We start from the raw sequence: 141,785 nt of genomic DNA on the forward strand, positions 1-141,785 counted from the left end.
GTTCTTTACTAGGAGAGTGGTTAGGCCCTGGAACGGGCTGCCCAGGGAGGTTGTGGATGCCCCATCCTTGGACGTGTTTAAGGCCAGGTTGGACGGGGTCCTGGGCAACCTGATCTAAATGTGTATGTTTGGTGGCCCTGCTAGGCAGGGGGGTTGGAACTACATGATCCTTGGGGTCCCTTCCAACCTGGGTGATTCTGTGATTCTGAGTGGGGGAATTCCAAATGCTTACTAGGAAAAACTTAGAGCAAGCAGGCAACTCCTGGTCTGAGCTTTTAAGATCTGTTTGTCAGCGTTCCTGAAAGAGGCACATGGGAAATGACTCCATCAAGTGGGGGGCTCCTACATTACAAGGCACAGCGGACTCCTGGGATGAAGCTCCAAGCCTTCAGCACAGTGCCGCTTCACTCCTATCACAACAGACTCATCCCTGAGGCCACACAAGCATCATTTTTTTGACGGCTGCAAGCTGCACAGAGTTGCAGGAATTTAAAATACTTAAGCATGATGTCCCGTCTTCCTCCACCAAAACACTGTGCCACGTTAATCTGTTCTTACACGATTAGTGGAAGTACAATATTTGTGGAGAGTAATTAACGTGCATTTGTTGGTCAAAAGCATTAACTCTCCTCCAATTCTGCAAATACACACCTGTACTGCAGAGGGTTTTTCATACCCCAAGGGTGAATTTTGGGAGGCCATTTGTTAAAACGCTGGCAAGGAGCTGTGGCATTGTCTGTGCCAAGCTCTGTTACGCTGAGGTGGGGGAACAAGAACCAGGGTCTGATGCAGTGCCTGTAAGATGGGATGGAGCCAGCTCTGCACGTTTCTTTGGAGGTCCTGACAGAATTCCTGGAGGGTGTGAAGCAGCCCTTTATAAGTGCTTCCATCATTTTTCCAGTCAGCATTGACCCTGAGAAGCTGCTCAGCTAAAGTGGCTGGCTGTATTTGCTGTCACTGTCTTTCAATGACCCACACTCCTGCAGAGCTCCTGTTTGCCAGCTGCTGCACTACTGCCTGGTCCTGGCTCTGGGAGTAGAGAGGGAGAATACAGTTTAAGAGAGACAGGAGATAAAAGAAACCTAAAGAGGAAAGCAGAAAATACAGATGATGAGAAATTGAGAAGGTGGATTTTTTTTCAAGCTTGTCTCACTGTCAAGTTTTCCCAAGCATGTGTCATTATACTCTTCCAATACCACTTAATGGGAAAAAGCACACATGGAAAATGACTCACCTTTGACAACCAGGCTGCCCACAGCAGGCATTTGATGGCATGATCCTGAGTGACTGTATCTGCAATGTTTTCAGTTTGTGAAGTTAATAGACTATTCTTAAAGCTTGACAGCTTTTGCCCTATTACCATGGGTCCCAAAACAACTTCTTTGGTTTACTGAAGTAATTCTCAATAGATCTGAACTTCAGATAGCTCATTCTGCAGAAGACAGAATACAGCATGGAGAGTTGTGCTGCAGGGAAGAGTGGAGTGGCTTTCTCTGTGTGCCAGAAATTCCTGACGATCCAACAAGCATCTTGCTTTGATTTTGGACTTCTTACTCCTATTTTCACCACAGACAGTAAGGCAGAGAAAGGTTGAATTGTCTGACACGGAGCATACCGTACAGCAGCAGTGGAACCATGAATGGGGACTCAGCCCACTGGATAGACATTCAGATCTGAGGGCCAAACAAGCAAAACCAGAGCTGAGGCAATATACATACTCTCAGGTAAATTTCCACTGACATCCCAGGCTGACCAAATGTACAAAAGGACAGATTTTCCAACTTATCACAAAGGGTTTTGCAAACCTTACATCTTACTTTTCTACTCCTGTGTAGGGGAATCTAAAACAGGACTAACAGGAGACAGACAAGTTGGAAAAGGAACAAATTCAACTGACACCTTCTCTCACACACTAGTTATTTGAGCTTGCCTTCTTCATTTAACCTAACAACCTTAAGAATGGCCCTATGAGCTCAGGCCCTATGAAGTCAAGTTACGAAGAAATGTCTGAAGGGACTGAAAAGTTTTATTTTTTAGTATTTTCAACCAAAACTTCTCTGCATACACTTGGATGTCTGGGTTTAAATCAAGGACCTATTAAGGGCAGCAGAGGAAGACAAATTTGAGCAAGTTAAACTCACCTCTGACTTTCTCCTGATGTCTGAAAAAGACAAGAGGAGATCTTCCCTGTTGCACCCTTGTTACATATGAGCTCCAGATGCGTGCATGCTATTTCCAGAGTCAGAGGATACAGATGTCATTAAATATGCTAGTGATCTGCTCCAGTCTACTGCCTTTTTTTTTTTTTTTTTTTTTTTTTTTAAATCTGAGATCAACACCCAAAAAGTATTTGAAGACTCAGCATGAAGAGGGGAAATGACTGCAATGAAAGCTATCATTCCTATATTACCAAAGGTGCAGGGCACAGGTTATATTCAGTATCATGAACCGGAAGTCCTGGCAGCTGATTAGGGCGCAGATCTTGATGGACCTCTGAAACAAGAAACATTCCTATACGGTCTCTTTCTCTCACGTGACAGTGGGGCTATGCAGTAGCTTTTAAACACCCAGCCAGTTTTCCTTTTATAGTAGACTATTTACACACTCCAAATTCAGTCACAGCTTCCACTGTATTGTACTGATTACTACAATCTCATTTCCTCATTCTGAATTGCACATGCATTTCTTTTCCCATTTTTTATTCTTTCCTTGCTAGATCTATTAGCCATGCATTACTTCCCAGCTACTGCATAGCCTCTTCTAAGTTCCCTTTCTAGGGGTATTTGCCTCTTTGGCAATTAGGCAATCAATTTACTTACTGTAATAAAATAAATATTTTAAGTAAAGCCTGTTTGTTCTTAAATGCATAAAGAACAGATTCAGTCGTGTTTTAGGGCTGTGATTCAGTATCACTCAAGTTTAAACATCCTCCTCCATGCCAAACATACCTTTAAAAATACAGCTTCTTAGAACTTATTACTAGTTATCCAGTACTGTTTAACTTCTTTGTTACTGACTGCCTAACGGCCACTGTTCCCTTTTGTCTGTCAGATATATTATAAAGTTCACTGGTCAATAAATAGTTTCAAAACTGAAATCCAATTTAAAGTTTTCCCATCTGCATTAGCCCTAAGTTGTGTAGTAAACTTTCAGACTCTAACAATGTTTCTCACTTCACAACACACTTAGTCCAAACTCCCAAAGTTAGTATTTTTGCACTTGATTGCCAATGCTTTGCAAAAACTGAAACATTCTTCAGCTGACTAAAAGCTTCACATCCTTAGAATGTAAAATCTAAATATAAATGTGGTGGGCGTATGTGGATCTTTTTTCTCTGAGGAGGCTCTGTTACGAATTTCCAATGTTTTACGCCACCACCAAGCCTCCGCTAAGCTGTGACACCTGTTCAGAATTTTCAGCTTCTTAACCCCTTATTATACTTTCTATAATCCCCAGAAGTGCAGAGCATGAAACAGTGTTCTTCAGTTCCAGACTTGTGGTATTAATTCTCACTGCCTCCTAGGTAACTTTCAGTGTTTTACATTAACATCCTTACCTTAAGGATTAACTAAATGGATGGAGTAATTTCTCTTAACTAATGCCAGAAAATGCTCAGGTTATCTGGCAGACCATGGAAAGACAATCTAAGAATTCCATAGGAGAAAGAGTTTTGGTTTGGTTTTTGACAAAACAAAGCAGAAACATCTTAGATGCAAATTTTAAGTAACTATGTTAAATGTATTGCTATAATCCATTAATAATGATTTGCCATTCTTAGGTTTTATATATTCAGCAAACTTTAGCAGTGCATAATGCTACGGAACAAAAATTATTTTGCCATCAGTCAATAGTCATTCTTTCTAACATTTCTGCTAAAAATAAAATGTATCTTTTAGTTAAAAGTCAATATATTTTGGTCAGACAAAATGCTTCCACAAGGAATCTTGTTTCAAAAGAAAGACTCTTACATTAAAAACCACAATAACAACCGTTATTCAATTTATTCATACATATAAATCAGAATTCATTTTAGACTCAAAAGATACGATATTGCAAGGACATTAATAAGTTTTTCCAAGTACTACAGAATGCTGTATAAATGTATTTGTTCAAGTGCTTCTCTGTCAGCATCCTTTTCCACATATACGTCATAGTTTAGCTGCACCTCCTCTACCCATAGGCCAAGCTGTATATCCGTCTGAAACAATGAAAACAGATCATTAAATTAACACAATTCTGAGAAACACAACAGGAGTAAGGCCAGCACAACATTAGGAAAGCAAAGCATAATTAGACAGATTAGTCACTGCAAATTATGCAGCACTGGATAAATTCATTTCTGGAAATGCCATTTAACTTAAATAGGAGTGTAATAAAGATAAATTTTAAAAGTTATCTCAGTTGGTAGTCTAGATATTTTGTTAGTAGGTTACAACTGCTTCTCTGACTGCATTTGTGTACAAGCCTCAAGCATCCTGACCTCAGGGCATTGTTTTGACAGGAAGCAGCAAGGGAACAGCTAACTGTACTGCACACTTACTTTCCTGTTTTATGTTTAGAGAATATAGGATAAGACTACAAAGATGTTCTCAGCTGGTGTGTGACTACACTCTACATTAAGAAAATGTCAAGTGACATCACTTCATCTCCTGGGGCTGAGGATCTATTACATCCATCAGCACATGGCAACAAGTGATTCAACTTCTCCAAAGCAGACTGTTGGCCAGCAAGCCACTTTGTAAGTAACTTTGTTATGTATTATCAGCATTTTGTTTCCCAACTAAAGCTAGCCCATATAATTTGTATAGGCATCATACACATAACAACTGTAAGCTACCAGTGACCCATGGCGGAATGGATGCAGAACAGAAGTCTGTCAGAAGTGATAGTACTCAGAGAACAACAGAACAGCAGCAACAGAGGATATTCAATATCATTTAAAGTTGCACTGTCACACTTTTTGTTTTCAACTGCAATTTAAAGCTATGTTAGTGATCGGATGCACCTGATGGGAGTCACTTGCCTAGCTGGGATACCATCTCTCTCCTCATCTGTACTTCTAATAGCTCATAATGGCATATTATGAAACACTCTTCATGCTAACAGCAGAAAAGAAGATAGGATACCATCAAGGATAGTCCTTTCTTCAATATGTTCCTTTTTCCCACTGGTTTAGTGAAACAGTTTGTCATATTTTAAGGCAATGCACAAATGTAAAGCTAAATAGAAGTAAAACTTTTAATTCTTTTCTCTAACTAGAAGTTTGTAAATATATACACCTATACCTGGACGTAGTCTTAAGGGGAGTGGGTACTGTCACAGTTCTGGCCTGAATCATGACTAAAATTATTATCACAGAAATCACATAATTATGCAGCTTACACAATATTATTTTTCATAACTTCATAGCTAAAGTCTTGGTAATAATACGCATGATAATGCAGTGATTCATGGAGCCTATTGATATAGACTGGGTTTTCCATTTTATGGGTAGGAACAATTAAACTACAGAAGATTGTTGGTGGTCAATCTGGAAAAGAATCTAGAGTCCTGCACATTTTAGTCTATACTCTGAATTACATACCCTTTCTGATAACAACACTGGCAAGCATCTAACCTCCAGAACAGAACTGCCACTTCCACAGAAAGTGACAAAATGTGTTGGCTAAAACTGGCTGAAAGAACTTACCTGGAGCTTTGAAAGCGATTCTTTAAGGCTTGGAACTGTAACTAACAAGGACCCTCTTTTCTTTACATTACGAGCAATAAACTCCCAAGCTCTGAAACACATTTAAAAGCAGATTATCAGGTTTTAGAGAAAGAAATATATTCTTTCTTTATATTATAACCAATAAATTCCTAAGCTCTGAAACAGTTTTGAAAATACGTCATCAATTTTCAGGGATAGAAACACCTCTGAGATACAACAAATCTAACACTAAAAGTCAATGGAGGCAGACTAAGCTTGAAGACTTGCTATACTGCTTATCACTCACTGTTTGTGTCTCAGCAAATAACTGTACAAACAAAATCAGACTTTATATTAACAACAGAGAGAATACATAGTCTTAAAATGCTGGGGTTTTAAAAAATTTTTTCACTCTGATACAGATATGCATGTCATTCTGTGTCAATACCTTCATCCTGGACTAAGATTAAACATCAACATTTGGTCCCTTTAAACTTCTGAAGAAAATCCAGTCCCCAAGCACGCAGTTTTATGAAAGCAGCTCTACACATACTTATTTTGCAGTTGTTACAAAAGTCTCTTAAAACATTACCAACAGAAATATATAAATATAGCCCCCAGCATTTCTTTTTTTTTCTTATTTTGCAAGTTGGTTCATTTCTAGCAGCACAGCAAATCATATTAAAAAGAATTTAATTTTCACCATTTTTCAAATGTAATTTGTCTTCATGGTACTAATGCAACATTAAGCCACTACAACTGAATTCTTGAAGAATTAAATGAATTCTCAGTCATGTACCTTGCAACAAATCTCCAGGCAATGTGCAACAGCAACTAATTCACCCATCCATTCTGTCTCTGTTTGAGATTATTGTTTGGTACCAAGAACATGCCTTAACTTAAAATGCTAGTGGAAACACAGGCACCCTTTTCTTTTAACTACCCATGCTAAAGGCACAGCAACTTTCGGCAGGTAAAGTTACTTAAGCTTTAAATGGATAATGATTAACAAATGCTCATCTGGAAGCATCCAGTACTCTAAAAAGAAGCAGCTTTATCATGCATTTATTTGTACCACGTCCTTACGAAAATACATTAGAAATATTAATATCCATGTTTTGCAGTGCATCTGTATCAATGCTGTGACATCCATAAGTCAGAGCAACCTGTCTTCTTTCTGAAAATCAAGCTTTTCAGAAAAGCTGAAAAAGCTGATAAGGTCAATTCAGACCCTTAACAGCGCAACCAGGAAAGATTTGGGTAAACAAAAGAACAGTATTCTGTGAGTTTAACAGCAGAAACTGCTGTAATATCTTAGCAGTTAAGAAAAACAATTAAATAAAGGCATTTTAAAACATTTCCTTACGAAATTTATGTAAGTAACTTCAAAAAGCACAACCTTATGGTTTTCCACAAGGGTACACATACAGTGCCAAAGAAATAGATTACTTCTTTGAACACGTAGCTTACTTGGCCTGTTCCAGTCTGTCAAGAAAATATTCAAAGACGTTATTCATTACAACAACATCAGCCTTCTGAAGAAGTGAAGCCTGAGTACAGATGTCTGCGTGAACCACCTGAAGGAGAAAAAAATTCACAAAGCATAAATTAATTTAAGACAAAATACCTCCTTCAAATAAACATTAAAACCAACAGCACATTACAACACATGCTATGACCTTCTTGAACCCATCACAAAAAGGTGTATTTCACTGATCTCACTGTAGATGCTTACAGTTAAGTTAAACTAGATAAGCATTTTTTTTTGAGAATATTTCAAGGCTCCTCACAAGCTCAGTGCCTTACTAAGGGATCGTAGCTAGAAAAAAACACTACAGACAAATTTGACAATTGAATTCTCATTACCTATATAAGGACTGGGATTGCTGGAAAGGCAAAATGCTCGCTGGCACTGGAAGACAACAAGTGCTTTAACTTCACAAGCAACTACTTCTCCAGTAAGCACAGGAGCTGGTTTGATTTCATTTACCTTCACCTATCAAAAAGGATATTAGTACGTCATGTCATTTTCAAACAGGTGAGATTATAGTGACAAGAGAATGTGAATGCTCATTAACACTCTGACAAGATGTGTCCAATTTCCTCTTCAACATGGAAAAGTGCATCACATCCTAAATCTGAGAAACAAACTAGAAAATCTTTTGAGGGGATAATGGAAAGAAACCCAATGTGAATATTCCTTGAATTCCACAAAACTTTTTGAAAGTGCATCCACATATGTTAAAATCATACAGAAAACCTGATCAACGTCTGGTCTTTTCTGTATGAACTATTACTAGGCTGTGCAGGGAATACATTAATGCTATGGATTCAACATTTCACATTTTGTGGATTCCTTCCAATATTCAAAAGATGTAAAAAAGAATTCTTGATTCTGAATGTTTGTATAGAAAATAAACATTTATCTGTTGAAAACCATTTTGCCCACTTCACATAACAGTACTTGTTGAGAGGGTAAGATACATACGCATCTTCATAAAGAACATGTAAAGCAAGCTGTTCTGATTGACAGAGGAAAAAGATACTACCACCCCTGCAAACTGTAGGAGTTCCAGTGGGGAACGAGATGACAAATTGTCACAGTTTATGATCCCAACTGATGCTATTAGGGTACATTATTGCAACTGAAATTGGAGCCAAACGTTTTAAGATCAGTAACAGCAGAAACAAAGGTCTACTGTATTAGGTATCAACAGCTTCATTTCCTTAAATTTAATGCTACCTACAATGAGTGGAAGGGAAGTAACTGTTCTTGTAGTTTACACAGAATTGGTAGGTTAGCGTTTGAAGGCTGTATTTCACTGAGAAATATGGACACCTGAGTTATCAGTCAAATGACAGCTTTCATCTCCAACGTGTGCATATCTGAACTACTTATCTGTTACTTCATAATATATGGAACATTTTAAGACAATCAATGTTTGTGATAATTTATCTTAAAATAGTGTAATATAGACAACACCTGCAAAGGTGAAAAGAAACTTCAAAAAGAAAGTTCAAACATCCAGGCAGCAGAGAAACAAGACCATCAGGAGTCCTAAAGAAGGTAGGTCCTGGTTGCAAATCTATATCCTAGATGCATGAAGCCACTGCTAACTATAAGTAAAAATAACAAACTATTAATTGAGGTGGTAGAGGTATTATGGATACAGCCTTAACTGCTGCCTCAGTACATGGGCTACAGCTTCCTGCAGTGGGGCAGGACAAACAGCAAGGGACAAAACTTGCCTCAGCTAGATCTAGCCGGAACTCATGTATCAGCACTTGGATTCCTCCATAATTTATTAGTGCAACTATGCAGTAAGTGGGATTCAGGTCAAAATTTCAAGGCAAAAGAGACATTTTAATTTATTCTCTTATTTTCCAGGGGAGAAAGTAACAAAACCAGCACTTTTATGTACAAAATACCTGAGCAGCAGTGCTTAATTCAAACCCAAGTGACTGATGGGCTGTTCCCAAAGGGATTTTAAAAATGACAGCTTGAAGGAGGAAAAGATCACACACATAAGTGGCACAAGACACCACATTACTACTGAATTTTCTACATGTCCTGCTAATGGCAGTCCTAGTATTTTTAGCCTTGATTCAGAAAAATAAGCTACCAGGAAATTTCAAACATATGTTGTCCGATGCCTCATTTACTTCAAAAATGCTTAGACCTCAAATTAAAATTAGACTGCTTTTACAGAACAGGTGACTGTGCTGATTAAACTGACCTTTGCAGCCCATTCTCATTAAACCCATCCTTGTTTCTACTGGGGAATGCAGGACCACAAGAGCATGTGGTTGCATCACAAGCCAGGCCCAGATACCACTCCAGCTGAAACAATGGGTTCTAAGTCAGCTGTACCTGATTTCTGTTCAGCTTGGCTATATGTTGGCACAACAGAGGACAGCAACTGATTTTAAATCTGTTGAACTATTTTATTTTCCTTCCAGTATCTACACATTTGCTCAGACATCAAAAGACACTGAGCAACCTTCTATATACTTTAACAAATCAAATGTAGATCAGGATTCCACCCTTTGGGAAAATGTTCTAACAAAAATTCAGTATATCCTGAAAAGCAATTATTATTTAAGAAAGGTCTCTTCAAAATCTGTGTCATAAATTATTATCAGCGGCTGGATTCTGACTTTCTTTTTTTAAGCTAGTATGTATCTCTAGCGAGGTAAAATAAAAACCTAAGAATGAGATATTCATAGCAGGGTGATAACAGAAGTCATGTGACTAAATTAGCATCTAATGAAATTCAAATACTAAAGTCCTCAGGCATTGCTTTGAAAACATACCATCTTCTTATCTTTATTCTCTGAAATGGATACATCAGCAGAATTAAGAGGTGTGAAGGAAAAACAAAGTCTTATAATATAGTACATAAAAGGCTGAAAAGCATATTTATGCATCTCCAGTTCCACTGAAGTAACTTGACAAAGTTCTAACTGAGACTTCAGTCTCATCAAAACAAGTACGAAGTACATGCAAAAATTGAAGGTTATGGATGAACTGTCAGCAATTGGTATTGAACTGGGCAACCCAATGACACTGCTTACCTAGAGTTATATTTATGTACGCTTATTATTTCTTTACAGTTCAAAATCAGCTATTTTAATTTCCAAGAAATAACTGCGCCCAGCGGTTTTTGTGACTCCACTCAAGAGCATATGCATATAACACAGGATTAAGGCCAGTATTTCACACAGCATATTCTACTTACCAATTTTTGCTGGAAACAAAACAACTGGTATTCCCCAAGAAGGGAAAAAAACCCAAATATTTTGCTCATTAAAATGATAGTACTAGTTATTTCCATAATAGGAGTTGAGAAACAATTCCCATAACGATATCACGTTGCTTGAAACTCATTTTGTTTGTGGAAAGTACACACGCACTGACATGCCAAGAAAACAAATTCCAATAGCCAAAAGTCCTTTAGGTGTTCTTAGATGCAAATTTACAAATCCTCCCTCTAGTGTTAATGAAATGCACAGACATTTGATTTTCTTATTCAAGACAGAAACTCTCATTCACTCAGTTTCAAGGAAGTTAGTGGCAATGCTGTTGTTCACTTCACTGGGAGAAACAACTAAGATGGATCTGTTTTGCATGAGCCAGCAGGTAAATCCATTTGGGAAAGAGGTTAAGACATACATCATGTTATCATAGCTTGGAAATTTTCCTTTTTCTTTCCACACTGAGATTTTTTTTCCCAATATAAACCCTTTGCTTAATATCAAAGCAAGCAAAGGCAGAAACAATTTTTCAGAATGCCAATTTACCAGTTGCTCTTGCAAACAGAATACCTACTATACAGTGGTTAAAAATATACACACATAGCCATATACTTAGTTACCTTTATTCTGTCAATGAACTGGTATTTTGTAATTGTCATTTCTTGCAACTGGCAAAAGTCTGCATTCATTTCTACTCCATACAGTTGAGAAGCTGAGCTATAAAGATAACCCTACATTAGGAAAAGGAAGTTTAGTAACCGTGATGCCTTTAAAACAACTTCAATACTGAATTGAAATGGAAAAAAAAAACAAACCAAACCAACCAAACAAAAACAAACAAGCCAACAAAAGTAAATATCAAGAAAGTATTTAATAAAAAAAGAAGCTAAGATGTGCCTTACAGTGGATGTGATATATTTTTCAAAGCTAGGCCCGTTTTGACAATTTCCACTTATGGCTCACACATTTTTTAATAAGAGATCCAAAACAACAGGTCAAAATAATAAAAAGAGTAGGAAATCTTCAACTTTACTTCAATTGCAAAGTAGATGGAAAAAGGCCTAGGATGGAAAAAAGCAATAGAAACCAAATTATAAAAATAGCAAGAAGGAAAAAGACTGTACTTTTTTTTTTTTCTTGTGAGAATGGAAGAAGAAAATACAGCAAGAGAAGAAAAAACAACTAGGACAGTTAATGTGAGTGAAGACAGAGGATGATCTTTCTCATAATATAATGGGATAATGGGATATTTTGGGACAGTCTTTGTCAGCACCTCTAAGTAGCGTATCACTGCCATTTTCAGGTGCTTTACAGAGATGCATATGAAAAAAAAAATGAGAAATTATCTCTAAATGATAAGCCTAAAATACTTCAGCAGTTCCGTTTTGGACTGAGATTTTAGAAATTTGTAAAAGATGTAAAAAAAACCAAAACCAAAAACACCTAGAACGAAAACCCTCAAGCCTATAGTGCCCTAATGGAGATACTGCTTTAGCTTCTATTTACCATCATCTCCGTAGAACACTTGGCAAACAATGGGAAACACCAGCAAACAGTGCTGAAGATAGAGATAGTTCAAGATGACTATATACTGCAATCTAATTATTAATGTTTTCTGAACTCATTAAACTCAGTGACAGCAACCTGTGAAGGCAAAGTTATCATTTCTAAACATGATAAAAAGGAGAACCCTTCTTACAAAACATTCTTCCTGCTTTTTCTTGAGACTATCTTCTACTGTAACAATACAATTTAAATACTTCATTTAAATACTTGAAAAGAAATTCAATAGCTAGCAAAAGTGTTATCATTAAAGGACCCAATACTGGAAATATTTACAAAAGGGTGTAACTTTTCTCATTTGAGCAGTCCCAAAATTAGATTATTCAGATGAGTAAAATTACATGCACAAGAGTTTCCAAGATTGAGCCCTAAACAGCCATTGACTTTTGTAAGAAAGTTGTAATGTGTGTTTTGCGTTGCTGTTGGCCATATGTTTCACCAGCCATGCCAAAAGCAATCAAAATTGCACTCAAGTTTCTCGAAGTATTTTATGTGCATTTTAAAACACAGAGCAGGACAATATGTTTTTGGAGACAAATTCATATCAAAGCCTTCCTTTGTATAATTCAACAGTTTGTCAGATTCATAAAGGAACTTAACATATCTGATCTATATATAGACATGGTCAAGACATATGGGACAAACTCACTTATGGAGGAGGAGAAGAGCAGGAATTAGCAAAAGAGCAGTATGTGTGACAGCAATATGCTGCTGTGTTGGACAACAGACTTTTCTGCTCCATAAGCAAGATCACTGGTATTCTCTTTCGCAAGGCAAGAGCAAAAACAAAAATCACTATGAAGCAGCACCATACTCTATTCAACCAGATCAGAGGTGCTGTTCAGAATGACCTGTCGAAGATTGAGTAGTGATAGTAGGAAGTCAGAGAAGAAGGAATATGTTTGTTACAGTAATAAAATATAAATTCCTGTGCTGGAAGTTACCGCAAATAGCACTGCACCAAGCCTGGAGCCAACGTCAACCACTACCTTTCCTGTCAGGTCAGGCAGTACATGTTGATAAAGAAACTTCAGTTCCATGAGGGAAAAGGAATGCGAAATAAACTCTGGGAAATAAGAACAGAACAAAGGTGTTGGGTGGGCAGTACTAACTAATGTGTTAGTAACCAATAAAATACTAATCTGAGGAGTTACCATCACTGAAAACCCATTTGCTTTCCTTCCTCAACTAGTGCAGGGGACCCAGGAAAACCAGAGATTACAGATCTGATCCAGCCTGTCAGCAGACTGCCCTGAGTCCAGGGATTTATTCCTTTACATGGAGAATTTTTAAATCCTTCTTCAATGGCTGATCTGTACAAGCAGATCACAACTTTGTGTACAACACAAGCTTTAAGACAGATGGTGCTCTCCACAGTTTTCAGTGCGCAAGAGAAGACTGAGGCTACTGCATGGGCTGCTACAGTATTATTTGCGTATACACTTTTTTCAGTGGTACGTAGCCTGATCAGGCTTTTGTGGGCAACTAGGGTCACTGATTCACAGCAAATTACTTGGACTTTTACACACAGGAGACTCCTACTGGTTATGGGAAATAATACTGGCCTGTGTACTGCACCAGGCTTCCATCAGATGGATGTTGTGCTGCCCAGCTGAGTCATTGCACAAACCAGTACGTATAGTTGAACAGAATTCACTTCTCATGTTTCCAAAAGAGCACTTACCTAAAGATGCAGTCTTGTATGAGCCACACTCTGTGCAGTAGTTCCTACTCATTCTCCCCTCCTCACACATTGTATCAAGAAAGTCATCATCATAAAGGAATGCATCAACATGAACCATGGGCAGTGGATGCTGATGTATCTGAGAAAAGGAAGAAAATGTAAGAAAGGCATAACCTTTTATATTTCTTAACTTTACTGGTCTATCTTTACCAAAATCCCCGAGGCCAAGTGTTTCCCTATTGAGAAGTAACAAATCAAAATTAAACCACAGAAATCTCGCATGAAAACTGGATCATCAAATTTCACTGAAATAACCAGTAGGCGGAAGCTGACAAAGAAATGAAAGCTGCAGGTTTTGACAGCTGAGTAGGAGAGCTGCTGTGAACTTTGTCTTCTTAGAAATTCTTGGCAATAGAGGAGGTACAAATTAACAGAAGTTTCTTCTCTTTCACAAGAGGAGAATATATACTAAGAAAGGGCAATTTTGCTTCTCATTTAAACCATCCAGGAAGTTTCATCTTGATGCCTTGTGCCTGAATCTAGACACACCCGATTTACACGAGTGTAACTTCCAGTCAGAAGAATAGCAGTTGAGGTGCTTGCTTTCTCATCATTTCAAGGGGTATAGTTTTTATCCTCCTGTTCCTTTCCTCCCTTTCATAGAGTGGACAATCTTTTTTTTTTTTTTTTTTTTTTTTTTTCCCCCCCATTTAAAAGCCACACAACATTTTCAGGAAATGTGTTCACTTTCCAGCTATTCTAACAACTCAAATAGAAGAGGTGCTCTCCCTTCCCACAGGGCTCACAGCCTACCTCTTTCTGAGCCATCACAACCTGAAAACAACTGGAAACTGCTTCTGGGTTGCCCAGATTATGGCAAAAGCAGAACACTGGCCCTGTATTTCTATTGTCTTTCAGGGGGCTGTTAGAGTCTGTTACAGAGCTAGTATTAAAGAATCACTGTGACAGGTAGCACACCACAAAGAATAAAAGCTGTGCCAAATAATTTATGATGAAAGTTTTAAGAAGTATGAAGCAAATTCCTTGGGGTCACGCAGTTACACAGAAACAGACCTGAGAACCAAACTGCAATTACCCATATCTCAATCCAATGCTCGTTCTCGGCTATAAGCAACTAGTAAAACTGCATAGCCCCAAATAAATGCATGGTTCAGCAAAAGGAGACCATAATGATTAGCTTACTTTCTGGATAGCTAGATGTTCTGAATTAAACATTGCCTCAATGGGTAAATGATTCCGCAAATCTTCAGCGATATTTTTGAGTACAACATCATTGTTCGTCATCACAAACTCATCAAAGTCACCTATAAATCAAAACAAACAAAAAACTCTGAACAATCATATGTAGATCATGTGGACTAAGTGATGACCAATACAGTATAGTTGCAAGACATAAACAATACCAGATGGATAAGGTTTTTATTTGAAATGCGTTTTTCAGCCTTTGTTAGTTTTTCCAGCCAATGACAGATTTAGGTTGTAATAACACTGAAAATAAACGTATCACTTTTTTGAAATCTCAAATTATTTTCATATTTATAAACTTATAACTCACATATGATGGACTGGACTGCCACTAAAGTGATACTGTTTCAGCTTAAGATATAAAAACATCAAAGATGTTTTTGAACTATTGGAGAAATTACAAAACTCACAGTTGCCTGAACGCACATAGTTTCGTTTTTTGATTTGTTTTTGTTTTTTATAAAAGTTTCTCTTTATACATTCCAATCTTTCTAATAAAGTGGTTACAAAAAAAAAAAAAAAAACAACCAGGGATAATGCACAGTTCAACAGTTCAACTTAGATTTTATGCGACTAAAACTATCAAAATATTTCAAATGTGAAAGAAAATAGGAGTAGATAAAAACCAGTAAATTCTTGCAAAGCCACACTGTAAATTCTTGCTATTTTTCCAAGATATCCCTGCATTCTTTCAACACTTTTTTTTTTCTTTTTTAATTTAGGCAGTTAGAAAAAGGACCTGGAAGGAACCTTTGGAAGTTACCAACTCTTCAACCCTTCTTCCAAGACAGAATCAATTCTGAGCACCAATATTTCTCCCAAGCTATTATCTAAATAAATAAATAAATAATTCTTGGATGCTGGAGTATCTACAATCTCCCTTATCAATCTACAATCTTCCTTATCAACCCATTCCAGAGATTGACTACACTTATTACCACTAGAATTAAGTACTTTTCTTAGTAATTAATCTAAATTTCTCTGCCACAACTTAAACTTCTTTGCTTCATTTACAATGGAAATAGAGAAATCTATTTTTTCTTTCATATAGAAGCTTTTTATTTCTTTGAAGACTCATCACATCCCCTCAGCCTTCATTTTTCCAGAAGAAACAAGATCTACTTCTTCAACCCTTTCTTTCATTCTTCCTCGAGTATGATCATTCTCATCACTCCTCTTTGGAACCTCTGGACTCTTTCATCCTTTATGACCTGCAGTATTCAGAACTAAACCCATTTATCTAGCTAAATGTTTATTTGCATCAACCGGACTTCTCACACCTTGCAGACAACATCCTGCTTACATACCTTAGTCTCATGTCAGCCCCCTATCTGACATTCAACTTGAGATCTGCTGTGCACCTGCATTGTTCCTTTTCAGTTATATTTTCCTCAAAAGAAGGACTATGTGAAATTCCTTTTGCCTGGAAAGGTGTCTTCTGGTGTTCAGAAGACACCAAACTGGTGGTTCTAAACAAAGGCACGCATCAGGTCAATACTACGTATGTGTAAAAGAAACAAAAACCACAAAACAAAAACTAACCACAAACATAACCCTAAAAAACACAGTCACTTCATCTTGATTTCTTAACACATTTGTCCTGTTCCCCCTCCCTTCCGGTTTGCCTCTTGCTCTATTTAGAATGCCACTAAGGGTACAGACTGCGATTTTCACATGTACATGTTTCACTCACCAATGCAGCTGGCAGCTTTTTTTTAAGTGTTAACAAAAAAGCTAATGTTTGTTAGCAGTGCTGTCTCAGGTGGAACATTCATATGAGCATGCTTGATGGCAAACAGGTTCAAAATAAATCTATGAAACACACAAATCTATGAAACACACAATAGTTTTGTGCTAGCACAAGCAGTCTCTCTTCCGAAGCACAAGCAACACCAGAAACAGTGAGAAAATTTAAGGCTAGTATAGGTAGGATCCAGAGACCAGCTACACTTTTAAGTATTAAATGCTACTGAAATGCTTTTTGCTTAAGCCCCGTAGTCTGAACAACACTATTAAACCATCACTCACCAATGCAAAACACCCTCTTCTTTGAAGGTACAATTGTAAATGGTTCTTCCAGTACTGACACCAAGAGATAATCCTAATTTCCCCCTAGTATTAAAATCTATTTAGTTTACTATTGACAAATGTACAGCAGTAACATACCAAAGCCCTCATGGGCATGGTACACCTTAGAAGACAATCTGCCATTTGAAACAGTTCAAAGATATGCCCTCCAAAACCTCAGCTCCCCAGAAGATGCAAACTTTGCAAAGAGGAACTGGGCAGGACAGAGGAGGCAGCTGCAAATGAAGCAGCACGAACAACGCAACAGGTGCAAAGCAGCAGTTCTTGCCTGTCAGCGTTTTAACGTTGAAACCTCTAATAAGCACCCATCTCAGTGAATCCCAGAGTTCGCTCAGCATTTCCAGATTCTTTAGGATCATTCCAGAAGTAGTGACTTTTCTGATCAGCTTAGAGAAGGCTTCTATGGATGCACAGAAGTAAACCCAGAGATTATGGAAAGGTGGACAAACTATTGCTTAAATCTGATAATATTAAGCTGGGAGAAATCTTAATAAATAATGTGGGAATGGGTCCATTAGCACTAGGACAGACCTTTGGAAAGCTGAGTCTGCAGAGGTAGAAAACATTTGAAGAAGCAAGAGGAAAAGTAGTGACATGGACAGAAAGAGAGCAGAAAGCTGATATTAGCAGCTGTACAGACTGGTGTCTGGGGGCAATAAGCCCCTACATCTGGCAGATGCTTTACAACAATACTATTACTATGCAAGAGACCTCATCCAGCTGTTAAGAGTATCAAATTCATATATATAGAGTTTAATGAAATGCAGGAAGAGTTTGTAGACCACCGTGCCAGCCATATCACATAGCAAGAGCACAACTTAGCTCCTCCATTCCTTTCAGAACTGATGAGCTAAGGCCTGCTCCCTCACACCCTGATGGACCTCTGCTGGCCAAGGGCAGCTGGAACGGTCCTAGAGGCTGCATGTCATGTCCCATCTCTGCTGCAGTGAGATGGCACTGTCAGTGGAAGATGGGCAGCATGCTCCCCTTCCTCAAATCCTGACTGTCCTCCCTGCTGGGACTACCATCTGTACAACACTTGTCACAACACTGAACTTCTCATGCAGGGCCCTCTGAGCTCCTCGTAGGAAACATGACGATGTACAACAGTTCTTGTGGATGATCTGTATGAACCTACCAAAAATCTTAAAACATCTGAGCAGCTCAAATGAAGAACATGAAATGTTAATACAGAAAACTAAATGGCCGTTGGAAACCATTTACGTTAATACTGAAACATAAATGGCCATTGGAAGTACTCCTTACCAACTGTCAGTATTGCAAGAAGAGAAGGAGGTTAGAGTATGTTCCTCCAAGGACAACAGAACAGCAGGAGCTGCACAAGGCATGCTCTGCACTTGCATGCTTACCCTGTGACTAAATGCAGGCTCCGAGTCACACCATTCCTGTCAAAGCAAGAACAGCAGCAGCTCCCACAATGCCTCATTTGCCTTGGCAGTGTGTAAACATTCAGATTGCCATCAAGTACAGAATGCAGGTGCCAAATATGAAAATATGTATTTCTGCCTCAGTCTGGTAATCAGCTCCACCCAGGTGTTTGACAAATCGTTCGCTCTTGAGAAATTCCGTATCAACTTATGAGGATCTTCAAAGAAGAAACTAAAATAGAAAACTATTTTTGCTATCATTTTAGTGCCTGTTGAATATATGAAATGCAGTCTGCAAACCTGGTGTTCATAGAGCAGACTGCTAACCAGGAAAGAAGCACACAGTTCATGAAATGCTGCAAGATGAATCACAATCATTTGTTTATGGAGGAAGTCTGAATGCCAGTGTGTTTGTATTTTACTTCAAAAACCGGTTTCACTGGATCTACTCAACACATACTTCTAACATTTAATCAACATGTTGCAAAAACTCTAATTAGCACCCTGGTGCTGCTCAATCTTTCTACAGCAAATACAACACATGCTAAGAAAACATCACAAAACCTCACGCAGTACAGAAAGGATTGCTACACTAACAGCTTCAGATCCAGGTACCATGTACTGATATCAGAAAATGACTTCATGTGGAAATATGAGGATTTAGCAAAAGCAACTGTAACAGCCAGCACTTTGTGGTTTCCTAGATATATATTTAGCCTCAGACACGTAAAAAGTGAATACAACCATCCACGTTACTTGATACAAAGCTAATTCAGTTGTGCAGTGTGCTTTTATGATACTGGACAAACAGGTCAAAGAGGAAGTCCCACATTTCTGAACATTGCTAGCCCCTTTCTGGCTAACAGTGTCAGAACCAGCCTCTGACCTCAATATATAAGATTGCTTCCTCAGGAACTCCAAATGCTTTTTGTATCCTTAAACATCACTAACAATTGGTAAAGAATATCTTGCTTTTTTTCCAGCAGAAATATAAATGGAGCTTATTTCATTAGTTCTTCTCATTCATAAACTGTAAGAAACTTCAAAGTTAAATTTTAAACTAGTCACTTCGCTTATCCATTTTCCAATCACGGGTTTCTCCCACCTTCGTTAAGTTTCAGTGACTAACAACTCAGAAGTACTTGGTATTCTTAGGATTTCTCTCCCACAGCAGTATCATTTGTCTCAACCAAGGACAACAAAGAAAATTAATGCCAGTTCCTAAAATTGGTGACAAGAGGTTTACCAAACAAGAGAGCAGTGAAGAAGATTTTTGGGATGGTATAATTGTAAGAAATACACTGCTGTTAACGTGGCTCTGCAACACTACCTGATCTCTTTTGCAAGGGTATTCTACTTGGATAAATCACTTCTACCCATTTGGACACAAAACCTTGCACTAAATTGCTTTTTCACATGCACAGAAAACCACACTTACACTTGGTTACATCACAGAAACCCATGCTTTTTTCTTTTCAAAAACTCATTCCACTTGCACTGACAACAGTATCAAAAGGAAACACTAGACAACATTCCCTATGGGAGAGGTTTTTTCCTTATTTTATTCTATATCCTTGTTTTGCAGAAATCAGCATCTGCTAACTTTACCTAGGAATGCCTAGGAACACAATAACGCCTCGGTCATAATATAAAAGCTGGACAAATGTGGTCTGAGTGTATGATGAAAAGTTTTGTTATCTGTATGCAGATCACCATAACAAAGAAACATATCTACCGTGGTTGGTTAAGTTAATTTTGTCAGGTACTCTTCCTTCATCACCTTCTAAAAGGCAGAGCTTACAGCACTGATGGACCTCAACCTCCAAGTTACAAAGTAAATTCTGCATCACTCGCTTACAAAGCTGATTTTCCCCCAGTACAAGTGAATCCAAAAGAAAAAAATAATCATACTTAATTATACGTCATTTATCCTTAACTTAGTGGATCTCTGATGGTTTATTATTCAGTTATTGTTTCAAACAATACAACATTGTATGAACAACTGGCAATTCAGCCTTCTAAATCACTTTGAAATCCTCAGCTTCAAATAATAAAAGCTTATAACAGAATGTATAAAATGGAAAAAGCTTGTAAGATTGTTTTACTTCGCTGTTATATAAATGAAAAAAAAAAGCTAGTATCAGTCTGTTATGGCTCTGCTGAAATTTTTTTTTTCCTTTATCTTAGATCCCATGACAGTACATTGAAAACCACAAAAGGTCTTTTTTTATCACCTTATCTGTGCTTTACTGACATCTATCAAAAGACGACATTGGTAACCTGCAACATGGCTCCAAGTACAGCAAAGATTTGCCACCGACAGTTGCCACTAAGTAAAGTGATTAGGTGACTTCAATCTTGAAATTAGCATTCCTGGGACTACTTACTTTGATTTTTGCATCGCTGTTGAGATACAGAAGCCTGATCAATCTCTGCTTTCATTGCTTATCTTCTCCAGCACCCACTCATACCAAATGCAACCCTTCCTGCTATTGAACATTTTTATGAGTTTGGGCAGCAGCAGAACAATTGGGAATACGTGCATGCACACATTTATATAGAAGCTATACATCAAATGCTGGGACCAACTGAGTGGGATCTTCAGGGGGGCTTCCCCAAGTGGTTTGAATTAACTCTTGGGCTTCACCCAAGCTTTCTTAGCCAGAACTTCTGGAACGTGCTTATTGCAAAAGGATATTAAAGCATTAATCATCTTATGATAAAAAACAAAACAAAAAAAAAAATCAGTTAAGACACCAAAGGTTCCTGTTATACTTTCCAAATGCTATTGTTTCATTTTCTCTGCGATCTAAGACTAACTCTAAGGAAAAGTTGGAAGGCAAGTCACCGTGAAATGACGTACATCCCACTGCAGTAAGTGGGAAGCGTTGCCCAACTGCGAAACAGCAAAGCAGCGTTGCTAAGCAGCTGCCTTAAAACTGTAACGTCTTCTTCCGTCATATGTAAAGATTTGGAACTTCTAAAATTTGCAAGACTAAAAATAGCATGACTGGTTATTTCGTTCTCCATTGGGACAAAGAAAACGAATAGCATCTTACACACTCTCATACCCATAATTACTAAGAAAGATTAATCAGAAATCATTAAACTGAGAACCTAAGCAGTGTTCTCTTAGCTCCACCTACATAAGGGTCTTTATATTATTTGTTTCACTAAAACATAATTTGGCTCTTTCCTGGAAAAGTTGGGGTTTTTTTGTTTGTTTGTTTGTGTTTTTTTGTTTGTTTGTTTGTTTTTAATACTAATCCACATGGAAATCAGAAAATATCAATTAAGTTAAATAAACATGGCTAAAAGGCAACCACTTACATATAGCTTTCTGTAAGGTTACATGCACACTCTGTTTGGGAGAGAAGAAGAAAGCCTGACCACAGCTAGCACTGCAACTGTGCCCCGTCTTCCTCAGCTGGAAGTAAAACTATAAGCACAACACCTTGACGGGAACAGGAATAAGCTGGCAGCAGGAGGTGGGGGGAAAATATTCACTACAGCAAAACAACTTATCAGTGAGGATACCATCTGTGTTTCCTTTTATCCTAGCCTTCCTAACTTTTACTGTTTTTTTTTTCATTCAGAATGCTATCACTACATCCTCACTTTTTTTTCTTCACCTGTATTGCTGTGCAGTACAGAAATACAATACCTTTGCATCTTATCTCACAGTACTGTTTTCTCTTGGCATACAGGAATTCCAAATTCCTGAGTTGTGTTCAGCATGCAACAACAGAAACCTTAGTCCCAGTTCCTCACAATCCCCTGACCAACCAGCACTAATTGTCATTGCTCTCCCTGCATGTTACTATCAGGACAAATGAGGACAGTGATCACTCAAACGCAACAATTAGGCTGCTGGGAGGGGAGGGAGGGGAGCAGGGGACGGGACCACAGTGAAGGTAACTGTCAGCATGCAGACACAGCTGTTCAGAGAAACAGAGGCAGCATATAGAGAGGAATCATCAAAGTGTTTTGTTGGGAACATCACCCCAAACATTTGTGATTTTGGCAAAACTACAGAAAGAGAACAGAAATTGGATAAATGCCTCTGCTTACTTACTACTCAGTGACAAAGGAACATAAACCAGCAATAGAAAGAGAGCTCTTTGCTTGAGTCTGAGCTCACTCGAGAAAGAAAAAAAGAAAGAGATGAACCAGAAGTACAAAGCTATTCTAGAAAAGTGAAGAGTGGAAAAATACGAACAGGTTAATGGCCTAACAAATCAATGAAACCATCTGGACAATAATTGTCTTAACAATGACAAATTCTTAGAGGTTTGCACAAAGCATTCTAATCCCCTCTCCTCTACTGTAGAGGCACATGTACATGCATGTACATTTTAGTGCAGAGTCTATAAAACCTCAAAATTACATCCAAGAAATGAGCAAATGATAGTAATTTTGCCAAAAAATGACCAGTAGATGCACAGACTGGTAGTTTCTACAAGCAATGGTCAGGGACCACATTTCACAGGCTCTAAATTCCTCCACAAGTCTGTCAATCTGGGAAATCAAATTAGCCTAAATTTCACCAGTTGCTACTGACATGCTGTGCCCTAATGTTACCTATATATGCAGATACATATAGACATGTATTTGTGTACGCATATGTGTAAATAAACACACAAGAAGAACGTCTGGTTACAGTTAATTCTAATCATATCCATCAAACGCCAGCCTTCATCAAGCCTGGGGACTCCCCATCTCTCCTCTAAGCGTGACTTGTGCGTGCCCTGAAGCATCTGGCAATAACTTTCGTATCAGCCGACGGGCCGGGCTACGAGAGCAACGGGGTCTCACACGGTATGCGCTGCGTTTCCCGACGCAGCAGCCCCTCCTGCCCCTCTCCATATTGGAGGCCATGGCAACAAGCAGCACACGGTGCCCGCGGCTCCAATACCCGCAGGGCCACCGGCAGCGGCACGCTTTCCGCCTCAGCCCTTCGGCTGTCCGTCCCAGCACCGCCGGGGTCGCGCCCGGCCTCTAACTCTCCCCACGCGTTTATAAAACCGTCTCCAGGCTCGACGTGAGGCGCCGGGACATCAGACCCGGACAAGAACGACCCCAGCGCATCAAAGCGCGGGCGTTCGGCGGACCCCGTCCCGACAGGCCCCGCCGAGCCACCCGCGCAGGCTCGGCGTGGCCCCTCAGTGCCAGTGTTCGGCTCCCCTCGGCCTCCCGCCGCCCGGCCGCTTACTGCTGTGACGCATCCAGTGCAGCAGGCGGGGCAGGTCGGCGGCGCACGTGCCCCGCACGGCGGCCAACACCGCGCGCCGCGCCGCCGCCAGCTCCATCGCCGCGCGCCAAGCCGACGCCAGAGGGCGCCCTGCCTCGCGCCCAGCCACTCTGTGACCGTTGCCGCGCAGGCTCAAAAGGTGGCCTAGAGGAGCCCTCTCTCTGCGCACGCTTGAAACGGAGATCCCGCCCACTGCGCACGCTCCAGGGCTGTTCCGCTTCAGCCCCGCCCGCCAGCCACTCTTAAGGTGGTACGGCGGTACTCGGCGAGTTTTTATGCCGAGCGCGGGCACGCCATCGAGTCGCGGCGGCCTTAGCGGGCCAGCCGGCGCGTGCCCCGGCGGCGGAAGTGCGCTGAGAGCGTAGGCGAGTGGTGACGTTTCCCTGGTCGGTAGGAGCGGGTCGCCGCTGCCGGTGGCAGAGCGCGGAGGCAGCGCAGTGCCGCCCGGCCCCGCCAGCAGCAGGCCCCGCGCCGCCCCAACGGTGAGCGCCCGTGCCGGACAGCCTCGCCCGGTGTCGGGTAAAGCTGCGTGTTAGCGGCATGCTGCCGCTGTCTGTCCAGATTGCGGTGGGCTCGCGCTGGCTGGACGGGCAATGCGTTTCATCAGGCTGCGGCTCAAATCCCACCCCGGCTTCTGCCGCCTGGCTCCCGAATGCCCGTCCTCCTGCGGCCGCCGAGCCTTGGGTTCTGCCGCCAGGCCTCTGTCCGTGCCGGGCGGTACGCGGCGCTGCGTCAGAGCTTGCTGCTGCGGATACCGTCGGCGCGGCTGCGTGCTGCAGGGCGGTTGGTTGCGGTGCCCGCTGGCTGGGTGCTCTGGCACAGTGGGTCTTTGTGTCTGTAGGACGGTTCGGCTGCGAAAATATTTGTTTGTTAAGAAATATTTAACCTTCTGTACTTAGCTATCTGTAGAATTCTGGAATATGGGGGGAAAATTGTCAGCTGCGTTGATTACGCATGGTTTCATATTGGGAAGTTTGCTTTCAGGTCTGAAAGGAAGAACGCAGGTGTGAGGTTTGAATTCAGCATTGAGCTGGGGGGGAATTTCAGCTGAGTGGTTTGAAAGCAGCTGCCAAATCAGGAGGTGAACAAGAGAAGCCCGAAGCAGTACTTTCTGCAGTGACTGTGGTGCTGCAGCTTTGTTATGAGACAAGTTTTTGTTTGTCCTTTTCCAAAGATTTAGAGGCAGGGTGAGTTAAGATGTTGTCTTTGCATGTGCAGCTTTTAGGAGTTATTTTTTAACTCCTTTTTCAAACTGTCAAATTACCGTAGGCTTGCGTGTAAGATTTGTTTATAAGGAACAGAAAATGGTCTGGTTTCCCAATAGAAAAGTTTAAAAACAAAGCATGAATTCTGTTAGTTAAGATACACTTATGTTTATGGGACTGTTGACATGGGAAATCTGGTTTGATTTAGAATAGGGTAGATATAATAGTACTGATCAACAGTGTTACCTCCTGCTTGCAAAACATACTGCTTCTGATTGTGTTGTCTCTGCATAATGCATAGCTTCTAGGCTCTTTGGCTTGGCTTTAAGTCTGTGATGTAACATCATCCTGGTAAGAAAATAAGGAGGCATGTTCTATTTGGAATTCTGTCTAGACTATTTTTTCACAATGAATTTTAGGCATAAGCATAGCAGACAGTGAAATGATTTTTTGTTGCAGGATGGTATTTCTATTTTCAAGTAGGCCATCAGGATTTCCTAAAATTAATTTCAGGCCAGTGTTTGCTAAAAATAATACTTAAAGAGTTCAAACTTGTGCTTTCTGGAGAGCAAAGCAGGTTACTTAACCCAGAATGTACTGGAATAATTCCTCTGTGAAGGCATAGCTTCAACTAGTTTTAGAACTATTTTTTAAATTGTTTTCCAGATTCTTCTGAGGTCACTTTGAAGCCGCCAAAATGGTTCTAGCAGATCTTGGAAGAAAAATTACTTCAGCGTTGCGCTCACTGAGCAATGCTACAATTATCAACGAAGAGGTATGTAAAACAATTGCATGATGGCACTGTAACGTTTGGAAAGCAAAGTAGATTAGGCTGATGAGAAGCAAAAAGTGAGTTGATATTATTCCCGAGCTCTTTTCATCATTCAAGTAAAACTTCTAGCTAGAGTTTTATAGCCCCTGATAGCCAAAACTCAGTGCTAGGTTTAGGCATATAGAGTCACCTCAGAGATAGTGGGCCCCGTGTTCCCAGGGTCATCATGACTGGTGGCTGTACTCCTGGAAAGTAGCATTCAGAAGTGGTGAATGCTGAAGAAGGCATTTTATGCCTGTGTTCTGGTGGGGACTACTCTGAGACCTTGCAGAATGTACCAGCATTTGTGTTCAGCTGTGTTATGGACGTGTACTGGATTGCTAGAAGCTGGACTGTGGAAGAAGAAATGATTTTCAGTATAGGTTTGGCACCCTAAAATGAGAGGAGTGCTAAGTTTGCTGCCTTTCTGTTCTAGCCAGCATGTGACTCTGGAAGCTATTTGACTTGATAGTCTGTATTTTTTAATTAAGATTTTGATATGGTAAATGTGTTGTAAAGACTGAATGGCAAGATTAAAAAGTAAAGGATACGATGATTTGAAATTGCTTTTGAGTAAATGGCTAGAAAGTTCAGGTAGACAAATATGTTTTGTTGCCTGAAGTAACTAAAAAATAGGCTTACCAATAGGCACAATTTTAGAACTTGTGCAAGGCGAACATCTTAAGCTAGAAAACAACAAACAGAGTCTAATACAACCCAATGTTTTGTTTTGTTTTGCTAATAAAAGCTGTTCTCCTGTGAGTGGTCAAGCTGTGCAAATGAGGTTGCTTATTCAGATGTTACTTAATTAAAAAAAAAAAAAAGTAAAAATGTTTTTGTTCAAGACTTTTCAAAGTGAAACATTTTATGGCTACTGATCTGGGTTCCACCTTTGCCTGAAAAACCAGAGCAGCTACAGAGCAGCAGTACAGTTTATGCTGAAAATGCAGGTGACAAATTGAGGTGCTTCCTTTTCCCTTTCAGATTTAAACTTGATTTGCATATGAGCAAACGCATAGACTTTGTGGCAGTCAATATAACAATAAGGCCACGTGCATTTAACTCATAAAAGCCTTTAGTGTATCATAAATATACTTTCTCATTGTTATTGGAAACTAATACTGAGTTAGTCAACGTTGTGTGTTGTAAAACCATTTTTCTTTTATACTCCAAAGGTTTTAAATGCTATGTTAAAAGAAGTATGCACGGCATTACTGGAAGCTGATGTTAATATTAAACTTGTGAAGCAACTAAGAGAAAATGTCAAGTAAGTAATCAACATCAATTTTAATTTTAACGTTTGTAAAAATCGTAGTTTGATGTTATTGAAGAATAACTCCTAATTTGTATATGACTTTCTTAGACATGTCCAGTCTACCTTCAAACCCTAGTTTTCACTTTAACAGAAAAAATCAGTTTCAAACAGCATCTAGCCAGCTGTATCAAAATAATCTTCCTCGGGTTTAGCCAATTGCTGGGATCTTTCTTTAAAAAAACAAAACAGTGTCAGTTGAGTGGAATAGTAAACAAGCTCTTAGAGCCTGGGCACCTCATCTTCCAACTTTCCGTGCTGCCTATAGGTAGATCTGTGCACATGCTCAGTACTGTTACCTTGTTATTTTGAGATATGTGAGTCAAGTAGATACAAGTACACTGGAAACCTTTTGTGCTACATACTGAGATGTTGTCTCTAATGTATGTCATTTCTTGAATACATTGTACTTAAAAACTGGAGGCAAATCAGGTTGCTGTTACTAGGTTAATGTGATACTGTAAGTTATAGCAGTGCTTCATGGCTTCAGTTTTTCTAAAGCTGTTTTCTTTAATTCAGGTCTGCAATTGATCTTGAAGAAATGGCATCTGGCCTTAACAAGAGAAAAATGATTCAGCATGCTGTCTTTAAAGAACTTGTTAAAGTAGGACTTTCAGAATTCTATTATGTCACTCTTCTTGTACAGCTTGTGTTGTGTGAGCAGTACAGTAGCAAGCAAAGTTTTAAGGTTCTTGTACAGTACCAACAGGTGTTCTGTCTGTTTGGGTTGTCAGGTTTTCTGTTCTAAGGCTACTTCCTATGCAAATGGTAGTACTTTTTCTGATTGGAACTTTGCTTTCTGAGTGTATCTTGTAGACTAACTTTCAAGTTCAGCTATTCTTTTCAAATAAGGCAAAATAAGGATGAGGGACTGTGATCTCCTGAACTGCTGTCTTTGGTTGTCCTAGCAGTATACCTTTGCTACTCTAGGGAAGATTTGTTGAAACTACTTACAAAACATTGAAAAAGTACAGCTAACAACCTGGCAGTTTCTATGGCAACTTTTTATCTGCTTGTTTGGTCAAGTCCCTACCTGGTATCAGTTTTTTGTCCTCTCTCCTATTAAATGTTGTCTTCTGTTCATCTGTAGTTTGTGATCATGCATATTGGCTCTGTGGAATGCATGCTCCTATTCATTCCAGAAGAGACTAAGCCTGAAAAGTCTTCTATGTTGTAGGATTCTCACAAGAAGAGATCCATCTTGTGCAGTGATGCTGGGGTGGAGGTTATGTTTATGTTCATTTTTATATTCAATATATATAGGCTCACTTGCCTTTGGTGCTTAGTCTTATGGGGAGAAAAAAAAAACACCTGTTATAGAATGATTATGTATACTATATACTAAAGATCTGTGTGTTCCTTGTGAATTTAAAGCATCTAAAAAAATTGAGACCCAAATATACAAAAAAATTGCTTTCTTTGCTGAATGTGAAACCAGGCACTGATCAGGGCTAACTGTGACATTAAGTGTTGTAAGTCTCTGAAATTCAGTTTTGCAACACAGACCCCTTTGTTCTGTAGCTTGTAGATCCTGGAGTTAAAGCATGGACACCTACCAAAGGAAAACAGAACATTATAATGTTTGTTGGTTTGCAAGGAAGTGGTAAAACGACAACCTGTTCAAAGGTAACTTGCACTGAATGTGTTTGGATTTTCTGTTGTGTTTTTTTTTCTGGTGAAGGAGAGTGTTGTTGAACACTTAATGTACAATGTACTTGTGACTTGCTGTTTTTATTACTGATTACATTATAGAAATACTTTTGTAGAGGAGGTTCTTAGATGATATGAATGTCCAAAGTAATATTCTTTTGGAGTTTATTTATAGTTGCAGGACTTCCTTCAAGATTTTAAGTTGCACATTTAATGAAACAATATTATATATGGATAATAGTTTCTTTCCACTCCATACTTCATGGGTTTAAGATGCACTGAGTGGAACTTTTCTCATTCTATTGCCTGTTTAGGGGAGCTAGTATAAGTTGACATCTGTGTTAAGTATCCCAGGTAAGCATGAGTGGATGGTATGAAACCTGTTCTAGCTGCAAGTTTATTTAGGGACTTTAGATTTATACTTTCAAGACTAAAAATGGATGCTCAATTCAGAGCAGTTGTAACTTAACTTATTGATTATTTTTGAAGAGGAAAAAATTGTCCAATGGGAAAAGACCAATGTGTACTTCTTGCCTTTTTTTTGTCACTTGCTCTCAGAGAGATTTATATGTAGACCTTGCTAAATATATCACTGCTCTGATTTTGTAAGACATTCCTAGTTCTTCTGTAGGAAAATATATCTTGGAAGTCTTTATTTGGGTGAATCAACCGTTCTGTGAATCTGTTGTACTAGTGAGGCTTGCAAGTGTTACATAATAGTAAGGATTCTATTCATTGCTTTGAAACATATCCTTGTCATTGGAATATCTTTGTTCCTCTGGAAGTAAAAAAGCGAAGAAATGCTCAAGTTTTATCCATTGCTGTATTTAATAACTTACTACTTTAGCTAGTATTCAAAAGCTAATTCTATTTGCATTGTTAAGAACTAATAAAATAGAAACAGAGGCTATTCTTAGCTCAGGAAACTGAAATCAGAAGCAGAGTCAAGCCACTGTTTTTGTCTAATTGAACAGTTACTTGTATATCATGCTTTTCCAATATGCTAACACTTGATGGTGGTATGATGTTACTAAGTGATCACAGGTATACCAAAGCTGGCTTGACTTTGTCCTCAGTTTGTACTTTAAGCCATTACATAGTGTTATACTTTGTTGTGGGATTTTGGTGTAACCACTTGTTTTGGGTTTTTTTTAACAGTTAGCATACTTCTATCAAAGGAAAGGTTGGAAGACGTGTTTAATATGTGCAGACACATACAGAGCAGGTAATACAAACAGCTACTAATGATATAGTTCTCTCTCTAACACTTATTTTTGTGTGTGTTTTTTTTTAATATTTCCCTGACCATACCTGTCTTACAGGTGCTTTTGACCAGTTAAAGCAGAATGCAACAAAAGCAAGAATTCCTTTTTATGGGAGGTAAGCATCTCTCAGAATCAGTTTGGAGAACAATGCAATTTTAATGATATATTGTTACTTATTGAACATCTTACAAAATCCTGTTCACTGTTGCTTAACTATTTATATATATTTATTATATACATACATATGTGTATATATATATATAATGTATTTGTAATAACATTTGTTCTGAGTGGTTGAGGTCAGAAAGGACCTCTGAAGATCTAGTCTACCCCCTGCTTGGACAGATTGCACAAGATCAGTTCTAGATGGATTTTCAACATCTCTTGAGAAGGAGATCCACAACCTCTGCAAGCAACCAATGCCAGTGCTCTATCACCCTCAGTAAATTATTTTTCCTCATGTTCATCTGGAAGTTCCTGTGTTGCAGTTGGCACCTTTGCAAACTGTCTCTCTTGTTCTGGGTTCCCAATACTGAACACAGTACTCCAGCTGTGGCCCTACTAGAGCTGAGTAGAGGGGTAGAAAAACCTTGTGACCTGCTCACAATGTTCTTCTCAGCGCAGCAAAGGAGACCATTGGCCTTCTTGCCTCAGAGCTGCACTGCCATCTCATGGAGATGAACTGGGGCTTCAGAGAAGGGCTAGCAGGGCCTAGTGCAGTCTTCAGTAGATGCGACAGTCCTTTGTACTTCAGTTCACTGAACAGTAAGGGTAAATGATTTAGAAAGGTGTAACCTTAATCAGTTTTGGCTTGACATGAGAGGAAGTCAATCTTGAAATCCAAGCAGATTTATGGTTAATAAGTTTACAGTCAAGCAATAAAAGGTTTAATTTGGGAATAAAGAATTGCATATGTAATGATATTTCTCTTTGATCAGTTATACAGAAATGGATCCTGTAATTATTGCATCAGAAGGTGTTGAGAAATTTAAGAATGAAAACTTTGAAATTATCATCGTTGATACAAGTGGACGTCACAAACAGGAAGACTCGTTGTTTGAAGAGATGCTACAAGTTGCTAATGCCATAGTGAGTAGCTTCAAGAAATACATTCACTACTGTTATAGTAATGCAACTGCAATTAATTGCTTACTTCCTAGTGTTCTATGTGGTTTTCAGTCTACTGGAAGCACTTCTAACATCTAGAATAAGCTAAAAATTATAAGCTGATATGAATAAATGAGAGAGATGATCAGTGCTTAATAGCACTGAGTCAGTTTTAATTGTTGAATCTGTAATTTAAGGATGCTTGCATTTAACTGGACTACAATTCCTGCTTGAACTTTGCCTTTCGGAATTTTTGCAGTGTGAAACTAGATTTAAAAAAAAAAGGTAAGTTTCTGTAGCTTTGTGTACAACCTTTTCTGTGATTGTTACAAATAATTGCCTTGAAACAGAATGTTCAGCAAGTTGGATATGTAAATGAAGTTGGTGTTTCTTGTGTGAATTCTAAATATCTAATTTTGGATTCTGTAGTCTTGCAGAACAATATGGCAGCTCCCACACAAGTCATACTGTTGGGTAACTTGTTTTCAAAGGAGTGGGAATCTTAAAGTTTTTAATGAGAAAAACAAATGGAAGATGTTAATTGCTTGTAGGTGCTGATCAGCTTGCTGGCTCGCATACTATCTGAAATCATTCAAAACATAAGAACTGCAAAATTTTAATACCATGTATTGAACGTTTTTAATACTCTGTGTATATGAACATTTTTTGCAGATCATAATATAGCATTTTCAAGCGGTCCTTAGGTAATACTGCTCATAGAAATGTATTGCAAGAACTTCTGTTGCTGAATGTAATACATCAACAAACATTAAGAATGCAGGAAAAAATCCTTCTTTTTTCTTCCTAGCAACCAGATAATATTGTGTATGTGATGGATGCTTCCATTGGCCAAGCTTGTGAAGCTCAAGCTAAAGCTTTCAAAGATACAGTAGATGTAGCTTCCGTCATTGTGACTAAGCTTGATGGACATGCAAAAGGAGGTGGCGCCCTTAGTGCGTAAGTATTGTGATATAATAGGGGTGTCTGGCCACGGATGGACAAACGTGTTAATGCTTCACAGAAACCTGTCAAGTGAAAGCATCTCTGTCAAGTTACAGGGCATCTGGAGATTTAAGTAGCTATTTTTATCTTTTTTTTTTATCTTATTTATTAACACTAATTTCAGTGTTGATATTCAGTATCAATTATTAGAATGTACTTCCAATGCAGTAGTATTGTCGCATCAGACTTCTGTCTTCTCAGAACAGAATACAATTGTTGTTGCATCTTGTTTAGCAGACCTAACTAAAAATATAAATATAAAATTGGATGTAATAATCTTTTCACATTATGTTTATTTTCCTTTCATTTATGTCCAAATTTTTTACTGAAATGCTAGAAATTCTAGCTAATCAAATGTAATGGCTCTAGATCTGTGATGCACATTAAATTTCTAAATTCAGTATCAAGCATCTTGATGAAAGGTAAATCAGCAGTTATGCTTTTCTGAAGTCCATTCTTGTTGGGCTTCTCATACACTGTATGTTGACAACCTTTGTTCACTAGAACATGTGATATTATCTTCTGCTTCTATGTTAGACTCATCTCCAGCTGCTTTTGGATGATACAGCTTGCATGGAGCAAGATTATATGTCAAAACAGTTATCTGACACCTACTTGCTAAATCACTGTTTGATTTGGATGTTAAGTGTTAAAATTCTTCATCTACCATATGTATTTTGCTGTTATTTATAGCGCAGTGATGGAAAACTGAACTTAAAAGCGAAGTGAAAATACCAGAAATAAGTTCTTGCTGTCATGTGCTGTCATATATGCTGTCTGCTGTGTCTGTTCTCTACTTTCTGCAGATGGGAAACAGAATTCATTTAAAGTTATTGCTACTGATTGATTCTTTTAAAGGTTTTGATATTTTCCATATCTTTTCCTGTTTTTTTCCTGCGTTGAAAGTGAGAATATTTTTAGGGTTCCTCCCACAACAGACAACAAAGTTAGCCAACATCTGACCTCCCAGTATTAGAGATAGAATGGATGTGTCTTATTTTTCTTTCTATCCTCTGAAGGTTCTGGAACTTGGCAGTGAAAAAGTATTGCCAGCTACTCCCCGCTTTCCATTGCAAATGCTGGATATTTTTTTTTGCATTAATAACTTGGTGTATGAAATATACTTAAGAGATTGTGCTGATGTTGTGTTTGTGTTGTGTTGATGATCTCTAGCTGAGAAGTTGTCTCATAATATGCATATTTCGCTGCAGAGTTGCTGCTACAAAGTCTCCTATTATTTTTATTGGAACTGGTGAGCACATAGACGACTTCGAACCCTTCAAAACACAGCCTTTCATCAGCAAACTTCTTGGTATGTACTACATGCAGCTGTGCACAAGATACTTTGAGTTGGATAATTGAAAGTTAAAGTGTGATTTCTTCAATGCCAACTTCAGATTTGGTTTTGTTTTCCAGGCATGGGTGATATTGAAGGATTGATAGATAAGGTAAATGAATTAAAGTTGGATGATAACGAGGCACTCATAGAAAAGCTCAAACATGGTAAGTTGTTTCCAAAGCTTGAATGCATAGACAAGTAACTTGTTCCAAGTGCGTGCTGAAGAATGGTCATTCTCTAGTAAATGTTTTGGGCAAGAAATAGCTATGTTTTTCATCAAGTGACAAGTAGAACTGTAATTGCAGATGAACTAGCATAATACTCTTAAGTGTGTGCCGTCAGAAATGGCTTAGCCATATTAATAGTTGAGGTTTACTTATCTGCTTGTTTATCCAGTATAGTACTTACCCTGTAAATATAAAAAGTAATTGAGGAAGGGTAGTAACAGCAAAATGTTAGCGTAACCTTTGCTAATCTTCTTTTTGTTGTACTTCAGGTCAGTTTACACTAAGAGATATGTATGAACAATTCCAAAACATCATGAAAATGGGACCATTCAGTCAGATCCTGGTTAGTTATCCTAAAATTTGTTTTATCGGTTTCTGCTTTATAGCTGACAAAATTCTGCTGTAAACTTAAAATCCTTTACTGAAACTGATACTTCAATCTGTACTTTATATTTTTCAAAAAAGTAAAATTATTTGTCTACTGGAATACATACCTGCTGAACTAAAACGTCTTGTCTGTATTTCTTAAAGTTAGCTTTGCCTGTTCTGACACAGCTTTTGTGTTGCATTTTAAAACAGGGTATGATTCCTGGTTTTGGGACTGACTTTATGAGTAAAGGCAATGAACAAGAATCAATGGCAAGGCTAAAGAAATTGATGACTATAATGGACAGTATGAATGATCAAGGTAAAAACAAATTTCGATCACTATTTTTCTTTCTTGAACAAGACTAAAGATTGTTTTGGGCAACAAGGTAGACATAAGGGTGTGTCTGAGATGATGGAAGAGTGGGAGGAACATTTCACTCTTAGAAATAGTGAAGAGTACATATGTATCCCTGTGCTGTATGAACTTTCTGTCCGTTCTTAAAGATATACTGGTTACGTGGATGCTTACTGCTGCTTTCTTGCGGAGGCTAGATAAAATTTGAAAGCATTCTGTTGATAATTCATTTTTGTTTTCCATAGTGTAGCTATGCTTTTTAAATTATTAATGCTGTCCTTTCAAATGAAAATGTTTCATTCATCTTCACAGAGTCACTGTCTTTCTTTGTATCTTTCTCCCACTCAAGTATGCTTGGTGATACAGTCTGGTCTCTGGAAGGTGTGCTGTTTCTAATCCATCCATAACTTTTACAGGAGAGGTGCACTCTTACCTTTGAGCTAAACCTATAAATATGGCTTTGACTGGTTATGCTAAAAGAATAAATTGTTTCTAGGAACTTTTTCTTCCACTGTGATTTGACATACGAAGGACAATCATTTAGTGCTATTCCCTAGAATACTCTCAATTATATTTGTACAATTCTGTATCATCTCTTCTAAAACTAGTTTTTTGTTCTCTGGCTCAGCTAAATTCTCAGCACAGTTGTTTTCATTTCTGCTACCAGCTGTAATCAGTAACAAAACTTAATTTTTCCTTTCCTGTAATTGCAGAACTTGACAGTACGGATGGTGCCAAGGTATTCAGTAAGCAGCCAGGAAGAATCCAAAGAGTAGCAAGAGGTTCAGGTGTTTCTACTAGAGATGTCCAGGAGCTTTTGACCCAATACACTAAATTTGCACAGATGGTGAAAAAGATGGGAGGCATCAAAGGACTTTTCAAAGGTAAAAGAAAGTAAAACACTCAGTGTGGAGGCCACTTGATATGTGAACACAGGAAATTCAACATATATTAGGTGTATTATGAGAGGAGGACTGAGTTGTAGTTCACTAATTTTCATGTTTGTAAGCTCTTGTGTAAGAGCTGTTTTGTTCTTCATGATGCTGATGTATAATGTGGCAGTCAAAGCTACTGTATTTTTTGGCTTAACCAATGTAGAGTCCATTTCTACTAATACTGATATTTGAGTCTGGGGGGGAGGGGAGAACAGAGACTGCTCATCCTTGAGTACTTTGATGTAGTAGCTTTTGATCATTGAGTTAAGTGGATTTTAGAAGGAGGAGATAAAACAAAAACATAATGCACAATTTTGGGGTTTTTTTTTTTTTTTAGCCTTGTACATTAATATACTTTGCTTCTTCCATTTTCTTTAAGGTGGTGATATGTCCAAGAATGTAAACCCATCACAGCTGGCTAAGCTGAACCAACAGATGGCGAAGATGATGGATCCAAGAGTTCTTCATCATATGGGTATGCATTGCCTTTTTATGGCTTCAGCAAGGGTCTGTTACATTTCATCCATTTGAGATATTATGGAATTGAGGGTGATGTAAAAACGTGTTCATTATGTATCAGTATTAAGTGTCTCCATGCCTTCTAACAAGAATCAGAAAGCTTACTTGATGTGTTATGAATACTTTGCACTTAGAAATGCTTTTTCTAGACTCTTCATTTGGATTCAGGTCTCAAAATGAGCAGTTGGAGTAGTGTCTGACAAAATAATGAATCACTTCAAGCATGTCTATTGTAAAGTGCATTTCTGAACCTCTCTCTTCTTCCAGGGTTTGCCTCAGATAAGTAATGTTCACATTAACATCTTTCAGTAAAAACTTCCATATTCAAGTCTTGCATGCTGATAATGATAATTCCTTCAAGACTTTTTATTTTGTTAAGATTTTAATGAAGAGGTCATCTTAAAATCTACTAAGCCTTGTTTGTAGATCCTCCTGTAATTTCTTTGTCAGATGCCTATATTTTGATAGTTATTTAAGCCTGGTTGAGTCTTGGTTTTTCATTCGTATATTACCAAAATGGCCTCTTTACAGCACATGGGCTTTTTTGAAGCAAGATAGCTGTGCTTCAAAACTAATTAACACATCTGTATTCTCGCTTATTTTCTGTAGGTGGCATGGCAGGATTGCAGTCAATGATGAGACAGTTCCAACAAGGTGCTGCTGGGAATATGAAAGGCATGATGGGATTCAATAATATGTAAAGAAGCCTTAATAAAAATGGACTGGTTTGACTATTAGTTGCAACTTCAGTGAAAGGATTTGCTTTATTCCTTTTTACAGTGATGGGCAGAGTGATCTTTTAAAATGCTATTCAAGCTTCTTGGTTTCTACATCTAATTTCTGAAAACTATTTTTGCTTAAATTAGTTCCTCTCCTCTAATACCTGATGGCACAAAGAGTAAGTGAATTTAATGATGTAAAATTTTAATATTTAGAGACACTTTTTAATTGTTTACATTAAATGGCAGCCATTATATTTGTAAACAACCCTGATCTTTGGTTATAGTACATAAAATGTCACAAATATACTGTAAAATAAAATCAAGTAATTATTAACACAGGAATGGCTTATTTTTTTCAATTCTTTCATATTGATCATTTATTAATATGTAACGAGACTTCCTTAATTTTGTATATTTCTAATTGCTGCTGTAACTCTTTGGCATTGTATGGGAACTGCTGAATCATGGCCTGAACCTCTGATTAATCACCTGAGGTGAGCAATGAGTCTGCCACAGGAGCACAAGTGAAGGCAATTCACCTGTGCTGCCGGAAGAGGTGGAGCTAGGCTCCACCTCTCCTAGACCCATTTAAGAGCTGACTGCCAGCAGGAAAGATCTCTTCTGAAGATCTGCTCTGCTGGAGTTTCACAAGTGAGACCAGGATATGGGTAAGCATCCCATCTTTTTTGCTTTGGTGTAATAACTACGTAGCCAAGCTCTCTGGTATACCATAACATCTGTACGTTCATTGGTTGTACAGGCATATACAATGGAACTAGTTCAACATCTGAAATATGCTGCTGCTGCTCAGATTTTTGAAGGTAGTGTGTTAGTTTTGCATAGGATTTTGTTCTTCAGAATTCTGTAGTTCTCTCCATATACATAAAGAATGAAGCAACTAACAATGTGTGCATACAGATATCTTCAGTATATTTGACAGCTTGATAATCTTCATACCAGACTACCAATTAAACTGTTCTTCTTTGGTGAGGGTAGTTAATGATATATAGTAGATAGAATTTTGTGCTGGTATTCAACTTGAAATAAAAACAGCTGCGTTTGGCAGACCATATTGCCCCAACTCAGCTACATTCTGTTCTTAATTTCCTATGTCATCCACTGTGTTGGTCTGATATGGTTAGGATCTACAGGCACTTGAGAAGCTATGCAAGCTGGTTAAAATTTGATATCTTAACAAATATGGTAAACTTTTTAACCCTTATTTTAAGGAAAGAGATTGTTATGGACTTATACTGCAGTGTGCTTGGGTTGTAAATGCACTCATTTCTATATCTTAGTTGAGTGGTAAAAATTAAATGCAGTAATTAAAATATGTCCACCTGTTAATGTTGTTTGAAGAGGTGACAGCTAACACAGCTGATAGGATTTCTGTAGGAAAATATACTCTTCTGCTAATAAAATATAAGATGTGCTGTAACTTATAATGTGGAGCTATCTTCTGCACTGCTAATGCTACATATATTCTTACCTATAGAGGATGCTAAAAAAATCTGTAGATACACCATTCACTACAACACTGCGTTTTAGCCACATAAGTAGCCTGAAAGGACTGTTCAAGTTCAATACCAATATATTAAATGTAAAAAAAACAATGAATACTTTTGTATCACAGGCTTGTGTGGATGCTGCCCTCAACTATTTAAAAGGTATGTATTTATACAAACTTTATTTTTATAGTGTTTTTCAGTTCTTGAGCAATAAAAACTAATACAATATACAAAACCACGTAGCAGTGACTGGAAAACAAATCTTGGTGTGCAACACAGTTGGGGATAGTGGATAGTTAATTTGAATGCTGTTGATAGAAATCATACATGAATAGGCATATTGAGGATGGAACAGTGAAGCTCTGTGCTCTTGTACGGACTCAGCTGGACTGTCAAGTTATTAGCAGTTTACTCTTCCTATTTTCAATTCATTGCACATGTTTAGTTTTAGTCTTTAGAATTTTCATATTATCACTGCTGCTACTGTACAGGAATAGAGTTCTGCTAGCTCACCCAGCTAGCAAGAAGCAAGGGCAAGTTTGGGAAACAGTTCTGTTAGCGTAGGATGTGTGATTTGTTATTTCTGAGGTATATGTTGGTATAAACAAACAGCAGTACATTACTCAGCAATTCCATATAGGTGTGCACTCTTATCATGCCAAATAGGACAGTCTTCTAACCCTGTTAGGAACAACTGCCTAAAGATTTGAATTATGGTTGTTTGTTTGTTTGTTTTTAAGTTTGACTTTATAGAATGGTCTATAAAACCCTCTTACTGCACTATAGGAGAACAAAATGTTAAGAGTATGGGAAATAAAATGTGAGTTCTGCAGAGCACAGTGTGGAATGTACTCTGTGTTCTTCTGGTTTGGTATTCTTAATTGCACTGAGACAAGAGAGGCTTTGTACAATGTTTGAAAGTGCAAGTATTACATCATTTTATTGTTAGGCTTCTTGTGTGTGTCTCCTGTTTTACTGTCTGGACACATCGCTAAATCTGAATTCAGGTCATCAGGTAATTGTAGTGCCTGGAGAACGCCACTAGGAGGAACTGATGGCTAAGAGAGCAACGTACCAAATAAGCTTAACTCCTTATACTTATGTTCTAGATGCACGTCCTTACTTTAAAATCAGTGGCATCCTGCAGTTTGTAACCCTCTCCACAGCGCGTTAACAAGTTTAGATATATACATAATAGGGCACATTAACGTAGAAACAGTTTTCTAATGTGTGTTTATTGCTTTTGGAAGGTGGTGGATGTCAAAGTGTGTGCAAACCCTGATTGTACTGTTCTGCATAAAAAAAAAAAAAAGACTCACCAGCTGTGGAACAGTCATTCATGTGTGCTTGTTTGGTTGCTGTTCTTTAATGAGAAGTCTTACCTACAGGGCTAGAGCAACAGTTTTTATGTAATTTTCCACCTTTGCAAAGAACAAGGATGACTCTGGCAGCTGAAATATTTATATTCTTTCATTGCAGCTATTGAAAAGGATGCATTTTTTTTTTGCTCATGACTGCTCTCCTCTAAGAGACTGCAATACTAAGACATGTTCCAAGAGCCTATCTCTGCTACAGAGCATAGTTCCTTAGAAGTCATACTCAGTTGTCCTTCAATCCTGTGTCATCCTTGTCATCATGTAAATAATGGCAGTGTTCATTACAGCCACTGACTCCTACCTTGGAAAAAGTGATTCATTCACTCCTTGGTTCTGTAAGCAGGACCTTGAAAATGCTGCTTCTTCTGCCTCTGTTCTCTAGCTGATGTGCTTTCTCCTAGGTGAGTTCTGGCCCTTTGTTAAGGTGTTAGCAGTAACAAAAGCCTTCAGTGTGCAGTTTAGAGAAAGAGCACTTTGCTTGCTGCTGCTGCTCCATAAAGCAAACCAATTAAGTGAAAGCAAATGCTTTTCCTTGCCTGCTGGGAATGCGTGTTATTTTCTCACCCAGATAAGTCCCAGGGGCCAGAACACCATGTTTTTACTTTTCTTTTGTTTCTTCTTTTAAAAGGTGTGAGGTGGGGCCTTTTCCAGAGGTTCAGAATTTGTCTTTCTGCACCCCCTCTCCCCCCATTTTTCTTTTTTGGTGAGGGTGATAGTTCCTCTATCTGCAGGCAGCTGTGCTGGAAGGGCTGTTAATGCTCTAATGCTTTTTTTTTCCTGAGCTGAAATCCTGCTCGAGTTGAGACTTCAACTCCCTGCCACCCCAACAGGCAGAGAAGCAGATGTGAGGGGGACGCAGAGCAGGCCGGGGAGCTCAGTCCGCCCTGTTTGAGGAGCCCGTTCCCGGTAGTCATTCCCTGTATTTTTCTCCCCGGGCTTTCCTGGCTCTGGTTGCCGCAGTTGGAGGACGCGATGCCCGAGGTGTGGCTCGAGAAGGCACCCAGGCCCCGCGCGTTTCCCCCTTCCCCGGGCAGAGGACTAGGGACGAGAGCACGGCCGGACCCACTAGGCCCCAGCTGCCCTCTCTCAGCGCTCCGCCCCGCCGGGCGGTGTGACGGGCGGCGCCGCCCGGTTGCTCGCCTCCCTGGGCCGCGGCGGGCCGCTGCCGCCCTCCCCCGGCGCCGCGGCGGGCGGGAGGATGGAGCAGGGGCTGTCCGCCATCACCCTCTACTGCGCGCCCGCCACCGGCCCCGCGGCCGCCGCCTGCACCATGGAGCCCGAGCAGGTGAGCGGGACCGGCGGGGAGAGGCCGGGGAGGCTCGGCCGGGGCCGCGGCGTGCGTGGCCGAGCCCAACGGGAGGGCTGGTGGTCGTGTGGGCGGCAGCCGGAGCGGCTCTGCCCTTCAGTGCGCTGTAGTTACAGCCTGCAGCGCGGGCGTCTTCTCTTTCACGGGCGAACAACGCCTTACAAATCGCCTGATAAATATTGAATCAGGGCGGCTTATCCGTTTTCAGCCAGCGTGTCAGCGACAGAGCCGAGGCGTCAGAGATCACTGCCTCGGCCGCACGCGACACCGGGTCTCGAGCGGACTTCGACCTGCAGAGCGCTCATCCGCCCGGCTGAAGTCTCCGGCAGCGGCTCAGGCTGTGCGCCCGGTGCTCCTGTGCCGCGCCTTGGCTGTGCGCTGCCGTCCTGAGCCCTGCGGTTCCGAAGGCTTCTTTACAGCTCTGCTCTCCCAACCTTCACTTCATCGTTTTCTGCTTGCAGAAGACTCGTGCGGTTTAATTTCGCTTGAGACGCAGGGTAGAAAGTTAAGGAGGATTATAAAAATAATACAAATGCAAGCAGGCAGGGTAGCATGGGCAGGACTTTGTCTTGATTAGTATTACAGCCTCCTACTGACTAGTGCCGTCAGGCCAGCAGCTCTTTGTGAACTAATTGCTTTCCTGGGGGAGTGAGAGAGGCACGAGCTTTGGCGTTTTGGATCAAAAGCTCAGTACGCGGCCCAAGTTCTGACGGACTGGAGGATGACAGAGTGAGTGGTCTGTTCTCCTCTTTGTCATTTCGTTTTCTTTTTCCTCTCCTCAACGAAACTTGAGGCTGTTGCATTGTCCTGTGTTAGTTGTGCTGAGCGCTGCCAGCTGCAGGTGTCTTGGCACACTTCATCCATAATCGTAGTTTATTTGTTTTGGCATTTTGGTTGTGTGCTTCTGTCAAAGGCTGAGGTGAGAGGGATTGAAAGGAGTAATGAGGAACAGCACTTTGGGATGTAACCTTCCAACAGGGGAGATGTGTGAGGGTCACAAAGTGAATTAAGAATTCCAAGGGGACGTTTGAAAGGAAAGGGAGATAGTGTGACAGACTTCACAAAGCATCTTCACAACTAAAGCTGAAGCAGAAAGTACAAAGGTAACTAGCCTCGTGTTTAATAGCTGGCAGTATGGAAGCCAAGGTATATGCTTTGATAGCATTTGTTTGTCATGCCACGTGCCAGGGCTTTCAGGACTTGGTGGTGGGATAGGCCTGTGGAAGAAAATGAGATGGCAGCCTGACCAGAGGTGTGCCCATGAGGGGTGACCTGCATAACAGCTCCTGGATTGGAAAAAGAAGGTAAATGTGTAAGGCCTCAAATAGAAGATACTGTTGTGTTTAGCTGTAAAGTGAGTCTGGGTGATAATTATAGATAAGATCTGTATTGCCACATTTTTTAGCAGACCCTGTTGGGAAGAGAAATAAAATAAAACTGGGCTTCTGCTTGCAGCTGGGACAGGAGGCTTTTGTTGGTGTTGTGCATGTGAAAATTAAAACGACAAACGCCACAGGGATGACTGGAAACAACATCTAGGTTTGCTGCCCATGTAATAATCAAAGCAGCAGCTGATGCATTGTATTTTATTAAGTAAATTTAAGTCTCTGGACCAGATTACTAAGGGAAATGTTTCATTGTTCCTTGATTCTTTTTTTGTATTGATTACATTTGTCCAAAATGTTGTAACAGAACCAAATGTGCTGAGCTCCTTCCCACAGGTAGTGTAAGAGGGGTACAGAAATGCACTGAGAAGTGTACAGTTTCTATAGCCAGAAAATTAAAACTTGCTTTTAAATTTTAAAAACTTATTACACTATTTTTCTAAGCTAAAAGATATTTGAAGTATTTGAGTTAAATGAATCAAAATCAGAAGGATTTCTAGGAGCTTGTAGTGAGGCTTACTGTTATTGATCACAATAAGTAGTCATAAGAAATTGTGCTCTTCAGTACTGCGACTAACCATGAAAAATGGAATCATTGTTCTGTGCCAATGAAGAAGTGTGAAATTTTTTAAGAGGCCAATTCTGTGGTGCTCTGTGCTCCAAAAAACACAGAACCAACTTGCAGTGAGCAGTGCCTACCCTCGTAGCAGCACAAGGGATGCTCCCTGTGCTCAGGCTGTTGCATTTTTTCAGCACTCAGATTTCTGTAGATTTGCTGTTCTACTGCTGCTGTTTTCAGGACTGAAACTCAACAGAGTCCACTAGCCCCAGGGCTGTCAGCTTTGTGCTTCTGCATGGAAATGTAATGCCATTTTAGCTGGATTATACCACTGAAAACTTCATTCTGCCACTTCATTCTGCTTTGTTCCTTCAGAAACATACACAAAATGTGCCATGGTAGCTAAAGAAACACTGCAGGAAGCCAAAATGACTTGCAGTTTTCTGCAGCTGCAGTATGAGGGCTAGAAGGGATGATGAAAGTGTGTACTCCCTCTCCACATCATCAGGCATAGCATGTGATCGGTGTATTCCCTCCCTCTTCACTGGGCATGAGATAAATCTATTGCCTGGAATGAAAGAGGCAGTTCTGCCTCCCTACCTTCACCTGTCCCACTGCACTGTGCCCATTGGTTTTCCTAGTGAACCTAGCATAAGTGACAGGAAGAGCGATACTGTGTTTAGGATTAAGGGTAATCCTACAACTGTGTGTTAAAAATACACATTTTTACTAATATTTTTGATCTGTGAAGATCTGTGAAGATCTGTGCTAAGCTTGTCTAGACAAGTAGTCAAAAATTGGAACATGTCAATTTTTCTCAAAGTTAGTTCTACGTATGTATGCATGCATGCATTTCTTTCCCTAAGTTCATTATGACACGCTTCTACAATACATGCACTTGTGTGCTTTTTAAAAACCTGCATGGTACATTAAAAGCAGCTGACTAACATTTCATGTCTTCTGTGTCCTTCTCTGTACAATAGAAGTATTTTCAAAACACCTTTTGCATTTGTTGCAGTAGTATTTAAATGCTTTGCCAAAATGAAGGTTCTCTTTTGGTGGATACAATACAAAACTTACTAAAATTCTCTGTCTGCATGAGTTGTTATCCTGAAGAATTATGGACTGGCCTTTGAACCAGAAGTAAAGCTTTCCCAGTGCTTTTTCTTAGACTGGAAGACTGCATTGTAGTATTCGGCAACTGAAAGAACAAATCCACACTTCTCTTTTTCATTCATCCTTACCCGCTAAATTAAGTGGGTTTTTAAGCTTTTTAAATTGAGTGGGTTTTAATTAAGCTTTTTTCACGCGCCCTTGTACTAATGGTGATTGCTGATGTACTAAATGATCTAAAACTCTTAAGCAGATCATGAAGTTTTTTAAGGGAAAAATCCAGTTTTTCAGCTTACTGCATAGAAGTGAACTTAAGATAATTTTTAGTTTTTTCTTCTATGTAGCAACTTACAAATGGAGATAGAGGCTTTGAGAACGTGGAGCTGGGTGTCATAGGAAAGAAGAAGAAAGTTCCAAGGAGGGTTATTCACTTTGCAAGTGGAGAAACAATGGAAGAATATAGCACAGATGAGGAGGAAGATGAACAAGAGAAAAAAGACCTGTTGCCTCCTGTAGATCCTGTAAGTACTTCACTTGATGCATTTCTGCTTACTGGTTTATTGGATAACTACTTGCATCTTTTCCTGTGGTTCTGATGTTACAAATTTGATATGGTGTATAAAAGATTGAGTTAATTCAATTGGCTCTAGGCACTGAGGAATCTTAGAAGTATTTGCCACATCTGCAGTCTTGTGTTTCTTTTATGACAGCTCCACAAACTGGTATCCCAACTATTTCTTCTCTACCTTCCTATGATTCTATCTTCCCATAAATTGAGTCTACAGTCCTGTTCCCTGCCTTCTGTCTGTGGGACTCCATTCCCAGCCTTCTCTGTACTTGTTTGCCTGTACTGAGCTTGAAGTGGTGTCCCAAAAATCAGCTAGATCTTTCCCCATGTGCTGAGTACTGTCAGGTGGCTGGGGGTTGCTGCCTTGTGCAGCAGCCAGCCTGTCTGTGCTTTGGAGGCAAATACCTGTTTAGAGCTGCTTGTTCTTACACTTGAGATAAGAGTCTCTGCACACACAGAAACTGGTGGTGTTTTCTACCTGACATAAACATTGCTGTTGAAATGACTTGTGCATCATGGTTTGGGAATCCATGATTAAGAAATGTTGTGTTTAAAGTTTGCTAATTACTGTATGACTAGCTGCTATACTTATTTGTGTGTGCATCCTTCCCAGGGATATAGAAAGGAGGGATTTCAGTGGACAGTTTGACTTTGTTTTCTTTCTCTTCTGAAGAAGTGGTGTGGCCACAAGGTGTGCTTTGTGAAGGACTATCAATCAGTTCCCCTTTATTCCGTCTGTAAAGTTAATTTAGCTTGAAGAAAAAGTAATAGTTTGAGGATTGAGCTGATATGAGACTATGGAGGGCTGGGACTGGGGCTCCAAAGGATTCAAGTATAAAAATGCTGTATTTAGACCTGGATGGACGGATGCATCAGTACCTCTTTCTTGTACACAAAGAAAAGTAACGTTAGCCTGAGAGCAGGTGTATCAGTATAAAAATGCATGTCAAGTTTACACGTTAATTAAAGTATAATCATTGAAAACAAATACATTTAACTTATAAACAATTGCTAAATGATAGCTGTTAAGCTACACTGTTGGGTATTTTTGTTTTTCTTCTTCCCCCTAAGGGTTTACTCTAGAAGTGCAAGAGCTGTGAAACTTACTGAATACTGCCGTAACATTAATGGATCTTCAGACTCAGATCCTCAGATCTGCTTCACATAATGAGGGCTCTGTCAGATATCCATAGATACCTACAGAGATTTATTTATTTTTTTTTTTTCAATTATAATTAGCAGGGGACTATATCTGTGTAGTTTCTCTGTCATTTCTCCTCAGTAGCATTAGCATGATGGAAGGCTCACAGGACTTGATATGTGTGTTGTGAGGCCAGAGAAGTAACACACCGCTGAAGAGACGGACACTTAACTAAAAAGTTCTCGAATATCCACAACTGCCAGGATTTTGTGGGATCATACTCCTGCTTTCCTAATTTGAATTTTATTCTGAATACCAAAAAGCATATTGTGTGGTACAGATAAAATTGCTTTATTCCACTATAGTTTATGAAATATTTAATTTTTATTATTATTATTTTTTTAATAATAAAAGAGCCTTCTGAAGCAGAATACTTTATTGTGGAGCACAGTATGCCCTATTAAGCATTGCTTTTTACCTTGGCAGAATAAACTTGATTAGACCAAGGGTTGCCATTAAGTGAAGTTTACCTTATCTGCTGAATGCTTTGTGTATCCCAACTGAGCCACTGAATTGAAGAAATGTTAGTCCAAGCTGAGCTTTGATGTTTTAGCCAACAGCTGCCTTGAAAATGTTTTTATTGTAGGATTTCTATAAAAGCAATTAAGTAGTCAGTTTGCTGAGACCAGCATGTCTAAAACTTGTTATCTCAGTTGGGATACTAAAAAGTATGTTGCAAATAATAGCTGTTCCTGGACCAATTTATTTTTAGAAAAAGCACATAATATTTGGAATAGAAACTTTAAATCATGAAAATTCAAAGCTCAGCTGGTATTGGCATAATAGCAGGTTCTAAGTGAGCTTAAACTTAAGAGTTTAAACTTAACTCTTAAGAGAAACAAATATTTTGCTGTGTTGTAAAGAAACTTCTTCAGTAGCCATACCTTGGTTTAGTCACGTTGCAGAGCTAGGCAGACAACAGCAATGTCTTCTGTACTAAGCAAAGCAACATGTATGTATTCTGATAATATGAGAACCAAAGAACTCAGTGCGATGGGTTCATGCCACCTAAAACAAATTCTCATAAAATAGCGAGTCTTAAGTTTTGCTTTGAAGCGGTGATTCTGACAGTTCTGCAAGTCAGTTCATTGCTGCTTTTGGATCAGTGTCCAGTCTGTTGTGGTTTTTAGAGTGGGAGCTGAATCCAAAACACGGAGCATGTTTACTACATTTTTCTGATTTCTTTTTTTAAGATAGCATTTTTTATTATTCGTGTTCTCCTTTTCCTCTTTGGTGTTTGTAAATGCTTTGCTCATAACTGAATCTTCTATCAAAAAATGTAATTTATATTGTAAACCTCCTTCAATTCTGTTCACAAAGACCTTTACCTTACTGGTTCCAGAAAATAATCTTTCTGCTTATGCCTGGATTGCCACTTTGTTGCCTTCACCTATTAGGTGAATAGGCAGAAATGCCTTTGCAGACCAACTATAAGCAACTATACATGTTTAGCATTTATCCTGAGAACGTTTCAGCAGCTCCAAAACAGATACATTTTGTTGGAAAGACTGAAAGATATTCTTACAGGAAGATTATTCCGACATCTCCTAGTCAAAAAGGAGCTTAACTTCATATAGCAAAAAAGCATTATTTTATGCTATTGAGAACTCAGAACGTCTGATTTTATTTTAAGAATTTGGTAGCGAGGGAGGAAAGTTGCCAAATAATTGCTATTCACCACACGATGTATGATTATTTTTGATGCTCCTCAATCTTGTTTTAACCGGTTTGTGATGGCAGTTTCACCTGCTGCGTTCACTGAAGGACTTGTTATGCCAGTGACTAGGCAATCAGTAATTAAACTCATTAAACTTGCGTCTTGACACAGTAAACAATGGAAAAGTATCTGGCAATATTTAACTCATTAAACACAACTTGCTTTTTCTTAAATCAGTAAACGATTCTTTATCTCATTTTGCCATTTTCTCTGAGGAAAGGCACACACTCAATCCAAACAAACAAAGCAAACAACCAACCTAACAAAAAACAAAGTGCCAAACCTACAATCTTTAGAAAGGTCAAGAAGTGTTATTAGGGACTGAAATCTAGCAAAAGAAAAAAGGATGTGGATTGTTTATATGGCACATTCAGAAGTTCAGCAGTGTGTCTGCTCCCTTAGGCAGCACCATACTAGGGAACAATAATCATGTTCTGTTGCTGAATCATAGCCCTCTTGGTTTTATCAGTGGATGAATTCATTATGTTAATTCCTACTTAAAATGCAGTGCGCTGACACCTTCTGTATGTGGACTTGGACAGATGATATTGTAGCTGAGTTTTAGATTAGAACTGTGCATTAGGATGTTTTGTAATTTAAAATCAAGTGTAAATAACCATTATGTTTTTAACTTTAAAAAACAAAATTGTATCATGATAGCAAAATAGTATAGTTAAGCACTGTAGAAACATATACTTAAGAAAATGATGGTAGGAGAAATACTGTTCCCTGATATAAAACTAGTGTCCTGCATTTCATTCAAGAAATACAGTATTATCTGTCCTTGTTTTGATTACACTGAATGTTAAGACTCCTCTGGACAAAGAAGATACATAACATCTGGGTGTGCAGTTCTTACTGAACTGACTTTGGTACCGTAAGACCTGACTTAAGTACCATTTTCCAGTGTCATTCAGTAAATCAAAGATACTTCATATAGTACTATTAATTTGTATTCAGCTTGCGCAGAACGTTTATGTTCTTATCACCCATAAGGTTCTTGTTCTCTCCAGTACCTCTTCTCACCTCATATTTGGCCTTCTTGCTTAGGTATCTGAGGTTCTGCCAGAAGCTGCCCAAACTTACCCTGAGGAAATAAGAAAAAAAAAAAACAGAGGAGAATTATTTCTCCCGGATGTGTTCATGTCCCTGCTTGTTCTCAGTGGTGTTTACTCTACAAGGCATTTCATTTAACTGTTGAATCTTCATTACGTGGTTTCTTTTGGCTTTATATTGCCTTTTGAGACACTTGAAAGAATGTTCCTTTTGCAAGGTACCAGAACTGGCACAAAAATATTGGAATGAGTGAAGAAATATCTAGCTAGGCCAGAGATGCATGTTGTAGGAAGCAGACATTCATACAAAGTTGAACTTAGAATTACTTTTAACATAGCAAACTGATCTTTAATTGTGGTGGGGGAATAGCAGAAATAGAAAGCATCTCTGTGCCTGCAGAGACTCAAATTTAATGTTTGTGGTACTGCAGTAGGACATTAGAATACTCTGTGTCTGATTTACTTCTGTCACATTGAAGCTCAGCTTCTCTTTTTATCCTTAAATGTTAAAGGGGCTCTTGTAGCTTCTTACTTACTGCTGCACAGCAGGCTTTTGTTTGTTCTGTGTGCTCTGTGAGTGCTTTTTGACCTTGTCACCTCGTTATGAAGGATTGTACAAAGGCTTGTCAATGCCATTATTTGCACCTGTGGCAATGAGCTTTTCCAGCACTTTTTTTTTGAGTTCTTCAACTGAACAAACTGAGAAATGATTGTCATTAGCTTATCTGCCAACTGCGTACGTAATCAGCAAGCTGGAGGTGCTTTTGTATAAGCAGGATAGCAGCTGGTTTTGCTTACACTTTTACCTTGGCAGGATATTTTTAATGTCCGTTGCCAAAAATATGTAGCATCTGTTTTACTTGTGTCTGCCAGCTTGAGCTTCTTGCTTGACAGATTGTACTCATGGATAAGATTTCCCCAGAGTCTACTCAATGCTGAATAGCCCCATCTCTCTCATCCTTCCTTCCCGTGGAAGATGCTCCAGACCCTTCACCATCTTAGTAATTTTGCAATAGGGTTCACTAACTTAGCTGTGACCAGTTTGCTTAAGTATTCTGGAAGCAGATCCTCTTGTACTGTCTTTCTCACACCACACCTTGCTCCTTGTCCTTTAGATTTCTGAAGTCCAGTCTTACAAGGAAATGTGGGATGAAGGCAGTTTTCACTACCACAGATTTTTCCGTGTCTTGTGTCATCAGAACCTCTGCCCCCTTCTGCAGTAAGCCTGCACCTTCCTCTTGCCCCTTAGGTATTTACAGAAGCACTTCCTGTTGCCTCATACATTTCTTGCTAGATTCAACTCCTGGTGTGCTTTGGCTTTCCTAATTCTGTCTCTGAATGCTCAGAATGCTTTATATTTCTCCAGTGTTGCCTATCTCTGCTTCCACCTTCAGTATATTCCCTTTTTACAGCTGAGTTTGGGCAGAGCTCCTTGTTTATCAAGACAGGCCTGCTGGCATTTTTGCCTGACTTCCTACTTTTGGGATGGATCGCTTGTGAGCTTGGAGTAGATGATTTTTGAATTTCAGCTAGCTTTTCTGGACCTCTCTTCCCTCTAGGGCCTTTTCCCATGGGCCTTTTCCAAGCGGATCCCTGAAAAGGCCAAAGTCTGTTCTCCTGAAGCCCAGAGTTATGATTTTGCTTTTTTGCTTGGCTCCTTCCTCTCAGCATTCTGAACTTCATCTCATAGTCATTGCAACCAAGCTGGCCTCAACCCTTCCTATCCCCAGTGAGGCTTTGCTCATTGGTGAACACGAGGTCCAGAGCACCTTTTCTTGTTTTCTCTGTTACTTGTGTCAAGAAATTGTGGTCAGGACCATGCTGGGTTTATGCCCTGCTGTGTTGTTCCTGCAGCAGGTGTTAAGGTGGTGGAAATCACCATTGAGACAGTTTCTAGCTGTGTGAAGCAGGCCTCATACGTTTGCTCTTCCTAGTCATTTTCCCTATAGCATGCACATGCTCCAGTATCAACCATAATGCTTTAATCCTTACCTGTAAGCTCTCAGCTGGCTCTTATCCACGCCTGGGCAGAGCTCTGTGAACTCCAGCTTCTCTTACACAAATGGTGGCACCCCCATCTTTTTCCTCACAGACATTTTTTGCTTCTCTCATTATTATAATCAGAGAATTATCAGAGGTTAGGTCAGTTCTCTGCTTGGTCTGACAAAATTCAGAAAATAATGAAAAAGTCTTTATAGTCATAGGAAATATCTTGGGATTGAACTGGATGCTTGTTGCTTCCCAAGTCTGGAAGCAGGAAACAAAAAAGGTGAAAATAATGTTCCCAGATGTAAACCATGGTTATTTGTTATATCTTGTAGTGATATCTTGCTTCAGATATGCCTGGTCTATACTTACTGTAAAGCAAAAATACTGTGGTAGCTACAAACAGGTGCCACTGCAGATTTTGTTCTAGATCTATTTGAGCATTTGCATGTCTTAATGTGTATCTTTAACATACAGCTGTACATGTTGGTACTGTTTTTGTGGTTACAGACAACGCTCACATGGGGACCCTACTTATGGTTTCATATGCTGAGAGTTGCCACCTCAACCTTATCAGGTACTGATTCACTTAATTCTTAGTTAAACACATGGAAGAATATTGAGTCACTCTGACAGACTGTAAATAATCTTTGTAGTCTACTTTGTTTTTGTTTTTGTTTTTTTTTCCAGAAGTATAAATGAGATTGTGGTGTTTTCCCCTTGTTTAGGCAGTCATGTTATTTATTTATTTATTTATTTTCAATCAACAACTGTTGTATGAAGCATGAATCCTTTTGCTGAACACTTTTATTTTTCTGTTTTTCTCCATATGGAGTTATGATGATGTTGGCAAGGGTGCATATCAGCTTCCTATAAAGTCTTCTATGGAACCATTGTGAGTGATATTATTTGGAAAAAATTTTTCACCTAACTAAATCATCAGATTTTACTAAGACAACTGGCAAGTATTCTAAGAGTATACCTAGTCATGTACTTTTCAACAGTCTGCTGAGGTTGCAAGATAGACAAAAATAGGACTTATTGTCCAGAGTCTTAAACTCACTACACAGAAGTTTCTTTGACCTGTGGACCTCATAAAAATTGCTAAGTTTTTAGAATGCTTGTCCGAGTCTGTGTTCTTGTGTGTATTTTGTATTGTATATTGACAAATATCTGTGGAATTTCCATCACTGTACAGCCTGATTGTGAGTATTTAAAAGACTATTGGCAGTCTATTTTATTGATTAAACTATTATTATTTTTAGAAACACTTTACACTACAGTCCTGTTCATTGCTGTATCTTTTCCTCATTCACAGAGATAGATATTGCTCTCCTTTTTTTTTTTTTCTTTTTTTCCAGGAGTCTTTTATCAGTTTGAGGACAGCTAGATGCTTCCTCCTTCCCTCTTAACTTTTGCCTCCTGTATTTGTCATCTGAACTGATCTTTTGAAAAAGCTCTGTCTGTAAGATTATCTATAAAATGACTGTACACTCACAGAACCATTCAGTTGATTACTTCTGTTTTCACTGAAGATGACTGAGTAATTTATTTACATCCTAAAGGCAGATTTGTAATTTGAAGTGCAATATATTTGATTTCTTGTTTGCTTTTATTGAAGCAATAGAGCTCTAACCATTGTTTTGATAAAGCAACCAACTGACCCAAGCCCACCTGTGCTGTTCTTCTGACTTCACTACATGTTTTGGCAAAGTAATCCTACATATATCTATATGATTCTATGTAGCCTTGAAAACTGAGATAGCTACAATCTATACATTTTATCAACCCATCAGTATGCAACACAGAGCATCGCTAAAACTGATATGGGATTAAAGTGTACATCTATCATTAAATAACTTCTCTGGTATCATTAGACTGAAGGACCACTCTAGTTGGTAGCCATATGTTTTTATCTAATCTTCAGTTAAATTTCAGTTGAAAGCTGAAAGTAAGTAGCTTAGCATAGCAGATTTTCTCTTTTAAGTGATGTACAATGATGGAAAACCATTCGGGAAAGTTAACACCTTTTACAGAGAAACTCTGTTCAACAACTGTCTTGTGTTTGTTTTCAGTGTGTGATTTCCTTGGGGAAAAGATTGCATCTGTTCTGGGGATAAGCACTCCAAAATACCAATATGCCATCGATGAGTATTACAGAATGAAGAAAGAGGTATGTGCGGGAGATTGTGTTCTTAAACTTTTCTTTTTCCCTACTTATCTTCCCTGGCATTTTCAAAAGTAAAATCTGTACTCCTACACTGATTACTGAAATGAAGTTTCAGAATGTCTGCTTCAGCTCACCTTCAGTTCCACTTGATCCATGATTTATGCTTGCTTATTCATGAGCATTTTCTCATCAGGTAGTCGGTCCTAGAATTGGTTGGGTCCTTACCACTGCTCTGCTTGCTTCTCTTCTACAACACATTTTTAAGTCAAAAGCGTAAGAAAGTTGAAAGGAACACTAAGGAGGCAGCTGCCTCACTTTACTCGGTTAAAGTAGGTGTGCTTTCCAACTCTGAAGTCAAAGGGAAATTGAATGTTACGTTACCATTTATTCCAAAGTGCAACTGAAAATGAATGATGGGTAGCCAATGCTTTATGCAAAAAAGCTTAAAGCTTTAACACTTTTAACACTTATTTCATTTCAATAGCTTTTCATTATTAAAATAGCATTGAAATGCTTCATAGAAAGTAGACCTATCACTACTGTTGTTCGCTAAAGATTGCTTATCTGGACACACATCATTTTTTCTGTGTTGGTGGGACACAGTTTAATCCTTCACTTTTGGTGGTATTTTTTTTTTCCCTTAATGGAAGTTGTGGAATTACAATAAGCTAGTGACTGTTATTAAACAGAACAAATTTTTGTGTCTTGTAATGGGAAGTGATATGTTCTTATAGAATATAAGCCTTATTTACTTCAAGGAATCAGTAGCTTATGAATCTGGTTGTTTATTTTAGGAAGAAGAGGAGGAACAGGAAAACAGGATGTCAGAAGAAGCAGAAAGACAGCATCAGGAGCAGCAGGACAAGCCACAGGCTGAGGCTCCTGTCCAAACAGACCAGCCTGAAGCAACAAGTACTTCCTTTGTGAATGTAAACTTTGAAAATGAGGGAGATTGCCAGTCTGTTGTGGAAAATAAGCAAGATGTAGTTTCTACTTAAATGAAAAACTCTGTGTACTGTAGGAAATAGGAAGTGTCAGGTGTCACAGTCTGGCTACAAGCAGAAAAATAGGATTATACTTGTTCAGTGTAATACAACTTTTAGTGTTCTTATTGATCAGGAGAGAGCTAAGTGATGTCTCTTCCTTCTGTCAGCCTAATAAAGGCTGAGGCATTCTGCCAAATTGGCACTTCAGTTAAAATGTAAATTGGGCTACAAACGTTTGGTCTAAAATTGAATTTCTTGTAAAGCAAGTAAAACATTTAAATTGTTGTCTGGCACTGTGGATTGCAGATGTAGTGCTCTTTCCTACTTCTAAACACCTATTTCTGATTTGTACACTGTTTGCAACTTGGCTCTCTATGAATAGATTAATAGGAATCAATATCCTGTAACTCACAAGTCATAGTAGCTTCTGAATTCCCCTATTTGTTGTCACTACTGTGTGCATGTGTCTTTCTGTTACTGACATAAGAGATGTTAGATTTAATGTTAATTAGATTTAAAGGCCCAATGAAATACTTTTATTATTACTCTAAACTTTAAAGGAGGCTATCAACACCCCTGAGTACATAGGTAATAGTGCCAGCACTACTGGAAGCTGATACTGCTCAGCTGTTCCATTTAGTGCTATAATCAAGTACAGAACTAGCATCAGCAGAAGATGCTGTCCCTCTAGATCCAAGAACTAATAGTGAGCCACCTGTTCAAATACTTCTTTACATGCTTGCTCTGAATTGGCAGGGAGAGTAAACTCAAGTCTTGCTAAATTATAGTGAATGGGACATTGTGTATGGTAACAACTTGTAACTACACTTTTTTTTTCCTTCCTTTTTGTTATAAGATACCTGAATCAGTGTACCTAATTAAGCTGAACAGGCAGCTTGTTTAATGTTATAAGTAAGGAATGTGCTATTGCAGGTATCTCTTTCTCCCTAGTGCAGAATTCATAAATAACTGGAAATTTTAAAATCAGGCTTATGAATCTTCTTTTAAATGAAAAAAAAAAAACAAAAAAAAAAACTTGTTTCAGTATTGAAACAACTCATTCTTTTTTAAGTGAAATGCAGCTTCACTCCAGTTTTAACTACCCCCAATTACCAATCAAAGCAATTTATTGCAATGACTGTGATCCTAGCTCTAAATTGCAAAACATGAATGGTTTACATTGGGACAATCAGGCGTCACTGCTGCAGGCAGGGAAATAAGTAGCTGTCCCAATCACTTCCTTTGCAGAATAGTTACAGATAGATTAGCAGAAAACATATAATATGTAGTAACCATTTGAATAATTGTTTCTGTCCTTGAGAATGCAAAAATTTCAAGAACCTTCAGTGAATTTTTCTGTTAGATGTCATCATATTTCCCCAGCCTTGTTTTCTCTACTAACCAAGGAGCCTGCTGGAACAGCACAGGCCAGGAACCTTGGGCATTAGTTTGCAGAACTCAGCTATGTATTTCAGATAGCTCTTTGAACTAGTATCCTGTATAACACAGATTCTTTCTTATCTCATGTGCCCTTCTACACTACAGCAGAGCTTCTGAGAAAGATTCAGTCATCTGTTTAGATGCTCTTGTTTTGAATGGTAATACAGAGGTTGCTGACAGCTGTGTAAAATCATTCCACCCTGAACACCTGCAAGGAAGAGAATGGATCAGTACCTGGGGAATACATAGAAAAATATTGGGAGTTCTTATTACACTATGGCAAAGAGAAAGCCTCACTTAGCTTAATAGTGAAAACTTTAGAGCTGAAAGATGCTTTGTTTTTCTGCCATGAAATTAATGTCAGTTGTGTTTGTTTTCTTCTGTCCCTACTGTCTGGTATATCAGAAAAACCTCTCACAGCCTTGGGGTTAAACTTCTTTGTATAATATGCTGTATTACTCACTGTGCCTTAACTGAAGGATTAAGTTTTTTTTTGCAAACTGTATGAAAGTGGTTACTTTCATAATGGTTTAATTTTTCTGTAAATGCATTAATTGGTTATTTTATATTTAATATAATTTTTGAACTGAAAATTGGCTGTGCCTTTTCCTTTGGAACTGTGAGGTGGTTGAAATTTTATGCCTGCAAACAGGTGAAGTGCTTGTTCACTGCTTGCATTTTCCTGGAGTCACACACATCTTGGCAGAAGATCCAGACACTGACACTCAAGACATCTCCATACCACCACCCCTTCCTTACAACTTCATGGAGTATGTATTAATGAACTCACATTTTCAGCATTATCTCAAAGCGTGAAACAGTACAGGACTACAACTATATCTAATACAACTATTCTAATTTCATCTGAAATACATAACACTTATGTGACTTTATTAAATCCGTAAAACACTCATTCTTTAACTACTGCTGTAGCTCAGCTATATAATTAAGTTAAATTTCCTATAATACTTACACAGGAGGTTATGCTATATTATTTACCTCTTACAGAAGACTTTCTCCCTTAGAGTAGGATACTTAACAGTGCTGTCATTAGACAAAGCCATGCAGAACACTGTGACTGAGTGGATACCGGGCAGTGCTGAGAATACTCAAGAAATACATCCTTAATTTCAAGATAAATGCACATTCTAGAAAATTCAAATTAAAAAAAGGCTCAGTATATAAGGAAAAAATTTGAAAACATTTATTTGAAAAGCAAAACCAAAAACACAACAGATTGTAGTTACCTCTTAAACAAGACGTGCTCTTTTCACTTCAAAGAATCTGCAGAACTAATTTTTACATACTGAGTTTTATCTTACATGCCTGAGGAAGATGAAGATGGGAGGGCAGTAAAAATGGAAGAGGCATCAATTTAAATAACGTTCCCAGCATCCAATAGTTAATGAATGCATCAGTTAAGAGAGATCTCAATGGATGCAGTTTACTCCTGTTGAAAGTCACGTATCATCAGCATCAGCAACACTGTCGTTATCATTTGCCACAAGGACCTCTCTGTTCTCATATGTCCAGAACCCATTCAGATCGATTAGAATACTGGTAACAGTGTCTCCTTGACTGCTATTGATTAAATCTTGAAGGGAGATTCTGTAAGGATCTTTAGGCTTTACCATATCAAAGATCTCATCCTGTGAAAGAAAAAAAGTCAAAACTAGGAGTTGGGAGGGGGAAGAGCCCACACACATTACTGAGCAGAATAATGGTTACTTTATACTGTATACAGAATGATCTTAGGATAACCAAAGCCATCCATACTAATATACAAAACAGGCCATTAAGTTCCTAACCATGTAAAATATAAGACATAGTAACAACTACAAATAGGAACAGTGTGCTCAGCTCCCACAGCTTCAATAAGAGCTTGCTTTTCTGGGAGCCTTTGGGCTTCAAGTGCCAACATGAAACTCAGCTCATCCGTGTGAGTTTAGCTTTACTGAAGCTTGCACTTTTAGTACTGAAACTGCTAATGTAAGTAGGCAGTACAAGAAAATTGTATTGGCAACAGTTTTTTAGTCAACTCCATGCTTCCTTGGTCCTGAAAGAGGGATGATTCCAAGTTATACAAACTATCTTGAAGTGTAAGGCACAGCAGTATATATTAATAGACAATTTACCTATTAAATATAGAAACTACTAGCACAGTTGAATACCAGATTTTTTCTTATGCAACAGATGTTGAATGGAAAGACATTTTCAAACCCACGAGACACACAAGTCAGATCTACCTCTGCTACACTGCAATTAAATACCTATCAACCTAGAAACTACAATACTCCATTGGTAAATTGCAAAATGTTTATACAAATATTTCACATAGTACTCTATTTGGGAATACCAACCTTGACATCCTGAAAAGAAACTGGTTCTTGTCCGTGGATTTTCATTTGTTCCTGAATAGCCTAAAAAAGAAAAGTTAGAAACAGGCAGTGCAGTATTATATTGACACTGGATGATACTTTTTAAACATGCTTCTGCTTGTTAAGATGCACTGCTGTGTGACAAGGCGTTAACAGAACAGCTTGCTGTCATTCTCTTCCACATGTAAGGCAGTGGTGAGTTAAGGTACAAACAGTGATGCGCATCTCCAAGTCCACATTTTTTAGTATGATAACAAACCAACTTTCATTATGACCAACATTTGAGCATTCAGAAGACAGGATATGCAGACACTCTTATCACTCATTATTCAAGACAGGAATATAATCAAATCAGAAAATTAATTATTGTCTCTTTTGAGGAGGGCATCCTATAGTAGGGGGGTTGGAACTACATGATCTTAAAGTTCTCTTCCAACCCAAACCATTGCGTGATTCTAAAAACTGTCAAGTAATATGGAGTATGACACAAGCGAGAAGCTTTTTGCTATGATTACCTGGGATTAGAAATCCCACAGCCTTACAGGCCATCACTGTACTTCAGCATTTTCCTTTGTTGTACTAAATTTTAGGATTACAGCGGAAACTAAAAGCATGAGCAATAGCCAACTAGAACCATCATAAGGGATTTTAACAAGTAATCATTACATATATATATAAAATTTTTTAAGCTACAAAAATATTTCTCCTTGATTAAATCAAAACAGTTAATTTCAACTGCAGAAAAACAATGCTGAATACCTTTTGAATTCTTTCCAAGTTTTGGAATATGATTTTTAATGTTTAAAATCTTCTTACAAGCAGTTACTGGCTTCCCAGTGGGTACTGGTAATTTAAAGGGACTCCCTGCAGATCTGCATGCAGAAGCACACAGGCTGTAACACCATAAACACAGAAAATGGCCTACCTGTATAAAGAGACTTACCCTAAAGAAATAATTAAGGGAAAAGACATTCAGGTATCCTTTGTTCTCAATGTCGAGCAGTTTGAAAATATATTGCAGAGCTGCAGGCTCCTTTCTGTTTTCTAATGCAAGTACAAAGTCCAGGTAGGTTTTATAGTCCTAAAAGTAGATACAATCATGTTTATTATAGTCTTCTTTCTAAATTGATTTTGCAAGCAGGAACATTATAATTGGCAGCTATTTCATTGTAGGGGATCAGCCTATTTTCTGAAAAAGACAAAATAAAATGGAAAATGGCTGCTACCACCAACATGAACAGAAAAGTTAGTTCCTAGTGACTGCTGAGGAGAGGAAGTCTTGCCATTTTTAGATGTAAAATAGTATTCCAAGCATAAATCCAAATTGAACAGGCTTCGTATACTTTTAAAAATGTTTATTACATCCGTAGAACACTGAACATACCTAATCAGTTAAGTCATAGTAGTTTTCATTAGCACAAATTAATAGTGTTCAGAGGTAATAACCCTAGTCTTATCCCAAGAGTGAACCATTTGACCAACTCAAGTACACAATCCTTAGACCAGAGAAGTTGTTTGGCAATTTGTCAGGATGAAGCACTAATAAACATCACAGATATGTACCTTTCTTACACTTTCCTTACTTTTTTGCTTATACTTATTTTTGGTCTCCCGATAAAGATACGGTTGCAACAATTAAGGACAGAAAGCCTACAGTCCTCTGTGTGTAACTGTCTACCTTAAACACAAGGGGGTTTGCTGCCATTCAGAAAGACCTCAGCAGGCAGGAGAAACAGGCATCGCATTGAGTTCAGAGGGAATGCAAAGTTCTGCACACAGGGAGGAATAACTGTGTGCACCAGCACATGCTGGGGGCTAACCAGACAGAAAGTAGCTTTGCATAGAATAAGCTGAGAGTCTTGATGGGCAACAAAGCTGAATATACATAAGCAATGTGCCCTTGCAGCAAAGGCAACTGACAACAGCATTTTGAGCTGCATGAGGAAGAGCTTTACTGGCAAGGTGGTGAAAATGATGATTCTCTGCTTACCACTGGTTAGCCCACATCTGAGTGCTAGGTTCTGTTCTGGATTCCTGAGTACAAAAGAGGTACAGACCTACTAAAGCAAATCCAACAAAGGGCAACTAACAGGACTTCTCCTAAGCTCAATGATTCAGCAATTCTACAAAAAATTACTAAGGGAGCAGAAATGCTACATCGTAAACTGGAGTTTAGCATATTTAGGGGTAATTAATCATCTGAAAACACATATTAGAAGTACTGATACATTACATAAAGATCTCAAAATAAACAGCACAGATATTTTTCATTTCAACTCTGATTTGGTTAGATTTCCCATGCCTCACAACTATGCAAAGCCTACAATAAAAAAAACACTACTCTCTTCATGAAGAAATGTACGGATTAGCAGACTAGCTATGTATGTACAGATTAGTTGATAGTCTCAAGTATGCCACTTGTCTTCATCTCTCTTCCAAGAATCAAACAACCTCTAAAAACACGGATAAATATATACATTTTTTTCCAACATGCACTTTATGTATTGAAGTGGAAGAGAAGCTCTATCCTGGACTACCTGGATTCTGTAGCATTTCTGCTTTTCAAAACAAGAAACTTGTCTTCCAACTACACAGTCATCTTGCAATCACCTTGATATTAGAAAATTTATTTTCTAATCTAACAACAACCAACAGAAGTTACTTTACCTCAACATACTCTTTTAGAAAAAGATACTGACTGTGAGACGTTTCCCTTTATTAATAAAGTAAAAACTTCAATACTGTGAACAGAGTAAAATCACGCAGTTACCATTTCTCCATCATAAGTTAAGCACTCCTGAAAGACACGGTCCAGAAATATGTTGGTGAGGGTCCCTGTTCCATATCGGGAGAGCTCTTCTTTACTGAGCATGCCATTGTGATCTTTATCAAGGTTTAAGTACTGTCCTAGGAAGGAAACAGATGACAAAATACAGCATCCCTACAGAAACAACAAAGTGTTTCAATGGAGAAAGAAAATTCAGCACATTTAACATTTAATTCTTACCATAGAAGTTAGTTAAGTGGGAGTATGCTAGAACCACAAAAATATTCATGGATCATCACAACGAGCAACAGAAGCAGTGGGGATGAGGAGGGGGTAAAGGCTGCTTACATGAGAAAGGAGCACAAGACCAAGAAAAACAGTATTTTTAATGTATCTGTTGTGATCAAATAAGAGCTAAAAGTGATGCAAAAGTATGAACAGAACATGCTTTTGCATCACAACAAAAGAGAAGGAGTTTTATACCTTGTGCAATAAGAAGCGCAAAATGACAAAGAATAAAACCACGGTAAAAAGCAACAATGGAGAACAGAAATTGTAATGGAAGTTAGAAGGCTGCACTGGAATGACAGCTAGAGGCATGGAAAAGACTGGTTATAAGGAGTTAATGAGAAAAGAAAAAAAAAACCAGGCCAAATAACACCAGTAATTTGACTAAGTCACATAAGGTACAGAAAAAGAAGTGTTCGTATATAGAAGGAACCTACCATAAACTCTTAGTGCAGAAGGAGCAGAAAACCAATTTGTTTCCTGACTTTCTTTAGAAAGTTCTTCATCCCTTAACTAAGTGAAATACAAAGTTAGAATTCAGAAATAGTAAAATAAAATACAGCAGTATGTGTTAAGAGATCTTTACCTCCAGTAAGTCATCCAGGAAACTGCAAGCTAAGATGTCCTGTATCTTTATCTTCCCTGTAGAAAAGAAGAAGACTGTGTTTTAACTTATTCGGCCAACATATCCATTTGGCTGCTCTCATTTAGGTGGACCTCACCAGAACACAAACAAATTTCTATTTTTAAGGAGAAAAAAAAAAACCCCATCAATTGAAAAGGCAGACAACTAAATAACAAAATAAAAATAGCCTTTAAAATGGCAAAAAAAAAATTTGTTGATTCTGGTAGTTATTCTGCAACCTTGAAAGCCGGGAAACTTTATAAAAACATAAACGTTCAACAAAAAATGCAAAAGAAAAATAATACACAGAAAGCACATACTTAAAACGCTTATTAGAACAACAGTGTCTTTCACATCTTCCAAAACTATAGACCTGACAAAGCTGAGGTAGAAGACTGAGCATCTGCTGTTGTATCTTTAACCAGTGGAGAGACACTGCATAAATGGCTGTGCAGAATAATGACACTATAACTTCACACAGACCTTCTCTATATGCTTGTTGTTGCTCCTGCTGGAGACTACTGCCCACACAACACTGCTGACTTCAAGTGACACAGTGAAATTTTGGAAGTGCAGTTTGTGAATTGAAGGATATAGAAAAACCAAACTGTTGTCCCAGTAAGCTACATCTGTAACAAGATGATTAGCATCCGTAACTGGAAGCCATTTGTAGTGAGCTTACATAGCGCACACATTTAATCACAGGGAAACAATATCATAGTCAGCATTCTTGAGCATTTCCACAGCTTGCAGGGTATTCTGCCACACATTCTGAATTCCCTGTTAGCTGCTATGCCTTCTATGCATTTGAATTAGCTGTTATGAATGTCTTATTTATTAATTTCTGTAACACAGAGTACCACAACTGATGGAGCTTTCAGTAAAATTAATTAGCACTGCAAGTAGACTATCAGACACACATAAAAACTCATGCTTTCAGGGGAGATTAAAATTAAAATACAGTACTACTGAATAGGAGTCTACAAAGACAATACTTTAGTTCAAAGGCACAAATAGTTTCAGTAGAAACATCTATTTAACATGGAAACTACTCACACATTTAGAATCTGAAAAACATGGACCTACCTGTTCTGAGAGGATCCAGAAAGAAGAAAAACTTCCTAACTGCTGTGCAGACATAGAAGGAGTAGAAAGATTTTTCTAAGCCATCCAGTTGTGGCAAAGTAGGAATGAGTTCTAAAATGTAGTTTTCTAAATCCTGTAGAATTAAGAGAATATACACAGAGAAGCTTTAAACACTGTGGTTGTTTAAAGAACGTTTGTTATACTCCACTCTGACTTTCATGTATACTCAGTTAAAAATACAGCAATGCAGCAAAGAGCATAACTGAAGGCATAAATACAAATCTCTTGGTGCAAGAAATGCAGGTCAGACACATAGCATGTACATGTGGTGCCACAACTGAAACCGTCTGCTAGCAAAACAGAATGTTAAAAAAGAAAGTATGATATTCACATCTAAATATAAATGAATTCAAATGCAACTTTTTCAAATATCAGTGTGTAATTCCTAATTGGATTATCCTACTGCTGAATGTTCTTTACCATGTTGTTTCAATTACAGCAGTAACCGCAACCTTGTTAGTTATTTTATAGTATTAACTCCTGACAGAATAGGAGATTAATTTCATTCCCACTCTGGACATACTTCTTTTTGTGATTTCTGCTGTATCCTAACAAAGCTAGTAAAGAGCCAATCACAGAAAACTTTGCTGTCTGCAACCTCTTTTTAGGAATTATCCATAAGTTAGAAGAACTAGGAACACTCACCACCAAGTTTCAAGTATACAAAGACTGCTAATTATCCAAATAAACACACCTCATCCAAATCTACAATATGATTTTGTTTTTGTGACACAAAATGGGAGAAATCTGGACATTCTCTGATTCTCTAGCACGTGAGTTAAGATAGACAGCAACTCTGTTAAAAATGTACTTACTGATTCTCTGAGGTAGCCCTGTCCTGCTACATCATATAAACTGAGACCTATTCTTGTCTGATGAAGCCACACTGTAAAACAGAAAATAGAATTATAAGAAAGAAATCTGGAGGATTTTTCGGGGCCTCACAAAATTTGACATTACTCTAAATTGCACGATGCACTGTTTAATGTTAAGTGCCTCTGTATTTCCTGTTTTTCTGAGGCTTAAGCAGTTCTGTTGAAAAGCCATGATCCTGTCTTCAACTTGGCAAAAGTCAGCAGTGATAAAGAGAGCACTGTGACCAAGACTGTCCTATAACCAGCTGTGAGAAATGGCTGAGAAGGTACCATGTTTCACCTGGTACATGGAATCCAAATATTTGTTCTCTGTCACTGAATTATTTTCATGCATTAAAAACAGCTGCACAACGTGCTATATAGATTACCCATTAGACTGCTATAGCCCTCTGTGCAGTATGAAGCACTGCAGCCACCATCCAACTGCCCTGATCTCACTTCTGATGTATAATACAACAGCAGAATTTAAATAGCATATGCACGTATATTTGAAATGAGAAGGCACGTTAATCAGATAATCTACAGGACAACAGTTAGGATCACACTGGTTACATAACTTCCCTGTTTTGTACTTCACAATACTGACTGAATAAAGAAAATCAGAAAGATAATCAACCCTCAGATCTCTATGAAAACAGCATTAGCAATTCAAGGATAGGATTCTACTGCTGTTGATGAGAACAGCAATTAATTAATAAAGCTTAAAATAGCCTCAAAAATAAAATAACTTCTCATTAAAACGGGAAGCATCAACTAACCTTTTCGCATGACATAATTGAAAAACTGCATTATAGATATCCTCCCATAAGGGTCATTATGGAGTAATTTAGCAAAAATCTTTGCTGTGAAGAACTGCCTGTAAAACAAAGAAAGTTACTTGTCTGCACCTGATTATACCACACTGACAGATGCAGTTCCAGCACTCCCAACTTGCAGAAAATTTAAAAGACTTTTAACGTGTTCTCTGTCTTTAGAAATATTAATTCACTAACCTGAAAGCCACAAGTATTGAGTGCATTCATAGCAAGTACACATGTAGTTGGGATCCTATCAGATAGCAATGGTAAACTCAATAGACAGCAGCAGCCTTTGATGCTCATAAACACGAGACTCTTAACAGTCTGCAAATTCTTAATTCTTCTTCAACTTAATTTCTCTTTGGTACAATATAGTTGGTAGCTCCCAATCCTCTTCAGTGATATAAAGACAACCAATCTGCTTCTGAACGAAACTTAATTACAAAGCCATGTGTGCAACGGCAGTCCCCAACAAGAATGTAAAACAGCAATACTCATCACATGACATACACAGAACATTTTGTATTTTAAAGGAAATTTTCTATCAAAATATATGAGAGAATGCTGGACAGTGTTGCTGCAGACAAGATTTTCCCTTCAAGTATAACGCGTGTAATTTAGTGGCCATACTAACTTAAAAACACTTACAATGGTGAGAATTTCTTCTTTAAAAACAAACAAGCAACACAGTATCCTCTTTTCCAAACCTATGAAAATTTTTTGCAGAGATGCAGAGAAACTTTGCAAGGTTGTAAACCAATTAGGTCAGCAATAACTTCATGAAGCCTCTCACCATTAGACTGTCAACATTTACTTGAACAGTTAGAAGTTACAGCACCATTTAAACTTGGCCAGAGTAAGCATAAACAATAAAAGAAATGCTTACTTGCATTTAGGTCCAGCTTTTTCACCAACTTTCAAGAAGTTCTCATAATTAATCATCGCTTCTTCCCCAATCATTGGTGACGTCTGATGTTTGTCCAGTAGAAACCACAGATTCTTGAAAGTTATTTACATATTTGATTAAGAAGTTAGTATTCCGTATACATCAATGCATCTAAGATAAAGCATCTACAAAACGCAGCAAATATGTCTTCTTACTGTAAGGCTGTTTCAACTGGGACACAACATAATTTCAACCAGCAAAACAGTCAAGGAGCACTTCCACCACTCTAAACTGGTGTTATAAACATGTCATGGGGATTTCTAGGGTTACATCTCTTTGTGTTCACACTGCAGTTAGCCCAACAGCCTTTGGAGTCTCTCTCAGTGATACATAAATAGAACTTATCACTTCTTCCAAGCCCATTAGAAAATCATCAGAACAAATGGGAAAACCAGCAGCCATTGATATATTCCTCAGGCACGTCATAACAAGGAAGCTTTACACTCACGTTACCAGCCTTGGACTACTCAGCACTTTGGCTTTAGCTAGTGTTTCACAACTAGTCAACCTGTGTAAACACAAAGCACCTCACCAATCACACAAGATTCTGTGGACCCACAGGAGATGCTCAAACTCTGTGGAGAAAAGAAGTTTGTCAGAAATCATCGTAAGCTGTACAGAAAACGTTTTCTTACCTGAAGCTCTTCATTATCCAATAGCTCTCTACTTTTTCTTTGCAGAAAGACTGCCCTAGATTCTTCTCTTAACTTCTGAAGCAAGACTTCATCTTCAGCTGGCAGCTAGAGAAATTGTGGCATTTCAGTTTTCTGTACAGTGGTTCTCTTGAAAAACCACATAGTCACTAAGTATTTTTAGGTACCCCTGCCTCATACACTTGGACGAAGTTGCTTACTTGATAGAAAGTAGTCAACTATCTACCAGAATACTACCATAGTACCTGCTTCTTCTACAGGAATACTTCTAGGCTTGCATACTGTCTCAAATTAGTTCAATACTGGCATGTTTATTTAAAGCAGGGCACCTTTATCAGGAGAGACAGAAATTACCCCTTATTCTATGGTTCATTTGTTAGCACTTTCCCACTGTTATGGGACAGAAGGGCTTGAACACTAAACTTTTACTGCCGTTATTTCAGTCAGCAGAGAGTAGCACTTTCTATTTTATGGTGTATAGTCAATGAATATAAAGATGTTATAATTATGAAGTAAACAAGAGAGTTTGGCAAAGCAGATTATAATAACAAAAAGAGAATAGATAGAAAACTTATCCACATCCCAGGCTTGCCACAAAACTCCAAAGGAGGGATCTCCAGAAGAGATCCTTTCCCACTGGTAGTTAGCTCTCAAATGGGTCTAGGAGAGATGGAGCCTGGTTCCACCCCTTCCGGAAGCATAGGTGAATTGCCTTCACCTGTGCTCCTGTGGCTGACTCATTGCTTGCCCCAGGTGATGCATCAGAGGTTCAGGCCGTGATTCAGCAGTTCCCATACACATGGTAAGCCTGACTCTCCCAATTGTGAACATCTACTAGATGCATTTTGGTCAGAAAAACAGATGGGAGAATGGTTTGCATGAAGGTTCTGCTGATGTTTACACAAAAAATTGTATAGAATTATCAGAATGATGGCTGCGTGTATATTCATCAGCTGAAACATAGTTACTTGAGAAGTCTATTGGCAGAACCTGAGGATTAAGGAATGATTAGGTTAGACAGCTGCTGACCAATACCAAAGGTGTTAAACTTCTGCTTTTATTCCCCCATCTCAATTTGATTTATATCACAGATAAGTTGTCTGACCACGATGATGCAAGCAACAGCTCTGTCTTTAGTCTGCAAGGCCAATGACCCTTTCCACAAAGTAGCAGCCTACTGTGTATATACAGAGAGATAGGTATCTGTAACAATGGTACATCAAAACATGAAAATAAGAATCATAGAATGTCTTAGATCAGAAGGAACCTTAGAGATCATCTAGTTTCAAGCTCCTGTTATGGGTAGGGTTAAGAAGTATCTCTGAAAGAGAAACAGGATTTGTTACCTTTAGTAAACTCCCAAGTTTATGGTCCAAATAGCAAACTACTGTGTATTCTACCCAAAGGTGCTCAGTAATTATTTGAAACTGCTGAAATTCACAAGTATGCAATGTCAAAGACAGATTATGCTTAACAATCTACATCTTTCAGAGCTCAACTTACTTCAGCTTCTGGAGCTGAAATGCCCCTTTGACATGACACTTTTTTTTCTTATAAAATAGCCTCCTCCTTAAGCGTACCCGGACACCTCGCTTACCCTGTAATAAAATCGTGGTATGTTTGCATATGACGTGTTGACATTAGCTCTTCCTCCTTTCCATTCCATGTAATACTTTGTGAACAACTCCATCTCTTCATCTTTCAGCTCCTGTTCGCTCTTTCTGGCTAATTAACACAGAAAAAGATTTTCAGATCGGACTCCAAGTAGAGTTCTAACGTAACGAGGTGCTTGAAAAACAGTATTAGCGCTACGGCTTACGCAGCCCCGCTAAGGAGAGCAAACAGGCGGAAGGGATGGCACGCAGACGCTCGCGCCCGATGTTCTGAGCCGCGTGTATGACAGATGCGGGCACGGCGGGCAAAGCAACGTTACAATGGCCAGATTCTTTACTTAAGCCCCGCGGCGCGACTCGAAATCGCTCCCTCCCGCCCGTCCGTCCCTCCTGAGACGCCCCGCTCCCAGTGATATCCCCGCGGCCCCACGCTCACGGGTGCGGCGCGCTGCCAGGCGGTTCCTCAGGCTCTGCTTCCAGTCCATGGCCCCGCCGCACGTCACGGCGGCCCCGCGCATGCACCATACGCTGCCCGACGCGCACGGCCCGCGCTTGACACGGTGGAGGGAGCGGAGCACTGTGGAGCCCTCTGATAGGCCGCGCCGGGTCACGTGCTTCTCCGCAAGATGCCATTGGCTCCAAGCGCACTGAGCGCGCCTGGTAGCACTTCCGGGTGAGAGCGCCGTGGGGAGCGTTGTGCATGCCGCGCGGTCGTGTCTGTCATACGCAGTGGTTGGGCAGCATCGCGCGGCGCCAGGCGCCGATGGCCGCCTCGCAGCAACAGAGGTGGGTGCGCCCCTCAGCGCAAGAGCTTAAGCTGTGCCGGGTCCGTGCTTCGCGACGCTCCGACAGAATAAATGTGGCAGAGTGGGAAAGACTGTGCTTCCCAGCAGGTAGCGCGCTGCTGGGACGCGGTGCACTGTGGGAGTTGTAGTGCTGGGGTTCTCTGGGGGTTGTGGCTCGGATCCCTAGAAAGGTGTCGGTCCCTCGTTGGAGGCCTGGGGGCGTTCCTGTGGGCGTGCTGTGCCTGGGCTGGCTGAGGAGTTGGAATTTGTGTTCCTGATCTGAAATCGTATCGAACTTTGTTAGCATGGAAATTTAAATGTGGTGGTCCTCATATGCCCAAAGTGTGATGTTTTGGTGATTTTTGTTTTTAGGAAGACTTCTGACTCGATTTGGATGAAAGCAAGAAAGAAAAAACTTGCACCTTCTACCTGGCAGCAACAGTGGTCCCTGACTGTGCACAGCACACACAGTGCTTAACTTCACAACATCTGACAAAGAGGAATAGTAAGCTGCAAACCTGCAGAACATCTCTAGAAAGAAAAACAGTCTCATCTGGGTGAATGTCCTTATAGCTCTGAGAGAGGTTGCTGGGTGGTTTTTTTTTTGTTTTTTTTTTTCCTAAGATTTCACCATTTTGCGTATGTCAGAGCTATAAAGAACTCTCAGAACAAGCATTCTGAAAGTGAAGCATATTCAGCTTGACAGCTCTTAGGCTTCAATAATAAACTTTCCTATGCAAACTGCATTTTCCACTTCAGAACTTTACTTGATACAGTGAGCTAAAAGTGAAGTGATTCATTTTCGTGATGGCACTTTTTTCTCAATCCTGTCAGTATGGTTTACAGGTTTTGCTGCGGAAGAGCCGTGTATTCTGGCCTGCTTCAAGATGCTGTCAACTGTTTGCTGCCTCTTTTGGTATCCCAAAAAGGGACAAGGTTAGCCATTTCAACTTTATGACATCTTCCAGCACTGCTTTACCAGTGGATCCCCAAGGGACTGATGCCTGTCCAGCTAAGAAAAGGTCTGAAATTGATTATGAAGAAGAAAAAGGATGGGATGAGGATACTCAAGAAATACATGAAGGGAAACTCCGCTTTTCTTCCTCTGGGGGAGCTTTGAAGAAACAGTTAACGAATCACACTGTATCAAGGCATAAGTTTGCCACTGTACAGCCTCCTGAAAGGCCTTTGTGTGCTGAGGAGTGGAGTAGACTGAGGGAAAGTTTTCAGTCCCCAGAAGTATTTGAAGAAGTGATGTTTAACAGTATGATCAGATACAAAAGCCCCATTGACGTGGCTAAGTCCTTACTGACTCATGTGGCAAAGAGTAATGGTGACATTGGGTATAATTTATTGGTCAAATATCTGGCACTGTGTGTCCAACAAGGGAAAACTTCAGAAATTTGTGATGTGTACGACATATTGAAAATCAGATTTAAGACTTTAGAGAGTGGGGCTTACAACCTTCTTATCAGAGGACTGAGTAATTCAGATCAGTGGAGAATGGCACTTACTCTTTTGGAAGAAGTTAAAAGGGTTACAGTTCCTTCACGATCAAACTATGAATCCTGCATCAAAGCAGCTGGCCGTCACCAAGAAATGACCCTTGCTTGTGAACTTTATCATGAAATGTTGGCTAAGGATTTAGTGCCAACCTTGGATGTCCTGCAGGCCCTTTTTGACCACAGCAGGGGTATGAAAAATTCTGCATTACGAAAAGAGCTGTTTGGTATCCTCTTATATTTGAGAGAGAACCAAGTATACCCTCACAAAACACTTATGCGGAGTATAAAGCTATGGTTTGAAAGGTAAATAATGTTTCAGTAGCAAGCTCCAGTTCTTGAGGGTCAATTTTGATTGTCATATATTAAATCTAATAAGATACTTGAAATAGTGTTTGAGCTGTTGGCTTAAAAATAAAAAGGCAGTTTATGTGGAGTTCCCAAACAAAAGTAGGATCTGTGAACTTTGAGCTCCATTAGCATCACAGAAATAATGCAGACTGGGACTTTTATTAACAGAGGAAACAGAAGTTACAGTAATCACAGAAGTGAGTGTAACTGAAAAAGTGTTATTTTCAATAATGATTTTTCTGAAGAGCAGTCCAGCTCTGACTTTACAAGTTAGTAAAGCCGGATCCAGTAGTGATCTCAGTGTCTAACAATCATAATGTTTTATGCTGCCTATTGTCTTTGTTAAAAAACAAATACCTGAAGAACCTCTGTGTATCATCATACAGAATGAGAAAGGAGGCAAGATGTGCTGTGGGCTTTGGGATAGCCGTTCCACATAATTGTACAACCAAAGATAATAAAGGCAGTGGCAAAGAGGGAGGTATCTGCAATTTCATGCTGTTGTGCATATAGCCTATTCTGTTCTGGATCTTGTGGGCAAAAAGGAACATTTGCGCCAGTGTGGTGACACCAGTGTTAATAGCAAAGGTGATGATAATGATGTGGCATCAGAAAGTCTCAGTGCAGCATTTTGCTATGACCAACATTACTCTTAGGAGTGTGTTTGTAAATCTTTGGATTACACTTGCATAGAATTCTTGATTTCCTGCTTTTCCATCTGATTTCTGAGTGCTTTATGAATGTGTATGGCAGCACCTTGGTATTTGTCAATGCAGTCTTGTTATTTGTGTATCTTTATATCTGGGGACAAAGTAAATGGAAGGACTTGGTGTCAGTTCTCAGCATGTTAAACACTGATTTGTTGTTTGGTACTTCAAGTTGTTGAATTATGTATGAATTTTTGTGTGGGGTTGTTTTTTGTTTTTTGTTTTTTGTTTTCTTCAGGGTAGATGATGGGCCTATTTCTAAATATTGACTAAATATAGTTTTTTGTTTTTTGTTTTTTTGTTATCTGTAATGCTGGTATAGCTAAATGAGAATCTAATGCTGTAATTTATCTTTTCCTGTGTATGTTTTAGTATACCAGAAGAGAACTGGAAAGGACACCTGACCAATATTAAAGACAGGTAAATGCAATGTTTTACTTAAAAATGAGCTGCTGTCTTTGTATAAGATGAACTTTTCTTTCATAACTGTAAAACAACTTTTTAATCCTTGACAATATGAACATTTGTTGCATACATATAAATTCCCATACTCTAGTTTCCAGAGGTTCAAGGTAATGATGCATGATTCATACATTTTTGATTGTATGGATTGTACAAAATGGATTTGTGCATTGCGTTGGTGTACAGCTTTTGTTTGGAGAAGTAGCGAGGGAAACAACTAGGAAAAAAAATGATGGTTGAGAGCAATGACAGTTACAGTTTGATTTCCTTCAGAATGTGGGTTAAGGTAGAGACTGGCTGTGGAACATGAAACAACCTTAAAAAGGCTGGGTCTTTAAAAAGGTTCTTATTCTTTCTTGTGGCATAGTTCTGGAAGATCATACAAAAATCTAGAAATGGCTACAGTGACTTCAGAGTTTCGGATGCATGCCAGAAAGACTGCAACCAATTTTCTTTTATTGTGTTGGATTTGTGTTAAAAATGTTCTTATAGTCAGATGCCCATTAGGATTGTAAAATTTAAGATAATTCTTATTTATTTTTATCTTCTTTTTTCACTATTCGCAGTGGACAGTGCCCAGTTTGCAACCATCAGCTGGAAGATAGTGAGCTCACCGAAGAGGAATACAATAATTTGAGAGAGAAAATAATTAGAGATGTGATACATGGGACTGACACTTTCAGAAAGACAAGTCCACAGGTAGGTCTTGTGTGCTCAGGTCTCAGCCTGAGAGTAATATACAATTGGTGTTGATGTACTCTGAAAACAGCACAGGTGTTTTGTTTTTTTTTTTCCCCTTTGCTTTAAACATGAACAAGCCTTTAGACTCTTTCTGACGTTTTTTATTTTTAAATATATACTTTCATCTTTATAATTACAGCATACATCAAGAGTATCAAGCTTTCTCAAAGGATGTTTTAAACATCTGAGGGGGCAAGATTTCCATACTCTATTGTATGTTGCAGTTCTGTTCATTACTCTTCTTATGCAGAGGTTCAGCCTTAGTGGTACTGAATGAAGCTGAACTCCACTAGATGGAGCCCACACCACATTGTGGGGTGGTTTTGCATTACCTTATAAGCAGTGATGTGATTTGGCTGTAGGTGGCAACTCTGGTCCATATGGATTTTGAAAATATGGAAAAACTCAGCAGGTTTAGTGCTTAAGGCTTTCTGCTTTCTTCCTTATACATGCGTAACAGTTAAAAGAACTTGAAACTGTCAGGGTGCTCATGGTACCTAAAGCCAGTTCAGACCTCTAATTTATGTGCAGATATTCATCTCAGTTCAGGACTTCTGGCTGATCTGCTGTGAATTTTAGAGGAGAGTGAAATTATCTTTAAAAATGTAGCAGTAATTCACTAGCAAGTATTTGGTGATTACTGATGTTCCGTAATATAAGATAAATGAAAGGATGTGTTTTATTGCATGCTGTAGAATTAACTTTACCAGTTCTTTAAAAGCCTCTGTGAAAAGATGAAAATTATGTTTGAGGTGGGTTTATTAAAGAAAGCTGTGACAAAACTTTGATTCCTTAAGCAGTTTATACAAAGCTTTGTGTTGTATATGGTGACTGCTGTCTTGAAAATTTCAAATGTGGGAAGTGTTCAGAGCTAGCCTGTTAACAGTACTGGTTGGAGTGAGGAAAATTTAGGAAGGCAATTCATGTTACCACTGTGAGGACCTGATTGATCATATGAGTGCAATCTAATGAAACAAAGAAGGAGGTTGTAAATGCCCCATCCCTGGACATAGCAGAGGGGTTGAAACTAGATAATGATTGTGGTCCCTTTCAACTCAGGTCATTCTATGACTTCAAGTTTTAATGCCCACAGATTTTGCTGACTTGTGTGACAGCTGAATTTCTGTCATTTACCACCCCAGGGCCACCTTTATGGCTGTTGAGAGTTGACCTCAGTCCAGTTCTGTACCAGCAGGCAGATTGAATGGGGATAAAATGGGTGTGTTTACTGGTGGCAGTGCAGCTGATTCTGCTTTCTCCCAATGCTTAGCATGGATGTGTGGCAGAGGCAAAGCAGTGTTTTGATGTATTGGAGGTTTCCAGAAATAACTCTGGGACTTTTTAGTTGCCTTTGCACTGTGAAAGCAGACGTGGTAATGAAAATATCTTGCCCATTTTGGGTATACGAGACTGTGTGACTTCTCCTGCAGCCAGGGTTTTCCAGAGGGGAAACTAGGTGAAAAGGCTGTACAATGTAGGCAAGTATATGTGAGAGGGTGTTTTCCATTTTCCAGTCAGTCATGCTTTTTTTTGTAGCAGCCACTAATAGAAAACATTTCAGCTTTCTATTCCTTATTTTTTTTAAACTAATATTCTTCAGTGCATTGCTGATTAAACAGGGAAACAGTTTAAGTAGTTTTGAGCTCTGAAAAGTTTTATTCCAACAACACTTTAAATTGCTTTATGGAATGCATTTGGAATTTCTTTTTTCTTCACTGTGTACTCTTTTGTTTTACTCTTGCAACAGTATTGTTGCTTTTACTCCTCTCAGGCATAAGTGCAATCAGAGTATTTAATGAGAAGCAAAGGTTTAGTTTATTGAGGATCCTCTCTCTGAAAGTACTCTGTTATGCTGTATGTAAAGAAAAAAAAAACAACCAAAGACTATGTGATTAGACACTTCTAGCAAAGAAAATGAAACAATTTAGTGTGATGCATAAGAATGGCAGTGAACAGTACTTACAAGTAATTTTAAGATGGCCTGCCTGAACTATTAAACATTATCTGTAATGAGAAAATATCTATTACATAGATAATACAAATTCAAATCTTTATATACATCTACCAAAAGCTGTTAGGATGTTAGGTGGTGATCTGATTGCAAGCAAGTTGCAGCCTTACAAAGTGGTGTAGGAAGAAAACAATTTTAACAAGGCTGTTTCTTTTGTATTAAGGTCTATACGATACTTCCAGCTGTTTACTCTGGCTACATTTAATTGGGAGCTATACTATCGAGATGGAGATAGTGTAATCAGTATACTGAGAGACAGTATCATCTCCTGCTGGATGACTTTCATGCTCAGGTGTTTCTCAAATAGTTCAGTAATGTCATCCTATTCGTAGCTACTTCATACTCCTGATAAGGGCTGATGTGCATGGGGAAAGAAGTGCTTGGCAGATGTGCGTGTGCTGTGAGGAAGACAGGAAGAGATGGATTTGGGGCATGTATAGTCCCCACGCTAGGTCTGGTCTAGGTGCATAAAGGGGTTTTACATGTTCTTTTAGAATGTAGTAGTCTGGAGGGAGAAGAGAAAGTGACCCATTCATATACCTGTAATTCTTGCAGCTGATTTTGTGAAGCTTTGAAAATAGATCTCTCTGTCTTAACATTTAAGTTGATGGCTTTTGTATAATGCATTGGTTCTCCTTTGATGTGTGCGTTTCCCAACTCTAAGATTTGCCTCAAAGCCCTTTGAGCCCAGAGGGACTGAGTGCACCCTCCAGAAGTTTGTCAGCAACAGCAAACTGTGTGGTGTGGTCAACATGCTGAGGGAAGAGGGTGCAGCCCAGAGAGACCTGGAGAAGCTAGAAAAGTGGGCCCATGTGAGCCTAATGAAGTTGGCTGCTTTTGAGGTTGGCTACTCATACCTGCTCTGAAATGCCTGGATGATTATGGTTATCTTGCACTTGGATGCCATGACTAATTTGCCTGATCCTTTCAGGGAGAAAGAAGAGTGGTTAATTCAGCTAGGCCTGTGAATCCATCTGTAGATAGGGCTGAATATGTTTTTTTTCCTTCTTTGCAAGTACGGACTGCTGGACTCAGTCAGACTGAGGTGCAGCAGTATCCTATGTTGCATTATAAGGCAGGTTTGCTGCTAGGTCTTATAAGATCCACAGGGACAGAGCAGAGCTGGATTGAGTGGGACTCTGGTGTAGTTGCAGGTTTCTTTTGGTTGTGGTGTTTTGGTAGGACAAAGGCTAATTTAGGGGTTAGTAAGAAAGCTAGCTTCAGTGCTTGATCCAGTACTGAATCTTGTAAGGGCCAGTAAGCATAGAATAAAGATGGGTAGAGTTATGGTAAATGTTCAGATAAATCCAGTACTGGACTTCCTGAACAAAATCTGAGAACACTGCAGCCCAAGCTGCAGGCTTGTCATGCTTACTTTCTGTCTTCCTACCTCCATTTAATTCAGGGTGGATGTTAGACTCTTCCTTTGATATTGTCTTTTAGGACTAGAGCAGAGAGAACTTAAAAAAGGGGGAGAAGAGGAAAGACTGAGTGGAAAAATGGGTGTTGGAGAAACAAAGGCAGCCGGAATTTTTTAAGGCTTCTTATTTTTCTTGCATCTCATCTTACTGCGGATGCTCCTGATTTATAATGGAAGTAAACAGAAGCACAGAGATTATTCTGGTGGAAGAGTAAAAGACTAAGCTGCTTCCTTAGTAGCAAGGAATAGATCTCGATGAAAACATATTTATCATGTATTTCTTTCTCTTGGTTACGTCATTGTTAGAGAATGTTCTTGAAGTTGGGTCAGATCTTCTGGGGTGGCCCACTCTTCCTTTTCTTGATTCATTTGACAAGGAATGGCTTGAGATTTTGTTCAGGTCACTGTCTTTAACTGATTGTTCAGCAAAAATAGGTCATCATGCAAAAAAAATTACATTTCCATCTTCCAGTTCAATGTAAAAGAGTCCAATGTTTTGTTGTCCACCACAGTTATTTGTTTTTTTGTAACAACTCCTTCATCACCTCTGTATTTGAAAATTCTCCTAACATGATACATGTTGGAAAATCTGTTTCTGATCTTAAATCTTTTTGAAAACTTTTTGCATGGTTAAAAGATAGGTGCTAATGATACACAATTTCCACTGTATGTAATTTTAAGGTTTTGCTAAGCAACATACAAAGTTGCTTTGCTGATGCAGTGATTTTTCTCAGACCTGAATCTTTCTTTCATTATCTAGTACATGCAAGAAGAAACAGGAAGAATCCACTGAAGTTTTAGAATGTCATACCTTAATAAAGTGCTTTTTTTTTCCCTGCTTGTTAGGTTATTTTCCTGTTCGTTCAACAGATGCAGATAGATCTATAAACATAAAATTAGAACAGTAAATTTTCACCAAAGAGTTAAACTAGTCTGACTTAGCTAAGTAGCTAAATTTTAAGGAGATTATTTTATCAGGAACTCCTTGAGTACACAGTCTGGTACTTGTTGATCATCCATTCCACTTAGAAGTTTCTTGAGAAGTCTGGCATGATGCAGTTTTGAAGTGTTTTCTGTGTTTGAATATTGCTAATTTTTTTTATAGTACTTGTAAAATAAAATTAATGTGAACACATGTTGGTTTCACACAGTTTACAAGGTTGCCCCTTTAACTTGGGCATTATCAAGTGGTCCTTCACCATTTCATTGCTTGATCCATCACCAAAGCTAGTTCAAACCTGAGGAGCTGCTTTCCAGCTGTGGTCAAAGCCAGAGTTTTCTGATATTGCAGAAGATGGCATTGTAATTTATGATAATTAGGATGGCATAACAGGTTATAATAATTTCATGTTATCTATCTGGTGCTTTATTTCTTAAGACTTAATTAGCTTTGTTTTAGAACAGCAACAGTTCGAGCAGATATTTTCATTATGCATTATGATCCTTTAAGTCAATGCAGTTTCTCCAGAAATGTGTAAAATATAAGGATACTTCTTTCCTACGGTGTGCATCATTTCTTCCCTTTTATGTTAAATTTAATTTTCTTTTGTAGTCGTTACTGATTTGGCTTCTTAGCCATTCTCTTTTCTAAATACCTGTAAAGCATTTTATGTATATGGGAATTAGTACAGAAATTTGGAAGATGGTGCTAATTTTTTGGCACAACCCTTTGTTTTTTCTGTTCTGCATTTTTAAGATGCTATAGCTAGCTCAGTGTTCTAGTAGCCTTTTATGAAGTTGTCAGGTTTTTTTTTTTGTTTTTGAAATCTAACTACTGTTTTCTGGTTTTCTTTTACCTTTTGTATAGATATGCGGAAATATTTTTTTTAAATACTCCTTTGCAAAAGGTATGCACATCTAACTCCAACAGATTGTAGTATTCCAAATGTTTTGTACTGTTTTTAGTTGTCAGTTTAATCTTATTACAGTGTACAGATGCTGGGTGCATAGGTTTTATAATTCTCTGGGTTGTTTCCAGAAATATAAGGGCAGAACGTTTGGTGCCATTCAGCCCTTTGAGTTGCTGCTGTTTCTATTGAGATTGCAAATATTACTCAACGTGCAGTTGGTGGCAATGTGCTTTTCAAACTAGTGTAACTGGCCTCACCACCCTCCCAGCTGCTCACTTGTGTCCCCTTCAAGTGTGCCAAGGGAGAAAGAAGGTGAGCGTGTCCCCATAGTGAGCAGGGGATGTGGCTAGATTGCAAAATAAGGTTGTGTTTTGCCATGGATGACTTTTCACCTTTTTTCAGCTAGATGAGTTGTTTGCTTAGATTTGCTACAAACATTTGCACCAGCATAGCAGACAGCAGCACGGGGGTATATTTGGCTGTCTGATCTTCATGTGACATCTTTCCACATGGAGATTATGGACTGTCTAAATGAATGCTTGCTGGCCTCATGTACTTGTCATGCTTTTATATTGTCCCGCTGTCTTTGTATAATGCCTGTTACAGTATTATTCGGCATTCAAATTCATATAAGATGACAGCATTGCAAAGCTGAGGGTTATTTTTTTCACTGAGGGCAGCAGCACGAACTGCTTGTTCTCTCTCCATTGTCAGTGTACTCAGGAAGTGCTCTGCATGGGCACTCGTGGCGGTGGGATTGACTCATATCAGGCAGCAGCAAGTCCTGCAGCAGCGCTGCCTGCTGCTGACGCAGGAGCATGAGCTGGCAACACGCAGCTCACCTCAGCCTGGCTGTCTGCCTGCCTGCTCTTTGCTGCTGGGATCCTTCTTGTTTGTGACAGTGTCTCTGGAGGTTACAACCACAGTACTTTGAACCTCTTGCATTATTTTTTAACTTTGCAAGCGTAATAATAGAGGACAAACAAATCGTATTTAATCCAGAGTACATAGTGATACCATACACATTACTGAGAAAAGCCTTCCTGCTTACAATGGTTCGAAGGGGATTTCCAAGCTTTGAAACTAGAGGGGGAAATATTTAAAGCCTTCAGGCATAACAACAGCAGACTTAAGGGTACTCCAGCAGTTGCAACACAGAGCACCTTAAAAAACTGTCTGGATTTCAACTTGACAGCTGTGTTCTGTGTCTCATGCACTAACGCCTATTCCTGTGTTTTTCTTCTGATACCAGGAAACGCTGCCAAAAACAAAGCAGCCTACACCACTTTGTGTTTTATGAAACTGATAGAAAGTGAGTGTTTTCAGTTCTCTAAAAACTGCTCTCACAGTATTGAAAAATGCCCTGCTTGATGCTTAGGATAGAGTTGCATAATATTTAAGTACAGTATAACATTCTGTTCAATGTAATTTGCTCTTTCGTTGCACTTGCGTATATTGCCATTCAGTGTGGAGAAAGGACTGATTTTTCTTTTGTTCAAAGCTTAGAATTACGAATGTTTCTGGAAAATGATGCATCAGTAACTGTAGTTCTGTTCTTACACGCATCTTATAGTGTCTCTACCATTCCTTATGAGTGAGCACAGGTTTTATTGTGTAGAAGTGACAAACTCTTGTTTCTGCAGTGGTTTTGATAGCTTTTGGTAGGGTTTTCTTTTTTTTTCTTTCTTTTTTCCTTCAAATTCCATGCATTTGTATGAACAGAAAGGCCTTTCTACTATTAAAATTCCTCTGTGGATTTGCTCGTGTATCTGTGTATCTTCTTTGCATGCTACATTACTTTGTTTTAGCATTTAGATCAGTGGGCATTTTGGCTTGGTGAATTTGAAAGACTGATTTTTATTTTTGGTTGCCCAGATATTTTCTATTTAGACTTGGGCAAAAAAAAAAAAAAAAAAAGAGATCTAACCTTCCTGTGGTCTTAAGCTTTCACCCGGTGTCTTAGATAGAGAGATAATGAAAATCTCATAAAATTCTGTAGTTTCATAGTGCTGTAAGTTAGCCTGGTCAGTGCTACCTGATGATTACAGTAGCCTCACCTGCTCTTGGCCTCACCCCTAATCTGTGCTGTCTGCTGCTGTGCGATACGGACTGACCTGAGCAGGGGAACCAGGCTGTTCCGTTGACTCAGCTCATGTGAGGTAAGTTCTTAATCTGCTCCTGTCTTCCTTGTTGCTCCAGCAAACTTGTTTGCATAGGTAGACGAGAGTTAGGAATGAATGGCTGAGGGAAGGGAAAAGGTAGAAACGCCCATTTCTGTGTTAGCATCAGTACGTGCTGGTGAAAAAAAGAAAAAGATGGTGAAAGAGAGCATGGGACATCCAGATGGTGTGGAGTACCTAAAAATTTGAATTCACTTTGTGCTGTTGCTGAAGTACGAATGGATTTTGGCCACCCAAATGCTAGTGGATAATCAAACAAATATTTCAAATGCGTTCTTTGTGTAAGGATAAATTCCACGGTGGATTTTTATGGCTGATTTAGTGAAGAACTGATGTAGTCACTGCCATATCCATTTGCAAACATAAGCTCTCTTAATAGAAATGGCTGTGAATCACTTCTGCTGACTGTGTAGTTAGCATTTCCCTGTTTTCCCAGCCAGGCAGTGAATGAAATTGAGTGTTTTCTTTTTCCAGTTCCCTTTTCTTTTGAACATAGTATCTAAGAGGCTATGACTGGAGCCTCCCTTCTGTAGGCTCTCCACAGTCCTGCTGCAGTGAGGCATGCTCACCAAGTACACAGACTGCTGCAAAACATCTGGCAGCAAGTATGATGGAATTGCTGTACAGCTTATTGTGGTACTTTTCTGTAGCTCCCTTGCATTAAGATAAACTTTTCCTCAGCAGCTTCTTGAGATGAACACAAGTTAGAAATTGGCGTAGTGTCTAGTGTTTGTTTGAGTGTCCTTGTATGTGAAGAGAGATATTCTGCTACTCGTTGGTGTCCTGTAGGGTTTTGCAGGAGTGTACCCTGTTGTGTTCAGCAGGACATCTTCATCTAAATGTTCCTTTTGGTCTTCCTGTGTTCATTATCTCCATTCTGGCAAACACTGCTGCATGCAGATCAGGTTCTCAGTGTGGAAGGAGAAGCTTGTTTGAGTAGCACAATTTCTTTTGTCTAAATTGGCCCTCATGTCATTACTGTACTGTACTGGTGAATTTTGTGTCTGGCTTCTCTTGATAGGTTGTAGCTTAGCTGCAGCTGTGCTCTGCTTAATTACATTTCATAAGGAAGATCTTCAATTTCTTTTTCCAGATGGTTAGTGAGGGGAATGTCTTGAGAGAATTATGGGTGAATCATCTCTTGATTACTGTAGCTGTAAGTAACAGCTGGATAAAGCCCAGACAATTCTTGATCTTTGGAAGATCAGCATCTTTCAATTTTTATACTGTATCTCTTCTAATGTAGGTCAGTGCTTGTGTGTTTGAATAACCCTTTGTACTGCATTCGGATGGTGTAGCCTGCTGCTAATTCCCAGGGTTTGCCCTTTTCCCTTCCCTAAGCCTGGAGAGGATGGGAAATCTGACAACTTGGACTCTCTTTCATAGAGTCACATTGGTCATGTGGTTGGAGTGGACCGTAAAAGGTTATGGTTCTAACCCCTGCCATGGACAGGGTTGCCTACCACTAGATCAGGCTGCCTAGTGTCCCATCCAATCTGGCCGTGAATGCCTCCAGAGATGGGCCATCCACAACTTCTCTGGACAGCCTGTTCCAGTGCTTCACCACCCGCAAAGTAAAAATCTTCTTTCTAGTATCTAGCTTCAATCTCCCCTTTTTCAGTTTAAACCCACTGCCCTTTGTCTTGTTGCTAACAGACTATGTAAAAAATCAGTCCCCCTCTTGCTTGTAAGCTTCCTTCAAGTACTGGAAGGCCACAATGAGATCTCCCCAGAGTCTTCTCTTCTCCAAGCTAAATAAGCTCATCTCCCTCAGCCTTTCTTTGTAGGAGAGGCACGCCAGCCCTCTGATCATCTTTGTAGCCCTCCTCTGGACCCACTCTAACAGTTCCACATCCTTCCTCTATGCAGGGACCCCAAGCCTGAGCGCAGTACTGCAGGAGTAAAGAGGGCAATCACCTCCTTCATCCTGCTGACCACCCATCTTTAGATGCAGTCCAGAATACTGTTGGCCTTCTGGGCTGCAAGGGCACACTGCTGGCTTGTGTCCAGCTATTTGTCCAACAGGACCCCTGAGCCCTTCTCAACAGGGCTGCTCTCAATGAGTTCTTCTCCCAGTCTGTACTGATATCTGGGATTGCCTCAACCCAAGTGCGACAGCTTGCACTTGGCCTTGTTGAACCCCATTAGATTCTCATGTGCCCACTTTTTGAGCATGTCCAGGTCTCCCTGGATGGCATCCCTCTCTTTTGTTCAGGGAAGGAGATCTGAGTTATCTTCTATGTGGTTCTTTTAGGTAATTGGCCATTTTGTTTTGTTTTCCTGAAAGGAAAGGAGTAATCTTCTGTGTTGCTGGGGAAACATAGATGGAATGGAGAAAATGAACAGATTCTTGGGGTTTTTCTAGTCTCTCTGAGGCTTATCGTTGTAGTCTTCTGAATTTGGGGATGTGAATTTGGCCTTTTGTCTTCTGCACTTATTCTAATGTTAACTCCTCACTTCTGCTTATGTGACTAAATCTCCTGTGGCAGCAAGCCTTCTCTTCCAACTGTATTACATTGTCTCCTGGTATTGGGAGTGTTTTCTCATATGCTCTTATATGCTATATTGCATAGATTACTGGTAATGAGGCAAAAGAACAGTGCAGATCTGGAGGCTACTGGCAACACAACAAAACAGGCCTTTGAGGTTGGAGAGAGAGGTGGTGGCGTGGGGTGCTTGAAAGAGTGACCATACAGGATGCAGCTTCTTTCCTGCTCTGAAAGTGAACCACAGAGAGCCAAAGTTGGCTTCTGAAAGGTGCTGCTCCATCTACCCCTCTGGGAGAGGAGGAAGAGCAAAGCACAGGGTGTGGAGAGAACACCCAGCTCCTCTGTGGCTCTACCAGTGCCTGTGCTTCCTTGACAAAACTCTCTGCCATTGGGGTGACCCACTTGCTGAAGGAACTGCTCTGTAGCTATTGTCACTTGAAATAAAATACCCCTGTGAAAAGTCTTCACTAAGTGTTTATTTTGTAGGGAATGGAGCCCTGAAAGACAAGATTACATGTACACCATGTTTTCTAAAAACATCTACTTGACTGTTAGTGTTGCTCCCAGTAACATTGGTATTTGTTGGCACTGGAAAAATAATGCCCTGTTGGAGTGTTTCCCATGTATTTTCATTTGCTTCCTCTTTGTCTTTTCTTATCTTTGTCCCCAGGCTTTCCTATTTTGCCTTTTTTTCTCTGTGTTTCCTTCTTTTTACTCTTCTCCTCATTTCAGACAGCTGTCCATTGTTGCAGCAAGGACTTGCCTTATTTTGAACCATGAGGAGTTCTGATGGGAAGCCGGGAATCTTTTTTTTCCTCAATTGCCTCTCTTCCTGTTCCCCACCCCTCTCCAATGCCATTGCTAGTGATGTCCTATCTGAGTCTTGATGTCCCTGTCCCTTAGATGGCAATGGAAATATTTATTTATCTATATAGAATGTCTGGAGATTGGGAGGGGAGAAACACTTTACAGGTGTCAACAGTTTGTTAGTGGTTATAGCTTTCTTTCCTTATTTCTTATTCTTTCTAAATGATATTTATTTAAGCTGTGGAGAAGTAAAAAGATCCCCTGAAAGGCAGTTGATTCTGGTGATACCAGGCTGAGCCACGTTGTCTATGTTTTTACCAGTGTGCTTTTGATTGGGTACAGGTCTGTTCACTTAGAATTTCTACCTGAAATTTTAATGTCTGAATGAGGCATTCTTATCTCACTTGGTCTGTTTGTGCTCTTAATACAAGTAATCCTTTTTGTATTACAATTTGTCATAAACATTCCAACTAAATTTGAAGTTGGTGATCGTATGTTGCTGCCTGACAGCAGTATGCTTTTTGAGCAGATACATTCTTTATTTTGCTTCTTTCCTGAAGAAAGAATTGTATGTGCTGTTTTTTATTGTATGTGCATGTTTTTGTTTTCATGTGGTGGACACGGCTTATAGTTCTTTAGATCTGTATATGGCTATGTGGATACACAGGAGAAAGGAAGGTTGGAGGAGTGGTTCTTGAATTCCTAGCATCAGAGATTAGATTTGTGATTGCTGTGAGTTCCTGTGAGATTATTTGTAGCTTTAGAATGAAACCTCTATTACCCAATAAATAGGCTTTATCTTTAACAGAAGAGCCTGTTAGGAACTGCTCACCTAGATGGGTTACGGTTGACAATTCTACTAAAATCAGTCAGAAACATGAGATTGAAATGTAATGCAGGTGTCTGCTAAAAACACTAAGTCTTAAAAATAAGATCACAGATTCATGAAGGCTTTATTGAAACTTTCTACTCTTTTGGGATCTCAGGCATGAAACAGTTGTGATTTTCCTTCTGTTGGAGGAAAGAAAAATAACAAACCAATACCACCCAGGATTGATGCTGTTTGTTTGCTTAATCACTGTGTTATGTTTCTGTTATAATAAGGAATTCATTGGTTTGTTAGACTTAAAACTGTATCTTTCAGAAACAAAGGCCTGTGCTTGTAAATGAATGCTTATGTAAATACAAATCTGTTATTCAGAGACTAGCATTTGGTGATTACAAGATTCTTACAGAGAAATTAAGAATGATGCTTATTTTATGTTTGGAAACGTTAGTGATAGTGTCACAGTCTCCTGGGGTGTAAATTTGCTTTATTTTGAAGCTGTTCTGTAAAAACGACTGTAACATGCATCCTTATAAAAGTGTGTGATGCAGATTATAATTGTTAAAATCTGGACGACTGCAAAGTTCTGGTTTTCAATAGTAATGTAATTTAAAAGTATGACAAAACTATCCAATGATACATTTATATCTTCTGAAAGTTTTTCTGCCTGTGTTGTTGTTTTTTCAAATATGCAAGTAAGAAAATTGAGAGATTTAGTGGAGGCTTCTTTGATTGATTGTTTTTTATAATAAAAATTGAATGAAAACTATTTTTATTAAATGAAACCTATAATTTCCCATATCCTTTTGTTGATTTATTTCAGGAATTTGAAGCCTTTCAAACATTTGTGGAAAATCGACTTCCGTTTGATATCGTTATTGATGGACTCAATATTTCCCATATAATGCCCAGAAAGGTGCAGTGTGAAAATGTAAGTGCTGGTTAAATATTAATTAAGGATTATGTGTATGCTTAGGCTGATGGCAGAACAATTACTGCCTCATTGTTACTTACCCTCTTGAGAAAATGAGCAAACATTTTTGTAGCACATATTACAGTGAAATTCAAAGACTATCTAGACTTTGCAGATTAAAACAATTAGATGAAAGATGGTGGTTCTTACATATTTGACTGTATTAGTCAAATAAAATCATACCTGAATTTCCCTTAATGTGTCATGCTCAGAGATAGGCCTAACTTTATTAGGACATATATTGTATCTGTTTTCATAATAGGGAACAGAATAAATGTACTATATAGAAGACTTGGTCTAGTACAGTTATGCTCATATATTGAAATAACTCTTATTTCAACCTGTATCCTGTACAAGTTTCAATTTCATTTTGGTTTCTGTTGTCTTAAGCATTTGAGTCCTGTAGTAGCAAGGGGCAAACAAGCTTCATTTCTTTCTACTTTGGTGATTTTTAGGATAATCCTGTCTCTTTACCAGTGCCCATTTTTGAGAATTTTTGATACTCCTTTTTTAGTATTTCACTAAGAAATGGCTTCATGTTTTTTATTGTTGTTGCTTTTGTCCCATTCAAGATCTATTTTAAATTAGTAATTATGGGAAATAAAACTATTAGAGACCATCCAAAAGAGGGCTAGGAAGATGGTGAAGGTTCTAGAGGGGATGACATATGAGGAGCAGCTGAGGTCTCGTGGTTTGTTCACCCCAGAGCTGAGGGGAAGCGTCATTGCTGCAGCTCCTCACAGGGAGTGGAGGGCAGCACTGAGCTCTGCTACAGCGGTTGCTAACAGTACCCAAAGGATGGCATGGAGCTGTGTCATTATAGGGTCAGACTGGGGGGGTTAGGGAAAGGTTCTTCACCAGAGGGTGATGGGTATAGAACAGGCTTTCCAGGGCAGTGGTCTTGACACTGAGCTGTCAGAGTTGAAGAAGTGTCTGGACAACACTGTTGGATGTATGTTTTGGTTTTTGGGAGCCAGAAGTCAGACTCAGTGTTCCTTATGGTTTCCTTCCAAGTTGGGGTATGTCTTCCAAAGCCAAACTTTACAAAGAGTTTGAAAGTTTAATTTACTTCTAACAATTACAAGAAAAGCAGTTTAGTTCTTAGAACTACTTTAAAACTATTCAGAAGAGGCAGGATATCCTCTCACATATAGAGATAAAAGTGGTTGAGCTAGGAGCTAGATAAACCTGCTGAAAGATGTCTGAAAGCTGTGGTGAAGTTTCATGAGACTCTGGCTCATGAAAAGGGTACTTTCCTTAGTGTGAAAATAGAAAAGGAAGTTTACAAGTCTGTATGGGGACATGGGGAAGAGTTGATTACCTGAGAAGATTCCCAGGCAGTGTGCAGTGGCACAGTATTTTTAGACCTATAAAGACAGATTCATGCTGTCAAGGAGGGAAGAGAAATGAACTGTTGGCTTGTTGATGTGCAGCATTGGTTCATGCCTGTACCGGTGTGGGAGCTCTGAATGAAGTCCTGAGTATTCAGTGAACTCTCTGAAGATATTCAAGACTCGCCTGGACTCCTTCCTGTGTGATCTATTGTGATTTCACAGTGGTGTTTGGACTTGATTTCTACAGAGCTCCCTTCCAACCCCTCCAGTCTGTGTGACTGTAGGCAATGGGGTGAAGAGTCAAATTGGTTACTGCTGATTTCTGGTCAGAAGTCGTTCTAGGAGATATTGGCATGTTGAGCAGCATAAGCTACATTTTCCTTCCTGGCTTCTCCTGTGTTTGTTGGAAAGACCTTAGGATCTGCCATGCCAGGCAGCTCCAGGAGGGCAATATGGAGACATCAGCTTTCCATTTAGATGATTCTGTATTGGTACAGGTTGAATTCCTCATGAGTCCTAGGTACTTACAAATTAGGAGAGTATGTATGCTTTCTGCCTTGCGTAACAGGACAGCAACTGTTAAACAGAAGGAAAAGAATGAGCAGTGCAGAACAGTGCAACTCTTTCTTCTGCCTCCAAACTTTGCCTCTGGGTAAGGGAAAGACAGGCCAACTTTGCAGGAATGGCTCCCTATGTGTGACTGTTGATCTGGCTGCAGGCTGCCCTTTGAGGGCTCGTGATGCCACTACCTTGCTGGAGGCTGCCATCATCACAGCAGAAACAGCTGACTGGGAAGGTGCAGAGTAGCAGGTCTGGGGCTCAAAGGGCAGAACTGAGAGGATGAAATGAAGAAATACATGCAAGAAAGGTTGAAGGAAGTGGGAAGGATAAAGTTGACAGCGAAGGCTGCTGAGGTCGAACTGGATGTCCAGCACGGCAAGAATGGCCGATTTAGAGGAGCGTGTTGACTCTTTAGTGCTTCTGTGGTTTAGACCTTCTGTGCTTGTCCTGAGAAATGATAATACAGGAGCATATTTCCAAGAACTTGTGTTAAAAGCTGGACAACACAACGTGTTTTATTTGGAAAAAGTTAAATTATTTTACATCTCCAGGTGGGAATCATCTATGCTCTTCTCAAGGGTTTACTACAGCATCTGTCAAAGTCAGTCAGGATGCTGCATGGTAAATCTGTTTCCAGCCTACAAGGAATATACTATGATGGGTAGAAGAGCAAATGAGATTGTTGTTCTCTGTAAACGTATGTGTAAACTGTTGGCTTTTTGTACCACTTGTAACACAATTTAGAGAGAATACCGGAATAGAAGTCACTGTCAAATGTGGGAGGTGGCATAAAATCTATGTGGCAATTTTGATGCTTTCTTGTCTTTATTTAAATTTAATAAAAAATACTGTGCCATTTTTAGATTTAGTTGTAGGAAATGTGAATGTGGTGCTGAAGAACAACTAGCTAACTCTTGGTGAGATTATTGAAATCAGAAAACATTGGTAAAAATACTACTTTGTTTTTCAAACAGCTTAATATTTGTAATTCCACTTATGCATTTTGTAAGCATCCTGGAAGGTGGCTGGGTATGTGGGGAAGACACAAGTATCTTGTTTGTGGGATGAGAAGAAAAGACAAAACAGCAGAACTTGAAGGAATGATTTTTACTCATTTAATCCCAAAAGTATTCCGGTGTTCTATAGAATGAGATATGTGACTTCCAGAAGCCACGGGGACCTTCAGTTTTCACAACTAGCACTTAACAGAGCATGATGAATCTTATTGACTTAGCAGATTTACAGGAATACTCTGTGGTAATTTCTCTATTACACGTTATGGTCGCTTTGTAATTATAATCTTTTTTTTTTTTTTTTTTTAAACTAGAGCTGTTTTTCCTGACGCACATCACTATGCAGCTGCATCAATTACTGACAAAAGAGGAGGGAGCATGAGGGTGGGGTCAAACAATTTGTAGAGGAATAGAATGTTGGGAAGATGTCTTCTGAAGGCAGTCACTATAAAACTGCCATGCTAGGTATTAGCAGTACCTCTTTTTAACCCTTTGCAACTTAGCTTATCACTTTAAATTAGACATTAAAATTAATTCTAATTAAAAGGTATGATAGAGTAGAAATTATTCTGCTAATCCAAGCAGCAGAAACAGAATCCCATAAAGTGTGAAATAGTTGAGTCATGTATTTCTTGCAGTCTTCTGTGCATTATATTTTCTTCCTGTTTAAGACTGCTCCTGATGTCTTTGCCTTGATGAGTCAGTCACAGTTTATAAACTACCATTTTTGCAATAGAAACTGAAAAAGCCTTGCTGTTTGACTAAGCAAAGGTCACTGGGGCTGTGTTGTGACTTTAAGTTAATCCAGATGTATCTAATGACATAAATCCTCAGCTAACACAATATCAGTTGGAATTCCCTGTCCCTTGCTGCCCTGACTCCCTACAGTGCTTCTGCCTTTCACCTTGTAAAGGTCAAGAGAGGGAATTTCCACACATTAGCTGCGCAGTTCTTTTGTTAAACAAAAATGTTGCATAATTTTAAATGCACTTTTTCTGGTTTATCAGTTTTCTGTAGTATTCCCTGGAAGTGAGGGGAATCTAACTGCATGCAGGGATACCAAGGCTCTGAAGCATTCCACCTCCCTTGTGGCAGGGGAGTGTGGAAGCTCTGCTGAGCTCTTTCCAACTATTTCTGGATTGTAGGAGCAGGAGGTAAGAGGTAGGAAGCAAGCATGATGTGGAAAGGGCTTCACTATTTTTAATTTACATCGAAATTAGTTTGTTGTAAATGAGGTATGCAGCCATCTCCCCTCATAGCTGTACCCAGCTGGTCTTTGACATAACTGAATATATATGAAAAAAGAATATATACATACATATACACGTTTCAAATGTGTGCTGGAATAGATCAAAGCAAACTCACAATTCCGTTCTTCAAACAGTTCAGCCACTTAGGCCTGATCAACCCTAGCTTTTTACTCTGATCTCTGTATTGAACTCAGACATCTAAAAGATTGGTAAAATACTTCCAGATTGAGTTCATTAAGCACAAAGGAATAGTTCTTGCTCTTGGCATGGAGTTCAAAGTGGTTGCTTCCAAACTTAATTGGAATTTCTGTAAATGGACTACACAAGTTCACATAATTCCCATGCAAACTACAGTAGGCTTGTACAACAGCTGACAAAGCCAGACTCTTGCTGTTCCCCTCTCATCCCGGCCTGGTGGCAGCAGTTGGCAGCCAGTTCTACCACACCTCCTCCCCACAGCAGCAGCTGGGAAAAGAGCCACCAAAACTGCCTTTCTGCATCTCTCACAGCCTTCCACAGGAAAAAAAGCTGTGACTGTTCCTGTTGGGGGCAACTCTAGGACAGGCAGAGGGTTGAGATTTACCTGGTAGATACTTCCTCTCTCTGCTAGGGGGAAATAGCAAACTTGCTGAATGGAGGTTTAACAACAGGAGAAAGGTTGTATGACTAGATGAACTGTGTGGTCACAAGTAGCATAACAATCACTGGTTACTGCATTTGTTTTTCATGTTAATTAGTTTTCAAATTTTGTCAAAGTTTAAATGTAGTATTACAGTTTTAGTTGTTCCAGTGGTTTTGTGTTAGTTATACCTGTGCTCTCCGTCCTTGGCAGTATGGAAAAGAAAGAGAAGAAAGAGGTTGCAGCCTGTAAGGGAAAGCTGACAGTGGGAAGACTGGAATAGAGAAGTAAAACAGGATGAAGGATGCTAGCCTACAGGCAAATAGTGAATAGTCTTATTAAATTTTGCATTTATTAATTTTTAAATTTATTTTTTTTTAAAAAAAGTCTATGGAGTTGAAATACTTTGAAGAATTATTCTTTGTGAATTCAGCTCACAACTACTGTTTTGATATGAACCTTATTCACAATGTCTAGGCTCTTTCTTCATGTATGAAGATTAAAAATACAGCTCTTAAAGTGGGGAAAAAAAGAGGAGGAAAAGTACAGGGATGCAGTAACCCATCATTATTAACTCCAATCAGTTTTGGAGTATAACTTTGTTTCTTTGCATTCTCTTGCACCATGATGTAAGGGGAAAAAAAAAAAAAAAAAAAAAGCTATTGGAACTTACAGTATTTAAGTTAAACTACAAGCAAAATTTTCTCTCGCATGTCTGATGTACTGAATGTATTTGGAGGTCAAAGAATGAAAGAAGTAATACGTGTGCTTACACGTAGTAGACAAATTCAGGTACTAATGTACCCAGATTGTCATTTAGTAACTTTTCCCAGTAATTAAGTCTGTTTCTAGTGTACTACATGTGTATGAGATCTAGCGAGACAGTGATACTTGGTACAAAACATAAGCACTTCTGTATGAGCTGTCCTGCAAAACAAGCATTTATTAATGAATTTGCCCCAAATCAAGTCATGCGTGGAAAACTATTTTTTTCGTTGACTTGTTTGGCAGCATCTGTGATTTGTTCAAGTACTTTAGTGTCTTCAAATGAAGTGAAAATTGAGTAGATCCATGAGTCATTCTCTGTTCAGAATCAATACATCCAACAGAGGTCTTATTTGTCATACTGTGACAGTTCATCAATTCTTCCTCCCACCATCTCTTGTCCTACCACACAGAAAAGTTGTCAGACATGTTTGTCCATTTGCTCTCAGCCTTTTCCATCTCTCTCTTTTCTGTCTTTATAATGATAGTCCAAGTTTACATTTCCGTGATGACTGAAAGTTTGCCTTGTTACTTAAAACAGTAGGAATTTGTCTTTGCAGAATCTTTTTCAGTCTTTGGAACTGTGTTTTCAGTTCCTTTGAGTATTAGTCAAATGATGAAGATATTTGATGGATTCACTGAAAATCACCTCCAGCATCTATGTAACATGATATGATCCTCAGTTGATTTAATCACAGGATACCTCTACTAATATTCAAGTTTTCTCTTAGAAGAGAAAAGGAATTCAAATACTAGCAGGTACTCTTGCAACTTCACTTATTTTTAGTGTTAGAGGTGTGTGACTAGTGCTCTCAGCATTGCGTTTTATCTCTCCTCAGTTAATTTCTGAGGAGTGTGTCAGGAGGTGTACTGGGTCAGTTTCTTCTTCTAAGTCACATGTAAGAGACTGATATGCTAAAATCTTCCCTCCACACTGGGGCATGTAAAACAAGGTAGATCAAGTTCATACGTTTTTGGTCACCAGATCCTGAAGAAGAGCATAGCTTTTAAGCTTCTAAGAAGAGGTGGGTGAAACTAGGCTTGTTTGCCTCATACCTAGAGTGAAGACTGTCTTCTCACAATTCTTTGGAAAGGTCTGAGTTTCTACAGTTTCCATTTGTAGCTAAAAAAGAAATGAAAGGGCACTTAGCATACAGCTTCACCTACATAATAATTGAAAGCATACTTGTCACGAGTGTCACAGATTCTAGAAATACACCTCCAAGTTGTAAGGATGTATGCTTTCACTTTCCTTTTAGAGGTAGTCAGCCTCCTTTTGCATTCCTTGTTGGGGAAAATGAAGCAGCAGAAACTGAGCAGGTTAAGCCATTTGACCATCAGGGAACCTCTCCCTGTTGCTTTCTGCCCAATTTTGATAGTTTGTTGTGGTGCCTCGCCTTAACATTTGCAACCTTTGCTGCTGGTTACAAGGCTGAATAAGGATGATTAAATGAAGGATCTGTGTTGATTCCTCTCTGGCATTTATTATTTTCTGCCTTTGGCAGTAGCAGCAAATCAAATGTTGAGTGACGCAGGCACTCCTTTTTTATGAGAGGAATTACATCACATTTTTTGTAACTAAAACTCGTGTACATCACCAGATACATGAGCTTGAATTTCAAGAAAGCAGAATGATTCTGGCCTCATGATTTGTGTGCCAGTGAACTCTGTAACTGTAGCAACAGGTTGTTTGCTGTGCTTTAGAGAAGTCCCACTGAAATCTAGGTGATAAAGTCAAATGGCATCTATAAAGTGGATGAGTTTCAATCTGGCTGTTTCACTTCCCCCTTAAAAAAAAATGCAAGATGAGCTTTCTTTGGGCTGCCCAACAGATTCATCTAATTATGGAACTGTTACCTCTATGGCAGTAGTATGGTATGCCTCCAGACCTGAAACCCAGTCTTCAGGGAACTGAACTACATCCTTAGAAGGTATTCTTAATGGCACTGGTCCGTATTGAGCAGTGCCATAAAGATATGGAGAGTAGGCCAGAAAACAGGAAGTTTGGTTTATTAGGGGCTAATTCTATGTAAAAATAAATATTTGATTTGAGCCTGAGAAATACTGTGGGTTAATTTTGTGTGTTGTCTTAAAGATAATGTAGATAAAATCATCAGAACAGTGGTTGCATTCATTTATATGCATCTGAATTTATGTACTTCAAAAACAATCAATTTTTGATTCTCTCTTGGCTTTTATTGCTGATATGCTAATTTTAGCAGAAAGAAAATACACCTGTTTTGAAGCTGTGTTATCTGAGGGAGAAAAGGTACAATGAATCTAAAGCCTAAATTTCATTTTGATTTGTTTTTGAAGTTATGAAAGCCTAGACTTCCTTGCATAATCAGTTATTCCCAGAAATTTCAGTATATTGACATGCAGATTAATAATTCAACAAGTTATTAACCAACACTTTTGTTTTTTCTCTAGTTGAATACTACTTGTAGAGCTAGAGTGGAGTAAACATTTATATAGGCAGCTAAATCTATTTAAATTGATAAAATGGTTAGAAACTGCAGTGGAAATTAAAACCAAAGTTAAATAGTTTTTTTTAATATCTTCCAGAAAAATTGAGTAAAATTCTCCACAGCTTCTGATCTGAATTTATTCATAAGCTGATTTTTCACATTCATCTTTGAAACAAGAAAATTATGAATTCCTATTTGAATCTACCAAGATGAAGAAAGCGTGGTGAACGTGATCTCACTGACAGTGTGCTTGTTCAAAACCAATTCACTAGAATTCCTATTTCAGACTTCTGACACATTGTAAAAGCACTAAATGTAGAATACTGTTACCATTACAGGTGAATCCTGCATCAAACAGTTACTGTGAAAAGCATATTTTTTTCCAGTACTGATTTTGTATGTCAGATGCAGAAGTTGACGGGTTCTATCAAGTTTGGAGGGATGATTCCTGTTATTAGTCTCCCACAGTTTGTTACTGATATAGGAACTTGTGGATTAAGAAGTTGCATCCTGACCAGCAAATCTAATTGCTGTTGATGGAATTTACTCTGATAAATTTTGTTAATTACCTTCTTGGAATACTTCTGATTTTCATCCCTAAGGGTGATCCCCAAAACCACATTTTAAATCACTTGGAATGCTTCATCTCTGACACTACATTAAACTGCCTCATATTTTTAGGAAACCTACATCTTCTTGAGAAATTCTCCATTTCAATTCAAATCATTTACATATTTCATTTTGATTTTTTCAACTATGTACTGTTGCCCTTTTCTTTTTTTTTTTCCCCACACAGGGATACTAGCTTCTGATACTTGTGTTTCCTCCTGATCTCTTATTCACCATGCACATCTTTAATAATCTGAACTGTTCTTTTCATGGTTCTATTCAGAAACACACATTTAATTTATAGTGAGTCAAGTAAGCCAGAAGCTAAAGATTTTGTCAAAATTGTGTGAATGTAAAGACTATTTTCCAAAGAATTTTACCGGTATTAACTGATACTTTCTGAATTGTTTTATATCATTCCCAACTGCTGCTTTGTCCTGTCCTTGCACAACTTTTCCTTCCGTTTTTTTCTCTGGTTCAGTGTGGACCCATGCATGTCAGATTTTTTATGACACCAGCTTAGCTTTGATGTAAATGAAGAAATACTAGAAATACTACATCTTGCTTATATTGTGTCCTCATTGCTTTCCTGCATTCATCAATTTACCTGCTCACTTCTGTGATCATTGAAAAAGAAACGGGTTGGCAGTAATATTTCTACTGCTTGCAATATTTTAATCTATTTGATTTAAAAATATCCTTTCCAGAGTTCGTGTTGATATGGCTCCTTGAGCAAGTTATGTACACTGTGTGGCGTGAGCTCTCCAGCAGAAGTTAAGAATCAGTTCATTCCCACTGATTCAGCGGTGCTGTTCCTAACACACATGGTGTACCTGTGTAGAAGAATCCTCTTTGCTGGTGCCTTCTCTCCTTGTTTATTTCCTAATTGCATCATAATTGGGTAAACTAGGTAGTGCTTACACTATGCAGTGAAAAAATTAAATGTAGAAATATGAGTTGTGTTTCATTAGAATTTGAGCATTGATATTCAATATGAGTTGGGGGAAAGCTGAGTGGAAGACGGGTATTGCTTTGATGCTAATACTTCCTATATTACTACCTGATTGATTAATTGATAGGAATTTTCTTCCACTGCAGCCCTAAGTTGGCATTTACTTGAATAAATAAATGAAGTGGTTGTAAGTGGGATGCATGAGGTAGTCAGAGAACTGAACCAGACAGCCTTAATGGCGTTCATTTATCCTGCTCATTATTAGGAGTCATTGTCCTGGGCTTGTCTAATGTTAATTTTGCTGCATTGCTTTCAGTATCTAAGGTCATTTTTTGTTTACATGTTATTACCCTGAAAAACATTGCATTGCACTGTCTACATCCATTTATGCATGATGGCCCTAACATGCAGTGGTTGAACGAAGAGGTTTAAAATAAAATACTTGGAGGCTTTTGACATCATCACTTGTCATTGATACGTATGTCATACTTCATGTCTTCTTGCCTTGAAAAGTAGGAAGTTCTATCTTTCTGCTGAACGAGCATCTCCAAAGGGACTTTCAGAAGTGCCAACAGTAAAACAGGGATTTCTATTTTCTTGTCCCACTCACTCTCACATCCACAAGCTCCTTCACTGGGCTCACCTAGCCAACGTAACCTGTAATATCAAATAGTTTTAACACTGAATTATCAGATAAATTGGGCTGTATTGTCTGTAAGCTAAAGTTATCCCTTGCACTTGAATGCAGACATTGGGTCTTGAGTGCTGCAGAGGCCATTATGTGGTATGTGCATTCTTTCCACAGAAGTGGGCAAAGATGCAGTGGAATTCCTCAAATGGGCTGGTGAGTATAGTCACAGACAGATAGCTGGAAACAATTGTTCCAAGTCCTCAAAATGAAATCTCCTTTGAAATGAGAAAGACTTCCCTGAAACAATGGGCGGAATGTTCTTATTTTGCTTCTGTTGCCTGAATCTTTCTGGTGATGATATTTTAATATTCTTGGGCTTATTTTTCTGACCGTGACAAAAATTAACAAAGTAGACAAATGTTTTTATATAACCAGTTATTTCCAGGAGATAGAGCTTTCAGATAAATGTCAGATATCACCCATAATTAACTAGTGGAAGCTGACAATATTATCAATTTGTCAAATTACTTTATCTTATCTCCTTAAAGAAAAGTACTTAAGATAAACACTGACCCACCCAGTGCTCAGCTATTGAGTATTTCAGGCTGTTATCAACCCGCTTCTATTTAAAAGCATTGAAGTAAATTAGATCTTGTGGATCTTAGCCATGTCTAGGCCACTGTCTAGGATCTCTAGCCTCGGATGTTGGCAGCAGTGATACTGGTAGCAAAGTAGCATGAGTCTACATTGTTGCACAATGCAAGTTAATGTCTATATTGATAAGAATAATGCTGAAATATTGAAGTCCCCTAGATTTTCTCTAGCCTGATAAATATTAGTTATGCTTATGTTAGTATTAAGCAGATTGCTTCCTTGATCTCTCATTGACAGAAGCCTCATTGCATAGTCTGCCAGGTAGCTGGTATGTGTGCAGGGCAGGTGGGCCTGGCTCTGGCCATACAGCTGCTCCACCCTTGGCCTTTTTTTGCTGTAGTTTGTGTTTTCTAATTTTTGCCCTCTAGAAGGTGAACATTTGATATGTTCTCTGTCGGATTAAACACATTTTCATCTTTTAAATTGAAATCACCAGGTCTGAATAGTATTGGTTAATGTATTTATTTGTGTAAAGGACTAGAAGTCCTTATTGGAACAATGGTTTTTGGAGGTAGTGTCTTTAGCTGTGAATAATAATCTGTAGCAAACAGACGGGAAATAGTGGTAATGAGGAACAGAAGGAAAACCGTGTGAAAATTCTACCACAAATATTTGCTGCATGCTATAGAATTTTATTTATTTATTTTTTTAAATTGCAAGCTGTTGATTTACAAATGATTTTCCTTGTTATTGTGTCATTCTTACTGGGCCATAGGCCTGTTTACCTCTTGGCACAAAAACTGTCTATATTTTAAAGTTTTTCTGTAATTCTCAAGTTTATTGAGAGGTAAATTGTCACTGCAGAAGTACAGCTCTACTGGGCCTTGATCAGCATCATACCTATGCCTGCTGACCCACCGATCTTCCCAGCTTGTGCAGCTCCTTTCCTCAAAGAATAAAAGTACTGCCTGGGACTTTCTGAACCACAGATTGGAAAGGGGGAAAACACTTCACGCTGTACTGGGTCAGTGGTGCTTTACAGACATCTGCATAAGACAGTGGTGAGAACTAAAATATTGGTATCTTTTTAACTGTCATTTTTGGTCTTACAAAGCTGATTTCAGTCCTGCTCTAAGTTATTTCCTATCTATGGAAAAGATCAATCAAGCTTGTTCTTTCATTTTCATAACACCACTGCCACCACCACCTGGAGATTCTGCTCACATTTTGGATTTTCAGTACTTACATATAACTTCTGACCCAGCCTGTCAAAATGTAAGACTGGTGCAGCTTCATGTAGTTCACAAATATTCTTTTCTAATAACTTTTTACATTTTTTTCTGAAATGTGAAATGGTAACAGAAACTCTTCTGTGATCTAGAGGTTTTTGTATGTAGCTGCTACAGTAATAATAGAAATTCAAAAGTGACAATGCAATGGCAGATCCCTGAAATTGCAACTTCATTTAGGATAATTATTTCATTTACAGTTTGTGGCTCCAATAGATGAAGTTTCACTTCTGCATGCTATATAAAATAAATTAAATACCTTCTCATTTTCATAAAACTTGTTAGTTCATGAAAATAAAAATGGCGTATTTGCAGTATGAGGTGCCATTAAGCAGTGAGTAGTGAACAATAAGAAAATAATTGTTGAGGAAACAGCAATACAGGCAGGAAGAATTTCAGAATGAGGATAAAGGATAGTACTGAGATGTGGAAACGCTTATGTGACACTTCGTGTCTTTCGAACTTCTACGTGCTCATTTTCCTCCTGCTGTATAATCACTGACAGAATCATCTCACTCACTCCCCAAGTATGGAGGATTTATACCAGTGGCTCTTCTCAATACTTTGCATATCTCCAAGTTTTGGTACAAAATTGTGAATACTCAGTAGAAGTCTGGATTAAAAAAACCCTCCACGTAAGATTCCTGTTGTGGCTTAACTCTGCAGGCAGCTCAGCATGACACAGCTGTTCACCCACAAAGCAGAATTTATTGAAATTTGGGAAGGATGTTGTACCATGATAGTAGTATGTTGTACCATAGTAGTTTTATTTGTGTAAATTGACTTCCTAGATTTCATAATAAACCTTTTATCATTTTTTTATTTTTAATTGCAATGTAAGGAAAAAATGGCTCATCTTTTTAATTTATGGTATTGATACTTAACTCCTGGAAAGGAGTTATCTAGAATGGGAAACGTCCAGGAATTAACAAAAACAATAACATTATCATAAATTTGCCATTATTTCTAGAGAATTAATTTCTTAAACATGAGTAAAATGTGTATTTTTAAAACTTAGACATATCTAAGAAGGAGATTTTATCCTTAATAGTAAAGAGTTGTGTTCCAACAAATCATGCTATAATTCCTGGAGACTTGAGTGACACAGGTGCTCAGTGTTACTTTCTAAGGAGCTCCATCTAACAGGAGTGTAATTTTCAGGGAGAACAACTGAAGTCTAAAACTGTTCACGTTTAGAGTTGATTAGCCAAGCTTATGAGCAATGAATGATACCTATGTCTTTTTATTGCCCAGTTTAGTCTGAAAAGAACATATTAAAAAGTATAATTCTACAATAAGAATAAGCTTTGCATATGAATGTTTTAATTGCTTGGAGAGATGAGCAGCTCTGCCTCCCACAAATTCCTTTGCAGGAGAAATCTCCATGTTCTCTTCACAAGCCCCTTGTCAAGAAATCAAGTCAGTTAGATGGGAACATAGAATCAGGAGCCACACACCTAATCTTCCTGCCCCTCAAAACTGTGCAGCCAAGTGGAGAGTGTGGAGCCAAAACAGCAGGAGCCTTCTCAGCCTAGATTTGTAGTTCTCACACATGAAGTTTTTTTCAGGATGTAGAGAGGTGCAACTTCTGAGATTGCAGAAGTCAAAGCCTAGGTGTAGGTTTCAGATTATTGATTATGACTGCATTGTGTATTTTTGAATTCCTAAAAATCGTAAGGAAGTTTGCTACACTTGCAACAAAAGGAAAGAATGACTGTATTACATTATTTTCCTTGTGAATACAAACATTTCCCAGTTTTAGTTGTTGCTTTGTAAGAATGCTGCTTTGGATTTCAAATTCACTGCTTCTCTTGATCTTTATGCTACTTCATAATTACTGAGCCAACATCAATGAGTCTGCTTGCATGTATAAACCAATAGTATACATATATTTTTTTAAGTGACTGGGAAAAAATGGTATCATAACTGGTTAACAAAAAACTTCTCCATGCAACTCGGAGCTTGTTGCTACATAACAGAATAGTTTGTGGATTGGGAAACTTAACTGGCACTGCAGTGACTTTCAAAACTCAACTTTCAAAAATTCAGTTATGCAACTGAGGAATGTTTGTGTTTCCACATATTTTTTTAGTTGTTTTAAGAGTCAGAATGCGGCTGTTTTTCTCTTCTACAAATTCTGCTACAAAATTGAGCAGTTCCCTACCACTCTTTCTCTTTTTTAGCTGTCACTTCAGAGTTCTTGGCATTGTTCATTTAATAACATGCTATGCTAACTGTTGTCATTACGCATTTCTCTCATTTATCTATAGTTGACCTTTATTCATCTGAAGATCACGATGATGATGAAAATATTATCATTCAATAAGAGTGACATTCAACAAGTGTGTGCAAATATGATTTGTGAGGTGCAAGCTCTGAGAAGGGGCTGAGGTCTTCCAAAGTGATGATCAGTTCTGAAAAGCCAGAATACAAAAACCTCTCTTCCAACTGATAATTGTGCTCCTGCCTCCCTATCCTTCATGTCACACTAGCAAGTTAAATTGTGTGTATAGTTTGTATATATATATATTTATTTGATACCTACAAAGGTCCCATTTGATTGTTAATTATTGTAGAAAATACTGCTTCGTTATCCATTAAATGATTACTTGTTATGCCTTCTGAGTGTAAGAGCAGGGAATAGCTGTAATTGGATTATGTATTAGAAAATATCTACTTCAAAACTTTTTTTTTTTTTTTTTTTTTTCTTTTGCATGCCTCTTTGCTGGAAATTGTAGGGATCTGTGGCATAGGAGAAATTTGGAACAGTTTCCCAAACATAAAGGCAGTGTAAAGAGGTTTATTTTGTTGAGGTGGCTCTTCAAACTTGTTTGAAATAGGAAATTTACTTATAGTCTATAATAAAGCAGAATGGAATGCCATTGTCTAATTACAAACATACTGCTTCTGCATTCCAGACTGTTTCAGAGATTATTTTGAGGAAGTTCCACCCCCTTCACTTTAATCAAACAGAGTAGTAATTAAAGGTATCTCCGTTACTGGCAAAATACCCAGGGTAGCATGAATGCAGGGAAACATAAATTATGCTATTGCTTCTGTGCCTGAGCTTAATCTGTTTGGGGCTGGTCTTTGAAACTCTTGTTTGCATTTAGAAATCAAGAAGACACATTAGCTTGGATGATGTGCATGGAGTGTCCTCGTAGTTAGTTTCTACCTGGGTGAAGGCACGTCTGTATTTATGCAGTGCTGCACTTGGGCAAGTCTTGCAATTAGTATCCGTTCTGACTGTGATGAAACACCAAGTGTCTTGGTATACAGGTCAGACTTGGCTGCAGAAGCATCCTCAGGATGCCTCAGAAAACAGACTTTCTCAGTAATAACGTAAGGAATATAAGAAGCTTCTATTGTGTTTGCTGCTTTGATGCTGGTGTTGAATTCAGTGAAATTACCGGGCTCAGTGGGAAAGTCCAGCCTGTCTTGTGTGCCTTCCTGCGTAGCTGGGGTGCTGTGGGGAAAGTCTCTTTCCTCCTATTACGTGTAGCAGCTATGTGCACAGGTTTCTTGAGTTTCTTTGTCGGTATTATGTAAAAAAGGAACTAAAAATGATGAAACTGTAGTTCAAATGAATATATTAATGGTGGGAACTTGTTCCTTGCTTAACCCTGGGGATGCTTATGCTCAGTCGCAGCTGGCAGCGTGCTCAGGCCTGGTACCTGCATCAGCACAGTGGTTTCCCCTGTAATTCACAGCATAGGAGGGTGGGAGGCAGCACTACCAGCGGGGGAAAACAGCAATAGCAGTAAGAGCAGTTTGTTGCTGTTATTAGCAGCACCAGGCGTGCTTTGCTTTTAAAATGATGGTTAGTGACACCCAATGTTTAGAAAATGTTTAACATAAATTTATTAGCATCAAATGGACTTAAGCTATTTGTTTGGCTACTTCTTCCTGCTGTAGCTGTGTGCAGGTGAGCCAGCTCTTGCTGAGAGGCTGAGTGCTGTGCCTCTGAGTGATGGCTCTTAGGGGTTTCCCATCTGACAAATGGGAAAGCACCGGTAGTGTCTAAGGAAAAGTGCTGTGTGCAGAAAGCTAACCTTTGAAAATGTGACAGGTGGCATAGGGTGATCAGATTGGGTGGCTGGCAGTGAGGCCTTGGGAAATCTATATCCTGCCCTGTTCAAAGTCCCTTGTATGAGCTCATAGCCTGTCTTCCCAGTGCTGCATTGTGCGCCTGTGAAAAAGGAGATTTAATTGTGCATTTACTTCATAAGACTATTTTACAACTGAAGGGAAAGGATTAATCTTGCAGTGTGACAGACTGTCTGCTCCTCAGCTTAACTCCTGGGTTTGATCCTTGGTAAATTGTGCACAATTTTTGCGTGAACGTGGTTCTCTGCAAAGCTCCTTCCAGGAACTAGTGCTGGAGCATTCCCTTCCCATGGGAAACTGTTAATGATTGTTCCAGCACAGCTGGCAGCGAAGGTGCATTTTACTGCAAGGGCAAGAATGTGGTGGTGGTGGCAAATTCTTTCAAATAACACTGCATCAGGAACAAGAAAGAACTCACTTGGGGGGGAAGTAGCTGCATGCGCTTATCTCTGGGACTGTCCTGAGGAAAGATGAATGTACATACTCAGCCAGAGTGCTGATTTTTCTCTGATTCACAGCTTAGGGAGCAGAAATAAAAATTAGAATGCACACACTGTAAACATGCATCAATTTAATTATGCTTTTCCTATAAAAATTAAGCAATAACAAAGTGCTTCAGGGAGCCACATTGGGGATCAACATACATTTGTGAACCTGGTCTTCATTCCTGCATTGATCTGTAGTAGCTTCAGACTGACTTGTGGCTGCATCCTGGCTCCCTCAGAGTCTGGTCTACCGACTCATTATAAATAGATGTGTATAAAGGGTCATTCTTTTGTTTTGTAATCCTCATTCTCAAGAAATTCTTGAGTGACATGAGGAATGTGCGTGCTATATATTTTTTAACGTTCTCCACCCACTGCCTTCTGAACAGATTATTGAACAGCCAACATTTGCTGCAAGCCTAGTGTAGGAATGTTAGAAGAGTGCGTCTGCACAGAGCTTGTTGCATACAGGGTGCTTGCACTTTGTAGTGGTACATAACAGTAACTTTTAGATAACTCTTGGAAACAGGAGATTAACAAAATACTCCTTGTTAAGTGAGGTATCAGTGCTGCTGCTCTGTTAACAGTATTATGTTCATTTTCCTCTCTGACTAAAGCAAGTGTTACTATGTCTCATGTGTTCCTTTCTCAAGAAGCAGCTGTGGGTGGGAGTAGCCACACTCAGGAAACCCCCACCTGAGCAATGTGACTCTGCAGGCCACCTCTGCTAGTGCTCTAGCCTCAAAGGAGACACAGTGCTCTCTAGTAAAGTCACATCATGCAAGGCAGTGTGCAGAACAAAATTATCTGTATCTTGTGAAATTAAAAATAATACCTGCGTTCTGCCTTTCATTTGTGTAAGTCAAGCATAGTCTTTGTGGCAATTAGAGGAAGGATGGCATGCTGTTGGGCCATTTTTTTTTTAATGGTGAGTCCAGTTAATTTAGGGAAGTTAAAGGGAGGGAAAGAGTGAAAAAACAGGAAAAAAGAGAAAGGCAGTTGGAAGTATAGTGGGGGAAGAGAAAAAGGGGAAGAAGGAAGTAGCTAGCAAAGTAGGAAAAGGGATTGGAGAAAAATCGGGAGACTGTATCTACAAACAGTGGCAGCAAACAGTTGCAAATTAGGAAGCACCTTTCCCTGGAGGTTGAGCATACAGTCATCACCCTTCGGTCTGAAGAAACAGTTCTCTTTTTCTAGGCAGAATTCAGGTGGCAGTGCTTTGTGACACCTACCAACTCCTGCCCATGTGTACCCATGTGTAGGTTGAATATCAGAACCTTTGCCTGCTGAGAGCAGGAGGAGGGAGGACAGGAGCTGGAAACATGCTGAAGAACAGCTGGAAGAGGGAGCTGGGCAGAAATGCCTGCACGGTGCAGCATTTATGGCTCTGGGAGCCTGGCAAAAAGTCCCTTTGAAGAGAAGCTGATACAGCAGTGAATTTGCCACCTCAGGACGTTGGTTCATCAGTGGGAGGCTAGTCTGGATGTGGCTTTCATAAGCCCTTCATCCTGAGGCCATGAATTTCCTTTTGCTGTAGCTTGCTACTTCCTCACAGGGCAGTACAGATCAAATGTAGTTCTGTGATTTGGACAACAGGTGGAGCTGGAAAAGCAGTGTGGCTTAGGTTTGGTCCTTCTCTCCAGTACCAGCTAGGACTTCTCTGTATATCTTTTCCAAGGCTAGACATTATTTAAATTCCAAAGTGATCTAGGTCCCTAAGGTAGCTCAATGCAAAGTTGCAAGAGCTGGGAAAGCTTTATAGAAGCAGTGCATTTTCTGTGTTTTGAGAACAGCTTCCTGCGAGGAATTTTTATTTATTTATTTGTTTGTTTGTTTATTTACTTTTTTATTGAAGAATCAAATTAGTTATCTACTTAATTTGTGTTGCAGGTAAGAGCTGTGGAAAATGAGGGTGTGTCACAAGTCCCGCTGGCTGACATACAGATGTGAAAGTGTTTTGTGCCATTCTGTTTGCTTACAGCTAAGGAAATCTTTTTGTTTTGCTTTGTTTTTCTGCAGCTATTTGAGGCTGTCAACTGCCTGGCAAAGGACTATGCCCGTTTACTTGTGCTGGGCCGCAAACACATGCTGACCAACTCTTCCAATTGGAAAAGAGAGGTTATGAAGCAAATGCAGAATAAGGCAGACTTTTTCTTTGCTGAAAATATGTAAGTTGAAGAAATACCTAAATTTCATGGCAGTCAACACCTGATTTATGTGTGTTTTTAATTAGTATTAATAGCTATAGGTTTTAGTGCTATTACTAGTATCTCTAGTTTGCATGTGTGAAAAAGAAACATACTCCTTGCTATACTTGCTTTAAAAAACTACACATTAAATGATGCATTATTAAGAGTTACAGCACATGAAATTGTTCACCTGTCTCTGCTGCTTCTTCTGTGATCCCAGTTCCCAGACCTTCTGACCAGGTTCCATGTCCCAGCAGCCAGTCCGACACTCTTCTGTCTTGCTCCTTCTTTCAGATCAGTTCTCTTTCATCACCTTTCTAATTCTTGCTCTCATTATTTTTGCTGTCGAGTCAGTTGCTTTCCTTTCTACTGTCTGAGCACCAGCAAAGGGGACACTGTCACCCTGGATAGAGAGCCTTACTAATCTCATGTTCTGACACTTACTGTTACAGTAATCCACAGCAATCAAAAAGGAATTTCAAGCAAAGTTCTCAGCATCTTCAGCTATAGGGTAGCTATAAATTCAGTTTTAGAGATTTTCCCCTAAAGCTATTTTTGTTTAATAGCGGCTAATGTTGAATACCTTTTGCAAATAATCACCAGGCCTTTTTTGGAATTATATTCATCCATGTTACAGGGACTCACAGATTTAAGCCATTGCCTATATTATGCTTTGTTATCAGTGGTGATTGTTTATGTTTCTGCAAAGTTTTGAGGCTGCCCTTTCTGGTTTTAGCAGTTCTGTTCCACATAGTGCTGTATTGTAAAGTTTTCTAACAAAAGATTATGTTGTTACATTAGCAGATGGTAACAAAAGAGAAGAATGTTGTGTAGTGTGTATTTTATTGTACTCTCTTTCTTTTGGTGCCTTATGGTAAGCAGAAATTATTTTAACACAGAACTAAAATAGCGACGGGAATTTTGTGTTGCTGATGAATGAATCCCAGATCAGCACTTGATTCATTTACTGCAGCCAGTTACGACCTTGTGAGTGATCTCTGTCTTTTCCATTTGTTTTGTTAAGTTCTGAAGATGATGCCTTCTTGTTATATGCCACTCTTCGGTCAGGCAAACATTGCAAGTTTGTTACAAGAGACTTCCTCCGGGATCACAAAGCTTGTCTTTCTGACAGTGTTACTCGTCATCTGTTCCGTAAGTGGCAGCGTGGACACCAAATAGTGTTTTCTGCAGGAGGAAAACGCATAAAATTTTTGGTAAGTTTTCTGCTGCGTTCAGAAAGCACACAAAGGATATTAATTAACTGGAGTTTCTAACTCAGTAAGCAAAAAGTTTTTTGTTGGAGCATAAGAAGCAGATTTGTACCAGTGGGCTCAAAACTTCCATTTTTACTGAAGATTATATTCACAAAGCATGGCATAAACATGAAAGCTGTCAAGAAGTAAGAAATTGTCACCTTAAATGTTTATAATGTAAATGTTATATTTTTGTGTATAATAGTCTGTCTGCTGCTGTAAAATGTGCTAGAATTTTTTCACTTAATTTAAATTTTGAACTATAGAATTCTCTGTAGCACTATTATGCTTCTAATTGTGTAATAGAATTTCTCTCATATTTACGTTAAAGGAGAAGCCATAAGAAAATACTGCATTTCAGTATTCACTGTAATGTTATCCAAGCATAACTGTAAGGTTTCATGAAGGAGATCCAGAGTAGTCAGAGCTGTAGTTGGTATCCAGCTACTGAAATCACAGACTTCCCAGCACAATCTCATACTGTACTTTTTGTTTCTGTGTGTGTGTGTGTGTGTGTGTGCGCACGCACAGGAGACAGAAGTCCTTGTGAGTCTTGAACAGATTTTTCTGGTGAAAAATTAATCATGTGACATTGCATATCATGTGGTTTCTCGGTGGCCGGTCTACCTCCATTGTTACTGCTGAACTAAAGCAATACTGCACTTATTTAGATTCATTTTCTTGCTGCTCTAGTTAAAATTGTAAATGAATGTTCTTCACTGCAGTCTAACTGCAGAGACACAGGTTTATAAAGATGACAGCTATATACAGAAAGATGAATGCTATATACATTCCTATTAATGGAAACGAATATTGGATGTAGTGTTACTTGAGTAACACAGCTTTAGCTGTACTTTTTTTGTTGTAGCAGGGCTAGTAATTTTCAAATCTTAATTCACATATGAATGATTTTGGATGTTGGACATTCCCAATCATAGACTTCCAAGTGTATAAATACAGAGTGACAATATGTTCTGAGAATAATCGCAAACCAGTGATTTTTTATATTTGTATTGCACATGTTGAGTTAATATACCTGTAACACAGTAGACCAGAATTATATTTGTCTGACTGGCTGTTCTTGTAAGTGTTATTGAGAACTCCTTTTCTTAAAACATCCTTGGTACAAATCAGTTTGTGGAGGTACATTGGAGGGACAAACACAGGATGTCTTTAATGTGCCCTATGTGTTCAAGCTGCCAAACACTACATCCTGAACTAATTCCCATATGATTTCATTTAACTGAACAGAAAAAAACAGTTTTGTGTTTCTGAAAATGTAATGTGTTGTGCCCAAATCATTATCACCTGGTGGAGATTGAAGACAGAATTTTAACCATTTATAACACCACCTAGACCTCAAAATAGTAAAAGAGATTTTAACTTTTCCTCCAGTGCTAAATCTTATAATTTGTTTTCATGAGCAAATAATTGAGAGTTGCTAAATAACTGAGTCTGTGCAGATTTCTAAGGAAAATAACTAGCTATAATCAGCGTTTTGCTAATGTATTAGATAAAGTCTAAACAATTGTTTTTATTTTTCTTTATCCCACAGCCTGCTTGCAGTTATGACTGTGTGGTACAGACAACGGGTGACACATGGCATATCCCCTATAAAGACACTTTTGAGGAAAAATATTCATATCAAATACCAAGAAAATGGCTTTGCCTTCAGCAGAAATACAGAACGACATAATTGCACAAGCTGAAGCTTCTTCTGTGATGTTTTTTGTTTTTGTTTTTGTTTTGCTAGGCAGCTGCTGCAAATTAGGAGGACTCAGCAGTACAATTATGGGATTAATGTATGAGGCCTATAACTAAAGAAAATTCAGTAACTGCTTTTTGTCAAACTCATTCTTGTTATAAACCTGTGGACACAAATGCCAGTCCAGTAAGGATGAATTAGGTCTGTTATTTCCATCTTAACAAGCAATTTCTGTACCCTCTCCACGTGATTTGAATTAAAACTTGTTTTTCCCTCTGGAATTTCAGGTGATGTGTTTATTGTTTTAAAAATTTTTTTTAATCTTGTTTGCTTGTTTGTTTGTTTGCTGAAGCTTTTCATCTACACTGAAATTCATGAACTCTATTCTTCAGAAACATTAGGCAAGGCTTTCAGAGTACCTTCAAAATTGGCATGCTGATCTTGTAGCAGTTTTTAATAGAACCTAGCAAATAGAGCTTACTGAGGCAGATGGCATGATTGCCATTGGTCTGGCACATGTAGCTCTAATACTTCCTCACTTTAATTGGAATTCATTTGATTACATTCAATGCAAAAGATTTATTGTCACAACATACTTTAAGATTTTGTCTGTAAAAACAGCTGGTGAAATACTGTATTGTTCTTTCACAGTCTTAGATTTGCTACTTCTGACAAGATTTCATGCCACTGGACTAGTTTTCTTATGGAAATGCTTGAATTTTCTAAACAAAAATTGGCAGTAACTAGAAATTCTTATAGGCAACAACAAAAGAGCAAGTCGAGATCTACTTGACACTTGTTACCTTTTAGTGCAATAGTACTGTAAAACAAAACAAAACAAAACAAAAAAAAACCACAAGAATTTTAATGTTTTCCTTGTGTTACTTTATCAGATTGATGGGCTTGTGTTTAGATCCAGAAAGGCCAATTCTGGCAAGTCCTCCAAATGCAATAGAAGTTGGTATGCCTGCAACCACTGCAAACGGCACAGGTACCCTTTGATAGTCCACGGAGTGAGGGGAAAGGGGAATGAGGTGGAACGAATGCTCAGCTTGGCTTTTGGCAAGCCCTGGTTATGGAGACACATTGGAAAGGTAGACTGGAGGAAGAGTGGACTGATTGAGCCTGTATTGTAGCTATTGTGGAACAATTTCATCTCCAAGATCATCCACTTACTGTTTATAATGTTAAAAAAGATGTGAGAACATCTTTCTCAGAAGCTTTCAGCACGCACTTTGATTCTCATATGGCTGGTAAGAGATGATGGATATTACATGGAAAATGATGGATATTACATGGAAAATATTTGATTACTCATGTGAAACAAAACCATTCTTTGGAATTTGATGAAATTGCTACATAGATGGACAAAACTTCTAGAAGCTGTATCATCGAAGTGGCATGACTTCTGCTCTGCCATGTTGATGGTATTGAGCAACTGTTCAATCTCAGTCCTGGTCTAAGAAAAATATTGGATCTTTGAATCCAAACACTTAAAAGTCAAGGATTTTCTTGCTTGGTTGCTTTTTGGAAATCTGATGAAATGTTTGAGCATTCCTTCTGCTTTTCTTGTCTCCTTTTTCTCGTGGGGAAAAAACTAAAACATCTGCTATTAAAGTCCTATGTTGCAATATAAAATAGCTTCATGTATGGTAGGAGTTAGGAAGCTAAGGCCCAGAGGAAAAGAGATCTTAAAAGAAACAGAGGTCTTAGGAATCCTGAGTGTTCAGATGAAACTTCACAATACATTGTGCTGAGCAGGCCTTTGCTACTGCATGTTGTGGATGTAGGCAGTTCACAGGAGCTCAAAGGGAAACCAGCAAGTTCATGAAAGAGAACCCCAGCCCGGGCTATTAAATAACCAGATGCTATCACTGTTTTGGGAAGTCCCTGCAGACAGCAGGAGGCTGGGAGAATATTCAGGGAATGCATCGTTAAAGGCTCTCTGTAGCCTTAATGCTTTTCCTTGGGCATCTGCTTTTGGTCACAGCTGGTGATGGGGCCCTGGGCTGGAGACTTCCCACCACAAATTTTAAACGTTTTTCATTTGCCCACAACACTGTTCCAAAATGAAGGGGACAATTTTGTAATAAATACTCAGTGTCCCATTAATAAAGGATAGCTGCAAGGAAAAAATTAAAGCAGATCTCATGGGGGGCAAATGATGCACTCCAAAATGCACCTGTCATCCGCTATTTTACCAGGAAGTATTTGAAATGAAGGTGTGGTTATCCAAACAGCTTTCACAGCTTTCAATGGCCCGACTTAAAAAAAGAAGAAAAAAAAGTAAGACCCACCCCACTGAGCGGGGAAAATCCAGGCTGCTGAAAGGCAGATGTGTGTTCGTCAGTTTAAAGGGAGATTTCCCTCCGCACCGACACCGACTGAGGCAGCCTTCAAACATCGCGCTGCAATGCAGCTGTAGGAACAAGGCCTCCTCACTAGTACCCTAACCGCCCTCTTTGAGGCTGCTGTATTTCTTTAAAATTACGCTCACTGAGACAACGCGTGGAAGCGCTTTGTTAGGAAACCAAAGGGGCTGTTTTTCCGCAGGCTGCCCGCGCAGCTCACACCGGAGCTTTTCTGTTTCACGGGTGTTCCCGCGGCACCGCGGCCTCCCCCCCCCCTTTCCGCCAGGCAGCATCTTGGCTCCCGGATCGTCCGGCGGAGGCGGCGAGTCACGACGCGACGCCCCGCGACCGAGCCCAACCGCCCTACTGCGCACGCTCTCCGGAGGGGAGGCACGAGGCCGACGGGCGCCGCGCAGTTCGGGCATGCGCAGTGGTGGGGATGGAGCGTGACGGTGCGGGAGCTGGGAGGCCTTGGGCGCCTGCGCGCCGCCCGTGACCCGGAAGCGCTCCGGCGGCGGCCCGTTGCGGTAGCGGTGGGGTCCTGCACGCTGACAGCCCCTCGGTCGTGACGCTCCCGCCGCCGCCGCCATGTCTCGAGGTTCCAGTGCCGGCTTCGACCGCCACATCACCATCTTCTCGCCCGAGGGCCGCCTCTATCAAGTCGGTGGGTGCTGAGCCCCGGGGATGTCGCCGTTGAATTGCCCCGTCACGGGCCGGGCCTTCCCGCGGTGCCGGGCTGCGGCCGGCGAGGGAGAGCTCCGCCGTATCGGGCCGCTGCCTCGGAGGAGAGGGAAGCGTGGTGCTTCCCTTGGCCGGGCACGGGGGCTCGGTTCTGCCCTAGCTGGTACCGCGGCGAGAAGAGGGGCGCTGGGGCAGCCAGCTAGGTCGTGCGTGGAGGCTGAGAGGGCGGCTTCGCTGGTGGTGAGGGGCGGTTTAGAGCCTTGTGGTGTGTCCTGTGCCTCCGTGCCATTCCGGGGACTTCAGGGCTGCCCGGACAGCCGTTTGTTCCCCTTAAGTGTTTCTTCCAGTTAATCTTGTTACCAGCGTTGTGCTCTGGGATCTGAGAGGTACGATAGCAGTTTGGAATGGGACTTGGGCTGTCCCAAACAGTACCAGAACATCAGAGTCAGAGCTTGGCAGTAATCCATGCTCCCCATTGTTACACCTGAATACGGTGTGTGTGTCCTGTGCAGTATGGCCTGTGAGATAATAGCAACCAGCCTTTATTTCCAGCGTCTGCAAACATTCTGAGATTAAGCTGCAGCCAAAATTATTTTTCTTCTTTAGGTAACTGAATCTATTTTTCTTTTTCCAGTGCACCAGGTTCTGCAGAAGTGCCTCCTAGTGCTCTTTTTAGGGTCCTCTGTAACAATGTAGCCAATTTTTAGTAGTGCAAAGGCAGTTTATCCACAGCGTGTCTAAAAGATCTTCAGTACTGGACCAGATGAGTTACTTGTTCTTGCAGCACCATCCTGATGCTCTCTCCCTAGATCCCAGTGGCTCTTCCCCAGCTGCAGCAGCCTGACTGTGTGCATTACATAGCACATCTGTACATTCATCTGTTCTCCAGGAAAGGAAGTTGCTGAGATCAGTCTGCACAAGTTGTCAGTAGTAGCCAATAGTTTCTTTTGTGTCTGACCTTCTGTGTGGAATAGGCTTACCTGGGTAGGCTGTGCAGTCCTGGAGAGCCCTTTTCACAAGGTACAAATATGAAATTGCATGTATATGAATGTCTTTATGTAGGTAGAAAGTTACCTGTACTAACTACACACATATACGTGCGCTTTATTAATACCTGTAGTGCATGTATAGTTTGTATGCAACTTGGTTAGTGAGAACAACACTTTTTTGCATTGGTTGTTAGTGGCTGTGTAATGTAAGAGTCACAGGATACAGTCTTCAGTTGCTATTAAAGCATGCCAGTTGGTCTGGAACACCTTTCTGGCTCTCTTTGCTGCAAGTACTACCTGCTGGTCATAGTTTCTGCATCCTGTAGCAAAGAGTAAATTGAGGGTTTCTGCCTCCTGGATATGTTCATCAGTTAAGTTAATATATGAGGAATGTATGGCACTTGCGTATCTTTTGTCCAGGTCTGAGGAGTATCTGTATGTGTGTTTGAGAGTATTTACATGTAGTTTGAAGTTGTATTAAAGGTACTTTGAGTACCTGTCTGCTAGGGAAAGATGGGGAGATAAGTACTTAGATGCGCTAGTTAACCTCAAGTATGAGATCGCTCTGCCAGCAGCCAGGTTAATAAGTTGGGAATGATCCCACACAAATGTCTCTCCTGGCTAGTATCTAGACACAGTATGGGTAGAAGATATGTTTGCTTGTGGTCAACTATATGATTCCAGCCTTTTTCTTTTTTTTCTGAATTGTGTGGATCTTGGTATGTGTGCTAGATTCCAGTTAATCAGGTGCTGTTGAGGATAGGTGTAGGCACATGTGTTGCTCTAAGGCTGCCTTAAAACTTGATTTTTTTTTTTCCAGAACAGATTTCCAGCAGACTGATATCAGACTGAAATGCCAGCATTCTGCCTGGTTCTCAGTACTTGTGAGCAAAAGTTTCTGAAGGCGCTTATTCCTTCTCACACCTATGTGTCAGATTTACAAACTGGTTGAGACTGTCCGAGACCTCTGGGTCCATCCTCTCCAACCCCTGCTCAAGCAGGGACACCCAGAGCAGGATGTCCAGGGCCATGTCCAGGCTGCTTCTGAAGATCTCCAAGAAGGGGACTCCACAGCCACTGGACAGCCTGTGTCAGTGCTCAGCCAGCTGCACAGTTGTGAAGCACTGCATGATGTTTAGAGGAAAGATCTGATGTTCCAGTTTGCCACAGATTTTGCAGCTTTTAAAACAGCTTACCTTCTTTCTCATATTGTTTTAGAATATAGTTTTAGTGGATTGTTCTGAATTCCAGCCTCATTCACATAACTAAAAATAAAAAATAAATAAACATAAACATAAATAATAAAAAAAAAAAATCTACATCTAGTTAGTGCCTGAAACTTTCGTCTCTTGACTAGATATTAGGAAATTCTGGGTACTTATCATATATTACCAGATAAAGATTTTTTAAAGACCTTTGAGGCTTTTGAAATTGTTAATAAAGGGAAATGTATTTCTTTATTACATGAAGGGAACTTCAATCATTTGTCTGAATAATGCTTTTTAGTAGGTGTGTACACAGATTTTGTTTTATAAAGTAAATTAAAACTCTGTAGTATTTGAATATCAAGTCAGAAGATGTGATAAGATTAAAATTTCTCTTCCTTGCATGTTATTTCAGTTTTTGTCTGTATTGACTGAAATGGACAGAAGAAATCACATCCTTGCAATGGTAGTAATACTTGAAAGCTCCACATATTAAAAATTATGTGTAAGATTTACAGTTATGCTGGATTAATGTTTCGGTCAAGTGCAGAATTGCCATTTTAATTTAAAACAAATTGTTAAGTATTGTCGTAGAAGAAAAAGGCAAATTATTAGAAATACCTGAACGAAGCACTAATAGAACGTGGTGAGATTTCGAGGGCTGTAGATGTGACAGAGTTGCTAATAGTAACGTATCTAATAGAGTTTTTAATATCTTTTGTATATTTTTCTAGAGTATGCTTTTAAGGCCATAAACCAGGGTGGACTTACGTCTGTAGCTGTTCGTGGGAAAGACTCTGCAGTAATTGTAACGCAGAAGAAAGTACCTGTAAGTAGTCTATTTTTGAAAGAGGGCTGGGAGGAAGTGAGGAATAAAATAAGCAGAGGGTGTAGTGCCACACCATTATGATTATGTTTATCACTGACGTATATAGCTGTTTGATAGCTTGTTGTTCTGATTATCCTGAATTATAGCTTTGTTTGGTGCTCAGCTGTATGTTTTATCACTGAGTACTTCAATAATGTTTTTTCTCTAGAGCTGCTGAAGGAAAAAAAAATATTAGGGTCTGGTGTACTTTGACATGCATACATTGTTCTGAATTGTAAGGGCTGAGTTACCAAAGTCAGTTTTCTAATTTCTCTTCTTTAATTCCTACTAAAAAAACCAGTATGCCAGTAGCACAATAATGTTTTCATGAGTGTTTTAGCACAGTGGTGTTGTACTGTTGACAAAGGGATAAAAAAAACTCTTGTGTTTGAAGACAACGTGGACTAGGAACTCAAGTCTTATTGTTTTGTTTTCAAAATTTACTGAGATAGAAAAGGACTTCAGTATTGGTCATGCTTTAGTTGACAGCCTTTTCTAGATATTGAGCATCTGAAGGAGAGCTGCAAAGATGGTGAAGGGTCTGGAAGGCAAGGTGTATGAGGAGCAGTTGAGGTCCCTTGGTTTGTTCAGCCCATAACAGAGAACTCTGAGGGGAGGCCTTGTGGTGGCTTGCAGCTCCTCACAGGGAGCAGAGGGATGGTGAGGATCTTTGCTCTCTGGTAATGGCAACAGCAGCAGTACCTGAGGGAACGGCATAGAGCTGCAGCAGGGAAGGGTTGTGTTGGGGGTTAGGGAAAGGTTCTTCACCAGAGAATGATGGGCATCAAGCAGGCTCCCCAGAGCAGTGGGCATGGCCTCAACCTGCTGGAGTTCAAGGAGCATTTGGACAATGCTCTCAGGCATAGGGTTTGGATTTTAGGTTGTCCTGCGTGGAGCTAGGTGGTTGGACTTGGTGATCCTTGTGGGACCTTCCAGCTCAGGATATTCTGTGATTTATATTTCTATTTCTTCTTTAGGACAAGTTACTGGATTCCAACACAGTAACTCATTTGTTCAGCATTACTGAAAATATTGGCTGTGTGATGACAGGAATGACAGGTATTTAATTCACCATCTTTTTAACTATCTGAAGTGTCAGTATTTCTATTTAATTTACCAACTGTGCATTGCATAAAATTAATTATTCACTCAAGGAAGTTTGTTTCTCTCAGTCTAGTTTTAGAAAAATTGTCTAGTTCTCATGTGTGTGTATTTTAACTTAGAGTTGGGTGTGGCTTTCTCAAATGCTGGGAATAAATGTGGTACACAGTCAGTGCAATTGATACTAACTCTTTCTCTCTAGCTGACAGCAGATCCCAGGTGCAGAGGGCCCGCTATGAGGCTGCTAACTGGAAGTACAAGTATGGCTACGACATCCCTGTGGATATGCTATGTAAAAGGATTGCGGATATTTCTCAGGTCTATACGCAAAATGCTGAAATGAGGCCTCTTGGTTGCTGTAAGTACAGTGTATGGAATCTGTGCTGTTTCTGCTTTAATCGTGCAACAAGTGTAACTTATGAGATTCTTACCTGTTTTCAAATTGTGAAAAATTGCATGAATGTCACCAAAGAACTGAGAGGGATGAACAACCAGATGAGAATAATCTTGGAAGTCTTGAATTGAAAGCACGATTCTACCATTGTCTTAGGTTTTAAATTTAAGGGAATTATTTAAGTGCTTTTAAAACATTTTGCTATTTTATTTTAGCTTTATGGGCCTAGTCTGCTTGCTGGGTGATGGCTGTTAATGGAAGATGCTCTTCTTTCTAGCATATGTGGTCTGCATAAACATCACGGATATGTGGAGAATGCAGATTGTGCACACTTCAACTGTTTTGTATCTAAGTAATGTGTATAGGCTAAAAAGAAGCTTAACTGGTGCTTTTAACTTAATCTTTTTCTGTGTATTGTACGGAAGATGTATTTAATTTCACTTGTCTACGTTTCTGCACAGATATTTCTTCATAATAGCAAATGTAACTTATGTTTAAATGAGAAAAAAAATATGTGTGTGTGTGTGTGTGTATTTCTACCACAGTTAGTAATCCTTGTACTTTGAGGTTGGTTTTGACTTCCTTTTCTTTTTTTTTTTTTTTTTTTTTGGTTCTCTTACACTTGGCCATGAGCAAAGTGTAGCCATATTGGTAGATTGTCTGGGAACTGAGGTAAAAGACTTCATGTTTCCTCATTTGCTGTTTCATTCAACATTCTGTCTAAGTTTTTTTCTGTTGTTGTTGTTGTTTTTAATTTTTCTTTTAAAGAGAATATTTTTGGAACTAATGAATCACTTCTGGTAAGGCAGAAGTGTAGGCACTGGAACTTCTTACTAAAGCAGCGTTGAGGGTTGCACCACAGTTTCTATGATGGGGAAATTTTCCCATGCTTATATACTTGTAATGTTTGGGAACAATCATTTCTTTGCTTGGCACTTCCCATACTTTGATACTGATAGAAAGTGAACTTTTTTCTGCGCAAGAAGAAAAATGTCAAAATTAAGGAATACTTTTTTTTTTTTTTTTTTTGAGAAGTTGATAGGGATTTATTTTTCATCTGCAGTAGTAGTTGTTCAGAAGCTGATATAGCTGCAGCTACTATTTAAAAGTTACACAAGCGTAAAGCTAAAAGCAGTAGAAGATGCTTTCTTTTTGTTGTTGTTATTTTGAGTTATTTTTAATGTGTATGCTGAAACTTCGAAACTGTAGATCTGGAAGTGTAGGTGGACACAGATGCACTGCAGGGATTTAACCAGTTTATACCACTTGAAATCGCAAATGGAAAACACTTAGTCAAATGGCCTTCAAAGATTCTGTTTTGTCTTCTGATATTTCCTCTTTTTTTTCTCCTCACTGTTTAAAAATCTAAAAGTGATCTTTTAATATTTCAAATAACGTCAATGTGTTTGTAAAGTTGCTTTCTGGTAAAAAGCATCTTTACTGAATGATTTTTATGTTTTCAAAGTCTCATTGGTATATGATACACAGGATGTGAACTTGTATCAGGATTAAACTTCTTTATTTCCTGACTTTGTTGTTCTTTACACAGTGAGGCTGGCCAGAACATTTCTATGTTTAATGAATAGCTTTCTTTGGGTATGACACAAATCTAGTTTGCACAAAAGTGAGTTGCATGCCTGGTGTGAGTCACTGGTAAGAAAAGGCAAATGAGAGATAAAAAAGAACACTCAGCTCTAGATATTGAACTTATGTGTGAGGATCTACTGCTTTGCATGCATGTGTTTCTTAGGAAAGGAGTATCAAACTGTTCTTTGGTTCAGTAAAACTGCTAATATTGGAAAAAGAAATAATAACAAACAAACTTTCTCTTCCAGGTATGATTTTGATTGGTATTGATGAAGAGCACGGCCCTCAGGTGTACAAGTGTGATCCAGCAGGTTACTATTGTGGATTCAAGGCCACAGCTGCAGGAGTTAAACAGACAGAGTCGACCAGTTTCCTTGAAAAGAAAGTAAAGAAGAAATTTGATTGGACATATGAACAAACTGTAGAGGTAGGCTGGTAGAAGGCAGTAAAGATTTGTCAAAGTATTTTTAATGACTATGGCATACGTAGAATTCTGATACAAAGGAGTGCAGTTAGGCATTTCCTGTATTCTGACTGCTTTGTACTGTTGCCAGAGCAAGGATAGCTTTTCAACCAGAAAGTTCTTTGAAGGTATTTTGTAAGCATTTAGAGTCCTCTCATCTGGTTTTTCTGCGTTATATCAGCTGAAGTGGAACCAGTGGCTGTAGCACTCCTGCTGTAGTTGGTGGCTAGTTGTTGCAGTGCTTGATTCTGGGCATACCAGTCTAATATTTTTTCAGTGGTGCTTAAAACAATGTTAAACAGTGTTTCAAACAAGGTGAGCACCACTATTGCTTCAGTCCAGCACACGCAGCAACGGATGCTCTGCCTACTGTGAGAACTGTTGTTCAAGGCCCATTATAAAAGCATACCCTGTTTATATAACAGGTTAATGAGCTTGTGTTATAGTTATCCTTTTTCACCTACACCGTAGAGAGCTGTCTAAGCAGTCCTCTTCTATGGCCCACCTGTTTCTCCTGCCTGGTCTTGTTCTCTTGTAATGTTAGGTCTCTTGCTTTGCAAGATTAGCAGTTGAAATAAGGTATAAAATCTGAAGCAATTGACCCCACTGTAAGTTAAAACAGAGTATTGTATTAAGACATGTGAATGCTATGCAAAATAACTGATTTGGTAAGCATCTGGCTATGTAGCAGTTTTACAAAGCTTTTTGTGGTCAGTCATCATTTTAGGAATACATCTTCAGCATTATTATAACTTGACTTCAAAGCATGAGTGAAGTTGGAAAGAACACCTCTTAAAACAGGTGATGACTAAAGTGAAAAAAAATAAATAAAAGCCATAATTAAATGCAACTTCTAAAAACAGCCAATGTAATTTTAGTGACCAGAAGACAAGCCAAAATGGAAGCCACACAAGTAACATGCTTTGAGTAATGATTATATCTGTTGTTTGCCACTTAGGGAACATGTTCTGTTCTCAGGACCTGGGATGTTAATCTTTGCCTGATAAAGGTTTTGGTTTTGTCTTTTTTTTTTCTTTTTTCTTTTTTTTTTTTTTCCTGTTAAGAAAATGTATCCATTGGCTTTTTTAGATTGAACTTCTTGGAGAGAGAACTGGAGAAGCAGTATATTCTGTACCAAGCAGAAACTATTTGAAACTTTATGGCTGAGGTTTAGAGGTGGAAGGAAATAAAACTAGAAGAGAGAATAATTGTTAATGCTAAATCTACTAAAAATGCTTTCGTTCTTTCTGTTTATTGATAATTTTTTATCATCTTTCAGACAGCAATAACATGCCTGTCTACTGTACTATCCATTGATTTCAAACCTTCAGAAATAGAAGTTGGTGTAGTTACAGTGGAAAATCCAAAGTTCAGGTAAGTGATCATGATCGCTGTTGATAGAACATGAAGTTTGAGCTTTGTTTTCTGATTGTTATATTTTTTTTATTTGTAATTTCAAAATGTGTAAAAGACACTGTTCAATTAATAATAATAAATACTCTAAAGCAGCATCTTGTTTTTAAACTGGCTAGGGAGGCCAGTCTTTTTAAAAGAGTGTTGTTTTGTATGATGATCAAAACCTTGTTATGTCTGCTCTGGATATTTCTTTAATGCTTAAGAGAATTTCTAAAAAATGGTTTGTACTAGTATCTGGAATCTACTTTCAACATGACAATTAATGCAGTTATTTTGACAAGATTAAAATATTCTGGACAAATCACTGCAGTGATTTGGAACTGGCTGAACATTTACTTTCCAAGTACAGCACATTCTTACCCAGATTGAAAGGAAGACCTGCCATTTCCTCCCTGCTGCCTTCACTATTGTCTGAGTTGGAGTGCAGCCCTGTGTGTGCAGCATGGTTACGAGGTCAGCCTAGCCAGACAATACCTGGAAATCTTCCTGCTGCAGGCTGTGCCTCACATTAGATGAAGTGTGCTGGACTGCCTTCTCATACAGCATATTATAGTGTGAAAGAATGTAAGAATAAATCTGGAGGCATTTCGATTAATGCAAAAAGACCATCTAGGTATGTGTTACTAGTCAGGCTTGCCATAGAGTCATTCATTAATTTTTGCCTTAGTCTTTCATTGTCTCTTGGTTTGATTTTTTCATTAAAATAAAACAAAAAAACTGAGGAACAGTTGAGGTGAGGAGGAAATCCTCTGCTGTTTCAGTCTAATCACTTAGCAGGTGAGGATAGGAGAGAGGCTTCAAACCTCAGAGCCCTACAGGTGCAAACTTTTGAGTGCTTCTTAATGCTGTAAAGTTGACTCGGTGTTGATGAGTGATTTTACATTTCAAAATGGATGTTTAGGACAACAGAATAGTGTAGCATTTCTGAAAAAGCATACAAGAGCTGAATAATCCCTTTTCCAGTGCTACCCCTCTGCCAAACTTCATTTACCAGTCATGTCCTTTTCAGAAAGATGGGTAACAAACAGAAGGAAAAAGCTATAAGAACATGTGTGTTCCTTGGAGTAATTGCACTAATTACCATACCCATTATTTTCACCAGGTCCCAGCTTGCAAATGTATTGCATAGGAGAAATTACCTATTCTTTTTCTACCACTTGCTACTTAAAGAGTTAGTGGCTTTGATTCTTCCTTTGTTTTTCAAAAACAGTTGAAATGTTGGGTTGTGGCCTTGGCAGCAGGGCTCTAAAGGGCTGAAATGTATAAAAGCAATTTGAATAGATAGTAGGTTGGAGTTTAAGGGGAAGAATCATTGAAGCTATTCAGGATTTCTTTTTGTTCTTTCAGGATCCTTACAGAAACAGAGATTGACATGCACCTTGTAGCTCTGGCAGAGAGAGACTAATTAGCTTTCCTATTTCCATTGTCTGTGCTTCTGACCAGGGTATTTGGTGAAAAGAAGACACTTAATAATGGCTTTCGATTATGGGATGAAAACGATGTTCACAATACAATGTATTTTACTCTGTACAAATAAAACAGAGGTTTTTGAAATACTCAATGTCTCCTTTTAATGTATTTTTTTAATCTTTGTTTTATGAAGTTCTCATCAAAATACATGACTTTGAATGTTTCTATGGTGATTATTTGCCTGTTAATTTTATCTTAATATAAATTTTGTCCTCAGCTCTGTAGTTTTCATCTGAGCTATTTTAATCCTAATGTAATGTTTTGTATCAGATTGTGGTGTGTGTCTTGATAACTGTTACATTTCCATTTGTTCTCTTTTTCCCTGATGTTGAAAGTCTTATAACATTACTGTTTTATCCCAGGAAAAATTAAAAGGACATCAATTTAAATCCTGAGGATTTGCTCAGGTTTGTATGAGAAAGTATAACAAAAGCTGAAGAAAAAACTTGAGCTGTGATTCCCTGTGCATTCCTTCAGACAAATTTGTTTGGGAAGGGGAAGGAATAATAGATGTCTGTTACAATTGAACAGCTCTGAAGCTAGCACTTAGGGGAAACGAATTCTCTGTGTACTTTGGGATTTTGGATGTCCCCTACCCGGCTGGAGTCTTTGGGTAATGACAAAATCTGTGTTGGGCTGGATGGGGCTGACAGAAAAGATCCATGAACAAGAATGTCTCTGGGAAGCAATTCTCCTCACATCTTCAAAGATTCTAGCCTAGGAGAAAAGTTAAGACTGAAAAACTTGAGTCAAAGTGAAGGAAACTGCTTTATTGTTTTGTTAGAATTGGAGAGGCTTCAGAGTATCCATGCAAACAGAGAGGTGATGGAGCAGAGACTGAGAAAGGGAAGATTACTAGATTCTTGTAGCTGTTGGGTGGTTGTGTGGACATGAAAGTCCTCCTGGAAAGACACCAAGCTAATATGACTTTGCTCCTTACCTTCTTTCCACTGTCTTGCAATTCCACTGGTCTTCATTGCTCTAAAATTCTCTTTGATTTCTGAGACCTCTGGGAAGGCCTCGTGAGTTTTCAGAAGCTCGGATTGCTTGATTCTTTTTTTCCCTCCACTTTACACTTAAAGCCTCTTGAACGTGTATCTTTCAAGTTTGTTGTAGTAAAAGAGATGCAGTTCATTGTTTGGCTTTAATAAAATATATTGCTAATTGTTTAGCTGACTTGAGATTCTAATGCTCAAATGTTTTTTCTTATGCTTCCAAAATAGTATGAAATGCTGACTTTGTCAGATTCCCTGAATTTTTAGTACTGCCCCTAGATTTCAGCTTCTGTCATGTCAGATACTGTTGTACAGATAGTAAGATGAAGCCATTTCTGCTTTTGGGGAGAGTAGAGTGAGTGGATTATTTGAGATCTATGGGGTTTGTGCAACAGTTGGCTAAACACTAGTGGCACATTTGGGAAGTTATACATGTCTTTGTGAGTGACAGCTGAGTTTCTGAACTTTCCTAGAATCTTTCCTAATACAACTATAAAACAAACCTGGAATTTTGAGTATACTGGAGTCATTATTTACTTTGGCATAAAACATAATCCACTGATACTTTGTTCTTGATTGGCTTTAATTACACATAAAAACTTGAACAAAACCAGTTAAAAGGCGTATGACAGTCAGGGAGTCATATGACTAGAGTGTATTTGCATGGTATTCAGTATTAAAGCTCCCTGCAAGACCTTTAATTCCAAATTTTGGAAGCTTATATGTGGTTGTGTAACTTGCACCGTTTTTCTGAGGGCGGTGGGCGTTTGTTCATACCTCATGTTTTTGCATGCAGAACATTGCACCTCGTGTTTAGACATGATGAAATACATTGTCTACAGTACATTGTTTGGGAATGTTGCATCCTTTTTGATAGCAAATTTTAAGTTGTGGCAGCTGAAATGCCGTTTTTGCTGGTACCTTGTCCTGCAGTGAAGATTCGTGGTTCTCTCTTGATCTACTAATGGGGATTTTCCTTCAAGATTTTTATTGCTTAAAGCAAAAAGGCTGTGAAGAAGATCGATACCTGACCTCATGGGAAAACCCCTTGTTTGACGGGTATATGTGTATCCCATTTCTCATGCTCTTTAGCAGATAGCATCTGCAGCCAATCTGTTTCAGCTGTGAGCACTGTTGAATTGTACCTGGTGTCACCTGCTGGTATGTGTGACATACAGGTATGGTACCTGTATGACATACAGGTATGTCACCTGTGTGGCACATGCAGAGAAACTTGGGATGTATGGTGTGATCCTAACAATTCTGGTTTTGGGTAGAGTGCCTCAAGAGTAGTTTGTATGACAGTGCTGCAGGCTGGTAGAAATGGTTAGAGTGTGAGTGCACGAATTGTTAAGCAGAAGTAGGATTGAGTCTGTCTTACTTGACCTAGATGAGCATTAGCTGTACTAAACTTGGGCTGGCCCTGCATAGCCCCGTAACTGCGGCCATGTTATATTTATTCCCTGTGCTCTGTTAGTATAGAGCATAAAGGACACAAATACAAAGTACATGCAGTCTGCTTAGGTAAATCAGTATTTATTGGACTCCTTGGTGAAAAGCAGTTGAATTACTTACGAGCAATGTCCCCCTGCCCCTGAGGGAGCCACAGTAGAACAGTAAAGGCGTGTTTTATAGGCTCAATTAGTTTAATGGGAAATCATCATATAAATGGATCATCAAGAGTTGTCTGTGTACTCATCCAGAAACAAAATATTAAGGCAGGCAGTAATGAACCTTCCTAGGATTTCAGGTACTTTGTAAATGCAGCATATGGCACTGAATCAACTTGTGATGCACAGTGTTGGACCATACCTTCTCACTATAAAGCCTTCAGTGGTGCCAGTCTTCTTAAGTATAGAGAGCTGAATTGGGAATTCATGTGGAGTGAGTTCTTGTGTATATGTAAACAGTGCTTGTTAGTGTCATGGAATAATGTGCTGCATTCTCCTCTGCCTTTTCTACTCCTTTCCTTTTTAAGTACTAATGAGAAGTACCAAAGAATAAATGTTTTGACTCAGTGTGTGTTTTGTTAGAAGTAACATGGAAGATGTAGTTGATCTGAAGGAAAAAAAAAAAAATCCATTTTTCACCTGACATGGAATGAAGCCTGCTATTTTGAATTTTTCAGAACTTGTTGGTTCATGAGATCAAGTTTGTGAAGCATATCTGTGGGAGTATTCATGCTTTTCCTTCTAGGAAAAGCACTATACTCCTCGGGGTAATAATGGGAGAGCGAGTTGTTCTTTGTTTTGTAATGAGTTATTTTTTCAGATGGAAAGTTCATAGACTGTCACAGCTTGTTCCAGCCAGTTCTTGCTAGTAACGATTTGTTCCGTCCCTTGTTTTGGAAGCAATGTGAGATATCCTGTAGTTCAGGATTTGTTGGAACAGTGAGCTTAAGGCTCATATCCACAGTAAAACCCAGAGAGTCACGTGCTTATTGTGCAAGGCTGCTTAAAGCAACTGGTGTCAGGATTTTGTTTCTTCATTATGATTCTTCCATTAAGAAATAATTACTTAAAAATATCCTATTACGTTGTATGTCTGTACAGATAACCTTGCATTTTTTAAAATAGCTATCAAAAATCTCTGCTAACTGCTGCTGCTCACCACACCTTTCTTAGCATAGCAACCTTTTCTTCAGAAGTAGTCTTTCCTGTGTCACCATCTAGGAGAATTCTGTGCTGCAGCATTAAATACAGGAACTGTAGTGCATCTGACTGTTAGCCTGGAGGATAAATAGACTTAGCAGTATCAAAATTCAGTTAACTGCGTTTGGCAGAATTGAGTAATCCACATTGAAGTGCTTTCTGTCAGCTACAGTTGAGTGTTTGGTCACTGTAGATTCACCAGAAGTCCTTGCTATGCAACTTGTCACGTCTCAGCTGATTTAATGCATGTTGCACCAGCAGCCTTTGGAGTAAGTTCTTCTAGCTATGACTTTAGCAGCACAGTATGCAGGGCAGGTTAAGAAACCCAAGCCCAAATAAATTTTTGCCAGTAAGTTATATCTGTTTTCTGGGAGGGGGAGTAGAAAAGCAAAACAACAAAAAACCCTTACCTTCTGTGACACCCTGTACAGATGGTTGTTGAAAACGGATTCTTTAGACTATAAAGTCACCTTCTCTCAAGTCAGTCAAAGGCAGTTGTGAATGGGCTTGGGGATGAAAGCCATCCTGTCTGAAGGCAAAAGAAGCATGTCGTTTACACACAGGCTGAGGAATTGCCTGCATATTTAGGGTTTCTTTGAGGAAAAACAAAACAACAACAAAAAAACATGGCATGAGTGCATACAGGCTCAGATTGCGTAACTGGGAGTGGAGATTCCTTTCAGTGACAAATGATCCTCTGTGATGGAGGAGTTACTCCTCCCTGTTTTGATCCCAGCAATGTCTGTTTGCTTCCTTCAGCCAGCAGCAGGACTCTTAAATTTGTAATAAGCCACTCTGTTTACTAAACTGCAGGGAAGGTTTGTTGTTTTGCATTCATTCTCTTTTGCATTAGTGGCCTGGATCACTGTAGGATTGAAGTAGCTGTAGGGCTGGAGTAAAGGCAAATGAACGGCAGACACTGTGGAAATTAGTCAACATCACCACAGGAGAGAAGGAACAGATTTCTCTTTTATTCCTCTGATCACTCTTAACTTAAACTCAGGCAATGATGCCTAGTCCTCCAAAGTGCAGTGTACACCTGTGAGCAGGTGACACAAGCTGTAACTTGACACTGACATCCCTTCTGTAGGCCGGTACAGGGCTGAAGGAGGTTTCTTTGGGGATGGTGTTATTTAGTTGTTTCTTCTTGGCTGGGCCACGCAACAGGTATAGGAGCAGAGAAGCAACTTCCAAGGTTACCCAGGGAACCTGACTCAGAAGTGTATCTATTTAAAAAAAAATAATAATCCATCCAGAGAAGTTGCGTTGGCTCCTTGTTCAGCCTTGCTGCTGGTCCTGCACCAGTCATACCAGCCCAGGGGGCAGTGCAGGACAGGAACTGCAAACAGGTCTGGTTCAGCTAGTGGTGCGTCTGGTAGGTGTGATAGACTCTCTGGTAGGCTCTCAAATGAGTAAATACTTTCCTTGGGAAGGGGAGCGATATTCATTCTGTGAGTATGTGGAAGCCTTCTTTCTGGAATCCAAAAAGAGAAATGCAGGCAGCCAGGAAGAGGTCTCAGGTCAGTGCATCCTGAGGTGTGAGGAAGGTAGAGCTTCCAGCAAGATGCTAAGAAAACCTACAGCAAGTTGGGTACTAGTGGAGCAGCTGCTTTGGGTTGGATTTTAGCACAAGTGGAACGTATGAGTTTCTTTCCCGCCCCTTTCCATCTGTGTCCTTTAAATCATCTGCACCTGTGCATACCTTTTGGCACCATGAAGAAGTTGATTTGCACTTGATGTTAGCCTTGTTTCAGCTAGCAGCATTTGGAAATGCCTGACTGGCAGAAAAACATTTCACCTAAGGATGTGGTGAACCTTGAAAATAGGCTAGCGGAGCAGCTTAGCTTCTCACTGCCCCAATGTAGCCTCTGGTGTCTGAAGGTGACAGGATGTGACTGTGAGAAAGCCAAGCATTGGTCTCAAGGCTGTTGGCAAAAGAAGCAGGAGATAAAAGCACTTTTAGTGGTGGCCAGGGAGGTGGCCTGACCTGCAGCAAGGCGGAGGGCAATGTGTCCTCAGCCTCTGGTGGATTTTCAGCCTGTAGTTCTGGGTCCTGAGGGAATGAGGGAGTTGGACTCGACGATCCTAATGGGTCCCTTCCAATCAGGATATTATATGATTCATGCTTTCTGAAGATGTGCCTATTGACAAACAGCAGTATGTACAGCGCCGTCAGCAGGAAGACTGAGAAACTACTTCTGTTGATAAAGTGCGTGTTCAAGTGTAAGTCATTTTCAAAATGACTTACAGCCCTGGTTTCAGGCGTAGGTAACAATGTATATGCTGCCCCACTTCAGTAGCAATTCAAAACACGTAATCAGTGTGTGAACACTTGTGCTTTGCAACAAGAATGAACGTGTGTAGGCTGGATGTGCTGAAAGCCAGTTCTGGGAGGGGGGTGTGAGGGTGGAGGGCTGGCAGTGCCAAGTTCTGTAAGAGCAGGGCAGCACGTGGCGTTGTTCCAGCCCCAGGCTCAGGTTCACTGTGTTCAGCTTGACATGAGCAGTGTGGTGCGCAGCCACAGCACCTTTACAGACCCAGTGGGAAACACTGCCTTCCCCCCTTCTTCCATCCTGCCAGAGTGTAGAAAGCACACTGATGCAGACGGACGTACTGCAGGCTGTGTGGCTATGCTGCGTTGGCACTGTAAATCTTTCTGTGATGGTTGGTTGGTTACCTGGGAGAATCAACAGCTGCTCTTTGCCAGCCTCACACGCATCGCTAGCCTATGACACACTCCAGCAGTAGAAGCATGATCCCCAGGCTGCATTGCTGCGAGCAACGTGAGGTGTGTGTGTGTTGTCTGCAGTGCCAAGGGTCATGCAAGGGTACCTGAGCTGGAGAGGATGCTGTGTGCTGCTATTGCTCTACACATGTTGCTGAGCAGGACTCACAGCAAAGTTAAATACGGTTGCAGCAGAACCTGCCCACTTTGTTTCAGGTGGGCATTGTTTGCACACCTGTGATACACAGATGACAAGAAGTTCTGTAGAAAAGTAACATAAAATGTCAGGATAAGAAGTCAATTGAAATTTGTCCTATCAGTGCTTCTCCTTACCCTGTCCCCTCCAAGTTACACGCACCTTTGCAGTTAACTGCTGCTCTGATAAACAGAATGCTGGCAGCTGCCCAAAGACCCACCCTGCGTGCAGTAGCACAGGGCTGCTCTGTGCCCACACCGCACCCAGGCCCCACCCAGCAGGGAATTCCCACGCTCGGCAGCTGCAGGGAGTACTGAGCCAGCACAGCATGCAGCCATGATATGGATCCTGCGAAGGAAAGAAAGGGCTGTGGGAGAGTGCATGGCTTTCAGCCTCTGTAGGGGATTTGTTGTGCCACTGCCTTTGAATCTCTTACAGTGAAGCCTAGCTGTATCCGCTCAGCACAGAAGGGCTTCTTGCAGCAGGGCAGTGTGGTGTTTGCTTTGCTTCTGTTTTTACAAGCAATGAACAATGGTTTTCCTCTGTTAAGCTGAGTCTGCTCTGCTCTCAGCTTTATCTCTCGTGGTCAGAAAGGCAGTGACATCTTCCTGCCTGGGGCTGCAGGTCAAACCTAATTGTGTTTCAGCCGCGGCTGTGCAGGATAGCAGTTTGAGATCTAGATCCTCTTTGCACTGGGTGCTGCAGCTGAGCAAGGTCCTCAGGCTGAGGGCTTTAAGGTCTGCAGGGTGCTGCAGTGGCCCCATCCAGCCTCAGAGGTGCTGGGAAGGAGGGTGAGCACCATGCTCAAGGGTGCTGGCAGTATTTCCCAGTGCCACAGGTCTGCAAGCAGTCAGTGCAGGTCACTTGTGCACTGTGTGCACATCTTTCAGCTCTCAGTATCTGTATTTACATGAACCTGCAGTACACTGCCCGAGGCAGGGAACTGTGCCATGGCCTCAGCTGGAACCTGGGTTTTGGGTTCAGCAAGGAGAAGTGAAGGCAGCAAAACCCCCTCCTGGTTGTCCTGTTTCCAGACTCCTCCATTCAAAAGTACCTCGTATGAAGGTGGTGTCGCAGTCTGGGAAATCCCTGTCTTGCACGGTTTCCTTCTTCTTTTCTTCTTCCTAAAATGTGGTGGCTTTGTCATTGCACAACCGTACAGGGCCTTCTAAGTGACGAGCTGACGCCATGCCACGATCCGCATTGGATGGGAGGCTGCTGCTGCTCCATTCATGGTAATTGCTGCAGACTCTCATGCATCTTTGGTAGGGCAAGGAGTGAGGGATCTTCATTTTTTCCTCACAGTCATTTTGCCAAGAGAAATGACAGTGCCTCCAGACACAGGTAGCTTGTACATTCACAAGCTTTCTTACAGCTTTTTGACCCAAATATTCCTGCTTTTAAGCAGATAAGGAGCAAAGGGAAACAGACTCATGTAGTGTGCAAATAGAGAAGAGCAGGTGCTGCAGAATGAGTACTAATGGAGATTCTAACTTTGACAGATATTTTTCACAAAGAGGAATCTTTTGAAAATTCCTTCAAATTCCAAAAGCCCAATTTCTTCAGTTTCAGGGGCTGGAGAATGAAGGGCTACAAACAAGTCAGTCATCCTCTCACTGCTGCTAGCAGGATGGGGTCTGGGTAAGCATGGGTCATGTGGAAGAGCTGATGCTGATGAAGGGCACATGCTCCTCAGCTGAGTGCAGAGATTGCTTATGGGCTGCTGGAGGAGTCGCGTGAGCTACGGTGCTGGTGACTTTCTGCTAGAAATCCCCCGAAGGAGAAGCTGAGTGAGCTGAAACCATGCATGTTGAGGCCAGAGCATGGCCTGCCTTGCTGTATCTTATGTAACTGTTGCTACATAAGATGAGTGAAAAGCTGTCAAACAAACAAAAAAGCATAGTAAAAAAAAAAAAAAAAAAAAAAAAAAGAAAGAGAGAGAGGAAAAAGTGTTCCTGGGAAGATGCTCTTACTATGGAGGTCTCAACTGAACTGCTTTGTTCAGTTGCAAGGCAAAGCTGGTTGAAAAAATGGAAGGAATGTGCCTTTCTTCAAGTAAGCATTATGGCATGTACATCCTGCAGTTGCTATCAGCTTGTTTTTGTCCTTTTTTTTTCCACCTACCAAATCTGTCTTTCAGATGCATATTTTTCCCACCTTGGTTCTCCAAGCTCACTGAAAACATCCCTAAAGACTTTCCTCCTGGAGTCTGCACAAGTATGGGAGATTCAAAGTGATACACGTGGGTCAAGGAAAGGCATCTCAACTCCAGGACCAAAAATCTGTGGTACTCTGGGGCAGCAGAATGCTACTGGGAGGCAGAAGTAGGACTGCAACAGGGAATGCATTTTTGAGAAAGGAGGATGCTCTGTTGCCCTGCATTGTAAGTGAACAGCCAGTACAGAGAGCCATAGTAGTACTAGTGCTTTTTGCCAATGTGTTGCAACTAGGTGGCTTGGCTGCACTTCCACACAGCAGCCTTCTGGTTCACCAGCTGAGTAGAGCTGGCAGTGCTGCTTTGTTATCTTTGTCTGCTGGAAACATCCGTTATTTCTTTTGCTGCTAAAATAAGAGCAGAACACATAAACTGCCACTGAACCTTCCATCAGCATGTGGCCCCGTAATCTGTTTGTTCAGTGGAAATAGGGCCATAGCAGTATTTCCACTTGAATCACTATGAAAGTAGGTGAGGAGAATCCTAGGGAGATGTGCATTAACCAGAAAATTGCACAAGGCACTTTTTTCAAGTAGCTGTTAATATTGAAATACAACCAGCTGATTAGTGTGACAGTGAAGGAGGTCAGCCTGGTAACATGGAGAAAAGCACTGCTTGATCAGCTGTATGAACCAGCATTGCAAATCTCCCTGAAGTTTTCCAGCCTTAGCAGCTTTTGCAAACACAAAGCAGCCCCAGCCAGAGTTGTGGAGGATGCTGGCTACGTGAGTTAGGGAAATGAGATGCACAGGAGCCATCAGGTGTGTGCTTTATTTGCTTTCATGCAATCACTGGGGTGATTCCCCAGAAAACCACAGTTAAGGCCAAACCGGTGGTTGCTCACCAGCACTGGCACAGCTCTGCCAGTCACAGCCTTCCAAGGCTGTGAGCCACTGCCTCTCTATTTCAGCAATAGCCAGGCACAATAAAAGGAAAGGAGGAAAAAAGGGTAAGGAGGAGAACCAAACCCCACTGCTCCAGGGCCAACCAGAATCCTTCCTCCTTCCCAGCGTGTCCCATCAGAGAGGGGCCCTGGGGAGTGTGGAAAATTTTCTTCTTTCCAGAGCTGAGAAGGAGAGTTTGTCTCAGCCAGTTACCAAGGGAAACAGTCTGGTTTCTCAGCTAAAACACTAGAAGGACAGCGTCTGTATGACACGCCCATCTGCTGAAATCCGGCACATCCAGTTAGAAATTATATCAGCTTGATCTAGGGGTGATTTTTTTCTGAGGATAGCAATTGCAGACAACAGCTCCATCTGTATACATCTGTCTGGATCTGTTTCAGCTTCCTATCATCTCCCCAAGCTCCTCAAGGCTTCTGGGAGTTCCTCCAGGCCTTGTCTTAGTCCTGCCCTCATTAAGAAGCATTCCCAGGTTCTCACAGACCAGGTGGGTAATGTGAGAGTGCTGCCAGACAAAAAAGGGTTTATCTGCCCCAAGACCATTCTGCACTGGCATCTGCTTTTTGCATTCCCTGTTCTCCTTTTCAGTGTGCACACTGCTGCCCTTCATCTGCTATGGGAATCATTTGTTCAAGGTAGATCCATCCTGTAGCTATCTGCTTAGTAAGGCAATGGGGAAAGAAGGGCAATGGCCCTTTGTAGTGCATCAAGTAATGCAGAGAAGAAAGGTCACCTCAAATGCGCGTGACCTTGGCCTCGCTAATTAGGCTGGAAGTGGCAAACCCTTATTGATGAGTGGCAGCACGTCATGGGAGCTGAGTCACCCAGGCACCCCCCTGTCAGCAGGTGATGTGGGGAATGCCAGCCCCAACACCAGCACATGTGATGGCACGTGCTGCTCACCTCACACACATTCATCAGATTTAACTGAACATTACTGGGGAAATGGATGATGTCTGCCACACCACAATTAGCAAAGAAAGTGTTGATTCAGGAGCTCTGTGCATACCATAGAGCTGATACCTTCACTTTCAGCCCTGTTATTTTTCATACAGTCTGGGTGTAGGCAGGAATCCCACCAAAGCAAGCCTGCAAATGAAGATTCCATGTGTGGAAGCAACCTGGAATTTCCCACTGTATGAGCCAATGGTCTGGCTTGTGGTGTTTGCCATTCTGCGGGCCCACCTCAACCTCATGCCAGGCAAGAAGGGCCTGGCCCATGGTGTCCTGGAGCTCAGTAGTCTCCCTGCCTGGTGTCAGCTCAGTTTGAATGTAGGCTTGTACAACCTACCAGCATCATGACTGAGGATCTGAAGTCTCTTCTGTAATCTATGCCTGAGAAACTTCTGCTATGCTGCTGAGAAGCAAGCAGCCTTCCCTGAAGCTGGGGCTGAAAAGCTCCTGCATTTCTGCAGCACTGCAGAACTCAGCTTTAGCTGGGATCTCGTACATAGCTGCTAGTAGTCCTGCTACTGGGTGGCTCAGATGGTCTCCCTAACAGGCAGAAGCATCTCCCTACACAGGTCTGTTCTGTTGCTTGACTGGGAGCCCTGGTGACAATGAGGTTATACTCTGACATCTCAAGCATGAGACATGGCTGAAGACGATACCAGATTGGAAAGATCTCTAGGATGGTGACTGTGATATCTTTAAGTATCAGACTCAGCCTGTTGTTCAGAGAGCTTCATGTAACCCTGACAGCCTGAAACGCTCTGGGCAGCAAACAAATTGCAGAGCAGTGCTCGACGTGACCAGGTCCCCCAGTGGCTCAGCATGCTTCCAGAGCCCATCATCCCCAGCAAAAATTATGGGTTTGCTCAACTCAGAAGACAAGGCCCCTCTGTATTAGCCAACATAAGTCAGATTGCCCTAAGCACAGCTTTGATTCCCACATTTCACAAAGGCTCTGCAGGAGCATGCAGCTGTGGCAGGGCCTGCTGGAGAGATGTGCTCAGGCTGATGGAGGGAGAGGAGTGGCCTTGGAAGCTGCCATCTCATGTAACTTCTGGCATTGCCTTCTCTTCTTTGTCTCTGGTGACTGGTAGAGGCTGCCAGCTCCTGCAGCAAAGCTTCTAGGAACGGACCTGTTTATCCCTTTAGGCTGATAAATCTCATCAAGCAAAACAAAACAGTGAGCTCCTAGCCTGTTTTGCACAGGAGCTCATGTAAGGGGACACTGCTTTATGGCTACTAGCTGGCAGCAGTGGGGGGTGGGGGGGAAGATGGGCTGAATGGCTTTGAGGCAGAAGAAAACTGTCAACACTATCTCTGCAGACAGGGCTGCAGCCTGAATCTGTGACCTTGGCATTACAGTGCGGGAGTGTGTTAATACAGGCATGCTGCTGAGAGCTGCAATTAGGCTGTTGGCCATGGTTTAGGGAGGTGGCTTTATCCAGTGATAGAAGGGTTTGGGGGTGGGGAGATTCCAGGCTCCACATGTCGTTTGAGCATGGACAGCTAGGAACTCATGTCAACAAAAAAGTGAGATGTACCAAAGTTAATGACAAGCTATGCAATGTACAAACCTGGCTGTTAGATTAATGGCAGCTTGCTATCCAGAGTCGTGCTCAGATCAGCCAGGAAAGCCAGCAGCTTGATGGCGTGTGCATGTTAATTCATGGAAGGGACCAGCAGGGGCAGGTGGCCACATCTTAGTTCCTGAAAGAGGGTACCAAACACAGAGCGGGCACCTTGTGCCTGGACAAGCTCTTAGCACCCTTGAAAGTGATGCTGCTGCTGAAGCCAAGAGCTTTGGTTGGGCTGACACCAGGCAGCACTACAGCTGTGGTCCAGCAACAGCCAAGTGTTTGGAAATGCTGGGATCTGTTGTGCAACAGCAGCTGCAGCTCTCTGGCCACCCTGAGCAGATTGCCGCCCACTGTGCAGGAAGCCTGATGCATACAACCTGTCAGGCTCAGTGTATGCACAGCACCACAGCACATATACATGTATTTCAGGCCAGGAAATCCCAACAAAAGCACAGCAGCTGCTGCTTGTCCAGAAGCTCTCTAGGATTCCTCCCTAGGGCAGACATGCAATGAGCTCTTTCCTTGCAGCAAGCAGTTGCCCAGCTGGCTTGCAGTGAGTTGCACAGCTTTTCCTTGCCACAGGCTCACTGCCTGGCCCTGACCCTTTCGGGCAGCTTGCAAAGGCTCCACAGCATGACCAGCTTCTGGGCGTAGATGTGATGCCTGCAGCTTCCTGTTGCTTTGGCAGGAAACCACTGCAGATACCATGGCCTCAATGCCCCAAAAGGTCTTTACGTTTAGTAGGGCAGGAGCAGGCTGAAGTGGTAGAAGGAGCTGGAGCTGAGCGCTCAGCTCTTTAGTAGAGCCCTTGCTCAAAGCACATAAACAAATTCTGGATGCTCCTTTGCAGCAGGGGATCCACTCCTGTGGGGCTGCGTGAGGGAGATCCTGCTTCACCTTCTGTTCCCTACCATGTCGGCCAATGGCTTCGTATTCCCCTTTGCTTGCTCAAGCTGCTCCTTCCTCCGTACCTTGGGTGCCAAAAGTGCCCTGTTGATTTCAGCAAACTAAAAATTTTTTTAAAAGTGAAGGGGTGCAGTGCTTATCATTACCATGCTTGCACTCTCCTGACAAGCTGGTTTGCTTTCTCCTCACACCACATCCTGCTGCCCTTCTACATCTGTAATGCGCAAAAAGTCTCTGGACAAGGTGAGGTTGAGTTACATAACAGGAACTGGCTTTTTTGGAAAGTATCCTTTGGTTCACTCCACAGCCAGTCCTGGATAACAGCTTTGTGTTCACTAAGATGCAGTCAGCAAATCTCCAAGGAATGGCTTTAAATAGAGCTGGGTTATTTCAGTCCATATAACTGCACGCAGGGAAGGATTGGGCTGCATGGACCCATGTGGGAATAAAGCAGGAAGCGCTGTCACTGTCTTTTGCATTTCATACTCACAGCAGCAGTCGTATTCTCTATTTCCCTTAAATGAAAGAAAAGGCAAAGATGATTCACATCCCATTCCCCGCTTAGCCTTGAAGCACTGTTAGTGTGACTAAGGTCCTCGCTGCATCATTTCTTTCTCCATCTAATGCTGAGAAGGGTGATAGCAGGGCAGGCTATGATTAACTGGAATTTCTCAGTGTTGAAAGGCATTTGAGAATGGTCCCAGTGATTAATAAAATGACTTGAGGGGACATAGGAAAATCTGATCCTATAAATTGTTCTCTGAATAGCTTGAACATTTCAAAAGTCACGTGTGTTAGAGCTTGAGAACTGCATTTGCATAGAGCGCCTCTGCAAGATGGGCTGAGCAAAGGTGAAACCTGATGGAACTGCATGGGCCAGGCCCAGCCAGAAATCCTACTTAATATCCACCTTACTCTGCTCAGGACCCCACAGTCTTTCACCTCACATTATTATACATCACCGATGGAAATCTGCTCTTTTGCTGGAACCTAATGCACCTAAGGAAAGCCCTGCACAGAGGGAGGGCCTGAACAGCAGACGTTGGTGGGTACACTTACAGCTGGAAGCATCACACTTTTAACTCTGCCAGTGCTGTTTTTACCAGTTTGTAATCCTTGTGGCCCTGCAAAGGAGAGGACTGGCAGTACACCTTCTCCAGGCAGATGCACAATGATATTTGCAAGCAGCCTGAGCCCCAGGGAGCTCACAGTCTGAGTCCTGCAGGCTGCATGCCCATTGCAGGCTCTGCCTTGTTTCCAGGGCAGGTTTGTGCTGGGTCCTAGTGACCTGGGGCACATGCAGACTTGGGCTAGCAGTGACAGGGCCAGAGGCTTCACTCTCTCAGCGCCTGCTGCTCTCTGTCCCTGGAAAGTGCTTTGATGGATCAGGGATGCTTTAATTATGGCACCCAGCAGCAGGCATAAGATAAACCATCGAGTAGCTACACTTCAGCTTTCCCCACTGCAGACCTGTAGTATTAGTTTTGCTATAAGTATTTTGAGAAGCTAATATCACCCTTGGTCAGGCTCATTAGTATTATTGCAATCCTTAATTGCTGGCTGCTTGCTAGCAAAAACATCTCTTTCCCTCTCCCTCATTCCTTTAGAATTAATCAGTGTGCGCTGTGCTGGCTGCTGGCACAGAGGCTCTCTTGTGTGACACCCGCAGCCTGGCTGGCAGATGGGGAGCACACAGCTTGAAAGGGCTGGGTGGAGCTGGGGCCCACCCTGGGGATGCTCAGAGCCATGCCAGCACCACGTCTGGAATTACACTGGAGATCTTGGTGCTTTGCAGGCACAGGACCCAACAGAATGCCCGTTAGCAAAGGGAAGATGCTCTGGGTTTGTGCAGGATCAAGCTTATTAGGTGTGTGACTACAGCTATGCAAGAAATAATTTGGCTGTCAGCACTAAGAGAGAGAGTGACAGTAATGTAGCTGCAACACTGCATCCTGGGAGAATCGTACTAACTGCTGTTTGATGCAGCTCATGTTGCGTGCATACAGCTCAGATCATTTCCTCTTTCTTCTTCATTTCTTGTAATGCCAAAGGCAGCAATGCGTGTCAAGCTCTCCCTCTTAAGAGCAGATCTTCAGCACCTATTTCAACCATGTCTCAGAGGGAGTCCAAAGACTCCTTACTCAATGAGACTTTTCAGCAACATTTCTTTCCAGAAGAGCAGTTGGTCTTTGCAGCAAGGCCCACGTGAATCACATGTCACAGCCACACTGCTCCTTTATCTGCATGCTTGTGTATTGCAAGGGGTGAGCAGGTTCAAAATATTTTCCATGCTGAGGCCATGATGTGTTGCAGATATTTGCATTTACCATCACTGCCTCTTTTTCACCACTTCACAAAATAAGGTAAAGTCAGATCCCTCACTGGGAGCCAGCTTGCACTTTCCTGCTTCCTCCAGGAGAACTCCTGGAGGCTCAGTGGGAGAGGCGCTGAACTCCTGCTCACTTCAGTGGAACTGGTGGGCAGATGGTGCCTCTCCCAACCTGCGTTAGGGCATACCTCCATTTTAGATCACCCTTTAAAGCTCCCTTTATGGTAGGACCCAGCACTGCTCCATCGTTCTTCACACCCATGCTGGGGTGGTTTGCTGTCTCTCCAGGAAGGATGGTGTCATTCACAGCAGCAGCTTCCCCAAGGCAGCTTGCACTGGTGGACCCCTACTCACCAGGCAGCTCACCACAGCCCATAGGAATGCTGCTTCCAAATGGCTCCCTTGCTAATTTTAGCTGTGCCCAAAGACTCAGATGCTTTGCAGACCAGAGATGAAGATGATATTTCATACAACATTAAGGAAAATCATTAATAAGGCTATACAGATTTATCTTTCCCCTGTGGTTACAGCAGCCAAGGGTCCAGTTGTACAGTTAGTGAAGCTGTGGAGATAATGTTTTTCCTAAAGCAATGCTAAGAAGTCCTTTGTGCTGGTGTTTCATGACAAACTTGCTCACAATGCGAGGGACTTACCCACAGGAAGAGAAGGACAAAATGAGTTCCTTTCATGCAACTTTGGTGCTAAATGAAAGCATCTGCATGGGAAACACCTAACAGCCCTGGGTCCTGTGCGCTGGCTTCACGCCTTTGGTTGAATCAGCGTGGAGACATGGTCTAAGTCATGGGTAACATCTTACACACCAGGACACTAACCACAAGGTGCCTGAATCAGCATTCATTAACCTGTGAGAAGCTGTAAGCTTCCAGCCCCAAAACTTCCACCACAACAAAATTCTCTGGATCTATTTTGAAAATATCCCCTCCTGTGAGCTATCTTCTAATGCTGTTCATCTGGAGCAGCCAAAAGATAGAGTCAGTGGATGTAGGAAATAGGATCCACCTGTGTGAGGTGAAGGAATGCCTCAAATTGCAATGGGCAGCTGAGTAGACCTGACTGAAGGCTTTCAGCTGCAAGGCCAACTGAAAACCTGCCCCTAAACAAACCCAAGGAGTTTAATAGCTACTGTAGAGACTACAATTGGATGCAAATTTTGGGGCTGGCTTTTCACAGATGAGACAGCAAGCCCCAGGTCAGATGTATGCCCAGTTCACATGAGTCAGGAGAAGAGTGGAAGAGGAAACTGTGTTATCACAATTGCAAAAACTTGGGAGAAAAATTATTATAGGTGAGTGACAAAAACATCTGATGTTTCCAAAGAAAAAAAAAAAAAAACAAAAAAAAAAAAACAAAGAAACAAAAAACCTTGTTTTCTAAGCCTCCTGAGTATTCTGTTTTAGTTCAGAAGTTCTCAATATTATTTTAATCATTGTTTGTTTGTTTTTCAACAATAATTGTTTCTAACTAAAGCAAAACAGAATGTTTCCTTTGAAATTGGGAGAAAAACAGCTATTCTGAATTATTCCACTTTTGTATTAAATTAAGCAGAGAGTCTGGTGAAATTGGCATTAATTCTCAGGATGTTGCAGTGCAGGTACATTTGCCCATTCTGCACACCTAAATGTTTATGAAAAGTGTGCTAGGTGTTATTTGTGCCTTGTTGTTGCTGTGCTGTACTGACATGTTCTTCTCCAGTTTGAGACAGTGTGTGGATACAGCTTTTTCCTCTTATCTGCTACCCTTCAGCACAGCTACGTTTAGGAATGGGCTTCCCAGAGCACCCAGTCTCATTGGACCACCTTGAATGCTGCTTGGAAGGAAGGAAGCGCTGAAGACAGGCAACTGCAAAATGATCTGGGTGGCTTCCTCATCCCACTTTGTCAAGAGTTCTCTGAAAAAGGAAATGAAGACTTACTGGTTCCTAACTTCACAGGTCCTTTGGAAACAGAAATGGCTCGCAAAGGGAAGCAGATACCTATGCGTTTTGGAGGTCAGCCTCCTTTGCCAGGGCACAGAGAAGAAAACTAACTGGCTTGGTGTGTTGTCACCAGGGCAGAATGCAATGCTGGCAGAAGCACTGGCTGTGTGTGGCTGTCCACCCCTCTTACCCTGGGAGCAGATCCAAAAATCACACAGTGGGAAAAGCTTAATGCATTTTCATGTGAAAAATAACCACCTTAAAAAGAGGGTCAGGGACCCACAGGATATGCCAGCATCTCAATGCCAGGTATTTCAGCTTGCTGTTGCTGTAGGACAAGCCTGTAGCGATGGGAGAATGGGTAGGTCTTGGGCAGACAGGCAGTGTGGGACGTTTTGCTACAGCTCAGGAAATTTCCTGAAGCAGTTAGACAGGAGGTGCAGGTCAAGTGTGTTTAGAGGTGAGTGGGTGGTGTGAATCCCCCTCTTCTGAAGAGTTTTCCTCAGACCAAGCTTGGCACAGCCCAGGGAAAGTAGGCTTCATGCAGCTGAGGTGAGATTTTGTTTGCTTTCTTGTTTGCTGGTGCAAGGTTTCTCAGAGAGGCTGCTACAAGAAGTCAGGCTGGTGTTTTAGCTTGAGTCCAGAAGCATCAGCCCTGACGCAGATTGGAGTGGAAAGTTCTCCTCTTAGAAAAATTTAAATAAGAGGGTGGTTTCGCTCTGTGTGCTGCTTGGGCCAGGCAGCTATCATTACTGACTTTCAGTCCTTGGTTCTACACATGCTTAGATCTCTAGCTCAGAAATTGCGTGTCCTTTTCCCATGCAGAGGGGAAAAAGACAGCTCAAGTCCTCCTGCACTGTGTGCATGGTGAGCAGCACAGCCCCTTGCTGGCAGCTGCTCAGTGTGGGCTGCCTCTTGTGCAACACCTGGGCAGTCCCAGGTGCAGACAAACAGGCTTGTGAAGCACAGTGCTTGCAGAACTCTTCCCTCCTTCCTTGTGAAACTCCCTCCTCCAAGCTATTGAAATCCTGGGATAATAATTAACTGAGTTAAAACTTACTCTGTAATCATAGCCATGCGCACTTTTCTGGGTGCGCTCAAGTTAGAAATGTTTGCGTTTTAAGGCTCTTTCTGTGTGATGATCTTGCAGCACTTTGCATACATTCACTCATTTGTTTTCACATTGTGCTTTGTGTTTTATTTTTGATTGGAGGGATGACAAGCTTCTTTTCAGGGTGTCCTTTGAAAGACACAGGAAAATTAATCTCATTACCTTAAACAGGGAACATAAAAAGGATTTAAATTGCAGGTTTGGGGGCCTATTCCTTCTGAGTAAGAACACTAATCCCCAGGTTAAGCTCAATAAATAAGCAGGGTAGCAGCAGGCAGGAGGTGGGACCAGAGTGGGGACCAGTCTGCCTGGAGAGGTGGTGAAACCTCTATGGCCACAAGCAGTGTGACCACTGCTGGGAAAAGTGACAGCATGCATTGCAGCGGCTTGTGATGGCTCTAAAGCAGTGACACAGCAGAAAGGATTGAGCAGAGAAAAACCCATCTTTCTTCTGATCCAGACTGGAAAGTCCTCTTTGGAGAATTGGACAAGCACACGGCCTTGGGACAAACTGAGAGCTGAAGTGAGGGGGAAGAAGGGAAGTCAAACCTCCAGGGAAGGGATGGTTCTGTTTCAAGCCCTCTGGACTTTGGTTTCTTACACTAACACCATGTTAAATGTAACAGCTTTTGGTTCTAATGTGTAGGCTTCAGAGAGCTCTGACTGGCTGTTGGAGATGAGGAGAGGCTGTGTGGCCGCAGTTCCTGTCCCAAATAAATAAATTAAAGCTGGGGGGTAAAGCCAGCAACTGTTTTTTAAACAGATTAAGATTCTTAGTGTCCTCCCTGCCTTTTGGTGCACTGAGCCTTACTGAGGCAGTCATGCAGCAGGGCCCACTAGCTGTATGTGGGGCCAGTTTATTGCTAAACCTTGTGCCTTGGCCCTGTCTGGTCCAGTAGTGTTTCTGTGCTATGTGTGGTATGTTAAATACCAAAGAGTCAACAGGGAGCCATTTCCTAATGATGGAGGGCTGCAGTAGAGCAAGAGTTAAATCCCACACTGTAGGCATTAAATCCTGCAGTGTAGAGTCAAATCTGCAATGTAGGAGTTAAACCTTGAAGCGCAGGCCCCTCGTGCTGTAAGCTGCCCAACACGTGGGCTGCCTGTCCTACCTCTCCTTGTTGAGGGTAGAGAGGCTGAGGTGAGACATCTTCATCTTCACAATTTCTACAGTGAGTTAGAGAAGGGTTCAGAATTTGCTAGGGGGTAAGAGAGGCCTGCAGGGAGCCAGAGTACTAAGAGGAAGAGGAGGGTGTGGGAGGAAATAGAGTTCAGACCTGTCTGTGCAATATAAGGAAGTATGGGAATATCCCTGAGAGATTATCAAAGAGATCTACAGATATGAGCAAAGGGCACAGGATGGACACAAAAATGCTAGCTCGTGGAGTACAGTGTATGAAAGTGGATGAGTGAATGAGTTCACAGGGAAGCTGGTGCAGGAGAACAGGAGAGACCCAAAGAAAGGGCTCAGTCTGGAATGCAGAGAAGAGCAGGAAAAGGCAGATCATGCTGCTGGTTGAGCAGAAAAGGGGAAGACAAAGGTGCTGAAGACCTGGGCTAATGGAGAGAACTGACCCTGCTAATAACAATAGGTGTGATTACATTAAGAACAAATACCGAGGGAATTCCCAAGGAATGGGAGAAATGTACTGCTGTGTGCTTGTCCTGGTTCTGAAGAACAGAGGGATGAGGGATCCTGTGTGGGAAGTCCCCAGCAGCTCCAGGGCAGCAATGTCCATGGAGTGAAGGCAGCAAAAGTTGCAGTCCCAGGAGGAAATAGAGTTGTGATACCACAGGACAAATCGGAAGGAGAATGTGCTATGAGGATCAGTCTGTAGTCAGGGGCATTTCAAAGGAAGTTATCTGATTGCTTCTTCACACCACTTGTAAGTGGACTAGGGCAATCCTGTCACAAGATGCTGCTGATGTTGGAGGTGTGCAGCAACTTCAGAAGTTAACAAGTTCTGTACAATAAAACCTCATGAAAAACCATCTCACAGAAAGAGGCCACCTTGATCTCTGGCAGTCTTTAAATCACAGGGTTGCTGAAATTAGGAGACTGTGCTCAGTACTGCTTGATAGTTGCTCTTTTTGTATGCTTTTCTGTAGCGCATGCTCCTGGCAGTTGCCAGTCAGGAAACTGAAACTAAACTGAATCGGACCCTGATCTGTATGTGGAATGGATGCTTTTGAACCCTTTAAAGATTGCTGAGCCTCATAGTGCCCTATTCGAGGCGTTCAAGGTGCTGGAAGAAAGTTTTGGGCCAATGTGGAGGAGCATTGGCAGGAGGGAGCAGACAAGTGAGAGCAAGCTGAGTTGTTCTGCTAACAGCAGCCATGGTGGCAGAATGAATGAATGCTTAAGGATCTTCCTTTCCTATTCTCACTAATGAGACATGTCTACAAGAGTGCTGAGAAGGAAGCAGAAGGTTATCAACAAAGCCAGTCTCAAAAGATCTTTCAAAAAGGATAGGTATGGAAAAGAGTGCAGATAAGCAGTGGCTAAGGGCATGTGTCAAAATTTGCTTTCTTGGGAGGTGGGGGGTAACTTATAATGGATGATCTTCACTTCTGTGTTACAGCACAATCAAGTTCCATCAAGCGAAAAGGCGAAACACTGCACTAGCAATATATCCTGTGGAGTGGCTGCAAATATAAAACATGCCCAAAGCTAGTTTGTGAACAGACACATATTCTCACATTACTCTCTGTCCTATTTGCTTTAAACTGCATTTCCTGCATTTTCACTACTTTGTTACTTTTGCATGACTGATGAAGGCAAACAGTAGAATAACCAGTACTTTGGCAATGATTTGGTTAGCTGTAGAACTTCCTTGTACAGCAGTACAGCATTTGCTTCATTTATTCAGTCATTATAGAACTCTTATGATGTTATAACTGCACCTGCCTAAGGTATTATTTGTCTAAATGTTGCACTGGGCACCAGGGAACATACAACTGCCTCTGAACACACTCAACCAGACCGATACTCCTGATAACTGCACTTTTCTCTCTCGCTCCAGCCTTTCAGTAAAAAATATTTGTATTCAGATGGTATCTGTTTAAATATTTGTATACCAGGTCTGGCCATGTACCTCAGCACTTCCAGCACATTGATATCTATAGGTGGTGAATGCTTCCAAAGGACCCTGACATAATTTCAAGCCCATGTTTTGTCAGTGGGAAATTGGGATGTAGCTGGATGTTGGAACATTTTCTATTTTCAACTGTTGCAACGTGGTGCTTAATCAGGAAAGGCTGAAATTTGTCTGGGATTCTTTGCTGTAGGTGGATAAACCCCCACCACTTCATGCACAGATCAGATTTAGTGGGTGCTATACCTGCAGGAGTGCAGGGTGAGGCCCAAAGCCCCAGAAAAAATGATTATTGCGCAGACCCAGTCCTGGAAAATGTGCAGGTTTGAACTTCAGGCATAGCCCTTTCTACAAGAAGGAAGTTCCAGTGTGTACACCTGGGCAATTCTAATGCTATGAGAGTGGAGGGGAAGTATAAATGACTCAGGATTACAATTTCTGTACAGTCACTTCCACAACAGCCTTTAGCTCCCATGCAAATTAAGAAGCACCCAGGCAGTTGCAGTGCTCTTCCTCATACCAAACAGCCCTTTGCACAGGTTGTATCAGAAATCCCTCATGGGAGAGGAAAAGGGTCTCCCTGTGCAAGCTGGAACCATCACCGCCCACACTGGCTTTTAAGCCTGGCCAACTGCCAGCTGCACAAAAGTCCCCTGGCTGGTGCTCCTAGCAGAGTTCTGTCCTGCGTCAGCAGCTCTGACGCACCCCACACCCTGATCCCAAGGTTGTGGCACAGGTGAAATGCAGCCCGAAAGCTGGCTGTGGTCATGCTTCACTCAACTGAGCGATCGCTTTATGTTCATCACATACTGTTCCAGTATCTGCAGCTAAAATTAGGCCTGCTCTGCACCACACTGCCAAAAGGCGATCAGATGCAGATGGGAGTTTAAGCAGAATTATTCCATCTGCACTAATTCCTGGTGAAAACATAGAGGAATAACTTAAATGTGTTAAGGGCACCTATTTCATAGCTGCAGGCTGGGCAGGGAGAGCTGCAGCTCCCACAGCAGGGAGAAGGGGAGGCCCCCACCCGCAGTTTGGGGAAAGGCAGCAGTGCTCCTTCCCCAGGCATGCACTCCTTCCTGCGGAAATCCCCGCTGGAAAGTCTGAAGGTGTCCAAGTTCAAAGCAGACTCAGGCTGTGATAAATGAGAGGGAAGGCAGGCACAGGGCTGCTCTGCAAACGTCCCTGAGCAAGTCAACACAAGAGTAACCAGGTTTCAAAGCTGTGCTATGCATCCTCACTGCACCCCCAGACACCAGGAGCTGGAAAAAAAGGTGCCCCTAGAGCAGGCACCTCTCACTGAAGATAGACTCAGTCTCTCCATAGCATGCACAATCTGGCACTTGTGTAGCAGATGGGGAATCCCAACCCCCTACCCGCCTGCAACAACCAGCACAGGAAGCTACACCTACGTGTGTTGCTAAAATTAGCTGCAGCAGAAATGCTGGGAGCTGAAAGCTGCTTACATGTCCTACTCTTTCTGTAGTGAACTACCCAAAACCCCCCAGCCTCTGACCCCATATGTTTACTACACCAGCTATTACTGAAAAAGCTGATCATGTGGATCCCATGCAGCTCATGATGAGACGGATAATGAACTGTTTCAAAGGCTGGGTACAGAAATTTGCCTTTTTTAATAAATACATATCTCACAGGTACCAAAATAATTATAAACAAAAATGTACAGTATTTACATTCTTTACAGTTGCTAAAAAGTGTAGCAATTATGACACACATGGTGTGAAACACACAGTTTCCAATGCCCACAGTTAACATCATT

At 40.2% G+C, this 141,785-nt stretch overlaps 7 protein-coding genes across 14 annotated transcripts in view; 4 read left to right on the forward strand and 3 right to left on the reverse strand.

Annotated features, from left to right (window-relative positions):
- Positions 1-3,730: 3,730 nt before the first annotated feature.
- LOC125694339 (uncharacterized) lies at positions 3,731-23,864 on the reverse strand. 3 transcript variants are annotated; one of them, XM_048947364.1, is made up of 8 exons: positions 23,646-23,864; positions 14,895-15,016; positions 13,692-13,830; positions 12,952-13,073; positions 11,065-11,175; positions 7,160-7,266; positions 5,690-5,780; positions 3,731-4,198 (listed from the first exon to the last, which is right to left on the reverse strand). In XM_048947364.1, the coding sequence occupies exons 1-8, from the start codon at positions 23,740-23,742 to the stop codon at positions 4,082-4,084; spliced, it is 906 nt and encodes a 301-aa protein (XP_048803321.1). In that variant the 5' UTR covers positions 23,743-23,864; the 3' UTR covers positions 3,731-4,081. The 3 variants fall into 3 exon arrangements, with proteins under 3 accessions (XP_048803321.1, XP_048803323.1, XP_048803322.1); XM_048947366.1 differs by lacking the exon at positions 23,646-23,864 and adding an exon at positions 23,349-23,613; XM_048947365.1 differs by lacking the exon at positions 23,646-23,864 and adding an exon at positions 16,986-23,283.
- A 174-nt stretch (positions 23,865-24,038) lies between these two features.
- On the forward strand, positions 24,039-36,840 carry SRP54 (signal recognition particle 54). 2 transcript variants are annotated; one of them, XM_048947362.1, is made up of 16 exons: positions 24,039-24,166; positions 25,556-25,664; positions 26,876-26,967; positions 27,532-27,616; positions 28,534-28,638; positions 29,821-29,887; positions 29,985-30,042; positions 30,866-31,016; positions 31,843-31,991; positions 33,248-33,348; positions 33,453-33,539; positions 33,872-33,945; positions 34,182-34,290; positions 35,040-35,210; positions 35,641-35,736; positions 36,390-36,840. In XM_048947362.1, the coding sequence occupies exons 2-16, from the start codon at positions 25,587-25,589 to the stop codon at positions 36,479-36,481; spliced, it is 1,515 nt and encodes a 504-aa protein (XP_048803319.1). In that variant the 5' UTR covers positions 24,039-24,166; positions 25,556-25,586; the 3' UTR covers positions 36,482-36,840. The 2 variants fall into 2 exon arrangements, with proteins under 2 accessions (XP_048803319.1, XP_048803320.1); XM_048947363.1 differs by having other exon boundaries at positions 24,089-24,203.
- Positions 36,841-40,509: 3,669 nt separating this feature from the next.
- Positions 40,510-54,301, forward strand: FAM177A1 (family with sequence similarity 177 member A1). The gene is made up of 5 exons (XM_048947368.1): positions 40,510-40,671; positions 44,094-44,270; positions 50,787-50,853; positions 52,352-52,449; positions 53,241-54,301. Exons 1-5 carry the CDS (start codon positions 40,585-40,587, stop codon positions 53,442-53,444), a joined length of 633 nt encoding a protein of 210 aa, XP_048803325.1. The 5' UTR covers positions 40,510-40,584; the 3' UTR covers positions 53,445-54,301.
- Positions 54,302-54,443: 142 nt separating this feature from the next.
- On the reverse strand, positions 54,444-67,533 carry PPP2R3C (protein phosphatase 2 regulatory subunit B''gamma). Of its 4 annotated transcripts, none has more exons than XM_048947357.1 (13): positions 67,397-67,533; positions 66,945-67,068; positions 65,330-65,434; positions 64,635-64,747; positions 63,710-63,807; positions 62,892-62,962; positions 62,017-62,149; positions 60,892-60,947; positions 60,743-60,818; positions 60,021-60,157; positions 58,194-58,331; positions 57,233-57,292; positions 54,444-56,521 (listed from the first exon to the last, which is right to left on the reverse strand). In XM_048947357.1, the coding sequence occupies exons 1-13, from the start codon at positions 67,483-67,485 to the stop codon at positions 56,333-56,335; spliced, it is 1,389 nt and encodes a 462-aa protein (XP_048803314.1). In that variant the 5' UTR covers positions 67,486-67,533; the 3' UTR covers positions 54,444-56,332. The 4 variants fall into 4 exon arrangements, with proteins under 4 accessions (XP_048803314.1, XP_048803316.1, XP_048803317.1 ...); XM_048947359.1 differs by having other exon boundaries at positions 66,945-67,072; positions 67,397-67,532; XM_048947360.1 differs by having other exon boundaries at positions 66,945-67,072; positions 67,393-67,506.
- Positions 67,534-67,633: 100 nt separating this feature from the next.
- On the forward strand, positions 67,634-106,169 carry LOC125694336 (protein only RNase P catalytic subunit). Of its 2 annotated transcripts, none has more exons than XM_048947355.1 (8): positions 67,634-67,746; positions 68,118-69,553; positions 70,678-70,725; positions 71,334-71,466; positions 83,915-84,022; positions 102,761-102,909; positions 103,955-104,144; positions 105,739-106,169. In XM_048947355.1, the coding sequence occupies exons 2-8, from the start codon at positions 68,553-68,555 to the stop codon at positions 105,877-105,879; spliced, it is 1,770 nt and encodes a 589-aa protein (XP_048803312.1). In that variant the 5' UTR covers positions 67,634-67,746; positions 68,118-68,552; the 3' UTR covers positions 105,880-106,169. The 2 variants fall into 2 exon arrangements, with proteins under 2 accessions (XP_048803312.1, XP_048803313.1); XM_048947356.1 differs by lacking the exon at positions 67,634-67,746 and adding an exon at positions 67,755-67,853.
- Positions 106,170-108,715: 2,546 nt separating this feature from the next.
- PSMA6 (proteasome 20S subunit alpha 6) lies at positions 108,716-118,499 on the forward strand. Its single transcript, XM_048949083.1, has 7 exons — positions 108,716-108,903; positions 111,849-111,943; positions 112,960-113,041; positions 113,286-113,441; positions 115,313-115,491; positions 116,807-116,901; positions 118,291-118,499. The coding sequence occupies exons 1-7, from the start codon at positions 108,828-108,830 to the stop codon at positions 118,346-118,348; spliced, it is 741 nt and encodes a 246-aa protein (XP_048805040.1). The 5' UTR covers positions 108,716-108,827; the 3' UTR covers positions 118,349-118,499.
- Positions 118,500-141,620: 23,121 nt separating this feature from the next.
- The window catches only part of NFKBIA (NFKB inhibitor alpha), a 4,378-nt gene continuing 4,213 nt past the window's right edge, over positions 141,621-141,785 (reverse strand). The window contains exon 6 of the mRNA XM_048949477.1: positions 141,621-141,785. This exon is cut by the window's right edge and continues 581 nt beyond it. The gene's annotated coding sequence lies outside the window, so the exon portion shown is untranslated.

This window comes from Lagopus muta, chromosome 6 (genome assembly GCF_023343835.1).
Source record: "Lagopus muta isolate bLagMut1 chromosome 6, bLagMut1 primary, whole genome shotgun sequence".
NCBI classification, from domain to species: Eukaryota; Metazoa; Chordata; class Aves; order Galliformes; family Phasianidae; genus Lagopus; species Lagopus muta.

What these genes read in the sequence shown, in the direction of transcription:
- PPP2R3C (XM_048947357.1), bottom strand. Translation starts at nt 67,485, where the DNA reads ATGGTGCATGCGCGGGGCCGCCGTGACGTGCGGCGGGGCCATGGACTG. An exon ending in TAACTTATGATGGAGAAATG is followed by an intron (nt 58,332 to 60,020) that starts GTAACTGCGTGA and finishes ATCTACTTTTAG; the next exon opens with GACTATAAAACCTACCTGGA. An exon ending in CCCTTAATTATTTCTTTAGG is followed by an intron (nt 57,293 to 58,193) that starts GTAAGTCTCTTT and finishes TTTCTTTTTTAG; the next exon opens with GCTATTCAGGAACAAATGAA.
- SRP54 (XM_048947362.1), top strand. Translation starts at nt 25,587, where the DNA reads ATGGTTCTAGCAGATCTTGGAAGAAAAATTACTTCAGCGTTGCGCTCA. An exon ending in GACCATTCAGTCAGATCCTG is followed by an intron (nt 33,946 to 34,181) that starts GTTAGTTATCCT and finishes ATTTTAAAACAG; the next exon opens with GGTATGATTCCTGGTTTTGG. An exon ending in CATCAAAGGACTTTTCAAAG is followed by an intron (nt 35,211 to 35,640) that starts GTAAAAGAAAGT and finishes ATTTTCTTTAAG; the next exon opens with GTGGTGATATGTCCAAGAAT.
- LOC125694336 (XM_048947355.1), top strand. Translation starts at nt 68,553, where the DNA reads ATGGCACTTTTTTCTCAATCCTGTCAGTATGGTTTACAGGTTTTGCTG. An exon ending in ATAAAGCTATGGTTTGAAAG is followed by an intron (nt 69,554 to 70,677) that starts GTAAATAATGTT and finishes TGTATGTTTTAG; the next exon opens with TATACCAGAAGAGAACTGGA. An exon ending in TCAGAAAGACAAGTCCACAG is followed by an intron (nt 71,467 to 83,914) that starts GTAGGTCTTGTG and finishes GATTTATTTCAG; the next exon opens with GAATTTGAAGCCTTTCAAAC.
- PSMA6 (XM_048949083.1), top strand. Translation starts at nt 108,828, where the DNA reads ATGTCTCGAGGTTCCAGTGCCGGCTTCGACCGCCACATCACCATCTTC. An exon ending in TAACGCAGAAGAAAGTACCT is followed by an intron (nt 111,944 to 112,959) that starts GTAAGTAGTCTA and finishes TTTCTTCTTTAG; the next exon opens with GACAAGTTACTGGATTCCAA. An exon ending in AATGAGGCCTCTTGGTTGCT is followed by an intron (nt 113,442 to 115,312) that starts GTAAGTACAGTG and finishes TTTCTCTTCCAG; the next exon opens with GTATGATTTTGATTGGTATT.
- FAM177A1 (XM_048947368.1), top strand. Translation starts at nt 40,585, where the DNA reads ATGGAGCAGGGGCTGTCCGCCATCACCCTCTACTGCGCGCCCGCCACC. An exon ending in TGTTGCCTCCTGTAGATCCT is followed by an intron (nt 44,271 to 50,786) that starts GTAAGTACTTCA and finishes TTGTGGTTACAG; the next exon opens with ACAACGCTCACATGGGGACC. An exon ending in ATTACAGAATGAAGAAAGAG is followed by an intron (nt 52,450 to 53,240) that starts GTATGTGCGGGA and finishes TGTTTATTTTAG; the next exon opens with GAAGAAGAGGAGGAACAGGA.
- LOC125694339 (XM_048947364.1), bottom strand. Translation starts at nt 23,742, where the DNA reads ATGGAGCTGGCGGCGGCGCGGCGCGCGGTGTTGGCCGCCGTGCGGGGC. An exon ending in GACAGACTGGAACAGGCCAA is followed by an intron (nt 5,781 to 7,159) that starts GTAAGCTACGTG and finishes AATGTGTTTCAG; the next exon opens with AGCTTGGGAGTTTATTGCTC. An exon ending in AATCGCTTTCAAAGCTCCAG is followed by an intron (nt 4,199 to 5,689) that starts GTAAGTTCTTTC and finishes TCATTGTTTCAG; the next exon opens with ACGGATATACAGCTTGGCCT.